Source organism: Podarcis bocagei (genome assembly GCF_964188305.1).
Source record: "Podarcis bocagei genome assembly, chromosome: 2".
NCBI lineage: Eukaryota > Metazoa > Chordata > Lepidosauria > Squamata > Lacertidae > Podarcis > Podarcis bocagei.
Window position 1 is genome coordinate 10413332 of NC_138126.1, and position 144179 is coordinate 10557510.

At 43.6% G+C, this 144179-nt stretch overlaps 5 protein-coding genes and 1 long non-coding RNA gene across 8 annotated transcripts; 3 read left to right on the plus strand and 3 right to left on the minus strand.

Annotated features, from left to right (window-relative positions):
* Positions 1–2696: 2696 nt before the first annotated feature.
* LOC308579756 (vomeronasal type-2 receptor 26-like) lies at positions 2697–12724 on the minus strand (the record flags this gene model as incomplete). Its single annotated transcript, XM_081180690.1, has 5 exons — positions 2697–3607; positions 5582–5708; positions 8971–9780; positions 11615–11906; positions 12588–12724. The coding sequence occupies 5 exons, from the start codon at positions 12722–12724 to the stop codon at positions 2697–2699; spliced, it is 2277 nt and encodes a 758-aa protein (XP_081036816.1).
* A 10448-nt stretch (positions 12725–23172) lies between these two features.
* Positions 23173–40227, plus strand: LOC308579757 (vomeronasal type-2 receptor 26-like; the record flags this gene model as incomplete). The annotated part of the gene is made up of 7 exons (XM_081180691.1): positions 23173–23251; positions 24128–24192; positions 27522–27767; positions 30087–30893; positions 36666–36893; positions 37248–37374; positions 38588–40227. The coding sequence occupies 7 exons, from the start codon at positions 23173–23175 to the stop codon at positions 39496–39498; spliced, it is 2463 nt and encodes an 820-aa protein (XP_081036817.1). The 3' UTR covers positions 39499–40227.
* Positions 40228–44787: 4560 nt separating this feature from the next.
* On the minus strand, positions 44788–45271 carry LOC308581349. The gene is made up of 2 exons (XR_014004997.1): positions 45135–45271; positions 44788–45033 (listed from the first exon to the last, which is right to left on the minus strand). It is a non-coding gene; the product is annotated as an uncharacterized lncRNA (long non-coding RNA).
* Positions 45272–47983: 2712 nt separating this feature from the next.
* Positions 47984–53225, plus strand: LOC308579758 (vomeronasal type-2 receptor 26-like; the record flags this gene model as incomplete). Its single annotated transcript, XM_081180692.1, has 2 exons — positions 47984–48122; positions 52188–53225. The coding sequence occupies 2 exons, from the start codon at positions 47984–47986 to the stop codon at positions 53090–53092; spliced, it is 1044 nt and encodes a 347-aa protein (XP_081036818.1). The 3' UTR covers positions 53093–53225.
* Positions 53226–106026: 52801 nt separating this feature from the next.
* LOC308580980 (vomeronasal type-2 receptor 26-like) lies at positions 106027–114291 on the minus strand. Of its 3 annotated transcripts, XM_081183362.1 has the most exons (3): positions 113968–114291; positions 108267–108393; positions 106027–107036 (listed from the first exon to the last, which is right to left on the minus strand). In XM_081183362.1, the coding sequence occupies exons 1-3, from the start codon at positions 113992–113994 to the stop codon at positions 106132–106134; spliced, it is 1059 nt and encodes a 352-aa protein (XP_081039488.1). In that variant the 5' UTR covers positions 113995–114291; the 3' UTR covers positions 106027–106131. The 3 variants fall into 3 exon arrangements, 2 of the variants coding, with proteins under 2 accessions (XP_081039488.1, XP_081039489.1); XM_081183363.1 differs by lacking the exons at positions 108267–108393; positions 113968–114291 and adding an exon at positions 112533–112839; XR_014004860.1 differs by lacking the exons at positions 106027–107036; positions 108267–108393 and adding an exon at positions 113082–113324.
* A 10027-nt stretch (positions 114292–124318) lies between these two features.
* LOC308579759 (vomeronasal type-2 receptor 26-like) lies at positions 124319–129901 on the plus strand (the record flags this gene model as incomplete). Its single annotated transcript, XM_081180693.1, has 6 exons — positions 124319–124485; positions 125744–126035; positions 126672–127466; positions 128174–128404; positions 128634–128760; positions 128997–129901. The coding sequence occupies 6 exons, from the start codon at positions 124319–124321 to the stop codon at positions 129899–129901; spliced, it is 2517 nt and encodes an 838-aa protein (XP_081036819.1).
* Between the last annotated feature and the right edge of the window lie 14278 nt (positions 129902–144179).

The window sequence follows — 144179 nt, forward strand, 5'->3', positions numbered from 1 at the left end:
ACTTTGTGTCCTCTAATCCAAAAGTCAAGTTGTTGTTTCTTCCCCCCCCCCGACATTTTGTATCCATATTTATGTCCAATTGTAACAAAATTAACCAGCAAAATACTTGTAACAAAGTCCTCTTTGTATTCTCAAGATTTGACAGCTACTTTGACAGCTGTCAAACTCTCCATCTCTCTCCGCCAGGTTCTCTGAATCGCCCCGGTTCCCGGGGGGGGGGTTGTGAGGCTGTTTAGGGCTTTAAAGGTCAGCACCAACACTTTCAATTGTGCTCGGAAACATACTGGGAGCTAGTGTAGGTCTTTCAAGACCGGTGTTATGTGGTCTTGGCGGCTGCTCCCAGTCCCCAGTCTAGCTGCCGCATTCTGGATTAGTTGTAGTTTCTGGGTCACCTTCAAAGGTAGCCCCAGGTTGAGCACATTGCAGTAGTCCAAGCAAGAGATAACTAGAGCATGCACCACTCTGGTGAGATAGTCCGCGAGCATTAGACAAGTGAGGCTGCTTTGGCCAAGCCATGCCTCAATAAGAGCTGGAAACGAAGGCCATTTCTACTCCATATGCCTTCTGAATGGAGAAGCCTAGACTCACATGACTTCCCCCACTTACTCTCAGTCACACTGAGATGCTCTCCTGCATGTAGACCACCCCCAAGATGCAGCTCCTCAAGGCTTGGGGCCAGGGGCACTCAGAGTTTCCTCCTCACAAACCCACAGCAAAGCGAGCAAGAGTACCGGCTGCCAATGCGTGCAGCAAAGATTCCATATTGATGATTGCAGCTCAAGGAGTCTTGCTCTGCATTCAGGGTGGGGAGGTGCAGGGTGTTCTGGACATCTGCCCTGTTAGAAGTGGGTCTAAGACCCTCAAAATAAAATGTACAGTGGGGCCTCGCAAGATTAAATTAATCTGTTCCGCGAGTATCTTCGTCTAGCGGTTTTTTCGTCTTGCGAAGCAACCCTATTAGCGGCTTAGCGGATTAGCACTATTAGCGGTTTAGCGGCTATTAAAGGCTTAGCGGCTTAGTGGCTTAGCTGCTAAAAGGCTATTAAAGCCTTAGCGGCTTAGAAAAAGGGGGGGGGGAGCGAAAAAAATCTCAAGACTCGCAAGACATTTTCGTCTTGCGAAGCAAGCCCATAGGGAAATTCGTCCTGCGAAGCGCATTGAAAAATGGAAAACCCTTTCGTCTAGCGGATTTTCCGTCTTGCGAGGCATTCGTCTTGCGGGGCACCACTGTATATCCCCTATACCCGAGCGCAGGTTCCCTCCCAGGGCATTCCACAGGGCGGGTGCCACCACTGAGAAGGCCCTCTGCCTGGTTCCCTGAAACTTCACTTCTCACAGTGAGGGAACCACCAGAAGGCCCTCAGAGCTGGACCATGGCTCAGCTGAATGCTATGATGGCAGAATCATCCCTGAATTGCACATGTGCTCTCTATAAGAGCATTACAGTGGTACCTCGGGTTACAGACGCTTCAGGTTACAGACTCTGCTAACCCTGAAATAGTACCTCGGGTTAAGAACTTTGCTTCAGGATGAGAACAGAAATCACGCGGCGGCGGCGGGAGGCCCCATTAGCTAAAGTGGTACGTCAGGTTAAGAACAGGTTCAGGTTAAGAATGGACCACCAGAACGAATTCAGTTCTTAACCCGAGGTACCACTGTACTTGCATAAAGACTAGTAAGAATAGTGTGGTTGCGTAGGTATTTTATCGCAACCTGTCTGTGATGAAAGAACTCATTATGCACAACCACAGCAGAGTGTCAGGAGCAAGCCAGCAGTACATCACATGAAGTAAGTGGAGTTAATTCTTTATTAAATGAAACAGGATCCTCACAGGAGTATCACATCTAATGAGCACAGTGACTCTTTTTCTGTACATCTTGTAGAGCTGCAGAGACTGAAGGTCCCCGCCTTCCAACAACTGTTTAAGTCCACTCCTCCACAGGGTTTCCCCCAAGCAATCAGTGACTGTGTCTGCGGGTTGTCTTTGAATCATAGAATCATAGAATCATAGAATCATAGAATCATAGAATCATAGAATCATAGAATCATAGAATCATAGAATCATAGAATCATAGAATCATAGAATCATAGAATTGGAAGAGACCACAAGGGCCATCGAGACCAACCCCCTGCCAAGCAGGAAACATCATCAGAGCACTCCTGACATATGGTTGTCAAGCCTCTGCTTAAAGACCTCCAAAGAAGGAGACTCCACCACACTCCTTGGCAGCAAATTCAACTTCATTCCTCTTCTGGTTCTGGGAGACCAGAGGGGAGGGGAGCTTGTCACAGCAGGACGGAGAGACACCCGTGACTCTTCACCAGCCTGACTCATCTCTGCCTCTTGGCCTCACTTCTCTCCTGTTTCAGCTTATGCTTCTAGATTTCTCTCTGCTACCAACTCTCTCAGTTCACTAAGCCTTGTTACTTCTTCAGGTTCTAACACCTTCTCCTCCCAGTCTTCTCCCCTTGATCGTTCATTGTTGTCCCACCATCAATCCCCAGGTTCTGACCCTTCTCCAGCTTGTTCCTCCACCATTCCTCTGCATCCAGTCCCTGACACAAATTCACTATGAATACATTTCCACCATTCATGATTTATAGGGATGGAAGAGAGATTCACATTTAAGCACCCATCTCCACATAACTATTTTGCTGGAGATCCATTTTCAAAATTTAAAAGGATATTTAAGAATCAGACGCCATCTTCAGTTTTTGTCTTTAGATGTTCCTTTGTGTTCAGATCAGGCCTCAGTACAATAACGTAGCACTTGGGAATGAAGATGCAGCCCAGAAGCCCAGCACTGGAGGCCAAGATAGAGAAGATCTGCACGGCCACCATGTATTTCCCCTTCGTGCTCAGGTAGGTGGGCACAAAGGACAACCAAACGCTGCAGAAGACCAGCATGCTGAAGGTGATCAGCTTGGCTTCATTGAAGGCTCCAGGCAGGTTCCTGGCTAGGAAAGCCACCGTGAAGCAGATGGAGGCCAAGATGCCCATGTAGCCGAGGACACCATAAAACATGGCAACAGACCCTTCATTGCATTGTAGGATGATCTCTCGAGGCTGGGAATGCATGTCAGACTCTGGGAAGGGTGGAGAGATTCCCAGCCAGATGGTGCAGATGACAACTTGGACACTGGAGCAGGAAATGACAGCGGAGTTGGCCAGATTCTTCCCCAGCAATTTCCCCACTCTGTTCCCTGGCTTTGTGGCCAGGAAGGCCAGAACCACAGTGATAGTTTTTGCCAACACAGAAGAAATGGCAGCTGAGAAGATGATGCTGAAGACCATTTGCCGGAGAAGGCAGGTCACCTTCCTTGGCTGGCCGATGAAGAGGAAGGAGGACAAAAAGGAAAGCAGGAGGCAGATGAGGAGGATGTTGGAGAGGGCCCGGTTGTTGGCTTTGACTATGGGAGTTTCTTGGTATTTAATGAAGATTCCTAACACAACCCCTGTGGCTAAAGACAAGAGAAGGGAGATGGAAGCTAACATGATCCCCAAATGTTCTTCATAAGCCAGAAAGGTGATGATCTTTGGGACACATTGATCTTGGCCTTTGTTTGGATACTGATCCTCTGGACACAGGGTACAATGGTTTGCATCTGAGGAAGAGAGAAAGATAGGCATCCGTAAACCATTTGTATTCCAATAGACTTGGAAAAATAACATTGATGCAGGAGTGGTCAGGAAACAAGAAGGTGTGGTAGGGAGGGGCAACAGTTGATCTGTTATTTTCTCTTTTAATGTTTACCCTTGAATCTTGCCTTTCCTTTGTGGAGACAAAGGTGGTGCACAAGGTTTTTCTCACTTCAGAACTGCAAAGAACACTATAGGTAAAGCTGAGAGGCAGAGACCTCCCCTAAGAGCTATAGAATCATAGAATCATAGAGTTGGAAGAGACCACAAGGGCCATCGAGTCCAACCCCCTGCCAAGCAGGAAACACCGTCAGAGCACTCCTGACATATTGTTGTCAAGCCTCTGCTTAAAGACCTCCAAAGAAGGAGACTCCACCACACTCCTTGGCAGCAAATTCCACTGTCGAACAGCTCTTACTGTCAGGAAGTTCTTCCTAATGTTTAGGTGGAATCTTCTTTCTTGTAGTTTGGATCCATTGCTCCGTGTCCGCTTCTCTGGAGCAGCAGAACTAACTTAGTTGGTCTTTAAGGTCTTTAAGGTGCTACAGGAAGAATTTTTTTTATTTTGACTATGGCAGACCAACACGGCTACCTATCTGTAAATAATTTAGGAACATCCACCACTTTGGAGCAAGCCTAAGTTTTGCTGCCTGTGCTGTCTGAATGCTGTATGTAAAAGCACATGAATCTGACCTTTGAAGTATCTGTAAGTAAATAATTTTTAACTTACCAAACGCATGGTCTTAGCTGTGCTAGGGGAAGTGGGAAATTTTGGAAGGAACCCAGAAGGGCATATTTCAAAGGTCCAAAAGCCTCTATTCCATGCTTTACTTTGCTGCATATTTTAAATCTCCACTGGGATTCTCTCACCAAAGAATACTTGCCCCTAACCTGGATTTTGGCATCGAGTAAATTCTTTTTATTTATCTATATTTTTTCCTTTCTCTGCCAGTACTTCTAATGTATGATTTCTTCAGACAAAGTCATTTTATATTTCTTCCATGTAGTGCTCACAGTTGTTGTTGTTTAGTCGTTTAGTCATGTCCGACTCTTCGTGACCCCATGGACCAGAGCACGCCAGGCACTTCACAGTAGCCCCGCTGTAATTTTTCATCTATTACATTATAATCACTTTCACAGAATTTATTTTCTCCCTTATAATGCTTTCGCTGTTTTAAATATTTACTACTTCCCGTTTGTCAGTTATTTTTTGTTAATATATATGAATTCATTTGCTTGCTTGCTTTTTGGTGGGGTTCTTGAATCAGTTTAAAATAGCTAAAGTAAGGCATTGTGGGCAGTGCAGGATCAGCCCTCTCCCTCTTTCCCTTTCTGTAGCACAGCGATCGCATCTTCAATGCCCTTTCTTTCTTTCTTTCTTTCTTTTTTATTCTTTTATTTTGCTTTAAACAAATACAGGTAAATATAAACAACCAAAGTTACAAAAGAAAATTCCTTAATAATAATAATAATGATGGAAAAAGCTAAAAAAATACAAAAAATATCAAAGTACATGGCATAGAACACAAGCCATTATGGGGAAGAAAAATGGAAAAAGAAAAAGGAAAGAAGAAGGAGGAGGAGGGGGGAAAAAAGAAAAGGGAAAAAAGAAAAAAGAGAGAGGAAAATGAGCCAAAACACAAGAAGGCTCATCTGTTGTACGCTTCCGTCAAGGTCACAACAGATCATTATTCTTATAAATTCTCTTTATCTGCATTCCATAGAATCCCTCATCTTGGTATCAGGGAACATTTCCCTATGCAGCATCATTCTAAACATAACCAGGTCTTTATTGATGAACCCTTATCCCCTAGATAATGCCATTTCTTTCAACTCCCTGGAAAATATGTCTTTGGGATCTTCATAGAAAGTGTGTCTGAGTGAATCGTCAGCCTACTTTTCCTCTCCCAAGGAATGTCCTCTCGGTTGGAACCACCCACCTTCCTGAGTCGAGATGGTCCCTTCCACACATGGAGCGCAAGCATAGCAGCAAAATGGTACTCCTTCTTGAACCACCTTGGCATAGCCGGGACGGCAGCTTTCTGTACACCTGGAGCACGGTACGGTCTAGCCATAAGGAGAAGAAGGAGCACCAAAGGTAAATTGTTAGGAGGATTTGTGTCAATGGAATTCATTTATAGGACCCAGCAGAATCTCTAGTTCCACTGACTGGCAACACCCCCACCCGCCCGAGAAGCAAATTTGATGCAGAAAATCATGAGGAGAAAACCTCTTGGGTGTGTTTTCTTGTTTGTTTGACATTTATATCCCTCTTTTATAGACATTAGAAAACTCAAAATGCACTGCAAAAAATACAATAGCAAAATAACAGTCCTAGAAGGAAAGTAATTGCAAACAACAAAACGCACTGATGAAGAGCAATAATAATAATAATAATTTATTTATACCCCGCCCATCTGGCTTCCAACTGAATATTAAAAACAATACAGCATCAGACATTAAAAACTTCCCCAAACAGGGCCACCTTCAGTTGTCTTTTAAAAGTAAAATAGTTGTTTATTGCAACAACCAGCCATAAGGTAAAAAAAGGCAAAGGACCCCTGGATGGTTAAGTCCAGTCAAATTTGACTATGGGGTGTGGTGCTCATCTTGCTTTCAGGCCGAGGGAGCCAGCGTTTGTCCACAGACAGCTTTCTGGGTCATGTGGCCAGCATGATTAAGCCGCTTCTGGTGAAACCAGAGCAGCGCACGGAAACACCGTTTACCTTTCCACCACTGCGGTACCTATTTATCTACTTGCACTGGTGTGCTTTCAAACTGATAGGTTGGCAGGATCTGGGACAGTGCAATGGGAGATCACTCCGTCGCAGGGATTCGAATGGCCAACTTTCCCATCGGCAAGCTCAAGAGGCTCAGTGGTTTAGACCACGGCACCACCCGCGTCCAACCATAACAACAACTGGAGATGCTAACCTAAAAAATGTCTCCTGAATTATTATTATTGTTGTTGTTGTTCCAACTCCTGCATTGTATTGAATGGGATTTACTCCCTGGTAAACGTGCAAAGGGTTGCAGCTGAAATACTATGTGAGTTATTAAGCACGTTATTAGCCCATAACTGATGCCACGTAGAATAAAGTGTTCTGTACCTTGTTAAAGCTTTCGGGCCACACAATGTCTTCCGGGTTAATGGTGAATGCCTTTCTCTCTATACTCCCAATTTTCACTCTCACACGAGATTTATTGGGAAGCATTACCCAGTTCTCAATATCATAGTTGGCTGGCAGCTGCCCGTTCTCATCCAAACGCAGACTGCCCATGGAAGTATTTGGAAACTGGATTGCCCTTAAGAAAGGGTGGAGCTGGAAGGACAGAGAAAGCATGAAACTACATGAGGTGGTCCTGTAAAGGTGTCAGGGAATTCTGGAAAGTAATTCACAATGAATTAAAAAAGATATTTGAAAAAACCTTCCCCCCAAAACCCAAGGCATTCCTTTTGTGAATGGTAACAATGAAAGTCCCTAAAACACAAACAAACAAAAATTTTTTATATGCCACTAATGCGGCTAGAATCCTATTGGCACAAAAGTGGAGAACGAATACAGTGCCCATCAAGGAACAGTGGCAGTTTAAAAGAGCTTTTTTTGCTATCTTGTTGTTTCCTTACATCATAAACTTCTCTGTGGTCTTTTCACAAGGAGCTGTATTGTTGTTGTTTAGTCGTTTAGTTGTGTCCGACTCTCCGTGACCCCCCTGGACCAGAGCACGCCAGGCACTCCTATCTTCCACTGCCTCCCGCAGTTTGGTCAAACTCATGCTGGTCTCTTCGAGAACACTGTCCAACCATCTCATCCTCTGTCGTCCCCTTCTCCTTGTGCCCTCCATCTTTCCCAACATCAGGGTCTTTTCCAGGGACTCTTCTCTTCTCATAAGGTGGCCAAAGTATTGGAGCCTCAGCTTCAGGATCTGTCCTTCCAGTGAGCACTCAGGGCTGATTTCCTTCAGAATGGAGAGGTTTGATCTTCTTGCAGTCCATGGGACTCTCAAGAGTCTCCTCCAGCACCATAATTCAAAGCATCAATTCTTCAGCGATCAGCTGTACATGAATGCTTAAATATAAATCCATATAGGTAAACGAATAAAAACACACTTCAGCTCACCATAGTGGGGAAGACTGTGACCAGGAGACCTTTGTGGCTGCTCAACCTGTGTCCCAGGTGTTTAATTGTTGGTGGGCAACTTCAATGTCCAGCAGAGATGCGAGGGGATGAGGAGTGTCCAGCTTTGGTTAGGAAAGCTGGATCTCTCTAAGGGAACCAGGGAGGAACCACTAGATATGGGGGAGCCTTCTGATATAAACGCCTTCGCCAATTCCTCAAAAGACTCCATCAATGGTGTCTCAGAAAAAATTTACACATCACCTGGGAAGACAGGTGAACTAATGCCAGTGTACTGGAAGAAGCATAGATCACCCATGTCGAAGCAATGATTCTTGAACATCAACTTCGTTGGAGTGGTCATGTTGTGCGGATGCCTGATTACAGTGGTACCTCGGGTTACAGACGCTTCAGGTTACAGACTCTGCTAACCCAGAAATAGTACCTCGGGTTAAGAACTTTGTTTCAGGATGAGAACAGAAAACGCGCGGTGGCGGCATGGAGGCAACGGGATGCCCCATAAGCTAAAGTGGTGCTTCAGGTTAAGAACAGTTTCAGGTTAAGAACGGACCTCCAGAACGAATTAAGTTCTTAACCCGAGGTACCACTGTATTGTATTCCAAAGCAACTACTCTATTCCGAACTTAAAAATGGAAAGCATAATGTTGGTGATCAACAAAAGAGGTTCAAAGACTCTCTCAAAGTGAATCTAAAAAAATGTAGTATAAAGACTGACAACTGGGAAACACTGGCCTACAAGCGTTCCAATTGGAGAACAGGCTTTACTAAAGGTGTCATGGGCTTTGAAGACGCTCGAACTCAGGAGGAAAGGGAGAAACATGCTAAGAGGAAGGCACACTTGGCAAACCCTCACCATGATCAACTCCCGCCCGGAAACCTATATCTTCACTGTGGAAGGATGTGTGCATCCAGAATTGGCCTCCACAGTCACTTATGGACTCACTTTTAATACCGTGTTTATAGAAGATCTTACTCTGCTACAAGGGATCAAAGAAGAAGAAGAAGAAGAAGAAGAAGAAGAAGAAGAAGAAGAAGAAGAAGGCGGCTAGTGAGAAAAGAATGGGTTGACCTCCACCACGAGACTCACAAATTGGATTTCCTCCACAATGGGCACACTTTTTATCTGACAATTAAATTTTATTCCATAGCTGGGAGAATGGATTGCAGTTTGCAAATGCACAAGTGAATACCTGCCATGGCTTCAGCCTTCGATGTTCCAACCTTTCTCCTCCACCCACCGTCAACATCCACTTTGATCTAGATAAGTACATAGAATTTAAGGCGTGTGCCACAACTTGGACATTGAGGTAAGTGCTGTAGCTGTCTTGAGACAGGGCTCTCTCTTGCTCCTCTTTAGGCAAGGTCTCCAGTTTATCCTTCTCTGTGCATCTTGTCTGACCTTTTTTGGCCAGCGCGTGCTTTGAATATGAGCAATGGTATGCATTCTGCCAAAACTGCCCAAGGAGATAGGAACGTGGCTTATAGCAGTCATGTTTGGTCCTTTGTGGGGGTTTCATTAAAAAGGACAAAGAACCATGGATGTACTGGAAGAAATCAAGATCGAAAGACAAATTGAAGTTGATGTCCTGAGAACCTGCAGTGATCCAGACTTTGGCCCCAATTTCTTTCTCAAGTTTTCCTTGTAGTGCCTTAACTGGCATCCATCCCATTTGGGTGGTTTCATAGTAAACCACTACAGTGAATTGTCTCCATATGGCAAATGGTTCACTCGGGCCGAGGATTTGAAGTGGATTATTTTCATGTACTCTTTTTGATAAGGCAATGCAAATTCCGTTACTGGTCGTAAGAGCTGTGAAGTCTCTCAAGAACCTTTCGCCATTCTCATTGTCTGGAGCAATGAGACCAATCCACATCCATCCAAAATGCAGGAGCAACTTCACAACCCCCAGATATTGATTTTCTTCTTTGGGGACGATCCGGTATACAAAAGGGAACTGGGTTTTATCATCAAGAAGATGAGCAACAGAGCCATAACTGATCTGGTGAGGAAAGTAAGAATTAATGTTTTGCTTTCAGGCTAAGGAATAGACCGCAATACGTCAAGGACTACCTCTTTCCATCTGAACTTACCCGGACCATGAAATCATCTTCTGAGGCCCTTCTCTGTGTGCCTCTTCCTCAAGAGGTTCGAAGGGTGGCAACACGAGAACAGGACCTTCTCTGCAGTGGCTCCCCATCTGTGGAATGCCCTCCCCAGGGAAGTCTGCCTGGTGCCTTCATTGTACACCTTTAGGTGCTAGGCAAAAACGTTCCTTTTTAACCAGGCCTTTGGTTGATCCTAGTTACATCCTATGCCCTTTTAAAATGTGCTTTTTTGTCAGGGGGGCAGACTATTGGACTGTTGTTTTTATTTTTATTAGGTATTTTGTGGTTATACATCTTGATTTTATTCTGTGAACTGCCCTGAGTCTTATATAGGGTGGTATATAAATTCAATCAATCAATCAATCAATCAATCAAATTGTTACAAAAGTTGGGTGCCTCCCCCTGTCTCTGCTGACCAGTAGCAAGAGCCCATGGGGTTCCAGGCACTCACCCCGGGTCTGAGCTCCTTCGGACAATTAAGACATGGCAGAGACTGTCGTAGCTTTAAGAAATATGGTTTATTCACCTATTTACACCTTCAGTCTGCATGGAGTGAGTCCAGATCTTACAGCATTACATTTCAAGAGGGCCCAAGGCATCTCTTCCAGGCAGCTCTGCGGTCCACAGCTCTGCGGTCTGCCTGCCCAAAGATGGATCCCAGACCAAACTTCCAGAATGACTAGAATGGCGAGCTAAAATTTGTGAATTTGTGGAGATGGCAAAGTTAACAGCATCAATTAGAGGCTGTTCTAATAATTTTTTTTATAAAGAGTGGGAATCCGTAAAGGATTACATGAAAAGAGTTGACTTCGGAGCCTAAAATTAATATGCAACAGCTTAAACGGCGCAAGGTTATAGGATGATATTAAAAGAAATATGGAACAGCAAATATAAACAGCTGTTAATGCAACAAAAAACAACAACAGTATGTAAAGAAGATCGCACATGGGTGAAGGGAAGCAATGGGTTTAGGGAGAGGGCATTGATTGAAAAATTGTTAAAGATATATATGGGACCTAAGAGATTAAGGATAAGGAACCCAAAGAAGAAGACAAATATTAATAGTAAAATAAGGGAATATGAGAAGAATCAGTACAAACAAAAATATGAGACTCAAGGTTTTGTTATATACTGTTTTATCTTGGATGTGAAGTCTTCTGTTGTAAAGATTGTACATAAAATGAATAAAGAAGAGAAATCTAAGATGGATCCCAGAGGGATCTACTTGCATTTTGACATGCTTTTGAACTGCTAAGTGGGCAGGAGCTGGGACTGAACAACAGGAGCTCACCCTGTCGTGGGGATTCGAACCGCCAACCTTCTGATCAGCAAGCCCTAGGCTCAGTGGTTTAGACCACAGCGCCACCCGCGTCCCTAGCTTAGTCAGCTTGTTTTGCATAGGCTAGTCCAGAAAATCCTCTGCAGCTTGTATTTATCCCTTCACATCCCAAATAATCAAAATCCTAGCATTTATTAATTTATAGGGTTTACACCCCTCAGTCAATAACAATATTTATTAACCAAAATGATTACTAATTAACTGTGTTGGCTGGTGATGCTAGGAGTTTTAATTCGAACCATCTGGAGGGTGCTAGGTTGATGGAGGCTGGGAATTGAAGAAAGTCTCAGGATTTTCATACTTTCGGATGCCCTTCACTCCTTGGGAGAAAAACTGGAATTTTATGCAGCTGAAGTTCTCCTCTGTCCACCCATACCCCACCTTCATACCTGTGGGATTTTGTAGATGCCTGACATGGTTGAAATCTCTATCGAGATTATAGAATTGCTTCCTTCAAGGATTGCCAGGAGTTTATTCTGTTTCCCACATTTGTAGTTTGGAATATTGCTTTCTCCGCCTGCAAGCAGTTCGAGCATGGCATGGGAAGTCCTCCGTGCGTCGAAATAGTTTTCATAGAGGTTATAGCCCAAGCTGATGTTGGGTAAGAGCCTGGGATCCTGGTTGATTTCCTGGACTGTGAACAAGAAGGACAAAATGTGCCAGTAGTACATAGATGACAAGCTGCAAAATAGCAAACAATTAAGAAGCGTCAAAATGTTTTGCACCATTTATTAAAAAAAAACATTGTTTGAACCCCAAATAATAATCTGGGTGTCTGTGATAGAATAACAATGGGGAGATGTTTGTTCCACTGCAGTTAAACACGAGGAGAGCATAGCCTTCAAAGTACATAATTTGAATATGAAATACTGCAGTTGCTTCAGGGCTGCAGAAATGTCAGGAAACACTATTGAATCAATGGGACATATTTTTCAGTAGACAAATTTAGTATTTTCCTGTAAATCAGTATCTAGTTATGGGCAATAGAGACCTTCAGTGAAAGAAACCAAAGGAGATCAGAAGGACCTCTTGTGCCCTTTCTTTGAGTCTCCCCTTTGCAAGTGAAACCAGTTATTTCCTGGGTATTTAGGAGTGCAGGCAGAGAAGTATAACAGTCACCTGCTTATTGGAGAACAGCCTTACTTTCAAACTCAGGACGAAAGGAAGAAACGTGCTAAGAGGAAGACACGTTTGGCAAACCCTCACCGTGATCAACCCGAACCCAGAAATCTATGTCCCCACTGTGGAAGGACGTGTGGATCCCGAATTGGCCTCCACAGTCGCTTACGGACACACCGTTAAGACCTTGTTCATGGAAGACAATCTTACTTGGCTATGAGTGATTGCCCAATAATTACTTACCCATCAAACTTGGATAAGGGGGACTGGGAAAAGATGTATGGCTGTTGCTTAATAAAGTTTTGAGGTGATACGATCCCACTAATGAGGAAGTATCCAGGTCGGTAGTAATTGAGGGCTTCATTTTCTTCCCTGATCATATTCAAGGGGCATTTTGTCTTCAGGGCATTTTGTCCGCAGACTCGATGGGGTATTAGCAGCAGAAGCAGCAACAGAAGTAGCAGGGAGGTCATTCTGGTTCAGCCTCCTGAACTCTTCTCTTCTTCTGTGCCAGTTTATCAGAAGAAACGAAAAACTCCTGTATGATCAAAGCTGCAGTGACTTTATCAACATGGGTGGTGTTCAGCTATGATTTCAGAGGCATTAAACGTCAAGCAGGTATCCCCCCAATATTTTATCTGCCTGAACTCTTGGTATAAATCTGTTTCTGACATGGGATATATTCTGTGCATAAGTGTAACCAATAATCTCATGCTGACCTTGATTCTGATGTTTAGGTAATTGCCAAAAAATACCTTTTGAGCTTTGGTGAGGGATTTTGATAATTCACCCTGGTTTTCATAATTATAAAGGGATTAAGAGTCACCTCTGCAGCTTCCTGTAGTCTTTGCATGACTCGAGGGGCAAGCGAAAAGCTGGAGAAAAACATGTTTGTGAGAAATCACACAGGCAGCTCAAAGTTTTTCAGTCGGGAGGGGCAGTTAGTATTGCTTGAACTTTGCTGACATGAACCTAAGAAATATCCTATGACTGGCTTAGTCCAAAGGCCAATGCAGTCCAGTAGCTGGCTACCCACAGTGGGCATTCTGATACCTACGGAAAGCCAATAAATTCCACTGGAAAAAACGGTTATGTCCATGGGGAGATGGCAGTATTGAGTCAGTGGCTCGTGTGCTTCTGGCTTGCACTCTTTATGAAGATTTGAGGAGTGAGGTTATTACCCTTCTGTTATTGTCCATGCCGGGTCGCTCAACCATTGCTTTTTTTTTTTAGTTTTATTTATTTATTAACGTTCTTATGTTACATTGGTAAACATTATATTACATCACAAGGCTTATTATAATATAATTTTCAGCATGTATACAAAGTTTCTATACCTAAAGAAAAAAAAAACAAGGACAAAAAACTATTCCAAGATCATATATGTACCAACACTTTGGATTTCCTGTCTTTCCCGTTGTATATTCCTTTTTTACAAATTAATGTACTCTTATTATTGTATATTTCTTTATATTTTATCTAATGCATTCCTATATCAATACGTACCCTTGGTCTTATTTCTCAACTCAGTCTCTCTCCAACATCAGTTGAATGCTAGCATAGATAGCGAACCTTTACTGTATTTTTGAGCATATATATTATATCTATCCCACTTTTCCATAAATCTTTGTTTTGAATTGCCTCTCAGGCTATTTGTCAACTGCACCATTTCAGCAAATTCTTGTAGTTTTTTATGCCATTCCATTATTGTTGGGACTTCTTCTTCCTTCCACCCCTTTGCCACCAAAGTCCGAGCTGCAGCTGTTGCATATATATATATATAAAATAAAAAATAAAAATACCTCCCTAAAGGCCTTCGGGATGTCCCTGCCAACAATGTTTAACAGAAATGCCTCTGGTCTTTTAAAAAAAGTTATTCCAAACATTTTTTTAAACTCATCATAAATTAAGCCCCAAAACACTTTGATCTTCCTATATGTCCACCACATATGATACATGTCGCCATTACTCCCACCACACCTCCAACAAATATTCGCTAAATTTTTGTACATCTTAGGTAGTCTTGAGGGGGTGAGGTACCATCTGTGCTGCATTTTTAACATATTTTCCTTGATGTTATAACATGCCATAAATTTCATATTTGTTCTCCAAAGATTTTCCCATTCGGTCATCATTATTGGCCGGCCAATATCCCGTGCCCGTCTAATCATTGTTGCCTTAACCTCCTCCTTCTTGACTTCCCAGTCAAGGAGGAGTCAATACATTCTTGAAATTACCCTAATTTTATTGTTTATTAATTCTATTTCAAGTTTGGAGGGCTCTTTATCAAATCCAATCTTTTTATCTTGTTTAAATATTTCTTATATTTGATGATATTCCAACCAACCAGAAAGCTGGTCTTTTATCTCCTCATACTTTCTAAATTTAATTTGGCTGTCGTCTTCTAACAATAATGTATTATATGTTAACCAATCTCCTTTCATGTTCTTTTTTTTTACCGTGTTTGCTTCGACCGGCAATATCCATCTTGGGGTCTTTGGTTTTAAGAGTCTTCTATATTTTCCCCAAACTTTAAACAGAGCATTTCTTACTATGTGATTTGCAAAGCTCTTATGTACTCTATATTTATCATAACTTAAGTACACATGCCACCCGTACAGGATGTCATGCCCTTCTATATCTAGTACATCTGTATTGCTTAGAAGGTACCAGTCCCTCATCCACGAGAAGCAGGCAGCCTCATAGTATAATTTTAAATCGGGGAGACCAAAGCCTCCCCTTTCCTTAATATCTATTAAGACCTTATGTTTTATTCTTGGTCTTCTCCCTGACCAAATGAATTTAGATATTTCTTTCTGCCAGCTGTCAATGCAGCCTGTTTTTCCAATAACTGGTATAGTCTGAAACAAGAAAAGCATCTTTGGCAAAATGTTTAATTTAACCACAGATATAGGGCCCCAAAATGAAAATTTTAATTTGCTCCACATCACCATGTCTCTTAATTCCTGCCCAGCACTTAACATAACATAAGTTATGCCCTCCCTGGCTAGAAGAGGCAACCTGCTGATGCATCACTATACCATTTAAGAGCAGCATGGGGAGCAGGCCCAAGCTAATGTTATTAAAGGTCATGCCAGCCTTATACGTGGGATGAAAGCATCCAAAATGTCCAACCAAAGAAGAATGGCAACTTAAGCTGACAGAATATGCGCAGCTTGCAGGCTTAACATATAGAATAAGAGAACAAGAAGAATGTATTTTTAGAGAAGATGGGAAAATGTTTATTGAATATATGGTAAATAACTGTGTACAGCTGAAAACGCTGGCAGGATTAAGATAAATTCAACAGTGTAAACAAGTTATGATGGATGCAATAATGGAAAAAAAACCGATTGGTATAGTTTCTGTAAAATATGCAGGGATTTGTGATATGTAAAATGAACCATGGAAAGAGAAGAAGGGAAGTCATTGATATCTTAAGGATGAAAAAATGAAAAAATGAGTACTTTAAAATGTAAAACAGAAAATTTAATTCTATCTATCTATCTATCTATCATCTATCTATCTATCTATCTATCTATCTATCTATCTATCTATCATCATCATCATCTATCTATCTCTATCTAAATACAGTATCTATCTATCTATCATCTATCTGTTGGGAAACTGCCAGGGAGATAGTGTCCATCATGAGCCCCCAAGCCGGAGTTCTGGACATCCATCGGCCTCCCGTAGTCACGCAGATCCAACAGTTAGGGACACGAAGCCTCTGGAAATTCCTAGCAACAAGGTTTCGGGCCCAGATTCACGGCACCTACAGGAGAGTAAAGCTGCAACAGACTGCGTTTGAGAGGTATGAAGGGGGGGAAAGCAAAACGGACGCTTTTTCTGTTTTACCTCGGCAAAGAGCCTTTGATCTCCGGCAAGGCTAAATTGGCCTGGGAGCTGAGCCAAAAAGGCTTCGTGATTAATAGCTGCCAAGATAAGGAGTCTTTGAAGGCATAAATAGACTCACGGCTAATGCCAAAAGCTGGAATGGAGTTTTTCCAAGCTGATGGGGATACTCAGTGTCCTAAGTTGGATGGGCAGAATTATGAAGCCTGGGCAAAATGGTGTGAATCTTTGCTGCGTCAGTTTGGGGTATGGCATGTTGTTTCTGAAGCCCCCCCAGTTCCTCTGACAGAGAGATGGAAATCGCATGATTCGAGAGCGATGGACATAATAGTCCTATCTGTATCTCTTGAGGAAATTAAGACGCTGGCTGGCAACACCACTGCACGTGCAATGTGGACTGCTTTGCTGAAAGCTCACAAGCCAAAAATCCCAGCCCAGAGTTTGACTGCATCGGAGGTCCTAGCTGTTTCCCAGAATGCGGGTGATTGCAGGGATGCTGAGGGCACCGGTTGCAAGCTGCAGGGGGAGCTGACCGTCACGTCATCCCAGGCAGCATTCCAGCCTCCAGGGGGAGCCAAGGAGTCGGCAGCTGAGAGCTCTGTTTCTCATGGGAACCAAGGCCATCGCCTTTGCAGAGGCCGGAAAGGCAAAGGTAAACAGAAACACAGGCAGACACCTGCAGATGGCCAGGAGCAGAGGGAGGGTGAAGAGCCCGCGCCAAACAAAGCGATGTTTGCTGGCACTGCTTCACCAAAGGCTACAGGCACGTCTGCTGACCAGAAGCAGGGGGGCAAGCTGCAAAAGCCCACGCCAGTGGAAAGCTAGGTTTTGCTTGCTGGCACAGCTTCACCAAAGGCTAAAGGCAAGTCAGCTGGCCAGGAGCAGCAGGGGGGCAAGCTGCAAAAGCCCACACCAGTGCAAAACAAGGGTTTGCTTGCTGTGAGGACTGCTCCAACAGCCAAAGGCAGCTTTGTTGTTGATTCAGGCTGTACGCGCCACATTTCGAAGGACAGGCATCTCTTTATCTCCTTCAAGCCTCAGGAAGGTGAGATCCACCTGGCTGATGGAAGGACGTTGCAAATTGCAGGAGAAGGGACTGTGAAACTTGCAAGTCTGCACACTACCATCAGTAATGTACTTTATGTTCCAGGAGCAGCGAGCAACTTGTTGAGTGTCCCACAGCTTACTGGACGTGGTTTTCAGATTTCCTTCAAGAGGAGCGTTTGTGTCATCAGTAAAGGCAAAGAGGACTATTTGCATGCAAAGTTTATGGATGGTTTGTTCCATATAACTTATGATGACACTGCTGTTGTGAATAATGCTGATTCTTGTTGTGTTGCACAAACTAACAAAGTTCTTCATGCAGGTTGCATTCATGATGCGCATCGAAGATTTGGTCACCTCTCTTGGAAGGCACTGGCCAAGATGCCAGAGGTGGTTGAGGGTTTGAACATCAAACCCTGTAAATTTCACATGAAATGTGTATCTTGTGCAGAGAACAAGGTGAAGGTTGCTCCAAAAGGCAAGGAGTCTAGCAGGCAGGCTTCCAAGCCCTACCAGCTAGTGCATGCGGACCTGGTTGGTCCACTTGCGCCCTCTATAGGTGGAGCAAGGTACTTCATGATTCTAATTGATTCTTTTTCCAGGTTCATTCATGTGTATTTGCTCGAACAGAAATCGCAAGCGTTTCCGAAGTTTAGGGAATTCTGTGCTTGGTTGGAGAATGTGCACGGTAAACGCATTTCTTCTTTATTTACTGATCGGGGCGGGGAGTTTACTTCTCAGCAGTTTGAGGCTTTCCTGACTGAGAAGGGAATCCAGCATGACATGTCAACGCCCAGATCGCCATGGATGAATGGTCTTGCGGAGAGAGCAAATCAAACTTTGCTGCAAGGGATAAAAACCTTGTTGCATGATGCCAATCTCCCTGATAAGTTTTGGGGGGAGGCTCTGGGGAATTTGGTTTATACCGTTAATCGCAGATTGTCATCACCCATTGGTTGTACTCCCTATGAGAAGATGTTTGGCAAGAAACCCAACACCAAACACATGAGAATATTTGGTTCGGACATGTGGGTACGCACACAACAAACCAACAAGCTTGGGAAGCGTGGGGCACATGGTTTGTTCATGGGGTACGAAAAAGGTGCATACAGGGTATGGATGACTGACTCTAAGTCCATTAAGTTCACAAGGAGTGTTGAGTACAATCCTAAGTGGGGGGAAAATGTGGGAATTTTCCAGTTACCCAGAGGAGGATGACGGTGATGTCAAGCAAGCAGCTAAAGATGAGAAAGCTGCTGCTGCTGAGGATGAGGATGAAGATGATGATGATGAGGATGATGATGATGATGATGATCAGAGTTCGGATTCCAGTTCAGTGGGCGGCGCTGCTGCTGCTGGTGTCAGTGACAGTGATGACACAGCAGACTACCAGAGCGCAAAGGCCTCAGTCAGACCATCTGATGCGTCTGACAATGAACTGGAAGAACCACTGTTCACCATTGGTCATTTTTCTCCTAAGAAAGAGGAGATGAGTCCAGAAGACTTGCGTCTAGTACGCAGATCTGAAAGGGCGACCAAGGGCAGACCTCCAAAGAGGTATGCTGATGAGTTTGCTAAGACAGCAACTGCTGTTCTTAGTAGCTCAGAGAAGGTGTGGGAACCTTCAAGCTTCAAAGAGGTTCAGGAGTTAACCTCTAAAGATGCTGAGCCTTGGCTTAATGCCATGAAGGCTGAAGTTGATTCCTTGAACAGGAACCAAACTTGGGAATTGGTACCGGTAGTCCCAGGAATGAGACTGGTTGGCAGCAAATGGGTCTTCAAGGCCAAGACAGACCAGAATGGCAAGGTAGTCAGACACAAAGCCAGATTGGTTGCCAGAGGTTTTTCACAGGTACCAGGACAGGATTACCACGAGACCTACTCTCCCACAGTCAAATATGAGAGCATTCGGCTGATGCTCAAGATCGCTGCGGAGGAGAAACTGCATGTTTCCCACCATGACATTAATACAGCTTTTTTGTACGGGATTTTGGGGGAGGAGCTGTACATGCTTCCACCTGATGGGATGCAGATACAGAAGGGAATGGTCTGTAAACTGCGGAAATCCTTATATGGTCTCAAGCAGAGTGCCAGGTGTTGGAACACAAAACTCACTGAGACATTGCTTTCTCTAGGTTTTCACCAGGGCAAAGCTGATCCATGTGTGTTTGTCAAGGAGGAGGGGCAAAACAAACTGTATTGTTTATGTTTTGTTGATGATCTTCTGATGTTTTGGAAGAATCAGGCTTTTTACCAAAGCACCCTAGCTCAGCTGAAGGAGCACTTTGACATGAAGGATCTTGGTGAGGTATCCAACTATCTTTCTCTGCAAGTGGAGAGGGACCAAGCAGGTAATTTTCTGGTACACCAAACAGAGAAAATTGCTGATGTGTTAACCAGGTTGAATTTGGTTGATGCAAACCCAGCAGACACACCGATGGTGACAGGTTACCAGGTAGACAGTACTGCTGAAGCGTTTTCTGACACAACGCTGTACAGATGCATTCTAGGCAAGATGAACTTCATTGCCAGATGTTCAAGACCTGACATAGCTGTAAGCTGTAATCTGCTTAGCAGACATGCCAACAATCCTACGGTTCAGGATTGGAAAGCTCTGAAGCGCATAGCCCGCTATTTGAAAGGGACTATGCACTACAGGCTGAGGTTCACCAGTCAGAAGACTGGAGGTCTTGAAATCTTTGCAGATGCAAGTTTTGGAAGTGACACCACAGATGGGACAAGCACTTCTGGAGTATGCTACATGTACAACCACTGCCTGTTTGACTGGTTGTGCAAGAAGCAAACAACAGTGAGCCTAAGTTCCTGTGAAGCAGAACTCAATGCTCTGTCATTTTCACTCATGGATTGTGAATGGTTGATGCAACTGTTTAAGGACATCAGGGTGTCTGTGAAATGTCCTATACAAGTGTATCAAGACAATAGATCGTGTTTGGCTTTGCTGAACTCAGAGAGTTGCAAGCAGAGAACCAAGTACTTGCAGATTAAGCTACATCGTGCAAGAGAGTGTATTCAGAAAGGACTGATTCAGGTGTCCTACATGCCAGGAAATGAAATTCCTGCTGATCTGTTGTCTAAGGTTGTTAACAGAGAACAGCTTAAGGTTTATGTACAAAAGTTGCAATTGGGTGAACCACAGGTACAACAGGTTACACGGAAAGGGGGAGGATGTTAGGATATTTCCGTTCCACCTTAAAAGGGAGCAGTCTTTCTGTAAGAGTCTGCGCATGTCCTGATCACAGGATGTTTATTGTTCTGATATTCCTTTCGGTTTTGTCAGTCGGACAGAGATGCTGACACAGAACGGTCGTGTTTTCTTTGTTCTGTTCATATCCTAAATAAAGTCTGTAAATATGCTCTTTTGCTCTTCTGCGGTGCAAGCTTTTGGCTGTGCTTTTATCTGCTGATAAACAGTGTACACCAGCCTAGGAATGTGGCTAGGAATTTCCAGAGGCTTCGTGTCGCTAACTGTTGGATCTGCGTGACTACGGGAGGCCGATGGACGTCCGACACTCCGGCTTGGGGGCCATGATGGACGTTATCTCCCTGGCAGTTTCCCAACACTATCTATCTATCTATCTATCTATCTATCTATCTATCTATCTATCTATCTATCTATCTATCTATCTATCATCTATCTATCATCTATCTATCATCTATCTAAATACAGTATCTATCTATCTATCTATCTATCTATCTATCTATCTATCTATCTATCTATCTACCTACCTACCTACCTACCTACCTACCTACCTATCTATCATATATCATCTATCTATATCTCATCCAAAATGCTAAGTAAAGGGTCAATACCCTCAAGGGCTATAGGCCCAGGTAAGCCCCACCCCACATAACTGATCATATCATCTCTCTCTCTCTCTCTCTCTCTCTCTCTCTCTCTCTCACACACACACACACCATTTGAATGGCAATGCCCATTAATTTTGGGAAGCCCATCCCCCCCAATATTTTATTGGGGGCTGAAGAGACCTCAGCCCCTAGGAGTTGGTTTCTATGGGCTACAGAATTCCAATATATAATTCTGTGATGCCATACACCTTCTGCCAGAGGCAGTTATGTCAGTTGGTACAGTTATGGAAGTTATGAACTGTACAGCCAGTGTGGTGTAGTAATTAAAAGCGGTGGACTTGTAATCTGGTGAACCGGGTTCGCGTCTCCGCTCCTCCACATGCAGCTGCTGGGTGACCTTGGGCCAGTCACACTTCTCTGAAGTCTCTCAGCCTCACTCACCTCACAAAGTGTTTGTTGTGGGGGAGGAAGGGAAAGGAGATTGTTAGCCGCTTTGAGACTCCTTAAAGGGGAGTGAAAGGCGGGATATCAAATCCAAACTCCTCCTCCTCTTCCTCCTCCTCCTCCTCCTCCTCCTCCTCCTCCTCCTCCTCCTCCTCCTCTTCTTCTTCTTCTTCTTCTTCTGTGTTGGAGCAGTGGTTTTCAACCAGTGTGCTGTGGAACCCTGTGGTGCCTTGAATGATGGTCATGGGTGCCGCAGGCAACCCTGGCCTCTGTCCCTCTTTCCTTCTCTCCCTCCTCTGATGCCCTCTTGCGTCTCTGCCTCCCCAAAGGCTTGAACAACCGTTTGTTGCAGCAGCCGTGGCTGCAAGCTCCGCTGGCGACTGGTGCCTCTGGGGCTGGCCAGGGGGTGCTGGGTGCCAGGAGCTGAGGTGGCCTCGGAGTAAGCAAGCAAGGGGGTGAGGGAGTCCAGCCAGCCAGCCAGTCCGCCAGCCCCTGCTCTTGGGAATGGACAGACAAGTTCCAGGCCCCTCCAGTGCGAGGAGGTACCTGTCTTTGGGGCAGCAGGGGGCAGCTCAGAGACCAGGGGCAGCGCCCGGAGGACTCTCAAGGAGAGGAGGCTGAGGGAACACCTTACAAGGGACAGTGTTCAAAAAAGGGTGAGAGGCTGCCAACTCTGCAGGTAAAGGGTGACCCAACTGGGCTCCTGAGCCCCAACAGGGGTGCGACAGAAAGAATGTAGTTGGTCAAGGGAACTGTGGACCCAAAAAGGTTAAAAGCCTCCATGTTAGAGCATCTAAGCACTAGGCCTGTTCTGTTGTGCTGTGTTCTGCCTCAGAGTTAGTCAGGCTGTAACAGCTTTTGTCCTAGATTCAAATCTACGTAATATGTATTAGCAGCATAAGTCTGCCTTGTACACTTAGTCTAACAAGTGCAAGTATGCTGAGTAAAAGTTATTTGTTATTTAAACTTCAAAAAGAGAGTGCCTTGCGTAATTGACAGAGGAGAGTGTTGGCACTTCACTCCTCCGTTGCTGGATGTGTAATTGTTACATCACATGTCTGTGTTTACTTTCTAGGCTTGGAAAGCCTGAGAACGGAAGCTAGCCTTATCTCTTCCGCTCTGTTGTGGTTTTGTACTTTTTACTTTCTGTTCTTTCTCGGAGCTGAAGTGAGAGAACGCCAGGGCCGCTTTGTCCTGTATAAAGCTAAAGGGACCCCTGACTATTAGGTCCAGTCGCGGACACCTCTGGGGTTGCGGCGCTCATCTCACTTTATTGGCTGAGGGAGCCGGCGTACAGCTTCCGGGTCATGTGGCCAGCATGACTAAGTCGCTTCTGGCGAACCAGAGCAGCGCATGGAAATGCCGTTTACGTTCCGACCGGAGCGGTACCTATTTATCTACTTGCATTTGATGTGCTTTTGAACTGCTAGGTTGGCAGGAGCAGGGACTGAGTAACGGAAGCTCACTCCGTCATGGGGATTCAAACCACCGACCTTCTGATCGGCAAGCCCTAGGCTCTGTGGTTTAACCTACAGCGCCGCCCGCATCCCTGTATATGTCCTGTATATATGCTTAATAAAAGCTTAGTATGAGCACACCAATCTCCACTTTGTTTCTGCTGATCTCTGCTGAGTGTGTGTGCACATAGGTATCTGCCATGTGTTGCTGGAGCGTGCCGAGACTGATGATTTATGGATGTCCTGGAGCTGCACAACTTCAGGAAGACACCCGGAGAGGTTTGTCTCATCTCACGGGCTGCGTGGACCCCCCCGGCGTATTCCAACAGACAGTTGCTCTACACGAGGGAGAGTATGGGGTGAGGTTATCTGAGCCTAGGTATGTCTACGGAGGAGATATACTGAATAGAAATGACCCTCATCTCCACCTCTGCTCTGCAGGGGAACCCCAGGAAAAGGATACATTCTGTGTTGGGAAGGTAGCCAAAGTAGCCTTTTGGGTCAAATGGGGATGGTCTGGCAGTCCTAAGAAGAAGAAGAGTTTGGATTTGATATCCCGCTTTATCACTACCCGAAGGAGTCTCAAAGCGGCTCACATTCTCCTTTCCCTTCCTCCCCCACAACAAACACTCTGTGAGGTGAGTGGGGCTGAGAGACTTCAAAGAAGTGTGACAGGCCCAAGGTCACCCAGCAGCTGCATGTGGAAGAGCAGGGAAGCGAACCCAGTTCACCAGATTACAAGTCTACCGCTCTTAACCACTACACCACACTGGCTCAAATTGGCCTAAATTGGCTTGTGGGCCAAAGGTCCCTACTGCTTGTCTTAAAAGGAAATCTTGTTCCAGACACCTGTGAACACCACCCCACAGCGAGGTTAGACATGGTCAGCTGCCTCCATCTCAAAGTCTACAGCCAGATATGGAAGTTTTTGTGTATATGTTTTTCTCCAGTCCTGCACCTGCACATGAGCCATGGAAAGAGTTCACAATGTTGCAGAGGCAATGCTTCTTATAATTATCAAGATAATAGTGATTCCCTTCCCTTCGGCACCTGCTTCTCAAGAAAGCTCCAGAGCTTTGTCCAAAGCTCACCTCTGAATCCACTAAAATAAACATCATTATTGAGAGCGACATGACGCAATCTCTTTCATCTGAGCTGGAAAGGACCAGCTGATAAATGCTTTCTGTACCCCTGAGAGCTTGGCTTCAGTTTTAGGGCAGGTGAGTTTTATTATGAGACAGTGAGGTTGACTTCCATCCCCTTCAGATGTGGAGTCTTGGTTGGGCTCCACCCAACGTAAGGAAAGCCACTGGACTTTGCAAAAAGGGTTTGGCTTCGTCTAATGATTTTCTCACTGAGAGGAGCAGTCGCAAGGGAGGGGGCTGTTTCAGGCAGACACAGAATGGTTCTTGTTTTCGTTCTCCTCCTCCTCCTTCTGCCTTATGCAGACTGTGGGACGAAGGCAAAGTGCTCCTTGACTCTGGAGGGAGATCAGATAGGCCCATTCAATTATCACAGGCCAGGAGACCACCTCATTAGTGGGGTCATCTCTGCCACAAGAGCTTTATTTAATCCACAGCACTTCAACGTCTCTCCCTCTACCAGCTTTTTCCGGTATGTCATTTTATGGGGGTGGGCTTCTGCTGCTCCACTCACAACTAATTTCAAGAGCTCCAATTGCTCCCAATCGACAGGCTCTTTCCTGCTTCTACTAAACCCCGTTTTGTTTTTGGAGAGAGATTTTTTGGGTGCACCAGTGCTAAGGCACCACTGACTGCATAATAGCCTGCCTTTCAGAAAGTTGGCAAGGGTTCCCTTTCAGCTGTGAAGCAGAGTAGCTTCTACATACTCAGCTTTTTAGAGACTTTGAGAAAGAATCCTGTGGCTAAAGAGGTTCTTTTAAGTTCTGCAAGTGGGAAAGGCCAGGGCAAACCCCGCTTGCTGCTCCCCACATCTTATTCACCCCACATCTGCCTTTTAAATCAGTAAATCAGTTGCAGATTTTCTTTTTTCATTTCCAAAACCAAAAAAATGAGAGAAATTACAAACATCAAATTCAGCATCCGTATTCGTTTCCTAACATAAACCTGTTACATGATTAACTAAATCAAAATATACCTAATTACTCTAAACTTCTCTTTGCTGTATACAAATACATCACAGAAATTTTGTATTAAAACTTTTATATTATAAATAATATTTCAAATAAATAATATTTCACATTCAAATTATAACAACACAACAAGACGGAAGAAGTAAAAAATTGAGATCACACATGGGTGAAGGGGAGTGGGGGGTATGGGGGAATCAGTTGCAGTTTTTCTTTAGGAAAGTAAGACCTGATCCACTGTGAACTTCAGCAAACTTCATAATTTTTCAAAGAAGGAAACAGTTCTATGTCACGTCAGATTAACTTTTTATTGAGCATTCCTTCTGATTGTTCCACAATGGTTGTAGGGAAGGCATATGACACCCGCTGTTTATTGAGCTGTTTACATTATATAACATTGCAGAAGACGTTGCACTTTCAAGTTCACATTCCTGTCAGTATTTCTTTCTCATGGAAGCAGGATTATTGCCAGTGTGGTGTAGTGGTTAAGAGCGGTAGTCTCGCAATCTGGTGAACCGGGTTCGCTTCCCTGCTCCTCCACATGCAGCTGCTGGGTGACCTTGGGCTAGTCAAACTTCTTTGAAGTCTCTCAGCCCCACTCACCTCACAGAGTGTTTGTTGTGGGGGAGGAAGGGAAAGGAGAATGTTAGCCGCTTTGAGACTCCTTAAAAAGGGAGTGAAAGGCGGGATATCAAATCCAAACTCCTCCTCCTCCTCCTCCTCCTCCTCCTCCTCCTCCTCCTCTTCTTCTTCTTCTTCTTCTTCTTCTTCTTCTTCTTCTTCTTCTTCTTCTTCTTCTTCTTCTTCTTCTTCTTCTTCCCCTGCCCATTGTTCTCCTACCCCTAGGATGACATGCTCTCCAGCCAAGCGACGGGGCTACCCCCTCCTTCTGCAGGCACCACTATCTGGTTGTTTCTTTGGCAACCCACCTGCATGTGGCCAACTCTTTAGACATGTAAAAAGGATGCTTAACCACCTGGGTTAGGGCCACTAATTTCTCAGAGACTGGTTCGGCCACTTCAGTCCTGTCTTGTAACACAGCCTCTCATCTTGCAGATACAAAACTACAGGCTTGGAGAAGTCCCCAAAAATCTTTTAAATCTTATGGCACTGCAAAGTAATAATATAAAATCATTTAAATGGGGAAACTACAGAAACATAAGCTTTTTGGCTCTGGCCCAGCTATGTTGCTTTTGCTAAGGAGTGATTTCTCCATGGAGGGCTCTTGTGAAAGGGGAATGAGGCCTTATTCTCTCTCTCTCTCTCTCTCTCTCTCTCTCTCTCTCTCTCTCTCTCTCTCTCTCTCTCACACACACACACACACACACACACACACCTGTTTTTGAGATTAAGTGGCAAGTTTTGGTTTTGGAGATAGTTTGAGGGAAGCATAAAATTGTTTCTGGGTTTCTGGGAAGTGCTGAATATCCCGAAAGCTTTCCCTTCAAAACTGAATGAGGAAGCAGAATCAGTTGGGAGTTTTTATGCTGTCAAGCTTCTATTTAGCTTCAGCCTGTATAGATGTGTAAATAAACCACACATCACAAAATGTCACAGGCTTCCAGGATCCTCCTTCCAAGGAAACAAAACTTGGCTGCCCCCCTGGATTTCTCCTCCCCTTACTGTGGTACAATGTGAACCCTAAGAAAAAGTGGACTAAAATCTCAGAGGACATCCAGAGCACATCAAGAGCACAGAGCACTGTGCCTCAAATGAAGCCATCTCCATTTTCAGGAGACTAGGGAAATAACAGTAAATGTTGCCAGTCATTCAGTTAAGCTTTAAAATGTTTGTTTTCAAAAGGAAAATGTTGACTGGAAATATCTCGCCTTGTTCATGAATCAGTAAAGGTAAAGGGACACCTGGCCATTAGGTCCAGTCGTGGACGACACTGGGGTTGCAGCGCTCATCTCGCTCTACAGGGAGCCGGCGTACAGCTTCTGGGTCATGTGACCAGCATGACTAAGCCACTTCTGGCGAACCAGAGCAGCACACAGAAATGCTGTTTACCTTCCCGCCAGAGCGGTACCTATTTATCTACCTGCACTTTGACGTGTTTTCGAACTGCTAGGTTGGCAGGAGCAGGGACCGAGCAACGGGAGTTCACCCCGTCGCGGGGATTCGAACCGCTGACCTTCTGATCGGCAAGCCATAGGCTCTGTGGTTTAACCCACAGCGCCACCCGTGTCCCCATGAATCAGTAGCCATCATGTAACACATCATTAGGAGAGGATTGGCTGTTGAGCTTCTGGATCAGGGGTAGTGTAAGAAACGGAATAGAGAACTTTATATTATCTGTAGAAGCTTGCCAAATATGCTGAGTTGAATCTGACATACTGGATGATGATGATGATGGTGATGATGATGCAATATGTACATTTTTGCAGAAAAACATTCACACAGTACTGGCAACCCCTTTCCTCCTTATTTGCCATTCAGGATATCAACCAGAATCCCTGGCTCTTGTCCAACATCACTCTGGGCTACAACATCCACGAGAACTTCTTTCATGGAAGGGTGACATGCGAAGCTCTGGTAGACCTGCTGTCTGCTAAGCAGGCGAATGTTCCGAACTACAACTGCGGGGGACAGAATAACTTGATTGCAGTTCTGGAAGGGGCTGACTCTGACTCTGAGAACTCCATCCAGATTTCAAGAATGTTGGGCATCTATAAAATCCCACAGGTAGGAATGGAGAGGGGTGTGGCATTTTGTGGCTGAGCCAAATTTTGGAGAAAGCCAAAAGAGGGTGGGGTAGATGTTAAGTGTGAATGGAGACAACTTGTTCTTAATCTTAATTTATTTTTAAAAGAAGACAGATGTTGGCAGGTTTTATTTTTAATATGCCTTTTCCTAAGAATCCATAGCATCGAATTTGCCAATTTGCCGCATACTAGGGTAATAGGAGGCATCCACGATAACCCCAAGGTCTTATTCCTGGCCAATCCACGCCAGTTCAGCTCCATGAGCATAAATGGGTACTGAGCTGGCAAGGTCTGGCAGGGGAAGAGCCCATGAGGAGATAGTGGAAAGTGCATTTGGGATTGCAGCCTTAAGTCTCTCTTTCTTTTTAATGTACAGTGGTACCTCGGGTTAATAACTTAATTTGTTCCAGAGGTCTGTTCTTAGCCTGAAACTGTTCTTAACCTGAAGCACCACTTTAGCTAATGGGGCCTCCGACTGCTGCCACACGATTTCTGTTCTCATCCTGAAGCAAAGTTCTTAACCCAAGGTACTATTTCTGGGTTAGCGGAGTCTGTAACCTGAAGCGTCTGTAACCCGAGGTACCACTGTAATGACTAAAAAAAGGGATACATGAGCAATAAGGGTCAATAACCAATAGGACTGTCCTTTCAGGCAAAGCAACAGACGTTCAGTGTTGGAACGTTTATATAATTTAGCAGAGTTTAAACGATTCCCTGTTTGAGTTTATGCAGCGACTAGTGGATTGCTAACTCGTTTGAGTCCTATCAATATTTATACATTCCTGGCTGATAATCCCTTCTGTCCCTCTAAACAAAACACATGAATCTGAATCATATTAACATAAACTACTTTACTTCCAGTTTCATTCAGTTTACAGAGTTGTTACTGAAGGCAGGCTTTAGTTACTTAACAGATAAACTATATACTAGATAGTAGTGAGTCATGAGAAGACTGCAGTTAACATTTAACACTCCTTGCAGCAACTGACCAACAGACAAACTGCCACATAGAGGCAGTTAGTCCTCTGGGAATGTTGGGCTTGACTGACAGCTTTATATCCCACAGTCAGATGGTTTGCTGTGCTCTCTTTGAAAACACCTGTCCTTCCTTCTCTTTGTGTCAAATGGTGTGTGTGTGTGTTTGTGTGTGTGTGCGAGTAAAGGGGAACAGAAGTAATGTCTGTAGTATGGGTTGCTATGACACTAAATTCTGGGGCAAATAGAAGTTTCCCTCAAGTGAACCCTGAAGTATTATTATTATTATTATTATTATTATTATTATTATTATTATTATTATTATTATTATTAAAAATAACCCTCTTAATATTTTCAAACACTCTTAGTGTACCACAAAAACACCATGTTTAAAAGAAAGAACAGTATCTTTTATTTTCCAAATCATTGCATATATATTCCAGAAACAAAGGTAATCCACAACCAACAAACTCAAACGTGTTTTTCCCAGGGACAATATGTCTGTATTCTCATACATAAACCATGGCTTATAACAATATTCATCTGTAAAGCACATTTTTATTATGTGTTCCACAAATTTGTATAAAAGCTTGGAATTGCTCTTTGGTTTTCTGGAGCATTTGTGAACAAAATAAACCTCTGCTATTCTCTAGCAAAAGTGTGGTTGTGCTTTGCTCGTCTTGCTGGACTCAATTTGTGTATCAATTTTTTCCATAAGGGCAGTACGCCATTACTCTCTTGTACCAATTGTTGAAGTTTGGCCCTTTCAAGGCCTTCCAGGGTGCAGTTATAATCATACTTGCTGCCACTAGAAGAATCCAATCTGTGGTTTATCCACCAAGTCTCATTTAAATTTAGATTTAGTAACACAAACTCTGGAGACTGATGAGTGTTTTGACTTATCTCATTAAAACTTGTTCCCCTCAAAACAGTCAAATAGTATCATAAAACAATATAAAAAGCAAACCAGAATTAAGGGAATTCCTAGAGATAAAAATAGAGCCTGATCTTATGTGTCAAGGAAAGCCTGGCAAAAACATTTGTCTTTTCGACTTCCAAAACGTTTGGAAACCGAAGTGCGGCTTCTGATTGGCTGCAGGAAGCTCCTGCAGCCAATCGGAAGCTGTGGAAGCCCCATCGGACATTTGGCTTCCAAAAATGGTTTGCAAACTGGAATAGTCACTTCCGGGTTTGTGACATTTGAGAGCCAAAACGTTTGGGAACTAAACTGTTCGACTTTCAAGGTACGACTATATTCAGGGTTAGCTACATTTTGGCTTTGATCCAAAACTAAGTTAGCCAATAATGTTTATTTTCTTGCCAGGTCAGCTATGCTTTTGTCTCTCATGTTCTGGATGATAAGAGACAGTTCCCTTTTTTCTACCCAATGGTCCCCAAAGAAGATGCCGTTTACCCAGTGATTGTCAAGCTGCTCCATCACTTCAGATGGACGTTCATCGGTCTAATTGCCCCCGACACTGAGAATGGAGAGAGATTCATGAAGACCCTGACTCCTGTACTCATCAGGAGTGGTATTTGTGTTGCCATCTCACAAACCATCTCGGTACTGAACACACATGGATTCGAGATCAATTTCCGCAAATTCTTAAAGTGGAGACAAGCCCGTGTGTTTGTTTATTATGCAGAGAAACTTCATGCCTTGCATGGAATTTTCATTCTACAACATTTATTTGAGAACTTGATAAAGCCCACTGCAGGGGAAGTCTTGGTCACAACAGCTATGTGGGACATCTCCTTCGAGTTAATGTACAGCGGCTTATCTTACGAACACATCCATGGCATTTTTTCTTTCTACACTGAAACAAATAAAAGGAAAGAATCTAACGACATTCCATCCCTTTTCTTTGCAATCAAGCAGTTTTGGGAGGATGCTTTCAGTTGTTCCTATTTAAAGCACGCATGGTCGGCGAAAGGCTGGATAAGATGCAGGGAGAAAGGAAAACATGAGATGCTGCCCCAAGATGATATGGAAAGAAGCCTCTCTCTAGACAGCTACAGGATTTACAACACTGCCAAGGCTTTGGCACGTGCTTTAAATGCTGCATATTCCTCCAGGTCTCTGTGGCGGGTGACAGACAGCCTAGAACGTCAAAGGCTACAGCCATGGCAGGTATTTTTCGTTTGTTCCATAAGATGCATCTGACCATAAGACGCACCTAGTTTTTAGAGGAGGAAAACAAGAAAAAAAATATACTCTGAATGAAACAGTGGATGTATCATTTTTGTGGTTCATGCTGTGGCCACAGACATGTGATCTGATGGTGAATTTGGGGTGACCCAATGCTAAAACCCCAAGGATCCATGTGGATCCGTGCTTTGTAACCACATTTTTGCACCATTGCAGCTTGTAAAACAGTGACTGAATTTCCCCCAAAACCTCAGGCTTTTATATACATTATTTACGCAATGAGTCCCATCTGATTGGCTGTTTGTGCTTCCCTCCTGGATCCTGATTGGTCTTTTCCTGAAGGCCAATCAGTTGTTGCATTCTAGGATCCTACCTGCCTATTGTTCTAGGATCCAAGCTTAGTACATAACACTTACATTAGTGTCAGAGGACACAGCACCTCTGGAAACAGCCCCCACCACTAGATTAGCACCCCTTTCCCTCCAGCGGCCGATTTTGAATAAGACTCCTTACACATTCTGCAAGAGTTCTGCAGGGCAAGGGAGATGCCATTACACAGACGCACTCTCCCTCTGGACTGGGGTGCCCCTACCAAGCTCAACTTAGCTCCAGCCTATGTCCAAGGGACTTTGGGTGTTTCTGGAGCATGTATTGAGTGTTTTGGTGGCTGTCAGGGGCTGGTCAGAATCAGATGCCAGAGACTGCTTTGACTCCGAAGATGAAGGAATGTAGACACAGACAGAGCAGCCTCTGACAGAAGAAGAAGGGGAGAGTTTGTCCCTCCTTCCTTCAACTTTCCCAGCAGCTGATTCAGAGACTGTACAGTTGGGGGAAGAGCTGGATAGCTTTGAGTCAGTAGCTAGGCAACCAGGAGGGAGGGAGTGTTTAGGAGACTTTTCATTCAAGAGCGGCGGGGACTTTCCTCCCTCCCCTTGTACTTGAAGGTCTGAAAGGGTGTATGGGCAACCTTTTCCTGAAGGCATTCCTAATTTTGAGGAGTTTAGTGATCTAACTTGGTCTTCTCTTCCTGCCTCTGTTTATTTCCCTTCTCCATCTCTTGTTAAAGTTCTTTGATGGCTGAGAACAGCCTTTTAATGTATAAACTGGTGGAAGGAAGAAGTGATAATGCAGGGCACCTTCTGACCCTCTTTGTTGTTAGACATTGTTTGGAGGAATGTGCGGTATTGGAAGAGGGGACTAGCTAATGAATAATCTGCAACTGGGCAGTTGGGCAAGCCATACAGGCTAGCTATCAATAAATCAGATGGTTTGGGGCCATAGCTCAGAAGCTCATGCATGAACTCCTGGCAGGAGGGTCATGCAACCTTTGCCACGTCTTGAGGGCTTCCCAGTGGCAGATCGAAGTGCTTGCTTGGTAATGTATATAATGCTTGTTGTTTAGAATAAAATATTTAATCTTTTCACTCACTTGTGTTTGTCTTGCTTCTGAATCTCATTAAAAGAACCACCTTGCATTTGGCAAGACAAAGGGTTAAGGCTCAACAGAAGCACAGGGGCAGGAGAACAGGGCACTGGCGTGCTTCTTGCTGCAGAAGAGGCGGGAATTCAGTGGCCAACTGAGATCCTGAAGGAGGGTGGCTTGATGCCGCTCCCTCTGTGTTGTTGTAAATAAAGAGGACCATAAACCTGTCAGAGGCTCGTTAATTCTTATCGGGGGTTCCCAAAGAGGAGGGGAAACTCCCATGCCTGCCTGCATATCTTGCAGTGGCTCCTGTACTCATTATGACGGTGTTTATATGTTTTGGCTTATTTTGTTGTTGTTGTTTAGTCGTTTAGTCGTGTCCAACTCTTCGTGACCCCATGGACCAGAGCACGCCAGGCACCTCTGTCCTCCACTACCTCCCGCAGTTTGGTCAAACCCATGCTGGTAACCTCGAAAACACTATCCAACCATCTTGTCCTCTGTCGCCCCCTTCTCCTTGTGCCCTCCATCTTTCCCAGCATCAGTGTCTTCTCCAGGGAGTCTTCTCTTCTCATGAGGTGGCCAAAGTACTGGAGCCTCAGCTTCACGATCTGTCCTTCCAGTGAGCACTCAGGGCTGATTTCCTTAAGAATGGATGCGTTTGATCTTCTTGCAGTCCATGGGACTCTCAAGAGTCTTCTCCAGCACCATAATTCAAAAGCATCAATTCTTCGGCGATCAGCCTTCTTTATGGTCCAGCTCTCACTTCCATACATCACTACTGGGAAAACCATGGCTTTAACTATACGGACCTTTGTTGGCAAGGTGACATCTCTACTTCTCAAGATGCTGTCTAGGCCTGTCATTGCCCTTCTCCCAAGAAGCAGGCGTCTTTTAATTTCGTGGCTGCTGTCACCATCTGCAGTGATCATGGAGCCCAAGAAAGTAAAATCTCTCACTACCTCCATTTCTTCCCCTTCTATTTGCCAGGAGGTGATGGGACCAGTGGCCATGATCTTCGTTTTTTTGATGTTGAGCTTCAGACCATATTTTGCGCTCTCCTCTTTCACCCTCATTAAAAGGTTCTTTAATTCCTCCTCACTTTCTGCCATCAAGGTTGTGTCATCTGCATATCTGAGGTTGTTGATATTTCTTCCAGCAATCTTAATTCCAGCTTGGGATGCATCCAGCCCAGCCTTTCGCATTATGTATTCTGCATATAAATTAAATAAGCAGGGAGACAAAATACAGCCTTGTCGTACTCCTTTCCCAATTTTGAACCAATCAGTTGTTCCATATCCAGTTCTAACTGTAGCTTCTTGTCCCACATAGAGATTTCTCAGGAGACAGATGAGGTGATCAGGCACTCCCATTTCTTTAAGAACTTGCCATAGTTTGCTGTGGTCGACACAGTCAAAGGCTTTTGCATAGTCAATGAAGCAGAAGTAGATGTCTTTCTGGAACTCTCTAGCTTTCTCCATAATCCAGCGCATGTTTGCAATTTGGTCTCTGGTTCCTCTGCCTTCTAAATCCAGCTTGCACTTCTGGGAGTTCTCGGTCCACATACTGCTTGAGCCTTCCTTGTAGAATTTTAAGCATAACCTTGCTAGCGTGTGAAATAAGTGCAATTGTGCGGTAGTTGGAGCATTCTTTAGCACTGCCCTTCTTTGGGATTGGGATGTAGACTGATCTTCTCCAATCTTCTGGCCACTGCTGAGTTTTCCAAACTTGCTGGCATATTGAGTGTAGCACCTTAACAGCATCATCTTTTAAAATTTTAAACAGTTCAGCTGGAATACCATCACTTCCACTGGCCTTGTTATTTGCAGTGCTTTCTAAGGCCCATTTGACTTCACTCTCCAGAATGTCTGGCTCAAGGTCAGCAACCACACTACCTGGAGTGTACGAGACATCCATTTCTTTCTGGTATAATTCCTCTGTGTATTCTTGCCACCTCTTCTTGATGTCTTCTGCTTCTGTTAGGTCCTTACCACTTTTGTCCTTTATTATGGTAATCTTTGTACGAAATGTTCCTTTCATATCTCCAATTTTCTTGAACAGATCTCTGGTTCTTCCCATTCTGTTGTTTTCCTCTATTTGTTTGCATTGCTCGTTTAAGAAGGCCTTCTTGTCTCTCCTTGCTATTCTTTGGAAATCTGCATTCAATTTCCTGTATCTTTCACTATCTCCCTCGCATTTTGCTTGCCTTCTCTCCTCCGCTATTTGTAAGGCCTCGTTGGACAGCCACTTTGCTTTCTTGCATTTCCTTTTCATTGGGATGGTTTTCGTTGCTGCCTCCTGTACAATGTTACGAGCCTCCATCCATAGTTCTTCAGGCACTCTGTCCACCAAATCTAAATCCTTAAACCTGTTCCTCACTTCCACTGTGTATTCATAAGGGATTTGACTTAGATTGTATCTTACCGGTCCAGTGGTTTTTCCTACTTTCTTCAGTTTAAGCTTGAATTTTGCTATAAGAAGCTGATGATCTGAGCCACAGTCAGCTCCAGGTCTTGTTTTTGCTGACTGTATAGAGCTTCTCCATCTTTGGCTGCAGAGAATATAATCAATCTGATTTCGATGCTGCCCATCTGGTGATGTCCATGTGTAGAGTCGTCTCTTGTGTTGTTGGAAAAGCATGTTTGTGATGACCAGCTTGTTCTCTTGACAGAACTCTATTAGCCTTTGCCCTGCTTCGTTTTGATTTCCAAGGCCAAACTTGCCAGTTGTTCCTTTTATCTCTTGCCTCCCTACTTTAGCATTCCAATCCCCTATAATGAGAAGAACATCCTTCTTTGGTGTCACTTCTATAAGGTGTTGTAAGTCTTCATAGAATTGGTCAATTTCAGTTTCTTCAGCACCAGTGGTTGGTGCATACACTTGGATTACTGTGATGTTAAAAGGTCTGCCTTGGATTCGAATCGAGATCATTCTATCATTTTTGAGATTGCATCCCAGTACAGCTTTCGCCACTCTTTTGTTGACTATGAGGGCCACTCCATTTCTTTTACAGGTTTCTTGCCCACAGTAGTAGATGTGATGGTCATCCGAACTGAATTCACCCATTCCCGTCCATTTTAGTTCACTGATGCCCAGGATGTCAATATTTATTCTTGCCATCTCATTTTTGACCACCTCCAACTTACCCAGGTTCATGGTTCTTACATTCCAGGTTCCTATGCAATATTTTTCTTTACAGCACTGGACTTTCCTTTCGCTTATTAATATGCACCAAACCAATCTTTTTCACATCATAAACAGCAGAGTTTCATACCGTTTCCACACAGAGCAGGTAGGAGCTGTGTGCTGGAAATAAGTTTCAACCAACTGATGCTGAGGCAAGGAAGCCTGTCCCAACCACATAATAAAGACACAGTATTTTTACAGCCTAGGGCTTGCCGATCGGAAGGTCAGCAATTCGAATCTGCCTGACGGGGTGAGCTCCCGTTGTTCGGACCCAGCTCCTGTCCACCTAGAAGTTTGAAAGCACGTAAAAGTGCAAGTAGATAAATAGGTACCGCTCCGGTGGGAAGGTAAACGGCATTTCTGTGCGCTGCTCTGGTTTTGCCAGAAGCGGCTTAGTCATGCTGGCCACATGACCCGGAAGCTGTCTGTGGACAAACCCCGGCTCCCTCGGCCTATAGAGTGAGATGAGCGCACAACCCCAGAGCCGTTCGCAACTGGATTTATTGGTCAGGGGTACCTTTACCTTTTACCCTATGTGTTGCTAGCCAGAAGTCCCATTAAGTTCAATGGGGGATACTCCCATTGTTAGTAAATTCAGCTCCAGTCCTCCGAGCTGATACGGCTCATCTTCGCTTGAGCCCAGCAGAGTATAAAACACCCAGAGTCCGCAACAGAAGGATGAGGCAGGTATGGCTACATTGCTAAGCTTTATTACTAAGCTATGCAGAGAGCATACAAATATACATCTTGTCTCTGTGAGAAGCAACTCCAAAAAAAAAAGAAACAACAGTACAAAGGAAACAGGAAACCAGTATACGTCACATCCCGTCTCCCTTTACCGTGGGAATCCACCAGTATCTGGACTGTGGAATGAAAACATAGTCCTGTGACTACCAGCAGCTGCTCAGTGAGGGAAACAGAAACCAACAGGTAAGTGTGCACAGGATGGCAGCCTAGACCTACTTACCTGGGAGTAAGCCCCATTGGGTGCAAGTTTCAGTGCAGCAAGTGCTTGAAAATGATGCACAGCTTCTTGATTCTCTACGCAGTCCAAGTCAGAGGAGATCAAGGCACAAAAAGGTCAGAGCTGGATAGTCAGTGTCCTTTCCCATATTCTAAATGCTGTTCTTTCTCTTCCCTTCCAGTTCCACCCTTTCCTGGGAAACTCCCAGTTCTACAATTCTTCCATGGATGGAGTGTATTTGGATGAGAATGGGCAATTAGCAGCTGACTTTAATGTCTTGAATTGGCTGAAGTTTCCCAATAAGTCCATCCTTAAAGTGAAATTTGGGAGTATCAACAGACGGGGTTTGCCAGACCTACAATTCACCATTGACCAGGATGCCGTTGTGTGGCCCAAATGGCTCAGCCCGGTGGGAGAAATCATCTTTCATGGCCCTTCGTAACCCTTTCCATCATTTCCATAGGGGTGGGGGGGACAGGCTAACACATTTTTTGAATGCTCCTTTAATATGTATATATTATTAAATTATTATTTACCATTTCCTGGTAAGCTTTTGCTTTCTTACAAAACCACCAGATATGAATAAAAGTTGATTACATTGATTATTAGCATTTTTAGACATTTCAGCCATTTGAACCGGTGTTAGATACCATTTTCATATAGTTTTCTTTCAGCCCACTAAAGGCAGTAAAATTAAGATCGTTTTCCCATTTTACCATTTCTATAACTTTTTTTATAAAATGCTCCTTATCTTTCTACTTAGACCCTACCTACTTCCCGGTGTGTGGAAAGTTGCAGCCCTGGATTCGTCAAAGTTGTTCAGGAAGGAAAGCCACTCTGCTGCTATGACTGTATTCATTGTGCAGAAGGGACCATCTCCACTCAGGAAGGTGGGTGATCCCAGTGGAAAGGGCTGACCTTGCGAAAGAGGACATTTCATTCTGATATCAGTGGCTTTTTAAAGAGAAATTTTAGAGCTGATTATTGAAATTCACATGCAAAATGTGCACATGCAAGCCACACCACACTCCTCCCAGGTTCTCAGCCTGTTTCTTTTCGTGTTTCCTGGAGCAAGCGAAGAAGGAGCTATGTGACCATGCCTTCCTGCAAGTGAACGGAATCTCTCTTAAATGAGATTTTTATAGCACGCATATTGCAAGATCCTTCTTGTAAGGAAAACCAAGTACCAAGTAGTTTTAATCTTTATTTTTCTGACAATGGATGGAGATTTGTTTGCTGTTATTTATGGAAACTCTAAGCAAAGCTAAGTATCTGTGATTTATTCTAGCCTATGCATTCTAGTAGGGACACAGGTGGTGCTGTGGGTTAAACCACAGAGCCTAGGACTTGCCGATCAGAAGTGCCAACCTAGCAGTTCGAAAGCACATCAAAGTGCAAGTATATAAATAGGTACCGCTCCGGCGGGAAGGAAAACGGCATTTCCGTGCGCTGCTCTGGTTCGCCAGAAGCGGCTTAGTCATGCTGGCCACATGACCCGGAAGCTGTATGCCGGCTCCCTCGGCCAGTAAAGTGAGATGAGCGCCACAACCCTATAGTTGGTCACGACTGGATCTAATGGTCAGGGGTCCCTTTACCTTTTACCTTTTATGCATTCTAGTGGGGAACATTTATTTACAGGTGGATGTGGGCAGATGCAAATTAAACCAAATTTTAATGTGCTTGGAACAAACACCACTGTGCTTAACTCTCCGACAAGAGGATAAGAATCTCTCTTCCAAACCTCTCTCTCCAAAAAGGAAGACATAAATCTGTTGAGCCAGAAGCAAGAACAACTGGAGGACCTTTTGTCAGTCCATTTTTCTCACCCTGAACCATTTGACAGGGTTATTGTGACATTGCGGTGTCTAGCATGTGGAAGGCTCTCCCCATTGTTTTCACCAATAAATTAAGACATACTTGCTGCCCCAGCTTTTCCCTGACCTACAATATTAATACTGATTCCTGATGTCCTTGGTCATATGCAGTTATTGTTATTGGATATAGTAATGTTTTCTTATTGTGGGAGCCACTTTGGCATTACTTTCTGCAAGGGAAAACCATTTCAGAAGGGTACAAATTTGATATTACTTTTGTTCTTTGCAGATGCAGAGCATTGCACCAGGTGTCCTGAAGATCAACATCCAAACAAGCCCAGGGATCAATGTGTCTTTAAGATTATAACCTTCCTGGCTTATGAAGAACCTTTGGGGATCCTCCTAGCTTCCTTTTCCCTCTTGTTATCCTTAACCACAGGCATTGTGTTAGGAACATTCATTAAGTACAAGGAAACCCCCATAGTCAAAGCCAACAACAGGGACCTCTCCTACATCCTCCTCATCTCCCTCTTGCTTTCCTTTTTGTCCTCCTTCATGTTCCTTGGCCAGCCACGGAAAGCAGCCTGCCTTCTTCAACAAATGGCCTTCAACACCATCTTTTCAGTTGCTGTCTCTTCTTTGTTGGCAAAAACCGTCACTGTGGTGCTGGCCTTCCTGGCCACAAAACCAGGGAACACGATGAGGAGATGGCTGGGGAAGAGACTGGCCAACTCCATTGTCATTTTCTGTTCCAGTGTCCAAGTTCTCATCTGCACCATCTGGCTGGGAATCTCTCCGCCCTTCCCAGAATCTGACATGAGCTCCCAGGCTGGAGAGATCACCTTGCAATGCAATGTAGGGTCTATTGCCATGTTTTATGCTGCTCTTGGCTACATGGGCTTCCTGGCCTCCATCTGCTTCACAGTTGCTTTCCTAGCCAGGAACCTGCCTGGAGCTTTCAATGAAGCCAAGCTGATCACCTTCAGCATGCTGGTCTTCTGCAGTGTTTGGGTCTCCTTTGTGCCCTCCTATCTGAGCACAAAGGGGAAATACATGGTAGCCGTGCAGATCTTCTCTATCTTGGCCTCCAGTGCTGGGCTTCTGGGCTGCATCTTCTTTCCCAAGTGCTACATAATTGTACTCAGGCCTGATTTGAATACAAAGGAGGATCTAATGACAAAATCAAAAGATGGTATTTGATCTTGTTCTATGGAAATGGTTTGATGATTTAGAGCTAGTGTTCTATCAGATTCTGAATCTGGCAAATGGCGAATCCACCATGTTTCAGCGAAAGAATACTACTTTCTATGCAGCTAGTGCACACCTAGTTTCAACTTGCAGAAAACAATGTTTATGCCTCCTTGTCGGATGGATTTAAAATATGTCTAAATGATTAAGTTTTACTTTTAATTGTGCTGTTTTAACTTGGAAAGCATGACATCATTTGAGTGTTCTTCTTAAAAAATCATACTCTTTGGCAGCTCCTGTATTTTAAAATACTAATTTAAAAGAAAACAGATTAGGACTAATACTAATAAAAAAAAAAAACAGATTAGGACTACTACTACTACTACTACTACTACTACTACTACTAATTTATTATTTATACCCCACCCATCTGGCTGGGCTTCCTCTGCCACTCTGGGCCGCTTCCAACCAAATATTAAAATACAGTAATACATCAAACATTAAAAGCTTCGCTAAACAGGGCTGCCTTCAGATATCTTCTAAAAGTTTGGTAGTTGTTGTTCTCTTTGACATGTGGTGGGAGGGCATTCCACAGGGCGGGTGCCACTACTGAGAAAGTCTTCTGCCAGTTCCTGTATTTTAAAATACTGGTTTAAAAGAAAACGGATTAGGACTTCTTCCAATACATCTTTGAGCAGAGGTAGCAACAAGGGAAGTGCAGCCTCTCTAGTCTCAAAGCCACGGTCAGCTCCTTGAAATAAAAATTGCTTGAGTATTGCTAGCATGAGCTCCTATTTGACTCTGACTGGAGTGGAGACATTCTCCATCTTTCATCTGGGCTATCTCTGATTCTCTGTAGCTGAAGCTCTGTCTCCTGGCTTCTTTAGATATGGGAGAATTTGTCATTATGGAAGTCAATCCACCCAAGATTAGCTCCAGCTGGCCCTCTGGCATATAAGAGGCAGGGCAGAACTGCTAAAATAAACACACACAGACACATTGAATCCATAGATAACAGGTGGTGGGAAGACCTAGATTGTGGAGGGTGGGGACAAGGACACACTATCCGGCACACCCTCTTGCAAGGGGATCAAAAGAGATGCTCATTTGGACTCCCAGTGGAGCATGGCAAACTGGAAAGAGTCAATTGCTTGCTCATCTGCCAGCATGGATAATTATTTGGTGATAAAAGGTGGTCAGAATATCTGACTGCCAAGAATTTCTCTCCTAGGGTCAATGAGAGATTGATAGGCAGGTCTCAGAAGTTCTGGAAAGACACTCGTCCATCATTATCAAGATGAAGAAAAAAGCTACGAGGACATAGTGGGAGGGGTCTTGTTTAGTGGTGGAGTCTCCTACTTTGGAGGTCTTTAAGCAGAGGCTTGACAACCATATGTCAGGAGTGCTCTGATGGTGTTTCCTGCTTGGCAGGGGGTTGGACTCGATGGCCCTTGTGGTCTCTTCCAACTCTATGATTCTATGATTCTATGATTCTAGAACATGGGGTTACAGTAACTCATAAACCAAATAATTGTCCTTTTATTAGGGCTTCAAGTTTGCATCATCATTCTTTGGTTTTTTAAAAAAATTGGAAAGAAAAGTTCACCGGGCTCCCTTTTTGCCCATTAAACAGCACCCAGGGACAAAAGTTGCTAAGGGCTACAAAATAATATAAAAAATCATAACAGGCTGAAAATGTCCCCAAGAAGCTTCAGATATCTTTAAATAAAAAAATGAAAAAAATATACCAGACTGTGACCTTATCAACTGTTTACGATGTATTATTAATGTTCTTGCCCAAAGAGGAAGGCTTTAATGACTCCCAACTGATAACGTCTGAAGAAAGCACTATCGCTATCTCTCTCTCTCTCTCTCTCTCTCTCTCTCTCTCTCTCTCTCTCTCTCTCTCTCTCTCACACACACACACACACACACAATATTACATGTTACAAAGTGAGTTATATCTTTTGGTATCACCATACTTAAATATTTAATAGATTTCGAACAAATGTGGAAATGATACTCCTTAAATGAATGGGTAAGTAAATTTTGCAGTTTGCACCAGTTATCAGCGTATTGTGATATTTAACCAAAGACATCTATCAGCATAAACACGGGGACTGTAAAATGAGGTTTAGAAACAATCAGAAGAATATCATCTGCATATGAATTCAAATTATATTCAACTGAATTGTGGACTACTCCATAGATCTCCCTATGTTGTCTAATAGCAGAAGCAAATATGAAAAAGCAAGGGTGAAATCAGACATGCTTGTCTAGTTCCTCTAAGTTGGGGTGCTCCAATGCACAGTCCAAGGGCTGCATGCAGCCCTCAAGACCTTTGTCTCCTTCCAGAAGCCAAGGGTGGGGCCTGCGGACCATAGAGCTTCCTGCGGTGGCTGGGGGTGGGACACCTCAGTTGACCTGTGTCTCAACATGGTCCATATTCAAGTATCACGGCCTGGCTGGATGAGGAGGAGCGGGGGAGCCTCCCATCCAAGAGCCCCTCAAGGAAGACAGGGAAGATGAGGCCTGAACCCCTGGGTCCTGGTGGTGGGACAAGGGGGAAGGGCTGAGCTGGGAGGTGCTGGAATCAAGGTGGCTGTCAGAAGGTGGAGGCCCTTCCAGGACAAGGCCGGAGGCTGAGTGTCTCAATGTGAGCAGACAGTGAGGAATCAGGGAGTACACCTGCCATCCCACAGCAGAACAGTCTCAGTCCTGCTGGCTCTCCTCCTCTCACACCCTGATCTAGAAGAGTCCTACATGTTGACAGACAGACCCAGGGGAGGAGCTCACCCCCATGTCGCAGTCTCCGTCTGTTGGGAAGGGCTCCAGAGTGAGAAGCTAGAGGGGAAAGGTGGGGCTGGAGCTAAGTTTCCTGCAACTTCTTGAGCTGAAGGAGTCAAGCCAGGATGACCTCGCTGTCTCCCCAGCCTCTTCTTGACCTGCAATGGCCCGGCACTTCCCTGTCAGCCCTTGTGATACAGAAGCACAACCCTTCTAAACATTCAGCCTTCCATATCCCAGGCATAACCTTGCTCAAGCTTGCAGTGGTGCCGCACTCTTGCGCAAGTCAGCAGGCTACCGCGAGAGCACAGCACCAAAATATGTGCATCCCGATTTACATCAGAGGAATGTTGGAGGGTGTGGAATGAGCTTCTTTCACCAAAGTTAGACTTTTTAGTTGCCCATTCTGTTATGACTCTCAGAGTTTGAAGGCACATGTGGGAGTTTTTGCAAACATGTTTTTCACCAGCCTGCACCTGCGCATGAAGCCATGTAAAGAACTGAGGGCATTTCAGAGTCCATGCTTCTTCCCTTTGTAATTATCAAAATCACAGAGGGGTTTTTCTTTCATCAACTTTTCAACAAAGCTCCGGAGATTTGTCCAAAGATCACCTTTGAGTCCAATCAAGGAGGTATCAGAACTGACAACAACATGAAGTTATTAACATATTTCACCAGAGGAGGGAAGAATTGGTACATAAAGGCCTTCTGTACCACTCAGAATTGGGGCTCAGATTTAGGACAGGCAAATTGCTATACAAGGGTGCAAGGCTGACCTCTATCCCTTCTAGGTGTGAAGTCTTGGTTGCATCCCATCCACATTATCTAATTATCTTCTAGTTCAGAGGAGCAGTCACAGGAAAGGAAGGTGTTGCAAGCAGGCAAAGAATGGTACTGCTTCTCCTGCTCTTCCTGCCTCATGCAGACTGTGGAGTGAAGGCAAAATGCCCCTTGACTTTGGAGAGAGATTGGATAGAGCCATTCATTTATTACAGGCCAGGAGACCACCTCATTAGTGGAGTCATCTCTGCTAGATTTGCTATATTTAATCTACAGCACTTCACTGAGTCTCCCTCTACCAGCTTTAAACAGTAAGTCATTTTATGGGGATGGGGTTACTGCTGCTCCATTCAATATTAATTTTTACTTATCACCATTTTGGAGCTTGGTGTATCTGTGTACTTTGGGCCTTCCAGGCTGTGATGCTTTTGGATTTAAATTTTTAATTCTTCATTTTCTTTCTTTTTTAATGTTTGCACTTCTTTTTTAAAAAACAAATCAATAAAATTAATTATAAATATAACCGGCTTGGGGGAGGGCGGAGGAGAGAGAGCAATAGATGCTCTGTGTCATTTAATGAGCCTTTAAAAACCTTTTAACTCCTATTATTATTTGAAAGTCTATGCATGTCTAATTCCATCATGAGACATTCATTCTGCTTTAGTTTTGTTTTCCAAGGGATAATGAGTATTGACTGAACAAGGCTTTCCCAACACTCATGCATCATTAATTGGGAATTTGCTATCAAACGTCCGAATTTGGATCAGTGTTAGGGTGATTAAATTCTAGAAATTGAATCCAGGATTTTATATTATCCTTAGAAGCTTGTCACCGAATGCTGGAGGATATGATGTGATATGTACATTTTTTCAGCAAAGGAGGAACAAGGTACTGGCTGCCCCTGTCCTTCTTCTTTGCCATTGAAGAGATCAACCAGGATCCCAGGCTCTTGCCCAACATCACTCTGGGCTACAATATCCATGAGACCTTTTTTCATGGAAGGATAACATATGAAGCTTTGGTAGACCTGGTCTCTTCTAGACAGGCAAATGTTCCAAACTACAACTGTGGAGGACAGAATAACTTGATTGCTGTTCTGGAAGGGGCTGACTCTGACTCTGAGAACTCCATCCAGATTTCCAGCATGTTGAGCATCTATAAAATGCCACAGGTAAGAATGGAGATGGAGGGATTATCTGGCTGTGCTTCTCAGGCATGAAAATTTGGCACATTGTCAGCTCAGAATGAGGAAGACATTGGATGTCAAGGCACTGAAGAAAGGAGATAAGGAATGGTAGGATGAATAGCTGTGCTCTTTTGGATATTAACTGTCCTCCCTCCCTTTCGTTTGTGTCAAATGCTGATTCCTGTGTTTGTGTGTTTGTATGCCTGTGCATATAAAATGAGAAGGAAGGGAACTTCCATCGTACTAGTGGCCATGCCACTAAAAATTGGATAAAGCGGGGAAGTTTCCTCTGAGTGAAACTGTGAAATTTGTTTATTAATTGAAAACATTCATAACCCACTCAATTATTAAAAAAAACTTTTAGTAGTGCACAACCTAAAACAGTAACAAATTGTTGAAACAAATCAACAGTATAAAGCATTAAAATAAAAGGATAAAGGCGTATTTTAAAAAATGAAAACAGGAACGGAGGGAATTCATAAAAATAAAAATGGAATCCAGTCTTATATGTCAAGAAAAGTCTGGGGGAAAAAACAACAACACATGTGTTTTTACAAAGCAAATATATGTTATTTGGTGTATGAATTATTTCATCTTTGATCTCAAACAATGCAAGCCAACAGTCCTTCTTTTTTGCCAGGTCAGCTATGCTTTTGGCTCAAGTCTTCTGAATGACAAGAGGCAGTTCCCCTTTTTCTATCGGACGGTCCCCAAAGAAGAGGCCGTTTACCCACCGATTGTCAAGCTACTCCATCACTTCAGTTGGACGTTCATTGGTCTCATTGCTCCAGACACTGAAAACGGAGAGACATTCATGAAGACATTGACACCTGTGCTATTAGAGAGTGGCATTTGCGTTGCTATCTCATTAAGCTTTCCACAACGTAATACATACCGTATGAGGTCCAAAGTTCCTCCATCAGAAAAGTGGCGACAAGTCCAAGTATTCTTATATTATGTAGAATCTACTTACTTCTGGAAGGGAATGCAAGTTGCTGAAATGATATTTGACAAGCTGGTCAAACCCACTGTGGGGAAAGTCTTGATCACAACATCGATGTGGGATTTGAGTGTAGACTTAATTGAGTTAATCAACAGTGGTTTAGATTTCCAGCATTTCCACAGTATTCTTTCTTTTTCTATTGGGCTGAATAAATGGGCCAAATATGATGATATTGATGCCTTTTTCTTTGCAATTAAGCAGTTTTGGGAGGAAGCTTTTACTTGTTCCTATAAAGAGTATACATTGTCAGTGAAAAGCTGGACAAGATGCAGAGAAAGAGAGGAACTGGAGATGCTGCCCCAAGACCATCTGGAAAGACTCTTATCTCTAAACAGCTACAGGATTTACAACACTGTCCAAGTTGTGGCCCGTTCCTTAAATGCTTTATATTCCTCTAGATCTAAGTGGAGGTTGAAGGACAGTCTGCAAGTTCAAAGGCTACAGCCATGGCAGGTATTTCTTTTCCCATCAATGACATCTCAGCCAAACATCACAATCAATTGTACAATTCCAGAATGGTTGCCTTGGAGATTGTCTGAGAACTTGGGGGATGTAGGGGGGAGGTGAGATTTTGCAAACCCCTTTGTGAAGTGCTATGAATTGAATCCTTTTTATCTCCTCTCCGATGATAGTCTCTCTGGGAACAGTTCCCACCACTAGCCTAACCTCTTCTTTGCCTTGAAGTGGCCCATTCGACCCCCACCTCCTCCATAAGAATTCCCTTGGGCAGGGAAGATGGCATTGCACTGACTCTCCCTCCTGTTTAGGGTGTAACTTTGGCATCTTCTGAGCTCCACTAAGCTCTACCCTTTCTCCAAAGGGTTGTGTGTGTTGCTGGAGCCTGTGTTAAGTGTCTGAGTGACTCATCTTCTCATTATGCTAAGAGTTTAATATATGTGGACATCTGTCATATTTTTGGTGTATTTACAGTGGTACCTTGGTTTGCAACCACTTTGGATTACAACCGTTTTGGATTACAACCACGTCAAACCCGGAAGTGCATGTCCCTTTTTTTGGATTGCAACACATTTGGGGGGGGAGGCCCCATTGGTAAAAGCGCGCCTTGGGCTACAACCTGTTTTAGTTTACAACCAGACCTCCAGAACAGAGTATGGTTGTAAACCAAGGTACCACTGTATATCCTGATCCCATTAATATGCATTCAACTAAATTTTCCATTTTACATATCTTGAATTTTTTTATGCAGAGCAGATAACAGCTGCAATCATCATTTGAAGCCCTTCTTCATGTCCCTCCCTCATGAGAAGTCTGGAGGGTGGCAACACGAGAATGTGCCTTTTCTGCAGTGGCTCCCCGGTTGGAGAATGCTCTCTCCAGGCAGGTTTGTCTGGCACCTTCATTGTACATCTTTTGGTGCCAGACTGGAGTCACATGCAGCTCAGAACACAGAGACAGTCAGTTGTTAACTATTTATTCAAGAAAACCGGCATATAACTCAGCAACACTTCCCATTCGGTCTTTTATCTTTTTAAAAGTTTTTATTTATACTTTTAAAATTTATACATTTCATTAGTTTTACAATCATTTTAACATTTCAATGTTTGACTTCCATCTGCCTCTTTCTGTGGTTCTTTAAACTTGCTTTCTTATATCTTCGGTGTATCCAAATTCATTTAATTTGCTCATTTTATTATGTACTTTAAATATATATCCTTATGAAACTGCAGGTTATTACAATAATCCTGCCAATGGTTTTAGATATTTGTGATTTATCTGCAAATATTCAATAAACCATTTTTAAAAAAGTTTGTTAACATGATTTCTTATTCTTCCGGGAACTTTTGCCATTTCTGCATATTCCATTAGATTTGGTATCCATTCTTCCTTCTGCTTCTTTCATTTTTAAGGAGAGTAGCTGCTGTTGTTGCATGCATGAATAAATTTCTGTACAATTTAGATACCTCTGTCCCTGTCATTCCCAAATGGTCTTTGGGTTCTCCAGCAGCCTCTTCACCCTTCTCTGCTTCAGCCTCAGAGTTGAACTGCTCCCCATCACCGACTCTCCCTGTTCACTAAACCCTGTTGCCCCTTCAGCACCTAGCCCCCCATTGCAGTCTTCTTCCTCTGAGCTCTCCTCAGTGTCCCACCACCAATCCTCTGGCTCTGAGCCTCCTCTCCTGGGGGTTCCCTTGGAAGTTCTCTGGCTGGTGCTTTCCACAATTCTTCAGACTGCCCAACCAGTCCCAACCAGTCCCTGGCACTCTGTAGGCAATCCCAAATGAGAGCAGATCCAAGCATGAAATGTGCAGAGTTGAATAGTCAGTGTTTTCCCCCTATTCTATATATTTCCCCTATTCCCTTTTCTCTGCCATTCTAGCTCCACTCTTTCCTGGGAGATGCCCAATTTTACAATTCTTCAATGGACAGAGTGTATTTGGATGAGAACGGGGAACTGGCAGCTGACTTGGACATTGTGAACTGGGTGGTGTTTCCCAATAAGTCCCTCCTCAGAGAGAGGATTGGGAGCATCAAGAGACAGAGATCCCTGGCCCTGAAGTGCAACATCGACCAGAATGCCACTGTGTGCCCCAAATGGCACAACCAGGTGGGAGAAATAATTTGTTTCATTTTATTGGATTTCCCATCCCATAAGCTCTAATCATGTCACTGTCCGGAATGAGCCAGCTCCTTGTGGAACTTTACAGCCAGCTGCAAAACAGAGATGGTCAGATCGGACACAGACTGAACAGCAGTCAGAGGAGACTTCCCCACCCCTTGGAATGAAGGTTGCCAGGGGAACGACCGAGAGCGGGCTGGAACTCAGCCAAAGCGCTCAGAAAGCTCAAATAGGCGTGAACAGACATAGAGATATTCTCTCAGAAAAGGAAGAGGCTGGAGCTGACCCAATAAGTCCGAGGAGTTAGTGAATGGGAAGACTGCTAGACAGGAAGCAAAACAAGAGATGTAAGAGGCATCGGTTCAATATATTCTGTAGACACCCGAAGGAGTCTTCAGAAGGCTCATCTTGAGTGATAATGGTGGTGGCTGTGTTAGAGCCATCCAGAGCTATCTGTTTGTTTTTGTAATAAATCTTCAATTTTAATTACCTACGCTTACTGTGTTATCAAGCTGGGAACTCCTGACTGTCACCATGCTCGGTGTGCGGCTACCTTCAGGTGCCTTCTGCATTTCTTGAAGATTTAAGAGTAGCTCCCTGTGAAACTGTGTATATGCAGGATTCAGCTGTTTTTTTTTGGGGGGGGTTGAGTTCTAGGCGGTTGCTTATTTTAGTAAGTAGAAGAGGTGGCCAATGGTTTTCCCCTTCCCCTGTCATATTTAAACCATATAAAATCTGTAGGAGAGTGTGGCTTTTAGCAGCATCTTGGTCTCTCCCACAAACGCGAGACGACTCTGGCTGTTAATTATTTCAGATTCATTGCTAAAACAACAAACTAGGATGGAGCTCCTCTACTCATCGTCCTCACCAGAAGATGCCCAGACTGAGCTCCTCTCTCTTCCCCAGCACAGAAGTCCCCAACTTCTCTTCTGGTATCTTTCACACGTCTCTGCCACTTTTGAGATCCTATGAGATTTGGGAGAGAATGTTTCCTGCATTCCAACATCTGGCTCACTATTGGAGCTCTCACACAGCTGCCTGTCTCTCTGGCCCTGTTTATTTCCTCCCCTTTGTTCAGAGTTCAGATTACAGCTGCTCCCAACCCCTCCTCCCTGCCTTCTGCTGCTAACTGTTCTCTCTCTCCTGTCAGCATCTGAGCTTTGCTGACAATCAGTGCTAGCAATATTTCCTGAAATGCTCCTGTAAATCCATGTTCTATGCAGCAATTTCCAGAAAAGTGTGCAATAGGTTTGTTTGCTAGAAGAGATGGCCTCCTAACTTGAACCCTTCAAGGAAATTTAACCATCCCTCAACTTTTGCAGTTAGTTCCTCTCCCAACCAATTTGGCGAATGAAACAAATATTGTTAGAAAATACTCTCCCAGCTCCAGTTCAAAAACAGGTTGTGGTGAGAGGAACTGCTTCACCAGTTTATCATTTATTTATATGAAGGGTGGCTAATATCTGGACCCCCTCCCCCAAATTCTACATGGCACCTAGGACCACTTTTTAAAAACAAACAAACAAGACAAGCATTATTTTCTGGAAATAGTTTTACTGTACTGTATGTCTGCTGCAGTTATACTGTGATGCTAAAAGGTTTTGAGGCACCTCCCTTTTGATAAAATATGTTTGTGCAAATATGTTTTATAAAACTGAATCATACAATGAAATATAAAAATAATTTAGAGTACTGGAAAATGGCTGATGGTAAAACATATTGGACTGAGGACTTGAGAGTTGTGGTTCTCTTTCCCTCCCCCCCTTTTTTTGAAAATAATATTTATTCAAGATTTTAAAAGTTACAATAAGAACAAAGAATTTTTTTTAAAAAAGGACAGAAAAAATACAAACATTCAAAAAAAAAGGGGGAAAAGAAACAAATCAAACCTTTACATAACTTTCTTCCTTTACTTATTTCCTTGACCTCCTCACACCTCCCATTTTTATATTCTAATTTAAATTGTTGTTTTAGCAAATCCTTCCAACCTAACTGAGAGTTGTGGTTCTCATTCAAGCCCACTCTTTGGCCAAACCAACAGAAGGTTCCACTTGGGTAACTATGGCCCTCAAATGAAAACAGTTTAGCTACCTCTGATTTATATAGCAATCATGACACTGTATCAAGTCCAAGAGGGGAGGTCTATGCTTTGAGGATTTAACAAACCAAACTGAAACACAACTGAGCAGCAGGAGAAGGGAAGAGGAAGAATCTTGGGTTTTGATTTAACAGGGAAACATTATCGTTAGAGCTTTTGCTGCAATCAAGCAGTTAATAAGTTTTGTTAAAGATAATTAATCAAGTAATACATTGTTATCATTCTTAAATCATCAGCCTTAACACGTTTTCCTTGATGCCCCTTTATGCTCAGCCCCTGCCTACTTCCAGGTGTGTGGAAAGTTGCCAGCCTGGGTTCTTCAAGGTAGTTCAGGAAGGAATGCTGCTCTGCTGCTATGACTGCGTTCCCTGTGCGGAAGGAACAATGGCCACTCAGGAAGGTGGGTGACACCAGCAGAAAGACCTGCCCTTGGGGAAGAGGACAAAGGACCTTTCTGGTGTCCAGAGTCTATCAAAGGGGAGTTTTTGAACTGATGCACTGCTACAACACAACTGGGCATCTTCCCCATTGGGTGTTCATACATGCTGTATTGACAGGATCAATGACAATTAGAAGCCAACACAGAGTAGGAGAAAATCCTGAGATGTGGGAAATTGACAGTACTTTGACGATTGGTCAAACTTGGCACAAGAGGCACCATGAACTCTGGGATGGTTATCAGGCACAGATGTTTCATACAGTTGTGTCCAACAAGGTCCCTTTTGAGTGTCATATTAGAAGCTTTTGGCCTCAGGACCCTTATCCTAACATTGACACTTTTTCAGGAAAGGGGTCACCATGCCTTAGAATTCTTTTATTCCTGTCAGAAATATTAGTGAGGGCCTCCTGCATTGTGATTTCCTTAGTATATGGAATCCTCTCCCCATTGTTTTTACCACCAATTGAAGACATACCAGTTGCCTCAGGTTTTCATTTAAAAAAAATAATATTAACAGACCAATCAAATCAAATCAAATCACATTAATTCCAAATTACAGAGCCAAATTTTAAATTTTTGTTGGAGGTACCCATATTTCAAGTTCCGAAAAGGATCCGATCATCTTATTGCTGCTGCTGCTTTAATATCCACAATTCTGTCCAAATGATGTTCACAGTTCTATCCAATCCTTTCTTGTTGTTTTCCAAATCTCTTCTTGTTGTTTTCGTATATTATTCCTTTCTCTTTGTGACCTCTGAAAATCTCCACAAGCGAGTTGAAAACAGATATTTTTATAATCCTGTGTGGGTTTTTCCATTCGTCCAAGAGTCATATTCAGACGGCTGGCGCACTTCATCACTTCCAAAAACAAACAGTCTTACCGTCTACTCGTTAATCTTTGCAGGTCTGTCACTCCCTTTCTCACTCTTCTGAGGAGGTTCTGCCAGGAATCCAGTATGATAACGAGCCATAGCTTCCTCCTCCTCGAACATCAATCTTTTGATAGCTTTCGAGAAATCCTGCCAAGATGGCGACTCTCTTTTTATGACTGCACCATTCCAAAAGCCCTTATTCTTTTCCAGATCTCCATACGTCAAACCTTTGGTTAATAATTCATTTCCACACAACTTTTTATCATCCTGCATATAGTCAATTATGCAACGGTTCTTTCTTGGGGAGGGGTTCTTAGGTAATCACATAGAGAAAAAAAGAAAAGTTTTCCCTCCCTTCCAGTCCCGTTCTGACATACCGACACTTTGATGTATCTTCTTCATGAATATTTTCCTGTTGAATCCAACCCGTTGCTCTCCTTCACAGAGGTCACCTCAATTAGCAGTCTTAACTCCCATTCTTCACTTGAAATATGTGCATTTGCTTCTCTCTGATTGTTTATTTTGAGCTCCTGCAACCAGTTCGTGCGATCAGAGGCAGCGTCCGGGAGAGCCGTGCCACACGGGTGCTGTGCGCCTAGTGCCTTCACCCCCTTTCGAACTCGGGGGTGATTTATGGCAACAGCAGGCAAGGCAGTATTACCCCAGTCCCAGGGGTAACAAGGGAGGCTGCATACTCCCATATCAGCCTCTTAATTACCCCGTGTGAGACAGAGAGATGGAATTGTCGGCCATCTTCCAATGCGCCCCTAGCAGCCCCCATTGCCTCAGGTTTTCCTGTCTCGTAATATCATTAATACCAATAAATATTCTCCCTATTTATATGCAGTGATTTTTATTGAATATAGTTAAGTTTCCTTTTAGTGAAGACCACTTTGGTATTACTTTTTGTTAATGAAAAGCATTACAGTAAAGTTGATATTCTTTGTGTTCATTCCAGATGCAGAGCATTGCAACAGGTGTCCAGAAGATCAGCATCCAAACAAGGACAGAGATCAATGTTTCTACAAGATCATCACCTTCCTGGATTATGAAGAAGCTTTGGGGATTTTCCTAGCTTCCTTTGCCCTATTCTTATCCTTAACCACGTGTGTTGTGTTAGGAATATTCATTATATTCCGAGAAACTCCCATAGTCAAAGCCAACAACCGGAACCTCTCCTATATCCTCCTCATCTCCCTCCTTCTTTCTTTTTTGTCCTCCTTCCTCTTCATTGGCATGCCAAGGAAAGCGACCTGTCTTTTTCGTCAGATAGCCTTCAGCATCATCTTCTCAGTAGGCATCTCTTCTTTGTTGGCAAAAACTATCACTGTGGTGCTGGCCTTCCTGGCCACAAAACCAGGAAACACGATGAGGAGATGGCTAGGGAAGAGTCTGGCCAACTCCATTGTCATTTCCTGTTCCAGTGTCCAAGTTGCCATCTGCATCATCTGGCTGGGAATCTCTCCACCCTTCCCAGAGTCTGACATGCATTCCCAGCCCAGAGAGATCATCCTGCAATGCAATGAAGGGTCTGTTGCCATGTTTTATGGTGTCTTTGGCTACATGGGCTTCCTGGCCTCCATCTGTTTCACAGTGGCTTTCCTGGCCAGGAAGCTGCCTGGGGCCTTCAATGAAGCCAAGCTGATCACCTTCAGCATGCTGGTCTTCTGCAGCGTTTGGGTCTCATTTGTGCCCACCTACCTGAGCACAAAGGGGAAATACATGGTGTCCGTGCAGATCTTCTCTATCTTGGCTTCCAGTGCTGGGCTTCTGGGCTGCATCTTCGTTCCCAAGTGCTATATAATTGTACTCAGGCCTGATCTGAATACAAAGGAGCATCTGACAACAAAAGCTGGTTCTTAAATGACTCATTTTCGACAACTGTTGTCCAGCACAGCATTAATGAAAAAGAAATACTTGCCTTGCAAGTGTAGCTTCTTAGATTCAAAAGCATGTTTATGGCTCCTTTTCTGATGGTTACTTTTCAAACCTTTAAGAAGTGTCTAAATGTTTACATTTTATTTTTAATTGTGCTATTTTAACTTGGAAAGCTGAATGTCTTTCTCTTAAAATTCAGGTTCTTTGGCACTTCCTGCATTTCAATATATTGATTTAATAGGAAAATTGATTGGGACTGCTAAAACAAATAGAAGAGAAAAGTGTAATTGAGTAGTGAATTCCCCCCCCCACCCCAGGAACAGTTAACAGAGGGCACAGAAACATTATTTACAGACACACACACACACACACACACACACACACACACACACACACCACAATGGGAGGGTTCTTAGGAGGGGGGGAATAAACATTCCTTATTCCTTATTGTAAAATGCCATTTAAAGCATGTTGAACTTTGAGATATGAATTGTTCTTCATTGTACATACAATTAATATCTGTATTTTCCTTCACAAACATTATGTTAAAAATATTGAGATAATTGTGCCCTGATAAATCTGTTGCTCTTCACGGTGTCTCAGGACTTAGTTGCTTTTGAGCTGGCGAGAAAGAGTGCTGATTTTCTTCTTCTTCTTCATTTCTGTTGGGAAATATCACGGCAATGATAGTTAGATGAAGGAAGTAATGGAGAAAGGAAGATCATTTCTTCCAGAGAGCCCAGTGCCCTTTGACTTGAGATAACTGCTCATGGTACACCCACTCATCCCATTTGCTTTGCATCTATTTTGCAGGCTTTGCTATATATTCTAAAACTTCTTTGAGCAGAGGTAACAATATGGGAAGTGCAGCCTCTCTAGTATCAAAGCCGCTGTCAGCTCCTTTGGGGGTGGGAATGCAAACCATATCCAGCATGCGTTCCTATTAGACTCTGGCTGGAGTTTCTGCTGCTGCTCTTTTTCCACTATCATGATGAGTGGAAGGATTCTCCCCCCTTCATCTGTGATGTCTCAGATTCTCTGTAGCTGAAGCTCTGTCTCCTGACTTCTTTAGACATGGCAGAACTTGTCATAGTGGAAGGAAATTCGCCCTAGATCAACTCCAGTTGTCCCTCTGGCACATAAGAGGCAGGGGAGAACTGCTAAAATAAAAACACATAGACACATTTAATTATAGATAACAAGTGGTGCAGAGACCTAGTTTGTGGAGGGTGGGGACAAGGTCACACTATCCAGCACACCCTCTTGCAAGGGGATCAAAAGAGATGCTCATTTGGACTCCCAGTGGAGCATGGCAAACTGGAAAGAGTCCATTGCTAGCTCATCTGCCAGCATGGATAAATATTTGGTGATAAAAGGTGGTCAGAACATCTCCTAGGGTCAATGAGAGATGTATAGGCAAGCCTAAGAAGTTCTGAAGAGACACTCTCCCATCATTATGAGGATCACAAACTGAGTGCATGATTTTAACTCAGGTTCCATGATGTATTCAGCAACACCAATTAGTTCACATAGCAGAGTTGGGGTGTTAATGCCCTCTGAAACCCTGAGAAATGGCTGGGTTTGAGTCTTCTGACTGACTACAGTGGTGCCTCGCAAGACGAAATTAATTCGTTCCGCAAGTTTTTTCTTCTTGCAAATTTTTCGTCTTGCGATGCACGGTTTCCCATAGGAATGCATTGAAAATCAATTAATGCGTTCCTATGGAAACCGCCTTCAGACCAGGTCCGAGGACAGTCTGTCCCCCGACCTCTTCTGAAGGCTGGGGGGGGGGAACAAGGGCTTTTCTTCCCACCCCCAGCATTTTAAAAAACCCCGGGACAGCGGAGGACTTCTCCGCTGTCCGGGGCGATCTTAAAATGCTGGCGGGCGGCATTTTAAAATCGCCCGGGACAGCGGAGGACTTCTCCGCTGTCCGGGGCGATGTAAAAGCCCCTGGGAAGGCAGGCAGGGGGGACAAAGACTTTTGCCCCCCGCCCGCCTTCAGAAGAGGTCCTGGACCTCTTCTGAAGGCGGGCGGGGGCGAAAGTCTTTGCCCCCCCGCCTGCCTTCAAAAGCCGTCCGGGACAGCGGAGAAACGCGCTGCCTTTCTCCGCTCTCCCGGGAAGGCAGGCAGGGGGAAGCAAAGACTTTCGCCCCCCGTCCGCCTTCAGAAGAGATCCAGGACCTCTTCTGAAGGCGGGCGGGGGCCGAAAGTCTTTGCTCCCCCTTGCCTGCCTTCAAAAGCCGTCCGCGATAGCGGGAAGTGCTTCCCTGCTATCCCAGACTGCTTTTAAAATGCTGGCGGTGGGGAGCAAAGCCTTTCGGCCCCCGCCGGCCTTCCTGGACCTCTTCTGAAGGCCGGAGGGGGGAAAAAGGCTTTGCTCCCCACCACCAGCATTTAAAAGAGGTCCCCGGAGATTTCCCTATGGGCTTTCTTCTTGCAAAGCAAGCCCATAGGGAAATTCGTCTTGCGAAGCGCCCTTTCGTCTTGCGGGTTTTCCGTCTTGCGAGGCATTCGTCTTGCGAGGTACCACTGTAGTTCCATTTGAGTCAGGACTGTGCCACAGGCACAGAAAGCAATACCAACTGAGAGTGCCCATGAGCATGTGCAGAGTACCTTCATCTCACCCCTTATTTGCTCTTGTAAAGCTTATATAAATGTACTGCTGATCCAGGAATGTTCCAGAAAGATTATTGGGTTACATGTAAAATTGAGTTATAATGGCTGGATTTTAATTAGGACAAGACAGGAAAATACCAGTAAATCAAGCAACACAATAAGGTGTCTTGGGATAAGGATCACCTCAGATGTAGGAAAATAAACTAAATTTTATCGTAGAAATTCATGCATGAAATATTATTCACAGAACAATCAGTTACATTCCAAGCTGCAACATGACAAGGAAGGAGACGGGGATCCTTTTGAAGAGGGGCAACATAGAAATCTTATCAACAATGAAAGTAATCCTAATAATTTCCTAACAATTCTGATGTGCTCCAAGGTGTTTCAGGGCAGAGAAAAGAATATTTGGGTTCGGTCAGTCAGTAAGGCATTTGACAAGGTGCCCCATGATATTCTTGTAAAGAAGCTGGTAAAATGCGGTCTTGACTCTGCTACCACTCAGTGGATTTGTAACTGGCTGACTGACCGAACCCAAAGGGTGCTCATCAATGGTTCCTCTTCATCCTGGAGAAGAGTGACTAGTGGGGTGCCACAGGGTTCTGTCTTGGGCCCGGTCTTATTTAACATCTTTATCAACGACTTGGATGATGGACTCAAGGGCATCCTGATCAAATTTGCAGATGACACCAAACTGGGAGGGGTGGCTAACACCCCAGAGGACAGGATCACACTTCAAAACGACCTTGACAGATTAGAGAACTGGGCAAAAACAAACAAAATGAATTTTAACAGGGAGAAATGTAAAGTATTGCACTTGGGCAAAAAAAATGAGAGGCACAAATACAAGATGGGTGACACCTGGCTTGAGAGCAGTACATGTGAAAAGGATCTAGGAGTCTTGGTTGACCACAAACTTGACATGAGCCAACAGTGTGACGCGGCAGCTAAAAAAGCCAATGCAATTCTGGGCTGCATCAATAGGAGTATAACATCTAGATCAAGGGAAGTAATAGTGCCACTGTATTCTGCTCTGGTCAGACCACACCTGGAGTACTGTGTCCAGTTCTGGGCACCACAATTCAAGAAGGACACTGACAAACTGGAACGTGTCCAGAGGAGGGCAACCAAAATGGTCAAAGGCCTGGAAACGATGCCTTATGAGGAACGGCTAAGGGAGCTGGGCATGTTTAGCCTGGAGAAGAGGAGGTTAAGGGGTGATATGATAGCCATGTTCAAATATATAAAAGGATGTCACATAGAGGAGGGAGAAAGGTTGTTTTCTGCTGCTCCAGAGAAGCGGACACGGAGCAATGGATCCAAACTACAAGAAAGAAGATTCCACCTAAACATTAGGAAGAACTTCCTGACAGTAAGAGCTGTTCGACAGTGGAATTTGCTGCCAAGGAGTGTGGTGGAGTCTCCTACTTTGGAGGTCTTTAAGCAGAGGCTTGACAACCATATGTCAGGAGTGCTCTGATGGTGTTTCCTGCTTGGCAGGGGGTTGGACTCGATGGCCCTTGTGGTCTCTTCTAACTCTATGATTCTATGATTCTATGATTCTATGATTCTATATCTGATAGTGGGCAAATACAAAGCAAAAGGCACAAACAGAAAAGGATAACAATGTGGTGTGTCAGGAAAAAAATTGAAGCTACAAATGCAGAGAAAATGGTTCTCTTTTCAAATAACAACCCTTTGAGATTGAGAAGAGCAAAGCACATCTGTTTTAACAGGCTTGCTGTAGATCAAATAATTTATGCAGCACAAAAGAAAGGCATTTAAGAAGAAGAGGAAAATGTCTGACTACCAATAATTTGAATAGACAAATAAGTTTGACTGGTTATTTGTGACCCCCAGGTAAATATGAGCAGCATAAAGACTACTATGGTTGGTCAATAATATCGCGGGATAAGCCTGTGATGAAGCGATGTACAAGCTTATGCCCAAAGGACCTATGGCACGGGTGTCAAACACAAGGCCCGCGGGCCGAATCCGGCCCGCCAGACCTCGTCATGTGGCTCGTGTAGCTGCCGCCGGCCGCCAGCCTTCACCTTTTATTCTAGGTTTTTTTGGGGGGGGGTTTGACACAAGGAAGTTTACATGGTGCGGCTCCCTACTCTCCTCCCCCCGTCGCTCTTAAGGACGTGGTTGCTGCTTCAAATGTCCCCGCGTCTCTCAACTTGCGCCTTCGTCATCGGGGGCTGAAGCAAGGCGGGCAGCTGGCTTCTTTCTCCCGCTCACTGCTCAAAAAGAGCAAGCGGAAGGTCAGGTCTCTCCGTGCTGCGGAGGGGGAGTCTTTCTCCTCGGAGAAACTTTTTTATTCCAGCCTTGGATCTTCTCCGGGGTGCAAACTCGCCCTGCGGGAGGCGTCCTCTTCTCCTCCGCGCTGGATTTCACCAGCCCGGGGCTTCCCTTCCTCTTCATTTCGCCTTCCCCTCCATCTTTGCACAGCCAGCCTTTCCAGGACCGACGATGCCTGTGATCAAGTTGTTCTTTGGGAATATGGGGTGGCTGGTGGGGGGGGTGTGAGTGGGAGAGAGAGGCGCGCACACACACTCCAAACACCCTTAAAATAAATGTAAAGTGGGGGCGGCGATGATGATGGCTGTGATGGGAGGCGGCTGTGTTCCCTGGCACCCCCTCCACTCCCCGCCCCCCACCGCCGCCTTCCTCCTCCTCCTCCTCCTCCTCTTGCAATTTCGTGGCAAGCCAAGCGAGGAAGGCGATCTGGCGCCCGGCTCTCTATCTCAGCTCCACAAGTTGGACTCCGCGCCCGCGCAGCGATGCTGGGCGGTTCTCCCAGCCTTCCGGCACATGTCAGTCCCGCTGGCACATTCCTGGGAGGAGATCGGACGCGGCTCCTTGCAGCCCTTCTATCACTCGGTCACACAATTGGGCGGCTCGCTCTCCGCCCTGCCAGTAGCTCCACCTTGATCTCTCCCTCCTGCCTCGGGGAAGGAAAGGAAGAAGCCGGAGATCCAGTTGTAGGCAGCGTGCTCGCGCTCTTTCGCCTTTTGCGCTATGCAATGGCACCCCGAGATGGGGGGGGGGGCAGGGGAATTAGCCAAGGAAAATGAGAGTGCACAAGGCATGTTGATGCTTTCCTGTCAGAGCGCGCTCTCTCTCTCTCTCTCTCTCTCTCTCTCTCTCTCTCTCTCTCTCTCTCCCCCTCCCTCCCTCACACACACAGATACACACACACACACATTTTATTTACAGCCCCATGTCGTGTATGTTTACTCAGAAGCCAGCCTCACTTTCTTCAACAGGAGTTTCAAGTAAATGCACATAGGATTGCAGCAATCGTCTCATTAGGGCTCATTCTTTGTAACAACTTTGTTTCCTAGTTCTGCTGGATCTCTCAGCGGCCTTTGATACAATCGACCATAACATCCTTCTGGACTGTCTACATTATTACAAAAAACAGTAATAATTGAATGCAGTGACAATAATTTATGATAATAAAGAGTGGACACATAGTCCTACAGATACAACCGGCCCTTTGAGGGTGACCAAACTGCTGATGCGGCCCCCCGATGAATTTGAGTTTGACACCCCTGACCTATGGCCATTGCAAAGCTACTATGACTTCAATTTCAACATTCATGATTTATTTGACAGGAAGAAAGATTTAAATTTAAGAAGCTACATTTGCAAGTATGTCTGTGCTGGATGACAGTTGTCAAAAATGAGTAATTTAAGAATCAGCTTTTGTTGTCAGACACTAGATATTAATCAACAAATTAGTTGCATAGCACAAGATCATAAACCATCCTTTGATTTGGTCATTAGATCCTCCCATGTATTCAGATCAGGCCAGACTACAATTATGTAGCACTTGGGAAAGAAGATGCAGCCGAGAAGCCCAGCACTGGAGGCCAAGATAGAGAAGATCTGCACGGCTACCATGTACTTCCCCTTTGTGCTCAGGTAGGTGGGCACAAAGGAGAGCCAAACACTGCAGAAGACCAGCATGCTGAAGGTGATCAGCTTGGCTTCATTGAAGGCCCCAGGCAGCTTCCTAGCTAAGAAAGCCACTTCTTAGCTTCCTAGCTAAGAAAGCCACTGTGAAGCAGATGGAGGCCAGGAAGCCCATGTAGCCGAGGGAGCCATAAAACATGGCAATAGACCCTACATTGTATTGCAAGGTGATCTCTCCAGCCTGGGAGGTCATGTCAGACTCTGGGAATGGGAAAGAGATTCCCAGCCAGATGATGCAGATGACAACTTGGACAAGAGAACAGGAAATGACAATGCAGTTGGCTAGACTCTTCCCCAGTCATCTCTTGATTGTATTTCCTGGCTTTATGGCCACGAAGGCCAGCACCACAGTCATAGTTTTTGCCAATACAGAAGAGACAGCAACTGAAAAGATCTCACATCTATTCTATGGTTAGCAGAACCAGATCCATTGAGTAACTGAGCTTGTAGGGAAGGGAGGGTGAATGTTCAGGACGTGGGTGTTGGTGTTACAACTGTGGTGTTAGTTGCAAGTGTTTTTTGCTGTTATTTTGGAGTGCGTGTATTTTTTGGGGGTTAAAGTTTTATAGTTTGAAGTAAACTACTAACTACTTCAGCTGCTCTAAATCTTGACTCAATATTTCTCTGACACAGGATCTTCTGTGCACCAGAAGTCTCTCCCCAGGGTTCCAACACAGTGCAATGAATGACACTGTGCTGCTATTTATTCAGATGTATGGACAATTACGAAAAATATTGCTTGAGTTCTGGGGAGAATAAATCACTACGATTCTGATAATTATGTGGAAAACAAAGTTCACACTACTTTGCTGGCATTTATGGAACATTAAAAGAGTATGTTGTCATTTAAAGGTCAAGCTGACCTTTGACCCCCCCCCAAGCCAACCCAGGTAAAGACCAGGGAGCCATTTCTGTGCATTCTTGTTCTCGTGTTTTCCTCCAGGTCTGCACCTGTGCCTTGAGCCACACAGAGACTCAGGTGATGCATCTCCCCCTTATAATTATTCTTATTCTTGCCAAATCAACAGGGATTGAGACAAATCAGCCAAACATCAGAATCAAGGCTAAAGTGAGGTAATTTATTACACTGTGCCTGAAACGTTTCTTGCAGAAAATATACCCTGTGCCATGGACCACTTTTCTTGTCCAATCCTCAGGGCTCGGATTAATCATGAGATTGTAACAGCACCAAAAAGTCCATCCATTGAATTTTTAAGTATACCTTTTCAGCTGTTTCTGGGTGAGCCAACTTTTGTTAGTGCATCAACAGATCTCTCTTCTCTGTTGATGCAATAACAAAGTCTACTGTTCCAAGGACTTTTCTTTATTCTCCTTCTGATTCCCCTTGAGCCTTTATCTAAGTTTTCTCTCCTACAGGCCCAACTTCCAGGTTCTGTGACACAATAGTCATGGCTTTTCCCATAAGATCTTTCTTCCAAATTACCCTAAACAGTTTCAGCTGCTAAGAAGTATAGAATACACACCCTACACCACAAATGAGAAGTGACTGGTTCCTGTCTTCATTTTCACTGGAAGCCCTGCCCACACTCTGGATCATGTTTATCTATTGTTGTTGTTGTTTAGTCGTTTAGTCATGTCCGACTCTTCATGACCCCATGGACCAGAGCACGCCAGGCACTCCTGTCTTCAGGCAATTGAATATGTCAGAGTCACACAACAAACATTTTTTTTGGGGGGGTCAGATTGTGGCCACTCTAAGCAACTGGAACGGTCTCCCTCAGGAGGTTGTGGTCTCTCCTTCCTTGGGTGTTTTTAAGCAGAGGATGGGTGGCCACCTTTCATGGATGCTCTAGCTAAAATTCCTGCATTGCAGGGGGTTGGACTAGATGCCCCTTGGGGTCCCTTCCAGTTCTATAATTCTATGATTCTACGATTCTCCTGCAGTCCTAAGTAATGGATTATTGTTCCCCCCAACATTAAATGAGACCCCATAACTCCTATTTTTGTTCAACAGCCCAATGAATGTGAAGATTGTATTTGGGGTAGGTTGTGTGATACCTCTATGTCACCCTCTCATTGTTCTTGATCATAAAGTTCAGAGTTTCCCTGCCCTTCTGTGTGGCCCCTTCTACTTCCCTTTCCATGTAGGGGCCCAATCACCCTGTTTTTAGTGCTGGTTGTGACTATTCTGTGTGACCATTGCATTAATCCTGAACACAAAGAATGGGTTTTGATTTTCACTGATCTTTCATGTAGGCCCTGCACCCTCCTTTTGGTTCAAGAGCAGATTTAACAAAAAGGTTAGTCTTGGTGGGTTGTGCTGCATTTAAGTGACTCATCATAACTTGTCTGAAGTAATGGGTTTGGGCTTCCTCTTAAACCTACATGTGGGCCCTGAATTGCCTTTTTGATTTAAAGGCCTAGTGAAACTAAATATTTTTGGAGTGTCATGTAACTTTTCTATGAGCCCAGACATTTGCCTTGGTCCTAAACAAGAGGTTTCGTGTCTGCCAAGTCATCTATGGGGCCCTGGAAACCTGAGGGGTGCCTTTGATGAATATATTGCTTGTAACCTCTTCATGATCCAATTCCATCATCCATGATTCTGAGGGAAAGGATTTTTTCTCTGCACCCTTTCAGGACCCATATGGAGGTTTGAGACTCAAAATCATTTTGGGGAGTGTTGGGAGGTATCTGATGGTGGGGTAGACAGGTCACAATACACAATTCAGTGCAATCCACTCAACCATAATTCTCAGAAGGTGACTAGACAATTCTGCAGTCATTCAATGCAGGCCTCATCCTGCTTTAAAGGTCAGACATGTGCCTAGAAATTCAGGGCAAATATAAGTACAGTGTTACCTCAGGTTAAGGACTTAATTTGTTCTGGAGGTCCGTTCTTAACCTCCCACTGCTGCCCCCACGCTGCCGCTGCGTGATTTCTGTTCTCATCCTGAAGCAAAGTTCTTAACCCGAGGTACTATTTCTGGGTTAGCGGAGTCTGTAACCTGAAGCGTATGTAACTTGAAGCGTATGTAACCCAAGGTACCACTGTATAGATTATAGCCATTGGAAATGCCCTTTTATTTCTTCTGTCAATAATTTATTTTAGTATTTTAATAATGGTTGCCTTGACAGAGAAGTAGTATAGAAATGCAGTAAACAGGCAAATATTGTGCTGGAGAAGAGATATTGCTTCCTTGTTTGTGTAGGAGCAGGATTTTAATCACACTTGTAATGTAACAAACACTATGGATAATATGGAAGGATACAAAATGTTATTATGGAATAATATGTAGTTGTAAATGTTGGGAATAGGACCCATGGAGGGGATGAGGGGAAATCTCAAGATCCAGAGAAATCTCTTTATATGGTTATGTAATGTGATAATTTTTTACTTGTAAAATCAAATAATTATTTTTTTAAAAAGTTGTTTGTGTTGGTTTCCACATTCCCTTTCCAGTGCGCAGACTTGGAGTGTGACATTCCCCATGTCATGCTTCACTTTCAGACATGCTTTGAATTCAAAATTAATTCAGCATTCCTGAAGGGGGTTCCTTTAACCAGCCACACCCCTCTCTCTCCTCCTCCTCCAAGCCTTTGATGAGCTGCTTCTCAGGTAGCATTTTCAGGGAGGAGAGCTGCTCAGCTGAGTGAGAATAAGGAAGTGAAGTTATGGGAGCATTGTCTTGTCTGCTCAGAAGACCTACTGAATTGCAATGAATTTTGGTCCTGCTTCCCTGTGAGAGGGCAGCCCTCCCTCCAAGAAAATGTCAAGTGTGAGGCAGTTAGGCCTGCCCTGCCCCAAAGTGACTAGCAGTTCAAGTGAAGCTTCAAAAACGAAAGCAAGGCTGGGTGTTTTTCAGCGACGCTTGTTGTAAACAAACTGTTGGAAAAGGGACTTTCCAAGCAAAGAGCTGTTGGATTGCAGCGAAGGCTTATTGTTTACAGATTCTCGGGAAGGGAAAATTCCAGGCAGCTGGGCTGACTGCCAAGTGCAAGCAGCTTGTAAACAGCCCAATAGACTATTGGATTTTCCAGCTTGTAGCTGAAGCTGCAGCTTGGGATTAAAGATGGCTCTGTTCTCTCAGAAACTGAGTAGCCAAAATTGGCTAGAATGGTCTTTTGCAATGGAATTCTTGCTGGTGGGAGAGCAATTATGGGACTTAGTACAAACCCCACAGCCTGTTGCTGTACAAACACAGGGGGAGAAGGCTGCAGTTCAAAGTGAATTGAAGCAGTGTGCCCTGCGAATTTTGGCGGAAAATGTGGACGCTTATCTTGAGCCAATCCTAAAGGGTGCAGAAGAACCAAGGTCACTTGGGAGTCACTCCGCAAAGCTTGTGAAGCTGGGGTGGGAAGCAAGGACCGAGAATTGGTTGTGCCAAAGGCGGAGAGCCAAGATGAAGCTAGCCAAATTCTTGAGAGTTCATCGAAAGCTGGGAGGAGCTTTGAGCCACAACAGGGAAGTGGAGAGACTGTTGCTGTTGTTGCTGTTGATGACCCTAGCACTGCTGCAATGGCTGTTGCTGATGGGGGGAGTGAAGCTCGGAAATCAAGCACCCCCACTACTATTGCTACAGAGGAGAAAGCTGTAGCTCAGAACGCTGTTCGTCAGGAGACACCACATCAGGAGAAAGGAGCTAGAGGGAGCTCTGTAAAGCCTGAGGCTTCAAGCAAAGGTCGTACCCAGTCCCAGGCAAAACCTGATATGGCTTTGATGTCCCTAAAAGCCGCATCATCCGTGGAGAACTCTTTTATTGTAGACACAGGAGCAACGCAACACATGATGTCACGCCGGGAACTGTTTTCTACATTTGAGGAGCAACGCTTCACTGTGAAACTGGCCAATGGTCAGGAAATGGAAGCAACCGGGATCGGAACTGTGTATCTGGAAAGCCTGAACTTGACTATAAACAATGTTTATTTTGTTCCAGATTTAAAGTACAATCTGTTGAGTGTATCTCAAATCACTAAGAAGAAACTGGTGTTATCGTATGATGAGGAAAGCTGCAAAATCTACAAAGATGGAGAGCTGTATCTTTCTGCCAGAGAGAAAGATGGACTGTATCTGTTGACATTTGAGGAATCGGACTATAAAATGTGCACAGCATGTGAATCTAAAATGCTTTCTCTTGCAGGTATCTCGAAAGAAGACATGAGAGGAAAGGCAACAAAGGTTAACAGTGTTTTTCAGCGAGTGTATGTTGATGTAATCGGTCCTTTAGCACCTTCTAGAGGCAATGCAAAATACTATCTTATATTTGTTGATCATTTTTCTCAATATGTATGGATTTACATTTTGCAGAATCCCAGAGAAACCTTAGAAAGGTTTAAGGTGTTTTGTGATAAGGTTAAGAATATTCATGATGCTAATATTGATTTTCTTTTCACAGATGAAAAGACAATTTTTCTTTCACAGGATTTTCAGGATTTCCTTGAGAAGCAAGGGTTAGAGCACAAGGTTGCTGTTTCAGAGGCTGCACGGAACAAAACTGTTTGTGTAAAAGTAAACAGAGTGTTGCAAAATGGCATGAAGGCACAATTGCTGAGTTCACACTTGCCACATGAGTATTGGGCTGAATCTTTATCATGTTTTTGTTACACTTGGGTGAGAAAGGTTTCAAAAAGTATGGAATGTTCTCCTTTTGAGAAGCTGTTCCACAGAAAACCTTCTGTTTCGCATTTTAGGGTTTTTGGATCTCCAATCCGGACTGAAACTCCAGATGGGGTGAAGAATGCCAGAGGCATTTTTGTGGGTTATGAAAAGGGTCTCTACAGAGTAATTTTGTCTGAATCTGGTCAGGTGATTCTCACAAAATTTCTAGAGAGTGCTCCTGGACAGGAGAGAGTAATTGTTCACACATTTCCCACTGCTGATGATTCAGATGATGAATTTGATTATTCTGATTATAGTGATACTGAAAGTGACACAGAAAGCTCAGAGAGTTCTGTTGACACAGTTATTGAGAAAGGTTCACACACAAAAGCTAGATCTTCACAGGTTAAGGATGAACCACTGTTTACTATTGGAACTGGTTCTCCGAAAAGTCCTGAGACTGAACCAGTCAGCAAAGAGGATCAACACCTCATATGCAGGTCTGAGAGAATCACAAAGGGCGTACCACCAAAGAGGTATTCTCAAGAGTTTGCTAGTTCAGCTGTTGCATGTATTACTATTGTTGACAACTCAAGCCAACACTACATTTCCTAACCAAGGTAATGCAGAAGCACTCATTCCTTGGAAGTCAGACAACCAGAGAGTTACATTGGTGAAACCAGTGGCGGGTAGTTCCAAGGGTGGAACTGAAACAACAGGGGATTGTTATATATATAAAACAACTGTTTGTTTTCTTTTTTTATAAGATATTTATTGAGATTTTAAACAATCCAATCAGACCAAAAAGAAAACAACATTATCACACACAAAGCAAAACAGATATAAAAAGTAAGAAACAAAAAGAAAAAACATAAAAAGGCATAAAAACACACACATAAAAATCCAAATTTTTACTTGTTTTCATAACCCTACTTCCTGACTTCCTCACACCTCCCTTTTCTGTGTTCCTTTTTACACAAATCATATTCAGCAGTATCTTACCCTCTTTCAAATCTTAGTCTATATTATGCATTTCAACCCATTGTGTCTCCAATTTTTCCCTTTATATCCTTTTGATTACGTTTGACACAGTGTATTCTAATTTTTTCACCCTTATCTTTTGAGACATTTGTTACATACTCCTTTTACCTATGTCACTAATGCCGCTTTGTCTTTATATCTTGCATCATTTTAGCATTCCAACATTTTAACATTCCAACATTTTACAATGTTTTTGCAAATAGTCTTTAAACTTCTTCCAATCCTCTTCCACTAACTCTTCTCCCAGGTCTCGAATTCTGCCAGTCATTTCTGCCAACTCCATGTAGTCTATCACTTGCACCTGCCATTCTTCCAAGGTGGGCAAATCTTGTGTCTTCCAGTATTTTGCAATCAGTATTCTTGCTGCTGTTGTCGCATACATAAAGAAAGTTCTGTCCTTCTTTGGCACCATTTGGCTGACGATGCCCAAAAGGAAGGCCTCTGGTTTCTTAAGGAAAGTATATTTAAATACCTTTTTTAGTTCATTATAGATCATTTCCCAGAAGGCCTTAACCTTTGGGCATGTCCACCAAAGGTGAACGAATGTTCCTTCAGTTTTCTTACATTTCCAACATTTATTATCAGGCAAATGATATACTTTTGCAAGCTTGACTGGGGTCATGTACCACCTATATATCATTTTCATAATATTTTCTTTTAAGGCATTACATGCCGTAAATTTCACACCGGTGGTCCATAACCGTTCCCAGTCAGCAAACATAATATTATGACCAATGTCTTGCGCCCATTTAATCATAGCTGATTTGACCGTTTCATCCTGAGTGTTCCATTTTAACAGCAAGTTATACATTCTTGAAAGTACCTTAGTTTTAGGTTCTAACAATTCTGTTTCTAGTTTCGATTTTTCCACCTGGAAGCCTACTTTTTTGTCCATATTAAAAACTTCTCTAATTTGATAATAATGTAACCAGTCTCGCACTTTGTCTTTAAGTTTCTCAAAACTCTGCAATCTCAAGGTGTCTCCATCTTGTTCTACTATCTCCCAATATTTTGGCCACTTGGCGTCCATATTGAGTTTTTCCAGAGCCTTAGCTTCCATGGGTGACATCCACCTTGGGGTCTTGCTTTCTAATAAGTCTTTATATTTTGTCCAGACATTAAACACTGCTTTCCTGACAATATGGTTCTTGAATGCTTTATGAGCTTTAACCTTGTCGTACCACAGATATGCATGCCACCCAAACGCATTATTAAACCCTTCCAAATCCAAAATGTCAGTGTTTTCAAGAAGTAGCCAGTCTTTCAACCAGCAGAATGCTGCTGATTCATAGTACAACTTCATGTCTGGCAGGGCAAACCCCCCTCTTTCCTTAGCATCAGTCAATATTTTGAATTTTATTCTGGGCTTTTTGCCCTGCCAGACAAATTTAGAAATGTCTCTTTGCCACCCCCTGAAACAGTCCATCCTGTCAACAATCTGCAGAGTTTGAAACAAAAACAACATTTTTGGCAATACATTCATCTTTATAGCAGCAAATCGACCCAACAAGGAAAGCTTCAATTTTGACCAAATTTCTAAATCTTTTTTAACCCCTGACCAACATTTCTCATAGTTATCTTTAAATAAATTCACATTTTTGGCCGTCATATTTATCCCTAGGTATTTCACTTTCTTTACCACATTTAAGTCTGTCTCCTTCTGAAACCTTTCTTTTTCCATTGTTGTCAAATTTTTCTCCAAAAACCTTAGTTTTCTGCTTATTTAATTTAAATCCTGCCACCTGACCAAATTCTTGAATCAGTTCTAAAACTCTTTTCGTACTAGATTCCGGCTCCTGTAATGTCAAAACCAAGTCATCTGCAAAAGCCTTAAGCTTATATTGTTTAGCTCCGACCTGAATTCCTTTGATCAACTGGTCCCTCCTAATCATGTTCAAGAGCACCTCCAGGACCGAAATAAATAGCAATGGAGAGATAGGGCAACCCTGTCATGTTCCTTTTTCAATTTTAAACTCTTCTGACACCACATTATTAACTATCAATTTAGCTTTTTGTTCTGAATAGATTGCATCTATCCCATTTTCAAACCCCCATCCCACTCCCATTCCCTTAAGATTTTTCTTCATAAAATTCCAAGAAATATTGTCAAAGGCCTTCTCTGCATCAATAAAAATCTAAACTGCTTTTGTGTTGATATTCGCTTGTAATAACTCCAAAATGTCAATGATGTTCCTTGTATTATCAGCCAAATGTCTGCCTGGGAGAAAGCCTGCCTGATCTTTATTTATCACTTCATTTAAGACTCTTTTTAATCTGCTGGCTAAAATATCTGCAAAAATTTTGTAATCCACATTTAAAAGGGAAATGGGACGGTAGTTCTTAAATTGTGTCTTTTCAGCTTCCAATTTTGGTATAAGAGTGATGAAAGCTTCTTTCCACGACTCCGGTGCCTTCTTCCCCTCCATAATCTCGTTGCACACCTCCTTTAATGGTTGAATTAAATAGTCCTTCAAAGTCTTATAATATTTGGAGGTTAACCCGTCCGGCCCTGGAGATTTGCCCAGTTGCATGTTCTGAATGGCACCTTCAATCTCCTGTTCCGTTATCTTATGATTCAGAGTTGTCTTGTTTTCTTGAGATAGTTCTTGTAGTCCATTAATTCTTAAAAAATTGATCTATATCAGTCTCTTTCTGCGGCCCCTGAGTGTAAAGTTGTTTGAAATATCTCTGGAAGCATTTTCTAATCTCCACAGGATTCTGGATGTTTCTCCCTTCAACCTCAAGATTAGTGACCGTGTTCAGCTTCTGTCTTTTTTTCAACTGCCATGCCAGCAGTTTTCCACACTTATTAGCCGATTCAAAAGTCTTTTGTCTCATTTGTTTAATTTTCCATTCGACTTCCTGATTTATCAATTCCATATATTGTACTTGATATAATTTAATTTCTCTCAGAATCTCCTGTGACTTTGGTTTCGATCTTAATTTTTTCTCTCCTTTTATTTTTTCCAAAATTCTGTCTTTTTTCTCATTTTGGGTTCTCTTTTTTATTGCATTCTGCTGTATCAGAAACCCCCTCATCACCGCTTTACTTGCATCCCAGATTATACTTTTTTCCACTGTAGTTTTCAAATTTACTTCAAAGTAGTCCCATATGTTTTTTTGGGCCTTCTTATTACAATTTCTTGATCTCTTAATAAGGTGTCATTCATCTTCCATCTGAAGGAGCCAGTTGAGATTAGTCTCATTTCCATCTTTACTGCATTATGGTCGGAGCAGGTTTTTGGGCAGATTTCCACCTTTCTAGTCTTAGGTGCCAGTCCTCTAGTTATCCATATTTGGTCAATTCTTGTCCATGTCATTTTGGCTTCAAAGAAAGTTTTTGGTAGCCTGCCCTCTTTTGTTATGCTTTGACTTTGCGCTTTGTCCATGTTCGTAGATACCACCCCATTCATGTCACCCATCATGATGATGTTGTTGTAGTCCATATAATCCAGCAATATCTCATGCAGCTTCTTGTAAAATTCCGACTTCCCCTCATTTGGTGCATAAATTCCCAAAATCAAAATTTTTTCTCCTTGTATTTGAATTTCAATTGCCAAGATTCTTCCTTGTTCATCTTTGAAAAGAAACTTTGGTGATAGGCTTTCTTTTGCGTAGATAACAACTCCTCTCTTCTTGACTCTATCAGATGAGATAAATTCTTGACCCAGTCTCTTATTAATTAGAACTTTCCTATGAAGCCTGATCACATGGGTTTCTTGTAGACAAATTAGATCTAATTGCTCCTTTTTTAGTAAATGGAAAATCTTCCTCCTTTTCTCAGGGGAGTTAAAGCCATGAACATTCCAACTTAAAAGTTGCAGAGACATGTTGGAGTAGTTCTATTCTCCCTTTGGCGGTGGTATCGCTTTCTCGGGCTCAACAGAACCCAAGGGTGTAGGTACAGAACCTAATGGTCCAGATCCTAAGGCTCTTGCTTCACCTTCAATCCCTTTCTGAAGGTCTTCTCCGTAGTCACTCAAAAATTTTTCCTTGTCTTCAGCTGTTTTGATTTTGACTTTCTTCCCCCTAAATGTAAAAGATAGTCCCTGGGAGAACTCCCATCTAAAAATGATTCTGTTGCTTCTCAGTAGTTTCGCCAAATCTCCGTAGTTAGATCTAAGTTCCAATAAGTGTTTCGGAATGTCCTTGTAGATTTCCACTTTAAAATCCTGAATTTCAAGGGTCTTTTGAAAATGTGCACTCAGTATCTTATCTCTTTCTGCCTTAGTTCTGAGGGAAATCAGGCAGTCTCTAGACTTAGCCTTCGCCCCTCCTTTTCCAAGTCTGAATGCACTTACAATTTTAAAATCTTTGTCTTCTTCCAAAGGCCAAAATTCTGCAAATTCTTTTGTCAAATATTCGATTAAATCTCCCTTTTCAAGTTCTGGGACTGACCTCAATCTCAAATTGTTTTCCTTGCTTTTTAGTTACACCATAGACAGATGTGCCTGATGTTCACCAATCTGTTTACGCATGGGTTTTATTTCCTCTTGCACAGCCTCTGCTTTCTGTTTAGCCTCCTCAGCTATTTTACGATTCTCTGTGGTAGATTCCAATAGTTTCCCAATTGCTTGAGCATTTAAACTCACTTGTTGAGTCAAGTTGTTAACACTAGCCGTGTTTTGATCAATCTTAGATGATTGTTCAGTCACTTGCTTACTCAGGCCATCCAATTTTGCAAAGATTTTATCTAATACTGAAGTAAAGTCCCCTCCTGTGGCCATTCCTTCCGGCCTAGCCTGCTCTGGCTCTTCCTCTTGTGCCACAGAGACAACAGGAACAGATGTTCTTCGCAGCTGTGAAGTTATAGTAGTTTGTTGTGTTTTGGCTTTGCCTGATCTTGTTTTGCCACTCATCCCACTTCTGTCTATGCGTCAAGGTCAGTCTCACGGTTTATAATTCCCATGGGAATCCACAAGTCCAAAGATGGAAAGAAAGCCCCCAGTGATTGCAAATTTTCAGTACTCCTCTAGAGGGAGATTAAGTATGTCTTAAAAGAGAAGGTTGCAAGATCCCTTAAGTATTAAAAACAGTCTCAAACAGCGTCAAAGTCCCTTGCAGAGTTGATCCTAAAGTACTTACATTGTCTCTAGAAAGTGCAGGTTCAATGTAGCAGTTCAATGTAACAGTCCAATATATCAGCTCAATGTAACAATTCCAACAGCCTAGCAGTTCTAGTAGTCTGGCAGCCTGATTGCCGGGATTTCTCAGTGCTTTTTGTAAATCCACAAAAGAAGAGGTAAAACAAAATATCCACCGATCGAAAAGTAAAGACCACAAATAACAAGTTGCAATTCAGGTTTTCTTCCGGCACCTCAACTTAATTGATGCTCAGATTAGTTCCTTCTAAGATCGCAATTTCAAAGGCATTAGAAAGTACAACATCCTTGCTTTAAATCTTTAAACAGAGCCGGGAGACAGACTTCCTGGTTGCATCTCCCGCTTCAGTGCCAAAATTTTAAATCAATTTAGTCCCAAATTCCATAAACTTCACCTACTCACGGGAAGTTGTTTTAAGCCGAATAGTCCCAGGAAAAGAGGTCAGTGCTCACCGACAGCAGCTTTGCGGCTTCACTCCACAGAAAGAGCGATCGATTCACAGCACCGCGCCAGCCCTTTCACGCTCCGGAGCCCCTTACGAGGTCCCTTCAACGTTTCGAGGGGCGCTTATGGTGCCCGCCGAGTCCCACGGCCGCAGGCCATTGCTGCCTGTGGATTTCCAGCCTGGGTCTCCGCTTCACCGTAGCGGATGACCCGTTTCTGCGGAGCTTCCCCTTCACAGATGGAAGGAGACTGCCATTGCCGTTCGCGCCGCCCCCGGAAGTCCACAACTGTTTGTTTTCTTCTCTGGATCAAGCTTTGTCCGCAGCTAACGATGATTCATATGGGGGAGGATGTCAGTATATGGAAACATCACTGCTGCAGACAGCCAGATTGTTGACATCACATGATGCGCCTATCTGTGGGAAAGAAGAGTTTCCCAGGACGTTCACAGGCTGGATAAGTCTTTGTGAAGAGTGTAACTTGAAACCTTCTGTGTGCGCATGTTCAGGAAGTTTGTCTGACTTGCTAGAAGAACTGAACTGAAAGGATGTGTTTTTCTCTAGTGCTGTAATGTCAGAAATAAACATCATGTAAATAGATTTCTGACTTATTTTCTTTCCCCTGCGGAAGCAGGAGGGAGGGGTTGTGCATTTTACCCACGCTTGGGAAAAGGTCGCCTATCAAAATCTCCCTGGTCTGTCTGGATATCAGCCAGAGGAGGTTACCGGTAAGCAAGCTCCGAGGACAGTGAGAGGGGCCAGCCTCTGAGGAGGGGGCTTGCAAACCAACAGCAGGGTTTGGCATCTCAGAGTTGGGAGCTAGATCTGGGAGTTTTCACAAACATGTTTTTCTCCCAACTACGACCCCTGCACATGAATATCCATAAATTCTTGAGAATGTTGTACAGTTGCTGTTTGTTTCCTTTGTAATTATTAAAATCACAGTGGTTTCCATACATCTTCTTCTACTTTGATACTTGGGCCATACCCACTGAAGGTTCAACATGGGTTTCTGTAGTTGTTCGTTAAAAAATGCATAGCCACCTCCTATTCAGCTGTGGTCTTTATTGGTGCAACATTTTACAGGGCAGAAGAGTAGAAGTATGTGCTTTCGAGAGTTTACAACCATGGAAGCAGAATCATAAGAGGATTTATTACAATCAGGTAGTACAGAAATTTTGTCATAGCTATCAGTTTGTTAAAGCAATCAAGTAAATTCACCATTCACCTTCTCTATTTTCCATGGTGTGTTACATGGAAGATTGATAAATGAATTTCCATATCTGTGGTGCTGCAACATGCTGTGCTAATCGACTGAACTATCCTGCAGATCTCACCATTCACCATGGCAGAGATTGGAGGGAGGGAGTCCTCCTCTAAGAACTTGGGCTCTGATCCAAGTATGCTGAATTGGGCTCAATAGTTACAAAATTATATAAAATACCATAACAAATGGAAAGGTCCTTAAGAACCCTTAAATATCAGATAACCTAAAAAGATATATGGGAATGTGACTTTATCAACTGTTTGTGATGTATAATTTATGTTCTTGCCCAAAGTGTAAGGCTTAATGACTCCCAGCTAATAACGTCTGAAAAAATCTCTCTCTCTCTCTCTCTCTCTCTCTCTCTCTCTCTCTCTGTTACGTGTTACAAAGTGAGAGTTAAATCTCTTCGTATTACCATACTTAAATATTTAATAGATTTGGAACAAATATGGAACTGATAGTCCTTAAATGAATGGGTAAGTAAATTTTCACCTATAGGCAACAAACCCAATTTGCACCAGTTAATAGAGTATTGTGAATGTGAAGACATCTATCAGCTGCACTAACATGGAAATAGTAAAATGGGGTTTAGAAATCCTCAGAAGAATATCATCTGCATATGAAATCAATTTATATTTAACTGAATTGTGGACTACTCCATAGATCTCCCTATGTTGTCTAATAGCAGAAGCAAATATGAAAAAGCAAGGGTGAATTTGGACATGCTTGTCTAGTTCCTCTAAGTTGGGGTGCTCCAACTTCTTTGTTTCTTCCCAGAATCCAAGTGTAGGACAGACAGTTTTTGCAAACATGTTTTTCTCCAGCTTACGCCTGCGCATGAAGCCACGTAAAGAGTTCAGGACATTTCAGAGGCCATGCTTGTTCCCTTTATAATTATCAAAATCATCAAAATCATAGAGGAGTTTTTCTTTCATCTTCTTCTCAAAAAAGCTCCAGAGATTTTGTCCAAAGATCACCTTTGAGTCCACTCAGGGAGATATCTGAATTGTCAACAACATAAGGTAATTAAGATATATCATCAGAGCAGAGAGGAATTAGTGCATAAAGGCCTTCTGTACCACTGACAATTTGGGTTCAGATTTAGTAGAGGTGAGTTGCTATACAAGGGTGCAAGACTGACCTCTATTCCTTCTAGATGGGAAGCCTTGGTTGGATTCCATCCACATTATCTAATTATCTTCTAGTTCAGAGGAGCAGTCACAGGAAAGGAAGGTGTTCCAAGCAGGCACAGAATGGTACTGCTTCTCCTGCTCTTCCTGCCTCATGCAGACTGTGGAGTGAAGGCAAAATGCCCCTTGACTTTGGAGAGAGAATGGCTAGAGCCATTCAATTATTACAGGCCAGGAGACCACATCATTAGTGGAGTCTTCTCTGCCACAGGTGCAATATTTAATCCACAGCACTTCAATGAGTCTCCCTCTACCAACTTTATAATGTAAGTCCATTTATGGTGATTTGGTTATTGCTGCTTCATTCAATATTTATCTTTATTCATCATCCTTTTGGAGCTGTGGTGTATCTGTGTACTTTAGACCTTCCAGGCTGTGATGCTTTCGGCTATAAATTTTTAATTCTTTATTTTCTTTCTTTTTTACTGTCTGCACTTCTTTTTAAAAACAAATCAATAAAACTAATTATAAAAATAAAGGACTAGGGAGGGAGGGAGAGAGCAATAGATGTTTTGTGTCATTTTATGAGCCTTTAAGAACCTTTTGTCTCGTATTGTTATTTGAAAGTCTGTGCACGTCTAATTTCATCATGAAAAATTCACTCTATTTTAGTTTTGTTTTCCAAGGGATAATGGGTAGTGATTGAACAAGGCTTTCCCACCACTCAGGCATCATCAAGTGGGGATTGGCTGAAAACTTCTGAATCTGGATCAGTGTTAGCATGATTAAATTCTAGAAGTTGGATTCAGAACTTTATATTATCCTTAGAAACTTGTCCAAAAAATAGAGTTGGAAGCGATATATTCATTGAATGCTGGAGGATATGATGTGATATTTTTTGCAGCAAAGAAGGAACAAGGTACTGGCTGCCCCTGTCTTTCTTCTTTGCCATTCAAGAGATCAACCAGAATCCCAGGCTCCTGCCCAACATCACTCTGGGCTACAATATTTATAATAACTTTTTTCATGGAAGGATAACGTATGAAGCTTTGGTAGATCTGGTCTCTTCTAGACATGTGAATGTTCCAAACTACAACTGTGGAAAACAGAATAACTTGATTGCAGTTCTGGAAGGGGCTGACTCTGACTCTGAGAACTCCATCCAGATTTCAAGCATGTTGAGCATCTATAAAATGCCACAGGTAGGAATGGAGATGGTGGGATCATCTGACTGAGGTTCTCAGCCATGAAAATTTTGGGTAGTGTCAACTCAGAATGAGGAAGACATTGGATGTCAAGGTATTGAAGAAAGGAGATAAGGAACGGTCAGAAGAATTGCTGTTCTCGTTTTGATACTACCTGTACTTCTTCCTTTCCCTTTGTGTCAAATGCTGATTTTTCTCTCTGTGTGTTTGTATGCCTGTTCATATAAAATGGGAAGGAAGGGAACTTCCCTCGTACTAGTCACCATGCCACTAAAAATAAGATAAAGTCAAAAAGATTTACCTGAGTGAAACTGTGATATTTTGTTTTTCAATTGAAAACCCATTCAACAAATAAAAAAACATTTTAGCATTGCACAACATAAAATAGTAACAAAATTGTTGAAAGATATGTACAGTATAATACCAGTAAATTAGAAGTATACAAGCATATTTTAAAAGATGAAAACAGGAACTGAGGGAATACATAAACATAAAAATGGCATTGAGTTTTATGTGCCAAGGAAAATTTGGGCAAAAAAAGGTGTGTCTTTACAAAACAGATATATGTTATTGGGGGTAAGAATTATTTCGGCTTTGATCCCAAACATTGCAAGCCAACAGTCCTTCTTTTCTTGCCAGGTCAACTATGCTTTTGGCTCCCATGTTCTGAATGACAAGAGGCAGTTCCCCTTTTTCTATCGGACAGTCCCCAAAGAAGACACCATATACCCAGTGATTGTCAAGCTGCTCCATCACTTCAGATGGACGTTCATTGGTCTCATTGCTCCAGACACTGACAATGGAGTCAAGTTCATGAAGAAATTGACACCTTTGCTCATAGAGAGTGGCATTTGTGTTGCTGTCTCACTAAGCATTCCACAAATTAATACAATCCGTGTGACGGTCAATGTTCCTCCATTAGAAAAGTGGGGACAAGTCCATGTATTCCTTTATTATGTAGAAACTACTTATTTCTTGCTGGGAATACGACTTGGAAAAATAATGTTTGACCAGCTGGTCAAACCCACAGCAGGGAAAGTCTTGATCACAACATCTATGTGGGATTTGAGTATAGACTTCGTCAGCTTCATCAACCATGGTTTTGATTTCCAGCACTTCCACAGTATTCTTTCTTTCTCTATTGGGGCAAATAAATGGACAAAATATGACAATTTTGATGCCTTTTTCTTTGCAAGCAAGCAGTTTTGGGAGACAGCCTTTAATTGTTCCCATTTACAGAATACATTGTCAGTGAAAAGCTGGACAAGATGCAGAGAAAGAGAGGAACTGGAGATGCTGCCACAAGAATATCTAGAAAGACTCTTATCTCTAAACAGCTACAGGATTTACAACACTGTCCAAGCTGTGGCGCATTCCTTAAATGCTGCATATTCCTCTAGATTTAAGTGGAGGTTGAAGGACAGTCTGGAAGTTCAAAGGTTACAGCCATGGCAGGTATTTCCTTTCCCATCACTGACATCTCTGCCAAACGTGACAATCAATTGTACAATTCCAGAATGGTAGTCTTGGAGAACTTGAGGGGAGGTGAGATTTTGCAAACCCCTTTGTGAAGTGCCCTGAATCGTATCCTTTTCATCTCCTCTCAGATGATAGTCTCTCTGGTAACAGTTCCTACTACTGGCTTAACCTCTTCTTTGCCTTGCAGTGGCCCATTTGACCCCCCACCTCCTACATAAGAATTCTCTTGGGCAGAGAAGATGGCATTGCACAGGCTCTCTCTCCCATAGCCTTCTTCCCTCCTGTTTATTGTGATACTTTGGCACCTACTGAGCTCCACTGAGCTCTATCCTTTGTCCAAAGATTGTGTGTGTTGATGGAGCCTGTATTAAGTGCCTGAGTGACTCATGTTCTCATTACGATAAGAGTTTGAGATATATGGACATTCATCATATTTCTGGCGTATTTATATTCTGATTCCATTAATATGCAATGAGCTAAATTTTCCATTTCATATAGAATCTTGAATATTTTAATAGGGAGCAGATAATACCTGCAAACATCATCTGAGGCCCTTCTTCATATTTCTACTTCATGAGGAGTCTGGAGGGTGGCAACACAAGAATGCGCCTTTTCTGCAGTGGCTCCCCGGTTGGAGAATGCTGTCTCCAGGGAGGTTTGTCTGGCACCTTCATTGTACATCTTTTAGTGCCAGGCTGGAGTAACATGCAGCTCAGAACACAGAGGCAGTCAATTGTCAACTATTTATTCAAGAAAACCGGCATACAACTCAGCAGCACCTCCCAATCAGTCTGGCCCCTATACGGCAGTTGCCAGAACTGAAGGGACCTGCCTTCTGCCCTTTCTAAGGCACCTCTGGTCTCTGTTCTGCCCTTTTCATTATCCTGCACATTCTTGGAGACTAGGGAGGAGGGGAGCCTGTTTCAGCAGGAGAGAAAGAGTCCTTGGATTCTCCAGCAGCCTCTTACCCCTCTCCTCTGCTTCAGCCTCCCAGTCTGTACTGCTCCCCATCACCGGCTCTCCCTGCTCACTAAACCCTGTTGCCCCTTCAGCATCTAGCTCCTCATTGTAATCTTCTTCCTCTGACCTCTCCTCAGTCTCCCACCACCAATCCCCTGGCTCTGAGCCTTCCTCCCATGGGGATTCCCTTGAGGGTTCGCTGCCTGGTGCGTCCCACAATTCCTCAAACTGCCCAACCAGTCCCTGACACTCTGTAGCCAATCCCAAATGAGAGCAGATCCAAGCATGAAATGTGCAGAGTTGAACAGCCAGTGTTGTTTCCCCTGTTCTATATGCAGCCCTTTTCTCTGCCATTCTAGCTCCACTCTTTCCTGGGAGATGCCCAATTTTACAATTCTTCAATGGACGGTGTGTATTTGGATGAGAGTGGGGAACTGGCAGCTGACTTCGACATTGTGAACTGGGTGGTGTTTCCAAATCGGTCCCTTCTTAGAGAGATCATTGGGATCATCAATAGGCAGAAATCCCTAGACCTAAAGTGCACCATGGACCAGAATGCCACTGTGTGCCCCAAATGGCTCAACAAGGTGGGGAAAATAATTTGTTTTATTAGATTTCCCATCTGATAAGTTCAAATCATGTTTTGTGTCACACTGCCTTCAAATGCCTCCGGCATTCCTTGAAAATCTAACTCTGTATATGCATGAATCAGGTGCTATGGGAGTGTAATTTCAAGGCGGGTGTTTTAGTAACTAGATGATGTGGCCACTGGTTTCCCCCTTCCCTGTCATATTTAAACCATTTAAAACTTAAAATATGTAGGAGAGTGTGGCTTTTAGCAGCCTCAGTGCTGGCAATATTTCCTGAAATGCTCCTGTAAATCCATGTTCTATGCTGCAGTTTCCAGAAAAGTGTGCAATAGATTTGTTTGCCAGAAGAGATGGCCTCCTAACTTGAACCCTTCAAGGAAATTTAAGCACCCCTCAACTTTTGCAGTTAGTTCCTTCCAACATGTGGCACCTAGCACCCCTTAAAAAAACACCAAGCATTATTTTCTGAATATGGTTTTCCTGCGCTCCTGTATGTCTGCGGCTGTAATGCTGTGATGCTAAAAGGTTTTGTGACGCTTCCCGCTTGATCAAATATGTTTGTGCAAATACGTTTTTTAAAAACTGAAACTTACAATGAAATATAAAGTACTGGAAAAGAGGTGATGGGAAAACCTACTGGATGGCAGACTTGAGAGCTGTGGTTCTCAATCAAGCCCACATTGATACTTTGGTCAAACCAACAGCAGATTCCACTTGGATCACTATGAACCTCAAATGAATAAAGTTTAGCTACCTCTGATTAATACAGTGATCATGACACGTTATCAAGTACAAGTCTATGCTTTAACAAACCAAACTGAAACACAGCTGAGCAACAGGGGAAGGAAAGTGGAAGAATCTTGGGTTTTGATCAAATAGGGAAACATTCTCATGAGAGGTTTTGCTGCAATGAAGCAGTATATAAATGTGGGCAAAGATAATTAATTAAGTAATACATTGCTATCATCCTTAACACATCAGCCTTAACGCTTTTTCCTTGATGCCCCTTTATGCTTAGCCCCTGCCTACTTCCAGGTGTGTGGAAAGTTGCCAGCCCGGATTCTTCAAGGTAGTTCAGGAAGGAATGCTGCTCTGCTGCTATGACTGCGTTCCCTGTGCGGAAGGAACAATGGCCACTCAGGAAGGTGGGTGACACCAGCAGAAAGACCTGCCCTTGGGGAAGAGGACAAAGGACCTTTCTGGTGTCCAGAGTCTATTAAAGGGGAGTTCTAGAACTGATGTACTGCTACAACACAACTGGGCATTTTCCCCACTGGGTGTTCAAACATGCTGTATTGACACATTGAATGACAATTAGAAGCCTACACAGAGTGGGAGAAAATCCTGAGATGTGGGAAATTGACAGTACTTTGACGGTTAGTCAAACTTGGCACAAGAGGCACAGTTGTGTCCAACAAGGTGCCTTTTGTCTGTCATATTAGAAGCTTTTGACCTCAAGACCATTATCCTAACATTGACATCCTTTCAGGAAAGGGGTCACCATGGCTTAGAATTCTTTTATTCCTATCAGAAATATTATTGAGGGCCTCCTGCATTGTGATTCCCTTAGTATGTGGAATCTACTCTGCAGTGTTTTTACCACCAATTGAAGACATTCCAGTTGCCTCAGGTTTTCCTGTCCCGTAATATCATTAATATCAATAAATGCTCTCCCTGGTTATATGTAATGATTTTTATTGAATATAGTTATGTTTTCTTTTAGTGGAGACCACTTTGGTATTACTTTTTGTTAAAGAAAAGCAGTACAGAAGGCAATAAAGTTGATATTCTTTGTGTTCATTCCAGATGCAGAGCGTTGCACCAGGTGTCCAGAAGATCAGCATCCAAACAAGGCCAGAGATCAATGTTTCTACAAGATCATCACCTTCCTGGCTTATGAAGAACCTTTAGGGATCTTCCTAGCTTCCTTTGCCCTGTTCTTATCCTTAACCACGTGTGTTGTGTTAGGAATATTCGTTATATTCCGAGAAACTCCCATAGTCAAAGCAAACAACCGGAACCTCTCCTATATCCTCCTCATCTCCCTCCTGCTTTCCTTTCTGTCCTCCTTGCTCTTCATTGGAAGGCCAAGGAAAGTGACCTGTCTTCTCCGACAAATGGCCTTCAGCACCATCTTTTCAGTAGGCATCTCTTCTTTGTTGGCAAAAACCATCACTGTGGTGTTGGCCTTCCTGGCCACAAAGCCAGGAAACAGGGTGAAGAGATGGCTGGGAAAGAGTCTGACCAACTCCATTATCATTGCCTGTTCCAGTGTCCAAGTTGTCATCTGCACCATCTGGCTGGGGGCCTCCCCACCATTCCCAGAGTCTGACATGCATTCCCATTCCAGAGAGGTCATCCTACATTGCAACGAAGGATCTGTTGCCATGTTTTATGCTGCCCTTAGCTACATGGGCTTCCTGGCCTCTATCTGCTTCACAGTGGCTTTCTTAGCTAGGAAGCTGCCTGGGGCCTTCAATGAAGCCAAGCTGATCACCTTCAGCATGCTGGTCTTCTGCAGCGTTTGGGTCTCCTTTGTGCCCACCTACCTGAGCACAAAGGGGAAATACATGGTGGCCGTGCAGGTCTTCTCTATCCTGGCTTCCAGTGCTGGGCTTCTGGGCTGCATCTTCATTCCCAAGTGCTACATTATTATACTGAGGCCAGATCTGAACCTGAGAGAGCACCTGGCAAGAAAAATCGTAAACAGGACATTTGATTCTTAGCTGTAAGGATATCATAGAATGACGTAAAAAGTTCTACAAGAAAAGTTAGTACATGGAAGGACATTAGTGGGAGTTTTGGCTTTGGACAGGACAGTGATGTTGATTTTAGGTAGTCAGGAAGGAGATGGGTGGTCTTTGGAGGAGTAAAGTTGTCAGACTCAGACATAAAGAAAGGGGAACAGTTGGATGCATGTGAGGACCTCGTGTAGACAGGGCTTTTTTCAGTTGGATCTCAAAGGAACTCAATTCCGGCACCTCTCTTTCGGCTATTGCCATTCTAAGAGAAAGAAGGGTGAGTTCCAGCACCTCTCCTTCTAGAAAAATAGCACTGTATATAGGCATGTCCTGGATTTATGCTCGCCAAAGGGAATGTGAACAATTTGACCATCCTTGGCAAAAGCAAATGGAAAGTATAGAAGCTGGTGTTTTTATGCCAAGAGGTTGTCTCTCATGGAACTTTGAAGTGTCAGGCATAGCCCTACTGGCTTTAGCCCAAACGTAGCAGAGTTTTCCTGCACAGCGAAGAAGCTAGTTGCGGCAGTAATGACTAGTCAGCTAGACTCAGAAGAACTATTTACAGGATTTATTAAAAGGAAAAAATAAAACCAGCAGAGTTTCTGCATACAAATAAAAGCAAAATAAATCCTATCTTTCTTTCTCTCTCTCTCATAACCATACACAGCACTTCTAACTCCTAACACACCTCACACCAAACTGTGCTAGCAATCCCTAGATAACAGAGTTGAGTGCTGCTCGTTAACCAATCAGAGCGAGTAGTTTCTAGGTCAAGCAGACCTGGGCTTTCTGCCAAGAGTAAATTGACACCAGCTTGAGTTAATTGGTGAAGCTAGAATCTGCAAGTTTCCCACGAGAACCAATTAACAGAAACTGAAACCGAAACTGAACACCCCCTCACAGATTCTGCTGAACAATTAACACCAAATACACCTATGTAGGAGATTATTTTTCCAGCAAACCTAAACCCTTGCACATTCGCTTGTTCTTTACCTTTGCCAATGGTTTAGTTAACACATCTGCTACATTTTCTTCACTTGATACATAAGTACAGGTGATTACATTGTCTTGTACACAGCAACGTACATTTTGGTATTTTACAGAGATATGTTTGGAACGCGATTTGAAACCCTCTGTTTTACTTAATGTTATACAAGCTTGATTATCAATGTAAACTTGTACTGGTTCTCCACAATTTACATTTAAATCTGTTAACAAATGCTTGAAATAAATCACCTCGTTGCACAATTCACTCAATGCGGCATACTCTGATTCCGTTGATGACACACTTACAATGTCTTGCTTGCGTGACCGCCAGCTGATTAAAGCTCCACCGACCATTATAACTAGTCCTGTGACAGATTTTCTATCTGGCAAATTTCCCCAGTCACTATCACAGTAGCAACTCAACATTTCATCCTCTGAAGAATTTAATTGTAACATATAGCCAATTGTCTGTTTGAGATATCTCAGAACTTGTTTTACCCCTTTCCAGGCATTTAGTGTGGGTTTTGAGACCAATCTACTTAATATGCCTACTGCATAGCTAATATCAGGTCTGGACCACTGTGCTATATACAATAAACTTCCAATTACAGAGTGATATACATCAGGATGTTCAAATTCAGGACTCTCATCTATGTGAAGTGTTTTTATGAAACCTGGATCCATAGGCACCGCTGCCCCTTTGCAATCCTGCATCCTGTATGTAGTCAGTAGTTGTTTAACTTTGTTCTGCTGACTAATTAGGCAGCTGCCATCTTGGGCCCAGCACACTTCCAACCCTAGATATGTCCTAACCGGGCCTAAGTCCTTTACTTTGAACTTACTGGACAATTGCTTGGCAAATCTTTTAGTTTGTTTTTCTGTTTTGCAGGCATACAATACATCATCTACATAAATCAGACAAAACTCTTGATCACTGCCTGTACCACGTACATAAACACAATTGTCAGCTGTACTCTGCTTGAAGCCAAATGACACTAAGGCCTCATGGAAACATCTGTTCCAAGATCTTGCAGCCTACAATCTTTGCCCCCTCAGGCGCTGCTACTGGTGTAAAAACCTTGTGCTCATTCAGAGAGGACATCTCTTCCTCCATTGCCTGTTTCCAGCGCTCTGCCTCCTCTTTTGGTAACTTTAACACCTCCTGAAAACTCTTGGGTTCTGCACTTACACTAAACACATTTGCAGTATCTGGGGAAAAACGCACTGGAGGCACTCCTTTGTTTTGTCTTTTAGATCTTCTGGGAGAAAATTTTTCTTCTGACCCACTTTCCTCCTCAGAACTGCGACCTCTCTTTTGTTGCTTAGCCACTGGTCTCTGGCTAACTTCACTTTCCTGAGAGCTCTTATCTGAACTTTCCTCCCCCTCAGACTCTGATTCTCTGTGTCTACTTTCAGAGTCATGAAGCTCCTGGGAAGGTTCAAACCAAACCTCAGTATTGGCATGTAGTCTCTCCCAGCCACTATGTTCACAAAAACTGGCATTCCTGGAGATCACAATGCCATTTGTCCCTTCAGCAAAACGGAAACCTTTTCCCAGCTCCTGGTAACCCACAAACACTAACTGTTTGGTCTTAGGATCTCCCTTCTTTCTCATTTGTTTCGGAATTAATACCCAGGCTTTTGATCCAAACACATGCAAGTGGTCAATTTTAGGTTTTTTCTGAAACAATTTAAAGTAAGGGGTTGTACCTATTGTTTGATGAAAGAGCCTATTTTGGAGATAACACGCGGTGAGCATGCTCTCCCCCCAATAAGACATGGGCAAATCAGCATCATCAAGCATGGCAAACATCATATCTTGGAAAGATCTGTTTTTCCGTTCTGCAACGCCATTCTCCTCTGGGGAAAAAACGTTCATTTTTCTATGCCCAATGCCACGCTTTTGTAACCAATCTTTAAAGGCATTTGACATAAATTCGCCACCTCTGTCCGTCTGAATCCTTTTGAGTTTAACAGACAGAAATCTTTCCACAGATGCCACCCAGCCTTTAAACTTAGTGAACACGTCACCCTTATTCTTCATGGGAAAAACCCAGGAATAACGCGTGGCGTCATCCACAATTGTTAGTGAAAAACGCGATCCACCCCTGCTTACAGCAAATGGACCAATTACGTCCATGTGAACCAGCTGTAGCGGTGACTCACTAACTCTGTCACTTCTGGGGTAAGAGACTCTGTGGGTTTTAACCTTTTTACAGACATTACAATCAAGGTACTTGTTACAACTCTTTAAATTACCCCCATCAGCCAATTCAGACATTTTTAGTACACTTTTCCAGCAAGCATGCCCCATTTTCCTATGCAATAAGTGCACACAGTTGTCATGTATAGCTTTGTTATTCACTGCAGGCTGAGGTTTACTGACTACTGCTGCAACTTGAGATCCTGCTTTAAGCCAAAACAAGCCTCCCTCTGACTTAGCAGTGCCTAAAATCTCACCAGCCTTCTTAATAATGCAACTGTCTCCTTCAAAATACACTTTAAACCCAGCTTTTAGCAAACAATCTACAGACATCAGATTGCTCCTTAATGAAGGCACACAAAGTACATTTTGCAGGCATTCACGAAGACAAGGAACATAAACTGCACCCCCCGAAATCACTTCGGAAGTACTTCCGTCTGCTAGAGCCACCTGGCTGCGCTGTGCTGAGTTCTTGGAAACAAATAATTCATCTGAATTCACGATGTGGCGAGACGCTCCCGAATCGACCACCCAGACCGCTTGTTTCTCATCAGCAATCTTGACCTCGCCGGTCACCAGCTGAGCCGACTGTTTTTGTTTGAAGAATTTCTTTTTACGCTGCTGCTGCTGCTGATCTCGTCTCTGCTCCTGCACCGGCAACTGAGACTTGACCAACTCCGGACATTGTCGTTTTAGATGCGCTGAAGACCCACATCGGAAACAACGCCTAACAGCAAACGCTGACTCCTCACCGGTACGCTGCTTTTGCTCCACCTCTGGCACGGCATGAGAACTCCTTCCAAACCGCCCACCTGTAGAAGCCTCTGCAGCCACCGACCTTTCTTGCCTCTTCTGCCATTCTTCAATCAAACGCCCAGTAACGTAACTGACTGATAAATCAGGCTCCTGCATGCCTTCTAGAGACAAAACTAAATTATCCCAGCTTTCCGGGAGAGAACTCAAAATAATAGCCACCTTCTCCTGCTGGTCTAATGCACAGTCTCTTTCCTGTAGCGCAGCAAACTTTAACTGTAAACTGTGTAGGTGTTCCTGCATTGTAACCCCAGGCTGTAACATTGCCTTGTACAATGCCTTGCGAATGAACAGCTTGGAAACCGCTGTCTCACACACATGGAGTTCTTTAAGTGCTTGCCACACACCTCTAGCTGTCTTGATTCCCCTCACATACAGCAACTGGGAATCTTCCAGCCCCAAGACAATTGTGGCCCTTGCTCTTTGGTCTTTATCGAGGTCTTCATCATCAGGCTTCGTAGGAAACTTACTCACCACTTGCCAGAGACGATCCCTCTGCAGCACTGCCTGCATGCGTTCCGACCACAGCAAGTAATTGGAGTCATTCAGACGCTCAAAAGCCATCTGAACTGGTTGTGAGGCCATCTTGAGAGCGATGTCCCTGGAACCCGGAACCAGCTACTCACGACCACCGAGAGAGAAAACAGGAACCACAGCACCCAGCACTCACACGCTGCAGCTGTTGTCCTTGTGTCCACTGCGTCACCAGCTCACCACGGTCAGGAACCAGCCAGAGAACAACAACTTCTGGAACTACTGGAACCAACGCCGTTGATGCTGACACCACCGCAACTCAGGCTGGCAGCACAATGCCCATAACCTCATGGAACTTTGAAGTGTCAGGCATAGCCCTACTGGCTTTAGCCCAAACGTAGCAGAGTTTTCCTGCACAGCGAAGAAGCTAGTTGCGGCAGTAATGACTAGTCAGCTAGACTCAGAAGAACTATTTACAGGATTTATTAAAAGGAAAAAATAAAACCAGCAGAGTTTCTGCATACAAATAAAAGCAAAATAAATCCTATCTTTCTTTCTCTCTCTCTCATAACCATACACAGCACTTCTAACTCCTAACACACCTCACACCAAACTGTGCTAGCAATCCCTAGATAACAGAGTTGAGTGCTGCTCGTTAACCAATCAGAGCGAGTAGTTTCTAGGTCAAGCAGACCTGGGCTTTCTGCCAAGAGTAAATTGACACCAGCTTGAGTTAATTGGTGAAGCTAGAATCTGCAAGTTTCCCACGAGAACCAATTAACAGAAACTGAAACCGAAACTGAACAGTCTCCTCCTCAGAAATTGCTACATCTGGGCAGTATCAGCCTCTCTGGAAATGTATTTGCCACTTTGCATGTTTCAGTTTATATTGATCTCTGTTGCTCTTGCCTTCAGATTTGAATCTGGCAAATGTAGAATCCATATGCCTTAGCAAAAGAATACTACTTTGTATGCAGCTAGTGAACACCTGGGTTCAACTTGCAGAAAACAATTTTTAAGCTTCCTTTTCTGATGGATTCAAAACGTGTCCAAATGATTAAGCTTTACCTTTAATTGACTTCCTTTATATTGTATGTGGGCTGGAACTGGTCTGTGACCATAATAATAAATTCATTCACTCATTCATTTGAGTGTCTTCTTCTTACTCTTCTTACTCATACTCTTTGGCAGTTCCTGTATTTAAAAATACAAATGAAAATGGATTAGGACCTCTTCCAAAACATCTTTGAGCAGAGGTAGCAGCATGGGAAGTGCAGCCTCTCTAGTCTCAAAGCCACTGTCAGCTCCCATCTTGGCCTCCAGTGCTGGGCCTTTAAGCTGCATGTTCATGCCCAAGTGCAACATTATGGTGCTGAGGTCTGATCTGAATACAAAGGCATATTTAAGAATAAACAGCCCAAAAAACAAAACACCACTTGGAGCTTTAAAGCACACACGTGTGCCCAGAAAGCATGGGGTGAGAGGTAAGGATGGCTAAGCCACTGGAGATGTCCAAAGGTTGTTTTTCAAAAAGTTGCTTGCATTGACTTCCAGACTCCCTTTCCAGAGTGCAGACTTGGAATGTGACCTTCCCCATGTCATGCTTCACTTTCAGCTATGTTTGGAATCCAAAATTAATTCAGCAGTCTCTTCCCACCACACTTGCTTTCACCAGCTACACCTCTTGCTCTTCCTCTCCCTTCTCTTCTGGTCCAAGCCTTGAGGAACTGCTTCTTGACTGGAGTTTATAGAGAAGAGCTGCTCTGGTTAGAGAGAATAAGGGACTGAAGTCATGGCAGCATACTCTTGTCTGCTTAGAAGACATACTGAGTTAGAAGACATACTGAGTTGGAATGAACTTTCTTCCAACTTGGCTGTGAGAGGGAAACACTCCCTCTAGGAAAATTTCAAATGTAAGGCAGTTGGGGTGGGCCTGGCCTGAGCAAAAGTGACTTGGGGTTCAAGCAGCAGCACCAACTTGGGCCCTATACTGTGGGTGTCCAGCACGTGTACAATGCCACAACATCATTGGCCGGGGAGGGCGGGGTATAAATAAAATTGATTATGATTATGATTATGATGACATCGTACAGGCTTTAGCACAGGCACAGGCCCAACCCAGTTGCTACTGGGGCACCAGAGTGCCAGAAGTTAATTGGCAGTGGACGGCCGTGGAAGACACATGGCGATAGGTGTACGGGGTGGAGGTCAAGCATCCACAGAACAAAAAATGTGGTTGTCTGGGCTCCCAGGGTCCCCTAAAGTTGGTGTCCCTGAATTCAAGTGAGGAGGGTTTGGCGTCTCAGAATTGGCAGCTGAACTGGGAGTTTTCACAAACATGTTTTTCTCCCAACTACTACCCCTGCACATGAATATTCATAAACTGTTTAGGATGCTGTAGAGCTTTTTCTTCTTTCCTTTGTAATGATCAAAATCATAGTGATTTTCTTTCATCTTCTCAACTGAGCTCCAGAGACTTCACAGATCGCAGTTGAGTGCACTGAAGTAAACATGAGAATCAAGAGCAATATGAGGCAACATCTTGCATTTGGAAAAGACTGGGGGTATAAATGCCTTTTGTTCCAATGAGAATTTGGGTTGGAATTTAGGTTAGATGAGTTGGATGATGAAGGTCTGAGGTTGACTTCCATCCCCTTCAAAACTGAAGCTGTAGTTGGGCTCCATCCACATTAAGAAAGCAAAAAGAGTTTGGCTTCATCAAATAATTCTCTGAGATGAGCAGTCACAAGGAAGGGAGCTGTTCCAGAATGGGATTGCTACTGCTGCTGCTGTTGCTGCTGCCTTATGTGGAATGTGGAGTGAAGGTGAAATGCCCCTTGACTCTGGAGAGAGATGAACTAGTCCCATTCAGTTATTCCAGACCAGGAGACCACCTCATGAGCGGGCTCATCTCTGCCACTATGGCTACGTTTATTCCACACAGTTTCAAGACGACTCCCTCTACCAGCTTTAGAGAGTAAGTCATTTTATGGAATGGGGTTACAGATGTTCCATTAGCTAACAAATTCATGAGTCCCAATTCCCAGGCTAAAGGGGTTCATTCTTGGTTTTGCAAGTGGAAAGGGCCAGGGCACATTCTGCATTGCAGGACCAGGCATCAGGCTTCCCATGCTCCAGCCCATATAAATAAGAGACCAATAAGACGGTTTTTGGTCAAAACATGCCACAACTTTATTGAATACATATGAAAGAGATTTGGCTTGGGCATGGAGCAATCTAAATACTTCCAGCCTGCCTGCCAGAAGTGACGTGTGGTCAATCCTGGTGGGGGTTCCTAAGGCTTACATCAAATAGGGTGACCCCTGCAGTGAACACCGTGTGGGGGAGTGCCTTTGGCCCTGGGCACACAGACATGGACACTCCCCCCGGATCCCTTTACCCCAGCATTTGGAGGGGCAGGCAGAGACTACAACTTCCCTTCCGTCCAAAACACAGGATTGCCCCAATGCCCAACCAGTTGGGATGATTGCTATGAGGTAGGCAAAAGCACCAGGTAAGAGCCAATTAGCCCAGTGGGCAAATTCCTACCTGGACCCATAAGGAACGGCAACCACCATAGCCACAGCCAAGTGATTGACTATCAGCTTGAACTGAGGGAGGGTGGGCAGAGAAACCCAGCGAAGGAATGAACAGGCAGTGCCCCAGGTGCGGGCTGCTTAAATGGGCTTATGCCCCCGACTGCCTATCAGGAAGGGCACTGGAGTTCTAGTTCCCTCATCAGGGCCCCAGGAAAGCCTCTGACATCTCACAACACAGTTGCACCAAGAGGGTGAACAGACTTGCTGCTTTTCGCTGTCCATCCCCTTAAAGTGCAACCAAATCCACTACGAAATTTAGCAATCTGATAGCCTTAAATATCTGATGGAAACCATTGTAAATATCTTCCGGATTTCCTCTATACTGAGCATTCAGTCTGATTATTTTCCTATTTACTTTCTATTGCGCATTTGTACTGATTATTTGCATCCAACAACAAACCACAGGTAGGGAAGGTTTCAAAAGGTATGTTCCAAAGGAACCCTCCAATCTCTTGACACTGCAAAGTAAAACTAGGAAATCATGGAAATGTGGAAACTACAGAAATGTCACCTTCATTTCTCTGGCAGACTTGCCCACCTCTGCTGCTTTTGCTAAGCAGAGCTCTGTCCATGGATGGGCTCCTGTGGAAAGGGAAGGAGCTCAGTTTCCTCCTCCACCACCACCAGAATTTCTGTCAGGAAGCTGCAAATTGTAGTTCTGGAAACAGTTTGAGGAAAGGGTCAGAAAGCTCTTGGATTTCAAAGGGGATGTTGAAGGACCTGGGTGGAGCAAGATCAGCCAGAGGGCTAATGCTGTCAGACTTCTACTAAAGTTTAACCTGTATATAGAAATAAACAATTTATCCAAAAAAATGTTGCTTCAGAAACATTCAGGAACTTCCTTGCAGTGAAGAAAACTTGGGCATATATTAAACAACTTTGAATGCTAAGAAGGACAACCCTGCCGTGAAAGCACATCACTCAGACAAAGACACGGCAGAAGTGAATTTTCATTTTTGCTTTTTAAAACTTATTGTTTTTGTTTTATTCATCCATAAATTATAGGGTGGGGTTAGTTGTGTCTAAAGCTTGGGTTAGTTTTGTTATGAACCCTAGGTTTTACAGCATAAACTGTTTTTATCACTGATTTCAATTCAAGTGAAGAGAACCACACACTCAGAGGTCCCCCAGAACACATCAAGATCACAAGACACTGTGATTCAAATGAAGTCACCCTAATTCTCACCTCTAATTCATGAAGGGGGCAGGGAGATAACAGTAAATGTGACCTGTCACATAATGTTTAAATAAATCATATATCATTAGGACACCACGTTCTTCGCTGTCCTTCATTCCAAGTAAACTGAACTATGCGTAATTGTTTGGAACCCCTGGAATGTTGCATGAAACACTATTAACTGTAAAAACATGTCAGAAAAAGGCAGAACTGAATCTCATATATTGGTGAAATGCTGGATAATGATTGTGTGCTATGTACATTTTGCAGGAAAACAGGAACATGGTACTGGTTATTCCTGTCCTTCATCTTTGCCATTCGGCAGATCAACCAGAATCCCAGGCTCCTGCCCAACATCACACTGGGCTACAGCATCCATGATAACTTTTTTCATGGAAGGGTGACGTATGAAACTTTGGCAGACCTGCTCTCTGCTGGGCAGGTGAATGTCCCAAACTTCAACTGTGGGGAACAGAACCAGCCGCTCGCTGTTCTTGAAGGGGCTGACTGTGACTCTCAAAACTCCATCCTGATTTCCACCATGTTGGGCATCTATAAAATCCCACAGGTAAGAATGGAGAGGGGTGTAGGCTGTTTTCGTACCACCTTTACTTTCCTTCCGTGTGTGTCAAATAGTGATTCTATGCACTCCATGCCCATTATGCTGGTAGTAGCCATGCTGCTAGAAATTCGAGTAACTGGAAACATTTTTTCCAAGCAAAACACTGGTATTTTGTTTATTAATTCAAAACATTTACAACCCACCTTAGAGTTTAAAAATCTTGTTGTGGTGTACAGCAAAAACAGTAACACATAAATGATGCAAGATATACAAAAGAAAATCAGGGAAACAGTAGTACAATAACAAATTTAAAAAACTGCTTTACATTATTTCTAGAGACAGAAACAGAGTCCAATGTTATGTGTCAAGGAAAGCCCAGGGGAAAATATTTATCTTCACAATAAAATTATTTGTTATTCATTTGATCCAAATATTGCAGCTTTGATCCAAAATAAAAAGAATCTAACAATCTTCCTCTTCTTGCCAGGTCAATTATGCTTTTGTTTCCCGAGATCTGAATGACAAGAAGGAGTTTCCCTTTTTCTACAGGATGGTCCCCAAGAAGATGCCCTGTACCCCGGAATTGTCAAGCTGCTCCTTCACTTCAACTGGACATTCATTGGTCTTCTGACTCAAGACACCAACAACGGAGAGAGATTCGTGAAGACGTTGACGCCTCTGCTCATAAAGAGTGGCATTTGCGTTGCCTTCTCACAAGGATTCATCCTAAAACTAGGCATTAACACAATGACATACAGTAGTTCTCAATTCATGGAGTGGGGACAAGTCAATGTATTTCTTTACTATGTAGAAAACATTTATTTAACAGCGGGGCTCAAAATTGTGAAAGAGTTGATCCCCGTTTTTAAAAAATCCACTGCAGGAAAAGTCTTGATCACAACAGCGATGTGGGACATCTCTATAAACATAAAGTACAGTGGTTTAGATTACCAGCACATCCGAGGTATTTTTTCTTTTTTTCTTGTGAAAAATAACTGGGCACAACCTGATGACTTTAATCGCTTTTTCTTTGCTATCAAGAAGTTTTGGGAGGATAGCTTTCATTGTTCCTATGTAAAGCATGCATTGTCAGTGAAAGGCCGGACAAGATGCAGAGAGAGAGAAGATCTGAAGATGCTTCCTCAAGATGATCTGGAAAGAATCCTCTCTTCAGACAGTCACAGGATTTACAACACAGTCCAAGCTGTGGCCCATTCCTTAAATGCTGCATATTCCTCCAGATCAAAGTGGAGGTTGAAGGACAGTCTGGAAGTTCTAAGGCTACAGCCATGGCAGGTATTTCCTTTTCCATCACTGACATCTCTGCCCAATATGACGGTCCAGAATTATCATATTGGGGAAGGCCTGAGAACTTGGGGAATGTAGTGAGTGAAATTTATCAAACTGCTTTTTGAAGTGCCCTGAACTGGATCCTCTATGTGCCCCCCATACACAAAAGTCCCTCAGAGGGCACTGCCCCTCTGGTAATGGACTCCAACCCCTCCCCTTTGGCTGCAGTGTCCCATTTGGAGCACGACCCCTAACCCCCAATGTAAGAATCCCCTTTGGCAAGAGAGATGGTGTTGCAGGCTCCCTCTCCCCATATGGCAGCGGTTTTCAACCAGTGAGCTGTGGCTCCTTTGAGTGCCTTGGATGGTTGTCAGGGGAGCTGTGGGCAGCACCAGTCATTTTATTAAGGAAGCAGAGCAGAGAACAAGCAGAGACTTCTGAGAGATGCTCCACTTCAGCAAACAGTTGCTCAGACTGTCTTACACCTCCCACTTCCCCACATTCCCTCTGTGTCATGCCCCTCCCTCAGTCTATGGGGAGCCCCTAGGGACCCTTTCTGTTTCTGCCTGGCTCCCTGCTCTGTGATATGCATCAGACACCTTGTTTTGGGACGGGGGGTGGGCCGATGGACTCTGGTGAAGCTGCCATGTCTGATTCCTGTCTCTGCTCTGTGCTGGGGCACCTGCTTGTTCCCTCCATTTCCTCATCCTCCAAGCTCCTAGTCTCTAGCTAAAGGTAAAGGACCCCTGACAGTTAAGTCCAGTTGTGAATGACTCTGGGGTTGCGGCGCTCATCTCGCTTTACTGGCCAAGGGAGCCGACATTTATCCGCAGACAGTTTTTCTGCGTCATGTGGCCAGCATGACTAAGCCGCTTCTGGCAAACCAGAGTAGCGCATGGAAACACCATTTACCTTCCCGCCGGAGCAGTACCTATTTATCTACTTGCACTTTGACATGCTTTTGAACTGCGTCCCTAAGCAAATATACCCTGCATAAATTTCCATGTAAAAAGCTGAAGGTAAAAGACCTCTGGACAGTTAAGTCTAGTCAAAGGCAACTATATGGTTGTGGTGCTCCTTTCGCTTTTGGGCCGAGGGAGCAGGCGTTTGTCCACAGACAGCTTTCCAGGTCATGTGGCCAGCAGGACTAAAACGCTTCTGGTGCAATGGGACACAGTGAAGGAAACCAGAGCACACGGAAACACTGTTTATTTTCCCAACACAGTGGTACCTATTTATCTACTTGCACCAGCATGCTTTCAAACTGCTAGGGTGGCAGGAGCTGGGACAGAGCTGCGGGGATTTGAACCGCCCCACCTTCCAACTGGTAAGCCTAAGAGGCTCAGTGGTTTAGACCACAGCGCCACCTGCGTCCCTATAAATTTCAGTGTAGCCCACACTCAAAGCCACTTGAGTCTGCACCCAGATCAAAGTCAGAGGAGAGCCAGGGATTGAAAGGTCAGAGTTGGATAGCCATTGTTGTTTTCCATATTCCAAACACTGCCCTTTTCTCTGCCATTCTAGCTCCACCCTTTCCTGGGAAATGCCCAGTTTTACAATTCTTCCATGGACGGAGTGTATTTGGATGAGAACGGGGAAGTGGGAGCTGACTGGGACATCGTGAACTGGGTGCTGTTTCCCAATCGGACCTACCTTAGAGTGAGGTTTGGGAGCATCAAGAGACAGGGATCCTCAGACCTAAAGTGCACCATTGATGCAGATGTGTTGCCCAAAAGGCTCAACAAGGTGGGAGATACCGTCTATTGCATTTTATCTAATCTCTAATCATGGTCTCCTGCTTCGTGTGGGGCTGCCTTCAAATGCCTGTCATCATCAGCTTTGAACATTTTGGCAACCTAACTTGGAATCTCTGTCAAGCTGTGCATATGTAGGAGTCAACTGTTCTGGAGTGCAATTTCCAGGGGGTTGCTTATTTTAGTAATTGGATGAGGTGGCCACGGTTTTCCCCAGTCATTACCATATTTAAATTGTCATGAACCCACATGCATTCATACTCACACTAAAGAGAGGTTTAGCCTGTCAGCATCAACATTCAATATTTTGACAGTCTGTTGTTGCTTAGTCGTTTAGTCGTGTCCGACTCTTCGTGACCCCATGGACCACAGCACGCCAGGCACTTCTGTCTTCCACTGCCTCCCGCAGTTTGGTCAGACTCATGTTTGTAGCTTCGAGAACACTGTCCAAACATCTCGTCCTCTGTCGTCCCCTTCTTCTTGTGCCCTCCATCTTTCCCAACATCAGGGTCTTTTCCAGGGAGTCTTCTCTTCTCATGAGGTGGCCAAAGTATTGGAGCCTCAGCTTCACGATCTGTCCTTCCAGTGAGCACTCAGGGCTGATTTCCTTCAGAATGGATAGGTTTGATCTTCTTGCAGTCCATGGGACTCTCAAGAGTCTCCTCCAGCACCATAATTCAAAAGCATCAATTCTTCGGCGATCAGCCTTCTTGATGGTCCAGCTTTCACTTCCATACATCACTACTGGGAAGACCATGGCTTTAACTATACGGACCTTTGTTGGTAAGGTGATGTCTCTGCTTTTTAGGATGCTGTCTAGGTTTGCCATCGCCTTTCTCCCAAGAAGCAGGCGTCTTTTAATTTCGTGACTGCTGTCACCATCTGCAGTGATCATGGAGCCCAAGAAAGTAAAATCTCTCACTGCCTCCATTTCTTCCCCTTCTATTTGCCAGGAGCTGATGGGACCAGTGGCCATGATCTTCGTTTTTTTGATGTTGAGCTTCAGACCATATTTTGCGCTCTCCTCTTTCACCCTCATTAAAAGGTTCTTTAATTCCTCCTCACTTTCTGCCGTCAAGGTTGTGTCATCTGCATATCTGAGGTTGTTGATATTTCTTCCGGCGATCTTAATTCCGGCTTGGGATTCATCCAGCCCAGCCTTTCGCATGATGAATTCTGCATATAAGTTAAATAACCAGGGAGACAATATACAGCCTTGCCGTACTCCTTTCCCAATTTTGAACCAATCAGTTGTTCCATATCCAGTTCTAACTGCAGCTTCTTGTCCCACATAGAGAATTCTCAGGAGACAGATGAGGTGATCAGGCACTCCCATTTCTTTAAGAACTTGCCATAGTTTGCTGTGGTCGACACAGTCAAAGGCTTTTGCATAGTCAATGAAGCAGAAGTAGATGTCTTTCTGGAACTCTCTAGCTTTCTCCATAATCCAGCGCATGTTTGCAATTTGGTCTCTGGTTCCTCTGCCCCTTCGAAATCCAGCTTGCACTTCTGGGAGTTCTCGGTCCACATACTGCTTAAGCCTGCCTTGTAGAATTTTAAGCATAACCTTGCTAGCGTGTGAAATGAGTGCAATTGTGCGGTAGTTGGAGCATTCTTTGGCACTTCCCTTCTTTGGGATTGGGATGTAGACTGATCTTCTCCAGTCCTCTGGCCACTGCTGAGTTTTCCAAATTTGCTGGCATATTGAGTGCAGCACTTTAACAGCATCATCTTTTAAAATTTTAAATAGTTCAGCTGGAATATCATCACTTCCACTGGCCTTGTTATTTGCAGTGCTTTCTAAGGCCCATTTGACTTCACTCTCCAGGATGTCTGGCTCAAGGTCAGCAACCACACTACCTGGGGTATACAAGACATCCATTTCTTTCTGGTGTTGTTCCTCTGTGTATTCTTGCCACCTCTTCTTGATGTCTTCTGCTTCTGTTAGGTCCTTTCCACTTTTGTCTTTTATTATGGAAATCTTTGTACGAAATGTTCCTTTTATATCTCCAATTTTCTGGAACAGATCTCTGGTTTTTCCCATTCTATTGTTTTCCTCTATTTCTTTGCATTGCTCGTTTAAGAAGGCCTTCTTGTCTCTCCTTGCTATTTTTTTGGAAATCTGCATTCAATTTCCTGTATCTTTCACTATCTCCCTCACATTTTGCTTGCCTTCTCTCCCCCGCTATTTGTAAGGCCTCGTTGGACAGCCACTTTGCTTTCTTGCATTTCCTTTTCATTGGGATGGTTTTAATTGCTGCCTGCTGTATAATGTTACGAGCCTCCATCCATAGTTCTTCAGGCACTCTGTCCACCAAATCTAAATCCTTAAACCTGTTCCTCACTTCCACTGTGTATTCATAAGGGATTTGACTTAGATTGTATCTTACCGGCCCAGTGGTTTTTCCTACTTTCTTCAGTTTAAACTTGAATTTTGCTATAAGAAGCTGATGACCTGAGCCACAGTCAGCTCCAGGTCTTGTTTTTGCTGATTGTATAGAGCTTCTCCATCTTTGGCTGCAGAGAATATGATCAATCTGATTTCGATGCTGCCCATCTGGTGATGTCCATGTGTAGAGTCGTCTCTTGTGTTGTTGGAAAAGAGTGTTTGTGATGACCAGCTTGTTCTCTTGGCAGAACTCTATCAGCCTTTGCCCTGCTTTTATTGAACTCCAAGGCCAAACTTGCCAGTTGTTCTTTTTATCTCTTGACGCCCTACTTTAGCATTCCAATCCCCTATAATGAGAAGAACATCCTTCTTTGGTATCATTTCTATAAGGTGTTGTAAGTCTTCATAGAATTGGTCAATTTCAGTTTCTTCAGCACCAGTGGTTGGTGCATAAACTTGGATTACTGTGATGTTAAAAGGTCTGCCTTGGATTCGTATCGAGATCATTCTATCATTTTTGAGATTGCATCCCAGTACAGCTTTTGCCACTCTTTTGTTGACTATGAGGGCCACTCCATTTCTTTTACGGGTTTCTTGCCCACAGTAGTAGATGTGATGCTCATCCGAACTGAATTCGCCCATTCCCGTCCATTTTAGTTCACTGATGCCCAGGATGTCAATATTTATTCTTGCCATCTCATTTTTGACCACATCCAACTTACCAAGGTTCATGGTTCTTACATTCCAGGTTCCTATGCAATATTTTTCTTTACAGCATTGGACTTTCCTTTCGCTTCCAGGCATATCCGCAACTGAGCGTCCTTTCGGCTTTGGCCCAGCCGCTTCATCAGCTCTGAATCTACTTGTACTTGTCCTCCGCTCGTCCTCAGTAGCATGTTGGACGCCTTCCGACCCGAGGGGCTCATCTTCCAGCGTCATAACTTTTATATGCCTGGTGTCTTTGTCCATGGAGTTTTCTTGGCAGGGATACTGGAGTGGCTTGCCGGTTCCTGCTCCAGGTGGATCACATTTGGTCAAAACTCTCCACTATGACCTGTCCATCTTGGGTGGCCCTGCACGGCATAGCTCATAGCTTCTCTGAGTTATTCAAGCCCCTTCGCCACGGCTAGGCAGTGATCCATGAAGGGGTTTTGACAGTCTAGGACACACTAAAGAGAGCATTAGGGTCTTTCGCTGGAGTCCTGACATGGGCTTGTTATGAATACGTGTCCACCTTTATCCTAAAGCCCACAAGAAGTTCTCGCACCAAAGGAATAAACAAAGTTGGGTTTATTATATGGAACAGAAGTGACAGATATTCACTTCTTTTCCACATATATGGATATTTTTGAATGATTCAGGCAGCAAAATTACACTTTAAACAGGCAGCAACTCACAAAAAAGATAAACACCTTGATCTAAACGGCAACAGAAATACCTATCGATTTTGAAAAAGCCTGTAGGAAAGTGAGCTTGCCCATTTCCTCACAGAAACCCACAATAAAGAGCAAGGAACAATGGAACTGGAAGGGTATAACTGTCCTTAAGTGTCTGTATGTTGGTCCTTGAGAATGCTGGATAAGGTCTGTTGGAGATTGCAGTGCAAACTGACTACTAACAGAGCCAACTGCCTACTGGGAAATTTGGGGGTTTCAATAGTATTCTTCTTCATAGAGAAGGGAAAGGGCTTTGAAGGGAAGAAGTCCTGTGCATTTCTCACCTTGCCCATCCTAGTATGAAGATAACTAAAACTGGGCATCCTGTTTGCATTCCATCCTGGTGTGCATGAAAGACTGCGACAGTGAGCCATTTCCCACATTTCTGCACCTATCCCACTTGGCTGCCCTGACACTGTACAGCCTGGCTGCTTCACTTCACACCAGCTGCAGCTTCCAGATTTTCTTCATGATTATCCCACAATAGTAGAACCAGAAGGTTAGCAGAGCATGGATAACTGAAGGCAGCCTAATCCTAACCAGGAACATCCTAGGCCAGCCAACCGGACAAAGCTAGAAATGCACATTCAGTACCACTTGGGCCACCTGGACCTCAAACAACTATGCAATTGCTATGGTCTTTTCAGCCTTATGCTTAGTTGCAAGGTCCACGTGAGAATTCTAGGCCTTCCCAAGCCTCTGTCTCATTTCCATAGGGAAAAATAAATAGGCCTAACACGATTTCTTTACTGCTTGCTGCTTAGAACTTGCCTCCTTCCAAGTGTGTGGAAAGTTGCAGCCCTGGACTGGTCAAACGTGTTCAGGAAGGAATGCCACTTTGCTGCTATGATTGCGTTCCCTGTGCAGAAGGGACCATCTCCACTCAGGAAGGTGGGTAACGCCAGCAGAAAGGGCTGCCCTTGAGGAAGAGGAAATGGCTTCATTCCGATATACAGGGGGAAATTTAGAACTGATGATAACTCCAATACAGATTGGAGAAGTGTTAACAGAAGTCAGCAGTGTGATACATAAGCAAAAACAGCTCATGCTGTTCTAGACTGCATCAACAGAAGTCTAGTGTCCAGATCAAGGAAAATAATAGCAATGGTCCATTCTACCTTGGTCAGACCCAACCTGGAATATTGTGTCCAGTTCTGGGTGTTAAAATATAAAAAGGATATGGAGAAGCAGGAACCTGTGCAGAGTAGGCCGACCCAGACAATAAAGGCTCTGGAAACTAAGCCTTATGAGGAACAGTTGAGGGAGTTGGGTATGTTTAACCTGGATAAGAGGAAAGTGAAAGGAGATGTGATTGCCATCTTCTTCTTTTTAAAATATGTCTTTATTGATTTTTCAATATCGTTGCAATAGCAGCATCATTAAAACAATACCAATTTCATCAAATTAATACAATTATTAATGCCAATGATTCCAATCTCAAATTATACAATTTAATCAAACTGGCCTTCCGCGTGCTAGAATTGATGGCTTCATTTTCCCATCTTTTTAATGCGTTCCAAAAGCTTAATAGTATCTATTACATTACATTCAGAAATAATAATCCATTATATAAAAGCCATAATCTTGTGATTTCATTCATGTTGGTATATTAGGTAATTTAAAAGTTTTAAGTGAGGAACTCTAACTGTAATCCCTGTTCCTTCCTGTGTGGGACGGTTTGTTTTCCATTATGTTTTACTGTCCATATATTACCCTCTCAGTTCCTTTCTCCCACACAGGCAGCTCCAGTTTTGTTACATTCCATATTTATATTCCATTTTCTTCCTTCATCACTTGTACAGATTTTTTTAAAATAAACATTGCATTCCAGGGAGGGTTGCCATATCATAAATTTAGAGAAAAACTTTGATATAAGCAAACCGTGGTTTCCCCTCCCCCCCACCATCTCTTTGACCGAATGAAACCACCTCTCAATCCAAACCTTTTAAATCCTGGTAGCTGAGTTTATTTTTGCAGTTTCTTATATCATCATCTCTAGCACATGCCTGCAGTTTACTCCAATTAAAAAAGCCAATTAGCAGGATAACCTGTGCTTCCAGGGACAGGATCGGGGGGTGGGGGTGGGTCATGGCAGCTGGGTTGCTCCATAAACCCAGTGCCTTTGCCTGTCTTTGGATTCCATGGAGAAACGAGTGCCAGACTGCCAGGCAAACTGTGGGTGAGAGCAAGGTTCCTCTTCCGACCGAAGAGGAATGCAGAAAATGCAATTCAGCCATCATTCTCTGATTATCTCCATCTGTCTTCCTCTGTGGTGTTGGGAGAGACAACCATCCCCTGGCGCCCAAGAAACAGGAAGCCTGTTATAGCCACCTTCAAATATCTAAAGGGCTGTCACATTGTTTTCTCCTGTTCCAGTGGGTAGGACCCGAACCAATGTCTTCAAGTTACAAGAAAGGAGATTCTGACTAAAGATCAGGAAAAACTCCCTCTGAAAATGATGTACTCTCCTTCCTTGGAGGTTATTAAGCAGATGTTGGATGGCCTCTGCCCTGGATGCTTTAGTTCAGATTCCTGCATTTCAAGGGGGTGGATTAGACGACCCTTAGGCCATGCTCCCCCCATTGTGGCATCCCCCACCAATGGATGGCATACAAGTTGCCTCAAGTGGTCCATTATCATTGACATTATTAATATTGATTCCTGATATACAATTATTTTTATTGGATATATTTATATGTTCTTCTAGTGGGAACTGCTTTGGTATCACTGTCTGCAAATGCAGTACAGAGGATATATGGTTGATCTTATGCTTGTTTTTTCCAGATGCTGAACGTTGCACCAGGTGTCCAGAAGATTAACATCCAAACAAGGCCAGAGATCAATGTCTCCCCAAGACTATCACCTTCCTGACTTATGAAGAATATTTGGGGGTTCTCCTGTCTTCCTTGACCATCTTTTTATCCCTAATTGCAAGCTTTGTGTTAGGAATCCTCATTAAGTACAAGGAAACTCCCATAGTCAAAGCCAATAACAGGGACCTCTCTTATATCCTCCTTGTTTCCCTCCTGCTTTCCTTTCTGTCCTCCTTCCTCTTCATTGGCAGGCCAAGGAAAGCCACCTGTCTTCTCCGACAAATGGCCTTCAGCATCATCTTCTCAGTTGCCATCTCTTCTGTGTTGGCAAAAACCATCACTGTGGTGCTGGCCTTCCTGGCCACAAAGCCAGGAAACACAATGAGGAGATGGCTGGGGAAGAGTCTGGCCAACTCCATTGTCATTTCCTGTTCCAGTGTCCAAGTTGCCACCTGCATCATCTGGCTGGGAATCTCTCCTCCCTTCCCAGAGTCTGACATGAACTCCCAAGCTGGAGAGATCATCCTACAGTGCAATGAAGGGTCTATTGCCATGTTTTACGCTGCCCTTGGCTACATGGGCTTCCTGGCCTCCATCTGCTTCACAGTGGCTTTCTTAGCTAGGAAGTTGCCTGGGGCCTTCAATGAAGCCAAGCTGATCACCTTCAGCATGCTGGTCTTCTGCAGTGTTTGGGTCTCCTTTGTGCCCTCCTATCTGAGCACAAAGGGGAAATACATGGTGGCCGTGCAGATCTTCTCTATCTTGGCTTCCAGTGCTGGGCTTCTGGGCTGCATCTTCTTTCCCAAGTGCTACATAATTATAGTCAGGCCTGATCTGAACACAAAGGAGCATCTGACAACAAAAGCTGATTCTTAAATTACTCTTTTTGTCCACCACAGCAATGATGAAAAAGACATACTTGCCTTGCAAATGTAGCTTCTTAAATTTAAATCTTTCTTCCTGTCACAGAAATCATGAATGTTGAAAATGAATTCATAATAGCTCTGCAATGGCTATACGTTTTTTGGGCATAGCATTTTACATTGTTTCATCACAGGCTCATCCCACTATTTTATTGACCAACCATACTAGTCTTTATGCTTTCTGATATTTTCCAGAGGTTCACAATATTTTCATATTTCTCATATTTTCCAGAGGTTCACAAAGCCACTCCCGACCTAAAGGGGGGGGGTTGTGGGCTCACTCCCCCGTCTACAATCTCACGGGGCTGGCACCAGCCCCGCGGCACTCAGGGATTCCCCAGTCTCATTAATATTCATCACCCTCAGCGCCAGCCAATTGGCTGGCGCTAGGGGCGGGCTTACTAGGTCCTCTTAAGGTCGGGGCAGCCCTGGCTCACCCCTTTTCTTTCCTACAGCAGCTGCGGTTTCCCACCCACCCGCCCTCTAGGTTTGCATTTGGACTTTGCTATGGGCTTCGGCTGGTCGCCGGAAGGGGACTGGTAGGAGTTTTTCCATTTGGCTAATTGGCTGTATTTTGAAGCCACTTGGTTTTTTCGCCTACCTCATAGTAAAACTTCACAAGTCCTTGGTTTTGGTGGTTAGGCATTGGCAGGGGTATTGTTATGCAAATGAAGTCGGGGGGGGGGAGGAACGCCATCACCTCCCCCAAATCTTGAAGGGTAGTTCGTTAAAGGACTCCGGGGGGCGTCGCCTCGTCTGAAACCTACGGAGGCTAGGGCCTAAAGTGCGCTCCCGAGCGGTAACTCATGGGGAGCGCCTAGGGATGTGCATCTTGGGGGCTCCCCCTGTTGGTGCTTAACCCTTGCCGGTTAGACCGGATAGTCTGTTAGGGCCAATGCCTAAAGCCAATGCCACTCTTACCTGTAATCAATAAAGTTGTGGCCATTTTCGCCCATTAACCTAACTTCTGGTGTCCGGTGTCTTTATTTACTCCATCTGTGGGAGGGGGCGGGAATCGCCACGCAATCTTATTTTCTGTCACATAATGTTTAATGGAGGCATGGCTGCAAATCCATATTTGGGTTTCAAAGAACCAGTGACACTTATTTTGTTAGAGGGGGATTTTCCACTGATGGCAGATGAACAGAAGACTGTGACACCATGAGACCGGTGTAAAACCAAATCAAATAAAGGTTTTATTTCAAAACAACAAACAGCAAAGCTTGTGGGTGTTTTTCCTGGAGGCAAAGTTCCAACTGCAGCTTTTCTCCTTTTGCAGTCATGGCCAGCTGTAGCCAATCAGCCCAGAGCTCACAAAAACTGTTCTTAAAGGTATAAATATCTTTACTGTTTCAGTGCAGAATGACTCCCAACATATTTGTGTGGTAGTTAGACTGTTGGTAGTCAGACTTTCACCCCTTCTTCTAAAAGGCCTTTCTTTTTATGTGTTGCATAAGAAGAGGAGTTTGGATTTGATATCCCGCTTTATCACTATCCGAAGGAGTCTCAAAGCGGCCAACATTCTCCTTTCCCTTCCTCCCCCACAACAAACACTCTGTGAGGTGAGTGGGGCTGAGAGACTTCAGAGAAGTGTGACTAGCCCAAGGTCACCCAGCAGCTGCATGTGGAGGAGTGGAGACGCGAACCCAGTTCCCCAGATTATGAGAATACCGCTCCTAACCACTACACCACACTACAGCAAGCCTATTAAAACCGATGTGCTTTGCTCTTCTCACTCTCAAAAGGGTTATTTGAAGAGAGAACCATTTTCTCTGCATTCATAGTTCCGATTTTCCCCTCACACACTGCATTGTGCTTTGAAACAGATTTTTCAAATTATCCCATTATCCTATTCTGTTTGTGCCTTTTGCTGTGTATTTGCCTACTATTAGACATTTTTCTCTGCCCTCAAACACCTTGGAGCACATCAGAATTGTTAAGACAATTATTAGTATTACTTTTATCGTTGATTAGATTTCTATGTTGCCCCCCCTCAAAAGGACCCCCGTTTCCTTCCTTGTCATGTTGAAGCTTGGAATGTAACTGATTGTTCTGTGAATAATATCTCATGCATGAATTTATCACAATAAAATTCAGTTTATTTTTCTGCATCTGAGGTGATCCTTATCCCGAGAAACTTTACAGTGCTGCTTGATTTTCTTCTCATGTTCTAATTAAAATCCAGCCATTATAACTCAATTTTACATTAAAAAATTAAAAAATTGTCCAGTAGCACCTTAGAGACCAACTAAGTTTGTTCTTGGTATAAGCTTATGTGTGTATGCACACTTCTTCAGATACACTGAAACAGAAGTCTTCTTACCATAACGTTTGTGAAGGAAAATACAGATATTAATTCTATCTAAAATGAAGAGCAAACCAAACCTCAAAGTTCAACATGTTTTAAATGGAGTTTTGCAATAGGGAATAAATTATTCCTACCATTTTTATTCCCCACTCCCAATAGCCCTCCTATTGTGAGATATATATATATATATATATATGGTTTTGGTGTCTTCGGGTGTCTTCCCGTGTAAGAGTTGGGGTGTCTAGGCGACGTTTCGACGAGGTCTCACTCGTCATCTTCAGGCTGGTGCTTTCGGCTTCTTGTTACTGGAACAGAGCAGGATCTCAGTGTTTGAGTTCCCTCAACAGTATTTATAGGAACTCAAACACTGAGATCCTGCTCTGTTCCAGTAACAAGAAGCCGAAAGCACCAGCCTGAAGATGACGAGTGAGACCTCGTCGAAACGTCGCCTAGACACCCCAACTCTTACACGGGAAGACACCCGAAGACACCAAAACCTGCATTCCTGTACCCGTGAAAATCTACGAAAGCAAATATATATATATATATATATGCTTTCGTAGATTTTCACGGGTACAGGAATGCAGGTTTTGGTGTCTTCGGGTGTCTTCCCGTGTAAGAGTTGGGGTGTCTAGGCGACGTTTCGACGAGGTCTCACTCATCATCTTCAGGCTGGTGCTTTCGGCTTCTTGTTACTAGAACAGAGCAGGATCTCAGTGTTTGAGTTCCTATAAATACTGTTGAGGGGGTGTGGTGTATAGCCTCCAACGTTCTGGGCAGAGAGGAAGTTCCCAGGTTATTGTGCCTTTTCTTCTTTTGTTCATTAATTACTTGAGGGATATCTTGAGTGATTTCTTGAGTGATATTCTGAGTACCACTTAGGAGGGTCATTAGGTGTGGATTAGTTGCTAAAGCTTTCGTGTCTTGACCTCTTGAGCTAGTGAAGAGTTTTTCTGAGAAAATGGCTGTACTGCACTTAGTTGTGCTCTGGCTTGGCTTCGTGTATAGGGGCGAGCTGTGGTTTTGTGCCCTGTGCCAGCCAGATCTGTGTAGGGATTGCAGGGGGGTGCAGCATCCGGAGGTGCCACTATGGTTTGGCTACTGGATGGTGTCTGTAATTTATCTGTGGAGAGGGTCTGGGTTTGGGTCTGGTGTGGTTGATTGGAGATGGCGTTCTGTGTGCCTCTGGTTCTGGTGTCGGTTTTTGTGGGGAGGGCTAATTTCCAGATGTCTGGCAGGCGGGACGTGTCGTCACGCTTGTTCATGTTGTGAGGGTGTTTCTCTATCTCGATGGCTTCCATGATTATTCTCTTGTGGTGATGTTCCATGTTAAAGAGCAATTCTCTTGTGGTGATGTTCCATGTTAAAGAGCAATTTATATATATATATATATACACACACACACACACACACACACACACACACACACACACATGTAAAAGTTAAAGGTACCCCTGCCCATATGGGCCAATCGTGTCCGACTCTAGGGTTGTGCGCCCATCTCACTTAAGAGTCCGGGGGCCAGTGCTGTCCGGAGACACTTCCGGGTCACGTGGCCAGCGTGACGAAGGTGCTCTGGTGAGCCAGCACCAGCGCAGCACACGGAAACGCCGTTTACCTTCCCGCTATAAAGCGGTACCTATTTATCTATTTGCACTTAAGAGTGCTTTCGAACTGCTAGGTGGGCAGGAGCTGGGACCGAAAGACGGGAGCTCACCCCGCCGTGGGGATTCGAACCGCTGACCATGCGATCGGCAAGCCCTAGGCACTGAGGTTTTACCCACAGCGCCACCCGCGTCCATACACACACACACACACACACACACACACACACACACACAATGTATCTGTGCCCTCTGTTAAGTGTTCTTGAATCAAAAGATTTCACTACTGAATTCCACTTTTTTATTCTATTTGTTTTAGCAGTCCTAATCAATTTTCATATTAAATAAATATGCCAAAGAGTATGAATTTTAAGAGGAAGGCACTCAATTTTCCAAGTTAAAATAGCACAATTAAAAATAAAATTTAAACATTTAGACACTTCTTAAAGGTTTGAAAAGTAACGATCAGAAAAGGAGCCATGCCTTTAAATCTAAGAAGCTACATTTGCAAGGCAGGAATGTCTTTTTCATCATTGCTGTACTGGACAACAGTTGTCAAAAATCAGTAATTAAAAACCAGCTTTTGTTGTCAGATGCTCCTTTGTGTTCAGATCAGGCCTGAATACAATTATGTAGCACTTGGGAAAGAAAATGCAGGCCAGAAGCCCAGCACTGGAAGCCAAGATAGAGAAGATCTGCACGGCTACCATGTATTCCCCCTTTGTGCTCAGGTAGGTGGGCACAAAGGAGACCCAAACGCTGCAGAAGACCAGCATGCTGAAGGTGATCAGTTTGGCTTCATTGAAGGCCCCAGGCAACTTCCTAGCTAAGAAAGCCACTGTGAAGCAGATGGAGGCCAGGAAGCCCATGTAGCCAAGGGCAGCGTAAAACATGGCAATAGACCCTTCATTGCACTGTAGGATGATCTCTCCAGCCTGGGAGCTCATGTCAGACTCTGGGAAGGGAGGAGAGATTCCCAGCCAGATGATGCAGATGGCAACTTGGACACTGGAACAGGAAATGACAATGGAGTTGGCCAGACTCTTCCCCAGCCATCTCCTCATTGTGTTTCCTGGTTTTGTGGCCAGGAAGGCCAGCACCACAGTGATAGTTTTTGCCAACACAGAAGAGATGGCAACTGAGAAGATGATGCTGAAAGCCATTTGTCGGAGAAGACAGGTGGCTTTCCTTGGCCTGCCAATGAAGAGGAAGGAGGACAGAAAGGAAAGCAGGAGGGAAACAAGGAAGATATAGGAGAGGTTCCGATTGTTGGCTTTGACTATGGGAGTTTCTCGGAATATAATGAATATTCCAAGCACAACACACATTGTTAAGGATAAGATTAGGGCAAAGGAAGCTAGGAAGATCCCTAAAGGTTCTTCATAAGCCAGGAAGGTGATAGTCTTGGGGAGACATTGATCTCTGTCCTTGTTTGGATGCTGATCTTCTGGACACCTGGTGCAATGCTCTGCATCTGGAAAGAACACAAGGAATATCAACTTTACTGTACTGCTTTTCATTAACAAAAAGTAATACCAAAGTGGTCCCCACTAAAAGGAAACTTAACTAAATTCAATAAAAATCATTGCATATAACCAGGGAGAGCATTTATTGGTATTAATAATATTACGGGACAATGAAAACCTGAGGCAACTGGTATATCGTCAATTGGTGGTAAAAACAATGGGGTGGTAAAAATCAATAGGAGTATATCATCTAGATCAAGGGAAGTAATAGTGCCACTGTATTCTGCTCTGGTCAGACCTCACCTGTAGTACTGTGTCCAGTTCTGGGCACCACAGTTCAAGAAGGACACTGACAAACTGGAACGTGTCCAGAGGAGGGCAACCAAAATGGTCAAAGGCCTGGAAACGATGCCTTATGAGGAACGGCTAAGGGAGCTGGGCATGTTTAGCCTGGAGAAGAGGAGGTTAAGGGGTGATATGATAGCCATGTTCAAATATATAAAAGGATGTCATATAGAGGAGGGAGAAAGGTTGTTTTCTGCTGCTCCAGAGAAGCGGACACGGAGCAATGGATCCAAACTACAAGAAAGAAGATTCCACCTAAATATTAGGAAGAACTTCCTGACAGTAAGAGCTGTTCGACAGTGGAATTTGCTGCCAAGGAGTGTGGTGGAGTCTCCTTCTTTGGAGGTCTTTAAGCAGAGGCTTGACAACCGTATGTCAGGAGTGCTCTGATGGTGTTTCCTGCTTGGCAGGGGGTTGGACTCGATGGCCCTTGTGGTCTCTTCCAACTCTATGATTCTATGATTCTATGAGAGGATTCCACATACTAAGGGAATCACAATGCAGGAGGACCTCACTAATATTTCTGACAGGAATAAAATAATGATAAACCATGGCGACCCATTTCCTCAAAGGATGTCAATGTTAGGATTAGGGTCCTAAAATATTTGTGTCTGATAATCACTCCAGAGTTCATGGTGCCTCTTGTGCCAAGTTTGACTAACAGTAAAAGTGCTGTCAAATTCCCACATCTCAGGATTTTCTCCCACTCTGTGTAGGCTTCTAATTGTCATTCAATGTGTCAATACAGCATATATGAACACCCAATGGGGAAAATGCCCAGTTGTGTTGTAGCAGTGCATCAGTTCTAAAACTCCCCTTTAATAGACTCTGGACACCAGAAAGGTCCTCTGTCCTCTTCCCCAAGGGCAGGTCTTTCTGCTGGTGTCACCCACCTTCCTGAGTGGCCATTGTTCCTTCCGCACAGGGAACGCAGTCATAGCAGCAGAGCAGCATTCCTTCCTGAACTACCTTGAAGAATCCAGGCTGGCAACTTTCCACACACCTGGAAGTAGGCAGGGGCTGAGCATAAAGGGGCATCAAGGGAAACGTGTTAAGGCTGACGTGTTAAGGATGATTACAATGTATTACTTAATTAATTATCTTTGACCACATTTATATACTGCTTGATTGCAGGAAAACCTCTCATGAGAATGTTTCCCTGTTTGATCAAAACCCAAGATTCTTCCACTTCCCTTCCCCTGTTGCTCAGCTCTGTTTCAGCTTCCCTTCATAAAATGTCATGATCACTGTATTAATCAGAGGTAGCTGAACTGTTTTCACTTGAGGGCCATAGTGACCCAAGTGGAACCTTCTGTTGGTTTGGCCAAAGTTTCAAATTGGGCATGATTGAGAACCACAGCTTTCAAACCTACTGCCACCCAGTAGGTTGTCCCATCAGCTATTTTCCACTACATTATATTTCATAATAAGATTGAGTTAAAAAACCCCATATTTACACAAACATATTTGATCAGGAGGGAGGCATCACAAAGCCTTTTAGCATCACAGCATTATTGCAGAAGACATACAGGAGCACCGTAAAACCATTTTAGGAAATAATGCTTTTTTTTTAAAGGGGTGGTAGGTGCCACATAGAATTTGGGGGAAGGAGGTCCTGATATTAGCTGCCCCTGGTAGAAAAAATAATTACCGTAACTGGTAATGTGGTTCCTCTCCCTACAACCTGTGTTTGAACCGGAGCTGGGACAGTATTTTCTAAAAATATTTTTTCATTCATTAAAAGGGTTAGAAAAGGATCTAAGTGCAAAAGTTGAGGGATGGTTAAATTTCCTTGAAAGCGTTCAGATTAGGAGGCCATCTCTTCTAGCAAACAAATCTTTCAACGTTTTTCTGGAAGTTGTTCCACAGAACATGGATTTACAGGAGCATTTCAGGAAATATTGCCAGCACTGAGGCTGCTATAAGCCACATTCTCCTACATATTTTAGATTTCTTATGATTTAAATATGGCAGGGGATGGGGAAAACCAGTGGCTACGTCTTCTAGTTACCAAAATAAGCAACCACCTTGAAATTGCACTCCCATAGTAGCTGATTCACACATATACAGAATTTCACAGGGACCCACAGGGATCTTCAAGAAATGCAGGCAGCATTTGAAGGCAGTGCAACACAAAACATGGCAAGATGATTGGAACTTATTGGATGGGAAATCTAATAAAATAAGTTATTTCCCCCACCTGGTTGTGCCATTTGGGGGACACAGTGGCATTCTGGTCGATGTTGCACTTTAGGTCCAGGGATCTCTGTCTCTTGATGCTCCCAATCCTCTCTCTAAGGATGGACTGATTGGGAAACACCACCCAGTTCACAATGTCCAAGTCAGCTGTCAGGTCCCCCTTCTCATCCAAATACACTCCGTCCATTGAAGAATTATAAAATTGGGCGTCTCCCAGGAAAGGGTGGAGCTAGAATGGCAGAGAAAAGAGCCACATATAGAACAGGGGAAACAACACTGACTATTCAACTCTGAACATTTCAAGCTTGGATGTGTTCTCATTTGGGATTGGCAACAGAGTGTCAGGGATTGGTTGGGCAGTCTGAGGAATTGTGGGAAGCTCCAGGTAGCGAACCCTCAAGGGAATCCCTATGGGAAGGCTCAGAGCCAGGGCATTGGTGATGGGATACTGAAGAAGATTTTGATGAGGGGCTGGAATGTGAAGGGGCAACAGGGTTTAGTGAGCAGGGGGAGTTGGTGACGGGAGCAGTTCAAACACTGAGACTGAAGCAGAAGAGAGGGGTCTGGAGGCTGCTGGAGAACCCAAGGACTGTTTGGGAATGATAGGGACAGAGGTATCTAAATTGTACAGAAACTGATTTATGTCTGCAACTACAGCAGTTACTCTCCTAAAAAAGAAATGAAGCAGAAGTCCCTGCAAAGGAAGAATGGATACAAAATATAATGGAATATGCAGAAATGGCGAAAGTTACCAGAGAAATAAGAAATCATGATAACAAACTTTTTATAAAAGAACTTTGAAATGGTTTATTGAATATTTTCAGATTAATTGCAAACATCTAAAAACATTGACAGGATTATTGTAATAACCTGCAGATTCATAAGAATATATATTTAAAGTAGATAATTAAATGAGCAAATTTAATGAATTTGGATATGCAGATGATATAAAAAAGTAAATTTAAGGAACCGGAGAAAGAGGGGGGAGGAAGTCCAACTTTGCAATATTAAAATGATTGTAAAACTAATGAAATGTATAAATTAGAAAAGTATAAATAAAACTATAAAAAATCAGAAAAGACCATTTGGGAAGTGTTGCTGAGTCATATGCTGTTTTCTTGAATAAATAGTTAAGAACTGCCTGCCTCTGTGTTCTGAGCTGCATGTGACTCCAATCTGGCACCAAAAGATGTATAATGAAGGTGCCAGACAAACCTTCCTGGAGACAGCATTCTCCAAACTGGGAGCTACTGCAGAAAATTCTTGTGTTGCCACCCTCCAGACTCCTCATGAAGGAGGCACATGAAGAAAGTCCTCAGACGATGACTGCAGTTATTATTTGCTCTGTCTAAAAATTTTTTTCAAGATACAGTATATAAAAATTTACTTTAATGTATATTAATGGGATCAGAAAACAAATACGCCACAAATATGACGAATGTCCCCATATATATATTGTAATGAGAATGGAACAAGAGGGAGATAGACTGAAATTGCAGAGTTTTGAGAAATTAAAAAACAAAGTGCGAGACTGGCTTCATTATTATCAGATAATGGAGGCATACAATTTGGACAAGAAAATTGACTTCCAGGTGGAAAAATCAAAATTAGAAACAGAACTGCTAGAACCCAAAACTAAGATTTTGTCAAAGATGTATAACTTGCTGTTGAAATGGAATACACAGGATGAAACAGTGAAATCTGCTATGATTAAATGGGCAGAAGATGCTGAACATAACATAATGATGGCTGACTGGGAACAGTTATGGACCACAGGTATGAAATTCACAGCATGTAATGCCTTAAGAGAGAATATTATGAAAATGATATACAGGTGGTACATGACACCAGTCAAGCTTGCAAAAATCTATCATTTGCCCGATAATAAATGTTGGAAATGTAAAGAAACTGAAGGTACATTCTTTCACCTTTGGTGGACGTGCCCAAGGATTAAGGCTTTCTGGGAGATGATTTATAATGAAATGAAAAGGGTATTTAAATATACCTTTCTGAAGAAACCAGAGGCCTTTCTCCTGGGCATGGTCGGCCAAATGGTGCCAAAGAAGGACAGAACTTTTTTGATGTATGCCACAACAGCAGCAAGAATACTTATTGCAAAGTATTGGAAGACACAAGATCTACCCACTCTGGAAGAGTGGCAGATGAAGGTGATGGACTACATGGAATTGGCGGAAATGACTGGCAGAATCCGAGACCAGGGAGAAGAGTCGGTGGAAGAAGATTGGAAGAAATTTAAAGACTATTTACAGAAATATTGCAAAATTAATGAATGTTAGAATGATGTCAGAATGAAGTTAAGTGGTTTAAGCAGCAATGTTATAAAGGTGTATGTAAAAATGGATTGTTAACAGGTGAGAATCCAAAGTTATAATATATTATGTTAAAGGACTAAGATAAAAACAAAGAGGGAAAGAAATTGCTGAATTAACTAACTGAATTGGAATACAAAAAAGGGAGGTGTGAGGAGGTCAGGGAAACAAGGAAATGAATGTAAGGTATGGAAAGACTGATGTATTTTTTTAAGTGTTTTTTTTATCTTTTTTGTATTTTGTATTTTTTCTTTTATTTTTACTTTTGTCTTTCTTTTTCTTCTTTTTTTAATTCATGTAATTCTTTTGAAACCTATATATATATATATATATATATATATATATATATATATATATAGTAATGAGAAGACTATTTACTCAGGCACTTAATACAGGCTACAGCAACACACTTCAAGGCAAAGAGGAGGCTCAGCCAGTGATGGGAACTGTTACCAGAGAAACTACCATCTGAGAGGAGGTAAATGGATCCAATTCAGGGCACTTCACAAAGGGGTTTTCAAAACTTCACCTCCCCAATACATTCCCAGACAATCTTCAAGGCAACCATTCAGGAATTGTACAACTGATTGTTGTGTTTGGCAGTGATGTCAGTGATGGGAAAGGAAATACCTGCCATGGCTGTAGCCTTTGAACTTCCAGACTGTCCTTCAACCTCCACTTAGATCTGGAGGAATATGCAGCATTTAAGGAACGGGCCACAGCTTGGACAGTGTTGTAAATCCTGTAGCTGTTTAGAGATAAGAGTCTTTCCAGATATTCTTGGGGCAGCATCTCCAGTTCCTCTCTTTCTCTGCATCTTGTCCAGCTTTTCACTGACAATGTATGCTCTGTATAGGAACAAGTAAAAGCTTCCTCCCAAAACTTCTGAAGTGCAAAGTAAAAGGCATCAATATTATCATATTTTGCCCATTTATTTGTCCCAATAGAGAATGAAAGAATACTGTGGAAATGACTGTGGGTTAATTCTACACTCAAATCCCACATAGATGTTGTGATCAAGACTTCCCCTGCAGTGGATTTGCCCTGCAATTCAAATATTAATTCTGCAAGTTTTATTCCCATCAAGAAATAAGTAGTTTCTACATAATAAAAAAATACATGGACTTGTCCCCACCTTTCAAATTGAGGAATTTTGAGTCTCAAACTTAATCCATTCAATTGTGGAATGCTTAGTGAGATGGCAACACAAATTCCACTCTCTAATAGCACAGGTGTCAATGTCTTCATGAACTTCTCTCCATTTTCAGTGTCTGGAGCAATGAGACCAATGAACGTCCATCTGAAGTGATGGAGCAGCTTGACAATTGCTGGGTAAACGGCCTCTTCTTTGGGGACCGTCCGATAGAAAAAGGGGAACTGCCTCTTGTCATTCAGAGCATGGGAGCCAAAAGCATAGCTGACCTGGCAAGAAAAGAAGAACTGTTGGCTTGCAATGTTTGGGATCAAAGCTGAAATAATTCTTACCCCCAATAACATATATCTGTTTTGTAAAGACACACTTTTTGCCCAAATTTTCCTTGGCACATAAGACTCGACCCCATTTTTATGTTTATGTATTCCCTCAGTTCCTGTTTCATCTTTTTAAATATGCTTTTATCCTTCTAATTTAATCGTATTATACAATACATATGTTTCAACAATTTTGTTACTGCTTTATATTGTGGACTGCTAAAAGGTTTTTTATTTATTGAGTGAGTTATAAATGTTTTCAATTAATAAACAAAATATCACGGTTTCTCTCAGGGGAAACTTAGCTGCTTTATCCCATTTTTATTGGCATGGCCAGTAATACCAGTGAAGTTCCCTTCCTTCCCATTTTATATGCACAGGCACACACACACACACACACACACACACACACACACACACCAACATTTGTATCAACAGGTTGTATCAACAAGATCACAGCAATTCATCTGACCATTCCTTATCTCCTTTCTTCAATCCCTTGACCTCCTATGTCTTCCTCATTCTGAGTTGACACTACACAACACTTACATGGCTGAGAACCTCAGTCAGATGATCCCATCATCTCCATTCCTACCTGTGGCATTTTATAGATGCCCAACATGCTTGAAATCTGGATGGAGTTCTCAGAGTCAGAGTCAGCCCCTTCAAGAACAGCAATCAAGTTATTTTGTCCTCCGCAGTTGTAGTTTGGAACATTCGCCTGCCTAGAAGAGACCAGGTCTACCGAAGCTTCATACGTTATCCTTCCATGAAAAAAGGTCTCATAGATATTGTAGCCCAGAGTGATGTTGGGCAAGAGCCTGGGATTCTGGTTGATCTCTTGAATGACAAAGAAGAAAGACAGGGGCAGCCAGTACCTTGTTCTTGCTTTCCTGCAAAAATGCACATATCAGATCCTATCCTCTGCTGAAAAAATGTACATATCACAGCCTATCCTCCAGCATTCAGTGAATATATCACTTCCAACTCTTGCTTTTTTTGGACAAGCTTCTAAGGATAATATAAAGTCCTGGATCCAATTTCTAGAATTTAATCATGCTAACACTGATCCAGATTCAGAAGTTTGACAGCCAATCCCCACTTGATGATGCTTGAGTGGTGGGAAAGCCTTGTTCAATCACTACCCATTATCCCTTGGAATACAAAACTAAAGTAGAGGGAATTTTTCATGATGGAATCAGACATGCAGAGACTTTCAAAGAACCAAAGGAGATAAAAGTTTTTTTAGGAAAAGAGGATACCTTCTATCATATGTGGTGGTCTTGTGGGGTGGTAAAAGCTTACTGCGAAATGATACATAATGAGTTAAAGAAAATGTTTAAAAAGAACCTTTGTTAAAAAACCAGAAGCTTTTCTGTTAGGTATAATAGGTGAAGAGATACTGTAAGAAGATAAAAGACTCTTTATGTCTGCAACGACGGCAGCAAGAATGCTTCTAGCCAATAGATGGAAGGAGGGAGACGTGCTGACCAGAGAAGAATGCCATACTAAATTGATGGAGTACGCAGAAATGGCGAGACTGACGGGAAAGATCAGAAAGATCAAGTATTTCTTAAAAGAATGGAATAAATTTTCAATAAAATTAAAAGACCACTGTAAGCAGTTAAAATCATTGGCAGGGATACAATGACACTGGTAATGTGAAACGAACTTTGGTAACTATGGATACATAACAGATAGATAATGGTAAAAGATGCAGAAAGAGATAAAAGAATACATTTACTTTGACTATGGAACCCATGGAAGGAGGGACGAAGGTTTGAGAGAACCTTTTATTTTAATGTTTTGAAATGTTGTAAGTTAAAATGTATAAAATTATGTAAAAGCAATAAAAATCACAACTAACCCCACCCTAGAATTTCCAGGTTAATAAAACAAAAACATCAAGTTTTAAAAAGCAAAAATGAAAAGAAAAGTCACTGGTGCTGAGTCTGTGTCTGAGTGATGTCCTTTCACAGCAGCCTTGCCCTTCATAGCATTCATATTGTTGCTTAAGATGCACCCAAGTTTTCTTCACTGAATGGAAATTCCTGGAATTTTGCTACTTTTTAAAAAACAAATTGTTTCTATCTATCATCTATCTATCTATCTATCTATCCACAGGCTGACGTTTAGTAGAAATCTGACAGCATTAGCCCTCTGGCTGATCTTGCTCCACCCAGGTCCTTCAACATCCCCTTTGAAATCCAAGAACTTTCTGACCCTTTCCTCAAACTGTTTCCAGAACTACAACTTACAGCTTCCTGACAGAAATTCTGGTGGTGGTGGAGGAAGAAACTCACCTCCTTCCCCTTCCACAGGAGCCCATCCATGGACAGAGCTCTGCTTAGCAAAAGCAGCAGAGGTGGGCAAGTCTGCCAGAGAAATGAAGGTGATCTTTCTGTAGTTTCCCCATTTTCATGGTTTCCTATTTTTACTTTGTAGTGTCATAAGATTGGAGGGTTCCTTTGGAACATATCTTTTGAAACCTTCCCTACCTGTGGTTTGTTGCTGGATGCAAATAATCAGTACAAATGCGCAATAGAAAGTAAATAGGAAAATAATCAGACTGAATGCTCAGTATAGAGGAAATCCGGAAGATATTTACAATGGTTTCCTTCAGATATTTCAGGCTACCATGTTCCTGAAGTTTGTAGTAGATTAGGTCGCAATTTAGGGTCATGGACAGCGAAGAGCAGCAATGCAGAAGGTGCCCTGGCCTTTTCCACTTGCGAAGCCAAGAATGAAGCCCTTTAGCCACAGGCCTCTGAGTAGGAGAGAGCCTGGGGATTGGGACTCATGAATTTGGTAGCAAAAGGAACATCTCTAACCCCATTCCATAAAATGACTTACAGTTTAAAGCTGGTAGAAGGAGACTCCTTGAAAGTGTGTGGAATAAATATAGCCATTGTGGCAGAGATGACCCCACCAATGAGGTGGTCTCCTGGTCTGGAATAACTGAATGGGTCTAGCTCATCTCTCTCCAGAGTCAAGGGGCATTTCACCTTCACTCCACATTCCACATAAGGCAGAAGCAGCAGCAACAGCGGCAGCAGCAGCAGGAGCAATGACGTTCTGGAACAGCTCCCTTCCTTGTGACTGCTCATCTCAGAGAATTACTTGATGAAGCCAAACTCTTTTGCTTTCCTAATGTGGATGGAGCTCCAGATTTGAAGGGGATAGAAGTCAACCTCACACCTTCATTGTCCAAGTCACCTGACCTAAATTCCTACCCAAACTCTCATTGGAACAAAAGGCATTTATACCCCCAGTCTTTTCCAAATGCAAGATGTTGCCTCATATTCTCATGTTTACTTCAGTGTACTCAACTGTGATTCGTGGAGAAGTCTCTGGAGCTCAATTGAGAAGATAGAAGAAAATCACTATGATTTTGATAATTGCAAAGGAAAGAAGCAGCAGCTTTACAACATCCTGAACAGTTTATGAATATTCATGTGCAGGGGTAGTCGTTGGGGAAAACATGTTTGTGAAAACTTCCAGATCTAGCTCCCAACTCTGAGATGCCAGACCCTCCTCACTTGAACTGCTGGTCACTTTGGGGCAGGCCAGGCCTAACTGCCTCACACTTGACATGTTCTTGGAAGGAGGGCTGCCCTCTCACAGGGAAGCTGGGGGAAAAAATTCATTGCAATTCAGTAGGTCTTCTGAGCAGACAAGACAATGCTCCCATAACTTCACTTCCTTATTCTCACTCAGCTGAGCAGCTCTCCTCCGTGTAAATACTACCTGAGAAGCAGCTCATCAAAGGTAAGGAGGAGGAGGAGAGAGGGGTGTGGCTCATTAAAGGAACCCCCTTCAGGAGTGCTGAATTAATTTTGTATTCCAAACATGACTGAAAGTGAAGCATGATATGGGGAATGTCACACTCCAAGTCTGTGCTCTGGAAAGGGAATGTGGAAACCAACACAAAGAACTTTTTTTTACAAGTAAAAAATTATCACATTACCAAATACATAACCATATAAAGAGATTTCTCTGAATCTTGAGACTTCCCCCCATCCCCTCCATGGGTCCTATGGTCAACATTTACAGCTGCATATTATTCCATAATCTACATTTTCTATCCTTCCATATTATCCATAGTGGTTGTTACAAGTCTGATTAAAATCCTGCTCCAACGCAAAAAAAACCTTTATTATTAACAAGGGAAGGTATATCTCTTCTCGAGTGCAAGATTTGCATGTTTATTGCATTTCTATACTACTTCTCTGTAAAGGCAACCATCATTAAAACACTAAAAGAAATTCTTGACATAAGAGGCTTATTCATACTTATATTTGCCCCACACTTTCTAGGCACACGTCTGTCCTTTGAAGCAGGAGGAGGCCTGCATTGAATGACTGCTGAAATATCTAGTCACCTGAGATTTATGGTTGACTGGATTCACCTTGAATTGTGTATTGTGACCTGTCTACCCCACCATCAGATAACTCTAACACCCCCACAAAAAGGTTTTGAGTCTCAAACTTCCATATGGGTCCTGAAAGGGTGGGGAGAAAAAATCCTTTCCCTCCGAATCATGGATGATGGAATTGGATCATGGAAAGGTTACAATACATCCCAAAACACAACAACAACAATTTATACCACGCCCTGGCTGGGTTTCCCTAGCCACTCTGGGCAGCTCCCAACAGAATATTATTATTAATAATAAAAGAGCAATAAAACATCAAACATTAAAAACTTCCCGATACAGGGCTGCTTTCAGATGTCTTCTAAAAGTCATATGGCTGTTTATTTCCTTGACATCTGATGGGAGGGCTTTCCACAGGGTGGACGCCACTACTGAGAAGGCCCTTGGAGCTGGACATCAGTGTCCAGGCTGAACAATGAGGGTGGAGATGTACCTTCAAGTATACTGGGCTGAGGCCATTTATTCATCATAGGGACCCCTCAGGTTACTACGGTCCCATCGACGACAGAGATGAAACCTGTTGCTTAGGACCAAGGCAATAGACTGCGCTCATAGAGAAGTTACATGACACCCCAAAAATATTTAGTTTCACTGGGCCTTTATATCGAAAATGCATTTCAGGGCCCACATGTAAGGTTAGGAGGAAGCCCAAACCCATTACTTCAGATCAGTTATGATGAGTCACTTAAATGCATCACAACCCACCAAAACCAACCTTTATGTTAAACAGGCTCTTGAACCAAAATGAGGGTGCAGGGAGTGCATAAAAGATCAGTGAAAATCAAAACCTATTATTTGTGTTCAGGATTAATGCAATGGTCACACAGAATGGTCACTACCAGCACTAAAAACAAGGTGATTGTGCCCCTATATGGAAAGGGATGTAGAAGGGGCCACACAGAAGGCCAGGGAAACTCTGAACTTTATGATCAAGAACAATGAGAGGATGACATAGATGTATCGCACAACCTACCCCAAATACAATCTTCACATTCATTGGGCTGTTAAACAAAATAGGAGTTCAGGGGTCACATGCGATGTTGGGGAAAACGCTAATCCGTTACTTAGGATTGCAGGGTTATCATAGAATAATAGAATTATAGAATTGGAAGGGACCCCAAGGGGCATCTAGTCCAACCCCCTGCAATGCAGGAATTTTAGCCAAATCATCCACGGCAGATGGCCACCCAACCTCTGCTTAAAAACACCCAAGGAAGGACAGTCCACAACCTCCTGAGGGAGACCGTTCTAGTGGCCACAATCTGACCCCCCAAATGTTTGTTGTGAGACTCTGACATAGTCAATTTGGGGAATCCTATAGATAAACATGATCCAAAGTGTGGGCAGGGCTTCCAGTGAAAATGAAGAGAGGAACCAGTCACTTCTCATTTGTGATGTAGGGTGTGTATTCCATACTTCTTACCAGCTGAAGGTGTTTAGGGCAATTTGGAAGAAAGATCTTATGGCAAAAGCCATGACTACTGTGCCACAGGCCCTGGAAGCTGGGCTTGTAGGAGAGAAAACTTAGATAAAGGCTCTAGGGGAATCAGAAGGAGAATAAAGAAAAGTCCTTGAAACAATAGACTTTGTTATTGCATCAACAGCGAAGAGAGATCTGTTGATGAACTAACTAAAGTTGGCTCACCCAGAAACAGCTGAAAAGGTATACTTAAAATTCCATGGGTGGACCTCGGGTGCTCTTATAATCTCATTATTAATCTGAGCCCTGAGAATTGGACAAGAAAAGTGGTCCATAGCACAGGGTATATTTTCTGCAAGAAACGTTTCAGGCACAGTGTAATAAATTACCTCACTTTAGCCTTGATTCTGATGTTTGGCTGATTTGTCTCAATCCCTGGTGATTTGGCAAGAATAAGAATAATTATAAGGGGGATATGCATCACCTGAGTCTCTGTGTGGCTCAAGGGACAGGTGCAGACCTGGAGGAAAACACGAGAACAAGAATGCACAGAAATGGCTCCCTGGTCTTTACCTGGGTTGGCTTGGGGGGGGGGAATCAAAGGTCAGCTTGACCTTTAAATGGCAACATACTCTTTTAATGTTCCTTTAATGCCACCAAAGTAGTGTGAACCTTGTTTTCCATATCAGAATCATAGTGCTTTATTCTCCCCAGAACTCCAGTGGTATTTTTAATAATTCTTCAAACCTATGAATAAATAGCAGCACAGTGTCATTCATTGCACTGTGCTGGGGCCCTGGGGAGAGAAATCTGGTGCACAGAAGATCCTGCGTCAGAGAAATGCTGACTCAAGATTTAGCCAGTAGTTCACTTCAAACTAAATAACTTTAACAACAACAAGAAAATACATGACTTCCAAAATATCAGCCAAAGAGCACTTGCAACTAACACCCCAGTTGCAACACCACCACCCACGTCCTGAACATTCACCCTCCCTTCCCTACAAGTGCAGTTACTCAATGGATCTGGTTCTGCTTACCATAGAATAGATGTAATTCAAATACATTCTGAATTACACTTGTTGCCTTTATATCAGGCACTTACACTGAGCACAGAGGGGTAAAATGTATGCTGGAATTTGTGTTTAGATCACCGAGGAAGAGCCATCTTAGCTGCAGCCTTTTCTATGTGTGCTGGCCCGGGGGGTGGGGTTGGTTTACAGTGCGGCGAGGTCTGAGTCCAGTCCTGGGACGAGGGTCTGGAGGCTGTCCGTCAAGGGCAAAGCGGGGTCCAAGGCAAGGAGCTGGGCGTGGTCAGGAACTCCGGAAGAGCAGGTCAGGGTGCTGGCAGGAACAGGTTTCCAGCGATGTTGCTCCCGCAACCTGGGACTGGGCTGACTGGCCTTTATCTCCTCTGGGGCCTAGGGCAGTCCCAGCCCACAGGTGACGCACCTCTCCTGGCCTTAAGGTGAGCACCCATCCTGGGAGAAACCAGTTCCCTCCGCCTCTCTGCCCTGAGCGTCTGCAGCTCAGGAGAGGCTGGAGGGTTACTAGACCCAGAGGCAGCCTCACCTTCCCCTGACAGGGCTGGGAGAGGAGCACCTGTAGGCAATGGGTCCTCAGTCACCTCCAGAGCCAGAGTGGATTCATCTGGTGTCTGCTCCTGAGGATCCGGCACAGGTGCGGGCCCTTCAGATTCAAGCCCCTGCCCTGGCTCAGCCGGCCCTGGAGGCAGGGACTCCTGTGCAGGCTGGGATTCCTTCGGTTCAGCCTCTGAATCAGATTCCCAGGCCATCACACTTTGGTAGAAATAATGCCAGAATCCCCCTAATTATGTAATCTTTTTGTAAACTGCTTTGAGCAGTATATAAATTTTGTGAAATAATCACTATAGTTCCAAAGTCGTGAATTTAACCAGAAAACAAACATCATTGTTCTGTTTGGAGACAAGATGTGGCACACAAACACCATTTAGATGGCAATACCCATCAACTTGGGTGGGGTCCCTCAAATATTTTTATACACACAGTCGAGGCTTGCACACTAGGGAGGTCACAGTAATAATGCAGTAAAAACAATGCAGGAGACAGCAGGTATGTGTTATAACTGTTGGGAATCAAGCCTTTATCGGGAGAAGCTGGCAACTCTCCCAGGCACCCGGCTTGATCTCCGGTGACCTTCCTGGCTGCATTCCCCAGCAAACGCAGGCTAGGTCTCTATTGGCGACCCTTCCCAGCGTGTGAAGAGCACACCCACTCTTTCCTGCTCCCCCGGCAGGGATAAGAGATAGTCAGAAACGTCTATTTACATGGTTTTATTTCTGACTCTTCAGCATTACAGAAAACATGTCTGCTCTCTTCAAACATCAGCAAACAAGTGAGTAAGACTTCCTGTACAATCACAAGAGGAAGGTCTCATATTACACTCTGAGCAAATTCTGGTGAACTGCCCTGTGAACTGACTGGAACGCTGTTTCCCACAGTCAGCTCCATCACATGATATCAACAAGCTAGATGTCTGCAGCTGCGATGAGCTCATATGCTGACATCAACATCATCCTGATCTTTTCCATGTTCACTTTGAACTCGAGCCTCTGGAGGCAACTCAGTGTTGTTTCAATGTCTCTCTTCCACTTGTTTCTCACCAGTGTTCATACAAGAATGTCGTCTAAATAAGGATGGACCCATATTCCTTGGGTGTTCACTTTGTGAACACTTTCAGTGCTGAAATGCGGCCAAAAGGCAACACTCGGTACTGCAGGTGGAGGTATCCATAGCAGAACCTGAGGTCCTGCTAATGTCTAATCAGTGGAGAGGAGCCATTCAAGAATAAGGGCTGTTGTTCAGTAGCCTTTTGTTGTTGTTCAGTAACCTTTTGTTCATTTCTTGAGTGGGTCACTCACTGCAGGCGACTCCATAACTGTACATTATTTAGATGATTATTTATTTATAGGATCACAGAATTGCTAGTGCCAACAGTTAACTGATACCTTCTCTGCCCTAACAAATTGTTTGGGTGCCCCATTGACCCTGGAAAAGTCTGAAGGGCCAGCCACTAAACTAACCTTTTTAGGAATAGAATTCTATACAGTTGCCCAGTGCTCCAGGTTGCCAGTAGACAAGCTTTCTGATTTATGTACACTTCATCAGCTCAATGAGCTCATTGGTCATTATGTTTTTGCACTTATGGTCATCTCCCTGGATAGGGCATTTGTGCAATGCCTCTGAGATGCCGTGAAGGGTGTAAGAAGCCATTTCTATCATGTCCAGGTTAGAAGCTGGTATGCGAGCTGACATGGAAATGTGAATGGCCTTCCTATCTGACTTCCTATCTGGAGGCAGGACTTGTTATTGGAACCACAGCTTTAGGTCATGTCTGATGTCTACTGGCCATTGGGGGGGGGCAGATGACTCAAAAGTCGTATTTTCAATACAACCTTTTGGTTCCTGGCACCCAGGAATCTTCACTTGGTCGCAAGTGGCCAGTAGCTAAGTGCAAAATGTGCCTGGAGGCTGGCTAATTTTGAACATCGTAACACAAAACAAAGTTTGGACCATGGGACATCCAGAAAGTATGAAGCGATAAGAGCACGAATCACTCCCATGACCCTGAGCCCCCTCTTTCACTTCATGGAGCACACTTGGCTCCTTGGTATACTCCAGAGCTCAGGGCGAGGAAACCAAACTGAGAGACAGCTCAAATGTGAGAGCACGGAGACTCCAGTCAAATTCAACTGAACATGGGTGGAAGGAGGAGGCACCTGTGTGATGGGTTTTAGAAATCACATGTAGGGAAAGTTATGCTGTGCTCATCTCCGCTTGTGGGCTTCCCTTTGGGGCCACTCGTTGGCCATTGTGATTACAGGATGCTAGACTTGAAGGGCCTTTGGCCTGACCAGCTCTAGGGCTCTTAAGCAGGAAACAAAGATCAGTTGAACTCATCTTTCTCCCTCCTTGATCCATGTCAGTCTATTCAGTAAACATGTTTTTCTCTTGCTCTGCATCTGCTCTTATAAAGTTTCAGAGGAATCCTCTCTTCCCTTTAGACTTCTCTGAACCACTGTGATCGCTTCTGATTATTTACAGAGTCACACCCTCTGTCCTCAATTATTGCATTTGGGAACCATCAGGTAAACCAGTGTTTCCCAACCGGTGTTCCCCGGCACACGAGTGTGCCGTGAGACACTGGCTGGTGTGCCGCGAGATGCCTGGAGGGAGGCGGGCGAGTCGGGCGGCGAGAGGCGGGGCGGGGGCGGCGAGGAGAGGCCGCGCCTCCTGCTGCTGCCTGGCGCTCCTCCTCGCAGCCGGCAGCGCTGCCTGGGCGCCTCCGCGCGACTCTGTCTCGCTGGGTTTGGTCTCCCAGCAGAGACGGGTCACACGCGCCCCTCCCTCCCTCCCTCAGCCTGCGCGGAGGCGGATTGAGCGCAGCTGAGAGGAGCTGCCGAGGGAAAAAACGTTCACTTTTGTGCGTCCCTCCCGGCGTGACGCTGCGTGCTGACGTCACGGGGCGGGGCTTTAATGGTGGTGTGCCGCGAGATTTTTTTTTAGTACACAGGTGTGCCGTTGCCCAAAAACGTTTGGGAAACACTGAGGTAAACATCACAATTAAGGGCAGCTGGTGGTTTATTTATTCCACTGTGTCTGTTCCACTTGTCCCATGTGCCACAGAGTCCTTGGGGCCAATATATAGGGCAGGTGAAGAGGGGAGATAAGTTTGTGCGAAGCTTAATTAGAACATAGGAAGCTGCCTTTTTGATCTGTACTATTTGCTGACTGGTAGCAGCTTTCCAGGAAGGGGACATCCTCAGCCATACCTGAAGAGGTGAGTCAGGATTGCACTTCACACCTTCTGGGGGGCAAAACAGATGCTTGTCCATTGAATCTTTGGCCTTCCCCTCAATCCCCCTTTGACCCTGAGGCCAGAGCCAGACACTTCCCTTTATTTGTAAATTAGCTGCAGCTTCAGATTTCCTAGAATGTGGAGCTTCTTCTGAACCGTGGCAAGTGTGGAAAGGAACAGTCACAAGCAAAGGGTAGCTGAGAGACCCAGAATGATAACACTGTTTCTGGTGATGTCTCTCGTAACCTACGGGATGCAGCAGAGTGAAAAGTGCCTACCGATTGTGATCAGCGATGCACTTTCTGCTGTGAATTTTTACCAGCCAGCAGACCACCTTATTGGTGGAATCATATCTCCAAGATTCTTTGAAAATCAACATTCCTTCACCTTTTCCAGCAACCCCTTCAACAGAATTGAGCAGTAAGTAATGATGTATTGATGGGGTGTATTTTTGCTTCCTAGCTACTCTCCAGTTTGCTTGATGTACCTGAGTTAACCCTGTTTTCTGGTAGCCCTGATAAATCACTGGCCCCTCTATTTTGTTGAGGAAACACCTCATTCAGTGGGATTCAATACAATTGGGAAATCTGGCTAGCAATATGTTACACCAATGCAACAAACACCCTCTTTGCTTATAAACCTATAATATGTAACTAGCTGAAGCTGTCGTGGGTCTTTCCTGGGAGTCAAAACAAGAATGTCTGTTGCTTTACTTTACTTTATTTAAATATTTTCTTAATTTTTTTGCTTGGTGAAAAACAGTGTTTTAAAGCATTTTATAATGCAATTTAAGTAACTGGTTGTAGTTTTGATGTGTGCTGCTCTCTAAAGAATAACTTGTTCTCTGAAGTGTATGAAATGCTGTTAGATGTGTTTGAGCTGCAGGTCTTCTGTGGTAAGCAGCATTGGAACTACACAATTATTTCACCCACGCACAACAAAATCAATGGAGCTGCAAATTGGAAATGTCTATTGTGCTTAGTCACATGCAAAGCAGCCTGTGGGCTCAATTTGGCTCCAGAACCATTTTCTCTGGTGCCCAGCACAGCCCAACATAGCTAATACTTCTTGGCTGCTCTGTGGGGCTGCTCTCCCCATAACCCCACTAGAAATATGCAAACCATTATTTGGGAACGTGTTTTGTGAGGCATTGCCTGGGAGGTTGTTTGATACAGTGACAGTTGCTAACCATTGGACCTGGGGGGAGGGGTTGGGGGGCAAGGTCACCAGACAAGGGGCAGATTTGTGTTCTGGTTTTGCCTCCTTTCTCCTCCTGGAGAGCCGGTGTGGTGTAGTGGTTAAGAGCAGTGGACTCGTAATCTGGTGAACCGAGTTTGATTCCCTGCTCCTCTACATGCAGCTGCTGGGTGATCTTGGGCTAGTCACACTTCTTTGAAGTCTCTCAGCCCCACTCACCTCACAGAGTGTTTGTTGTGGGGGAGGAAGGGAAAGGAGAATGTTAGCCGCTTTGAGACTTCTTAGGGTAGTGATAAAGCGGAATATGAAATTCTTCTTCTCCTTGCAAAGATACTACATATAAAGATACTGGTACACCTCTGCCTTACTTTCCCCTGTCATCTGGCCTCCTTTCCTGTTTGCTTTGATTAATACAGAAAAAAGAATGTGACTTTCATTTTCACGGAATTGAGAGTAACTGTGTGACACACTATTTTTGCAGCTGGGTGGATGGGAGGAGCGCACATGTTCTTTCATTCGCCCTTGCTGTTCAGGATATCAATGACAATCCCAGGCTCTTACCAAATATCACCCTTGGCTACAGCATATATGATACCTGTTTTCAGGGAGGAATGACTTCTGATGCCCTGATAGACCTGTTTGCTGGTGGGGAAATCAGTATTCCAAACTACAGGTGTGGAAGACAGAAAAAGCTGTTGGCTGTTCTTGAAGGGGGTGAATCTGACATCTCCACACACATTGCAAGCATGTTGGGCATCTACAAGATCCCACAGGTAAGAACTGGGTTCAGGTCCAACACACCAGGCAACATGTGCCACCTAGTCAGACAGCAGGGAAAACTTAGGATGTTGTAACTGATTTTACACCAGTGTTCTGCCCAGACACTGAGGTCCAGTGCTGAGGGCCTTCTGGTGGCTCCCGCACTGCAAGAAGTGAAGTTACAGGCAACCAGGCAGACAGCCTTCTCAATAGTGGCATGTACTTCCATCAGATGTCAAAGAAATTAACAACTATCTGACTTTTAGAAGACATCTGAAAGCAGCCCTGTTTAGGGAAACTTTTAATATTTGATAAATTATTGTATTGGAAGCTGCCCGGAGCGGCTGGGGAAACCCAGCCAGATGGGCGGGGTATAAATAAATAAATAAATAAATAAATAAATAAATAATTATGACTTTACATTGTACACAGCTTTGAAAAATTGTCTTTCATGAAGTGGAGAGCTGTATTTAGAGACGTGAGTTAAGAATTATAAAAAATGATTAAATTTAAAAGATAATATTATTAAATTTATTTTTAAAAACTCTGTGAGGTTTGCTCCAATTCAATTTGCCCTCCTCTTTCACATAGAAGTATCCACTCTTAGTCCTGAAATACAAACCACCAGTCTCTTTTTCTTTCCTCACCAGCTCAGTTATGGCTTTGTTCTTAATGATAAAGCCCAGTTCCCTTTTGTCTACTGGATGACTCCAAAGCAAGATACTCAGTACCAGGGGGTGGTTCAACTCCTCCTGCATTTCCGGTGGACGTGGGTTGGCCTCTTTGCTCCAGACAATGACAACGGAGAAAGGTCCCTGAGTACCTTAACGTCTCTGATGATCAAAAAGGAAATTTGTATTGCCTTCACAGAAAGAGTTGTACATAAGACTTGGCTCTGGATACCCCATGAACTACCTGCCATGTGGAGAGAAGTCAATGTATTTGTTTACTCTACAGACTCTCAATATGGACTATTTATCATCATAGAAGTGGAATCTTTACTTCAAAGGCTACAAAGTGAGGGGAAAGTCTGGATAATCACAGGTCTTCAGAACAAATTCTCATTATGTGATACTGACTGCTTCCCATTTGTGCATGGCTCTTTGTCCTTTGTAATGACGACCAAAAAAAGGACGAACAAGGACTATTATGGGCCAGTGACCTCACTTAGTCTAAACTGCTCAGAAGAACTATTTGATTGTTCATATTCAATGCAGGACTTGTCTGTGAGGGGTTTGACAAAATGCAGGGAGCAGGAGAGTCTGAAGTTGCTGCCCCAAGAAGACATTGAGAGAATCCAGTCGCAAGACAGCTACGTCAATTACTTGAATATCCAAGTTGTGGCTCAGGCCTTAAATGCAGCATATTCATCCAGATCAAAGCGGATTTCAATTGTGGGAGGAGAAGGAGGCAAGTTGGAACTTCAAAGGCTAGGGGCATGGCAGGTACCGTATTTTTCTGTGTATAAGACTCCCCCATGTATAAGACGTCCCTATTTTTGGGGACTCTGATTTAAGCAAGTGGGGGGAAAGATATCTGTGTATAAGGCGAGTCCCAATTTTGAACATTATTTTAGAGTAGAAAAACATAGTCTTATACACGAAAAGTATGGTATGTCCGTTCTCTCTTGCAAACTGTAGTCCATTGTCTCTGCTCTGGAATTACCATGCTAGGATCACAGGAATCTGCCTTGCACTGAGCCAGACCATTGGTCTAGTTAGCTTAGTATTGTCTACCTTGACAGTATTGTCTACCTTGACAGAACAGCAGTGGTTCTCCACAGTTTTTGGAAGGGAAACTTTCCTAGCTCTGCCCAGAGATCCAACTGGGGATTGAATCTAGGACCTTCTGGGTGCAAGGCAAATGTTCTACCAACTGGGCCTCTTCCCCCATCATTCTGCATTCAGAGTCAAACATTGCAGCAATGACTTGTGTTGATTTATTTCTACAAATTCTTAAACCACCTTTCTTCATCTCATCACATCACATCAACGTGATCCCAGGGTGGCTTCCATAAGAATGCAATGAACATAAATAGGAAAGAATGATAAAATAATCCAATCACATTGTTTTCACCTACTGGCAGAAATCCATCCAGGGTCCCCATTGTGGTTTTATGTTCTCTTAATGCTGGAGTTTCCTGTTATTCTAGCTTCATCCTTTCTTGAAAGAAGTCCGCTTCTATACTAATAGTTCAGCTGATGGACAGTACTTGGATGAGGATGGGGCAGTGGCCGCTGACTTTAATATCGTGAATTGGGTACAGTTTCCTAACAACTCTCTTGGTAGAGTGAAGATTGGGAGAATAGAGAGAAAGGCATCCTCAGATATGAGGTTCACCATTAATCCAGAAGCAATTGTATGGCCCAATCTATTTAAGAAGGTAGGAGAAATTATATTTGTTATTTGATTCCCTATTACATCTGCTATGCTCTAACAACATTTTGAATAGTACATATAAGGCTTGGACTGCAATCTTATGGTCACTTCGCTGGAGCTAAGTCCTGCTGAGATTAACGGGACCTGCTTTTGAGTAAACATGGATAAAATTTCATCCAAAGGCAAAATGCTACTGACACTTTCTCCTTGGTGCTCAATCTCTTTATGTCTAGATAGTGCCTCGTTCAAGATGCACAGAAAGTTGTCTCCCTGGATATGCCAAAAAGGTTCAGGAAGGGAAGCCGCCGTGCTGCTATGATTGTGCTCCCTGCTCAGAAGGGACAATCTCCACTCAGGAAGGTAGGGGAAGATGTCAGAGGAAAGGACCTTTGACAGGAGGGCTAATTTCTGAGCCACTCCAAACATGATGCTGCTAATGACACCTCATGAATGAAATACCCTCTCTTTTTCCCAACAAAACCATGTTCTTTCCTGATTTCTCCCATATGCCCACCTTTCCTCAGAATTAAAACAACGTAAGAACATTGTAGGTGTGTGACTGATATTAAGTTACTGAAGTGTGTTTTACTCTGCAGATGCTGATGAATGCACCAATTGTCCAGAAGATCAGCATCCAAGTGAGGACCGAGATCGATGTGTCCCCAAAGTGATCACCTTCCTGTCCTATGAGGAATATTTGGGGAGCCTTCTAGCTTCCCTTTCTCTCTTCTTATCCTTAACCACAGGCTTTGTGACAGGAATCTTCATTAAATACAAAGAAACTCCCATAGTCAAAGCCAACAACAGGGACCTCTCCTACATCCTCCTCATCTCTCTCCTGCTTTCCTTTTTGTCCTCCTTCCTCTTCATTGGAAGGCCAAGGAAAGCCACCTGCCTTCTTCGACAAACAGCTTTCAGTAACATCTTCTCAGTTGCCATCTCTTCTGTGTTGGCAAAAACCATCACTGTGGTGCTGGCCTTCCTGGCCACTAAGCCAGGAAACAGGGTGAAGAGATGGCTGGGGAAGAGTCTGGCCAACTCCATTGTAATTGCCTGTTCCATTGTCCAAGTTGCCATCTGCACCATCTGGCTGGGAATCTCTCCTCCCTTCCCGGAGTCTGACATGCACTCTCATGCTGGAGAGATCATCCTACAATGCAATGAAGGGTCTGTTGCCATGTTTTATGCTGCCCTAGGATACATGGGCTTCCTGGCCTCCATCTGCTTCACAGTGGCATTCCTAGCTAGGAAGCTGCCTGGGGCCTTCAATGAAGCCAAGCTGATCACCTTCAGCATGCTGGTCTTTTGCAGTGTTTGGGTCTCCTTTGTGCCCACCTACCAGAGCACCAAGGGGAAATACATGGTTGCCGTGCAGATCTTCTCCATCTTGGCCTCCAGTGCTGGGCTTCTGGGCTGCATCTTCTTTCCCAAGTGCTACATAATTGTAGTGAGGCCTGATCTGAACACAAAGGAGCATCTGACAACAAAAGCTGGTTCTTAAATTACTCATTTTTGACAACTGTTATCCAGCACAGCAATGATGAAAAAGACATACTTGCCTTGCAAATGTTGGTTTAGATTTAAAGGCATGTTTATGGCTCCATTTATGATGGGCTACTGGGCTGCATCTTCATTCCCAAGTGCTACATTATTATACTGAGGCCAGATCTGAACATGAGAGAGCATCTGACAAGAAAAAACTAAACATGACCTTTGACACTTAACTCTAAGGATATCATAGAATCAAGGAAATAGTTAAAAAGTCTGATGGGAATCTACACATTTATGAAGAGTTTGTAGAAGAGAAATATTTTCCGCTAATGAGTCTTGGTGAGATGCAAAACTGCTACAAGAGAAGTTAGTACATGGAAGGACATTACTGGAAATTTTGGGTTTGTACAGGACAGGACAGTGACATTGATTTTAGGTAGTCAGGGAGGAGATGGGTGGTTTTTGGAGAAGTAAAGTTGTCAGACTCAAACATGAAGAAAGGGGAACTTTACCTCATGTAAGCACGGCTTTTTTCATCTGGAACTCACAGGAACTCAGTTCTGGCACCTCTCAGGTGGGCACCATTGCTATTCTAAGAAACAGGGTGAGTTCCAGCACCTCTCTTTCTAGAAAAATAGCACTGCATGTAGACATGTCCTGGTATTTATGCTCACCAAAGGGGATGTGAACAATTTGACATCAGAAACAATGCTTGGCAAAAGCAAATGGAAAGTATAGGAGCTGGTGTTTTCATGCCAAGAGGTTGTCTCCTCCTCCGAAATAGCTACATCTGGACAGAACCAGCCTCTCTGAAAATGTATTTGCTGTTTTGCATGTGTCAGTTTATATTATCTCTGTTGCTCTTACCTTCAGATTTCTTGTCTATATTAGGGATTCAGATTCCTGAAATAAAATCTCCTTTTATCACCTATTTCTGGTGTCTTCCTGTATGCTCCTAATAGCTGGCAAACCCCTCACCAGTCTACAACCAGTTTAGAATCTTTATGATCAGTGGAAGAAACTGTCTGCAGCCAGAAATCTCGGTTTGATTATGTGCCAACACAAATGACACTTCTTTTTTGCTAGTATGTATGTATGCATGCAAGGGATGCGGGTGGTGCTGTGGGTTAAGCCACAGAGCCTAGGACTTGCCGACCAGAAGGTCGGCGGTTCAAATCCCTGCGAGGGGATGAGCTCCCATTGCTCGGTCCCATCTCCTGCCAACCTAGCAGTTCGAAAGAATGTCAAAGTGCAAGTAGATAAATAGGTACCACTCTGGCGGGAAGGTAAACGACGTTTCCATGCGCTGCTTTGGTTCGCCAGAAGCGGCTTAGTCATGCTGGCCACATGACCCAGAAGATGTACGCCGGCTCCCTCAGCCAATAAAGCAAGATGAGCACCGCAACCCCAGAGTCGGCCACGACTGGACCTAATGGTCAGGGGTCCCTTTACCTTTACTTATGTATGCATGCAGACACCGACACAGTCAAAGCATCAAATTCCCCCTTTGAACTGAATGTTTTTTTTAATGCTTTTTTTTTTTTGCAATTTTCCTCAGTGGCAATGGTTTTAAGTTCTTCCATTAAATAAAAAATTGTATAGACCAAGCATGTGCAACTTCAAGTAGGCTGTGATCTACTATCCATTATCAAAAACTGGCAGTGATCTACCACACTCTCCCATTGTCATTCTTCAACTTAAAAATATTATATTTGCCTGAGGTTATGACAAAAATAATAACGAATGATAGTCACTTCCATAAAACCTGAAAAGTTCATCATAAATCAATATATTTTTAAAAAATACATAATCAGAACATGATGCACTGATTGTTGTTTACAAAAGCTCATGCCATAATAAATGTGTTAAGTCTTTAAAGAACCTCAGGACTCTTGCTGTTTTTCTAATGAGTCAGGGGCACATGTCAACCACAATGGTTTCCCCCATAGTTTGAAACAGAAATTGGGCAAACTGAGCTGCAGTTGACAGCCTTCAAGCACCATCTTAAGAACTGGATGAAACCTGTAGAAGCCCTTTCCCCTAGATCCAACCTACCGCTTCCATTTGAGTAAACCTAAACCAGCCCTTTATCTCTCTGTGGAGCTAGTCTCTCTCTGTCTCTCACGGCATGCTGGGAATTGTAGTCCTGCCTGGCCTCTCCTTCTGCATATGCCTCTGTCCTCCTCCTCACCGCTCCTGCCTCCTGCCTTGCGCCAGCTCGCTTCTCCTTCTGCCGTTGTTGCAGAGACTAAACTTTTAGCACGTATAATTATCAAAATCATAGTAATTTATTCTTCAGAAAACCCAAGAGATATTTCTGGACATGACCTAAGCATCAGAATTAACAAGAGCAAGGTGTTATTCATTGTACTCTGCCTGAAAAACAATTTGGTGCAGATAATATTTCCTGTGTTGGAGTCAGACGGAGCTGAGATTCAGAGCAGGTGAAGGATGGGATGGGAGCAGGAGATGGCTGCATGGCATTTAATTCTGCCTTAGCTGAACTCCACCCAGACTGGGAGAGCCACTGCAGCTTGGGTCTTGCAAGAGCTTTTGACTTCTGCTGTGCTGGCTCTGGAGGTGAGAGGAGCTACTGACAAGAGATGTAGAAGGCAGAGGCAGAATGAGATCTCTGCTGCTTCTGTTGCTGCTTCTGCTGCTAATGATGCCCCATGGAGTCTATGGGAACCTGAAGGCCAAATGCCCCTTGAATCTGATCAGGGATCAGAATAAAGCACGCAGTTACTACCGGCCTGGAAACTTCCTTATTAGTGGGATCATACCTTCAAAATACACTATTGAGCAACTTCCATATGTTTCCAACCTCTGCTTACAAAACATCCAAGGAAGGAGGGTCCACAACCTCCTGAGGGAAACGGTTCGAGTTGCTTAGAGTGAAACAGTTGCTTAGAGTGGCCACAATCTGACCCCCCAAATGTTTGTTGTGAGACCCTAAAATATTCAGGTTGGGGAATCCTATAGATAAACATGATCCAAAGTGTGGGCAGGCTTCCAGTGAAAATGAACACAGGAACCAATCACTTCTCATTTGTGGTGCAAGGTGTATATTCTGTACTTCTTACCAGCTGAAACTGTAAGAAAGGTCTTCCAACTGACCAGGAAGCTGCCTGGGGCCTCCAGTGAAGCCAAGCCTATCACCTTCAGCATGCTGGTCTTCTGCAGTGTTTGGGTCCTTTAGTCACATCCCTTGGAATATTCCCTTTCCAGTTCTCTTCCCAAGGTGACCCATAATCTCACCAGTCCTCAAATGTGCATGTCTCTTGACCCACTTGCAGGAGGATACCCCAATAGTGTGATGTTGTTCCTAACACCTCACAGTGCAGGTTCCCCCCACCTGTTATCTATGGATTAAATGTCTCTCTGTGTTTATTTTAACAGTTTTGCCCTGCCCCTTATGTGCCAGAGGGCAGCTGGAGGGGCAGGGGGAAGAATCCCTCCACTCATCATGGTAATGGAAAAGCAGTAGCAGGAAACTGAGCCAGAGTCAATTAGGAGCTCATGCTGGAGATAATCTGCATTTTTTAAAAAGGAGCTGACAGTGGCCTTGAGAGTAGAGAGGCTGCACTTCCCATGTTACCTCTGCTCAAATATGTTTTAGAATATATGACAAAGCCTGCAAAATAGATGCAAAGCAAATGGGATGAGTGGATGTACCACGAGCAGTTATCTCAAGTCAATATCAAAGGGCTTTTGGCTCTCTGGTAAAAATAATCTTCCTTTCTTCTGCCTCAAAGCTTGCTGAGATAGTTCCCAACAGAACTGAAGGGGGGAAAACCTAGCACTCTTTCTTGTGGGATGTAATCCATTGGAGCAGTCAAATACAGCATTCCTTGTTTCCCTAGAGTGGGCACAGGCAGGGAGATGTTACTCCAGTCAGTATAACTTCCTGTTCCACTGGTCTGGAGCATCCTCCCCCTGCATATGACCTGGGAGATGGGCGTGACCCTGTCTGACTCCATGAGCCGAATCATGCAGCCATTTTGTCTGTCTCCTGCTGCCATGCTGCTCTCCTGTAGCCATTTTGTTCTCTTAATGTATTTTTGCTATATTTTACTCCTCTGTTGGAGGAGGATGAGGAAGCTGATGTGGTCCTGCAACCACAGGTCAGACGCTCATCCAGAACCTACAGCCATTTTGCCTCTCTCTCGCTGCCATGCTTCTCTCCTGCAGCCATTTTGTTCTCTTAATGTATTTTTGCTGTCTGCTGGCTCTCAGTCAGCAGCACATGAGCTCAATCTCCATAGCAGAGGAACTCACAGTTTGTTATGTAACTACTAGCTAAAGCCTGCCTTTCAGGGATCAAACTAAACTGAAAGTGAGTAATCTTGTTACTTTAAGGAAAGACTTGTGTGTCTTTATTCTTTTAAGAGGGATAAAATGAGACACCAGGAATAATCCATCAGGGCAAGCCAGATTGAATTACTTAACTGAAGGGATTCAAATGAATCTGCAAACTAGCTTCCTGCTATACTGAGCGGAATCTGCTCTCCTACAACACTCACTAGCATGAGTGAAGGAAGGATAATACTTAATCAATATATCCTTTCCTAATATCCACAACATTCTCACATTTCTCAAGTCTTGAGGCACCTTGAAGAGCAACAGATATATAAAGGCACAATTTTCTCATTATTTTTAACATAATATTTGTTAAGGAAAATACAGATATTAATTCTGTCTACAATGGAGAGCAATCCATACCTCAAAGTTTAACATGTTTTGAATGGCTCTTTGCAATAAGGAATAAATTATTTCTACCATGTTTATTCACCACTCCTAAGAATCCTCCCATTGTGGTCTATATATCTATATATCTGTAAATAATGTATCAGTGCCCTCTGTTAACTGTTCTTGAATCAAAAGATTTCACTACTGAATTCCACTTTTTTACTCTATTTGTTTTAGCAGTCCTAATCAATTTTCCTAATAAAGCAATATTTTGAAATGCAGGAGCTGCCAAAGAGTATGAATTTTAAGAGGAAGACACTCAAATTTCCAAGTTAAAATACCACAATTTAAAATAAAATGTAAACATTTAGACATTTCTTAAAGGTTTGAAATGTAACCATAAGAAATGGAGCCATAAACATGGTGTTAAAATCTAAGAAGCTACATTTCCAAGGCAAGTATGTCTTTTTCATCATTGCTGTGCTGGACAACAGTTGTCGAAAATGAGTAATTTAAGAACCAGCTTTTGTTGTCAGATGCTCCTTTGTGTTCAGATCAGGCCTGACTATAATTATGTAGCACTTGGGAAAGAAGATGCAGCCCAGAAGCCCAGCACTGGAGGCCAAGATAGAGAAGATCTGCACGGCCACCATGTATTTCCCCTTTGTGCTCAGGTAGGAGGGCACAAAGGAGAGCCAAACACTGCAAAAGACCAGCATGCTGAAGGTGATCAGCTTGGCTTCATTGAAGGCCCCAGGCAGCTTCCTAGCTAGGAAAGCCACCATGAAGCAGATGGAGGCCAGGAAGCCCATGTAGCCAAGGGCAGCATAAAACATGGCAATAGACCCTTCATTGCATTGTAGGATGATCTCTCTGGGCTGGGAGCTCATGTCAGACTCTGGGAAGGGTGGAGAGATTCCCAGCCAGATGCTGCAGATGACAACTTGGATACTGGAACAGGAAATGACAATGGAGTTGGCCAGACTCTTCCCCAGCCATCTCCTCATTGTGTTTCCTGGTTTTGTGGCTAGGAAGGCCAGCACCACAGTGATGGTTTTTGCCAACACAGAAGAGACGGCAACTGAGAAGATGACGCTGAAGGCCATTTGTCGGAGAAGGCAGGTGGCTTTCCTTGGCTGGCCAATAAAAAGGAAGGAGGACAAAAAGCAAAGCAAGAGGGAAACAAGGAGGATATAAGAGAGGTCCCTGTTATTGGCTTTGACTATGGGAGTTTCATTGTACTTAATGAGGATTCCTAACACAAAGCCTGCAATTAGGGATAAAATGATGGTCAAGGAAGCCAGGAGAACCCCCAAATATTCTTCATAAGCCAGGAAGGTGATAGTCTTGGGGAGACATTGATCTCTGGCCTTGTTCGGATGTTGATCTTCCGGACACCTGGTGCAATGTTCAGCATCTGGAAAGAACAAGCATAAGATTAACCATATATCCTCTGTACTGCATTTGCAGACAGTGATACCAAAGCAGTTCCCACTAGAAGAACATATAAATATATCCAATAAAAATAATTGTATATGACTCAGGACATCAGGAATCAATATAAATAATGTCAATGATAATGGACCACTTGAGGCAACAGGTATGCCTTTCATTGGTGGGGAAAACAATGGGGAGAGCATGGCCTAAGGGTCATCTAATCCACCCCCTTGCAATGCAGGAATCTGAACTAAAGCATCCAGGGCAGAGGCCATCCAACATCTGCTTAATAACCACCAAGGAAGGAGAGTCCATCATTTTCAGAGGAAGGAGAGTCCATCATTTTCAGAGGGAGTTTTTCCTCATGTTTAGTCAGAATCTCCTTTCTTGTAACTTGAAGACATTGGTTCGGTTCCTACCCACTGGAACAGGAGAAAACAATGTGACAGCCCTTTAGATATTTGAAGATTGCTAAAACGGGCTTCCTGTTTCTTGTGCGCCAGGGGATGGGTGTCTCTCCCAACACTATGGAGAAAGGCAGATGGAGATAATCAGAGAATGATGGCTTAATTGCATTTTCTGCATTCCTCTTCGGTCGGAAGAGGAACCTGGCTCTCACCCACAGTTTGCCTGGAAGTCTGGCACTCGCTTCCCCATGGAATGCAAGGACAGGCAAAGGCACTGGGTTTATGGAGCAACCCGGCTGCCGTGACCCCCCGATCCTGTTCCTGGAAGCACAGGTTATCCTGCTAATTGGCTTTTTTAATTGGAGGAAACTACAGGCATGTGCTAGAGATGATGAGATAAGAAGCTGCAAAAATAAACTCAGCTACCAGGATTTAAAAGGTTTGGATTGAGAGGCGGTTTCATTTGGTCAAAGAGATGATGGGGGGAGGGGACACAAGACTTCTGCTGATGCAGCCTAGAAAAACATGAGCTGTTTTTGCTTATGCATCACACTGTTGGCTCCTGTTAAGCTAGTGATCTACTAAAACCCCTAGATGCTTTTCCCGTGTACTAATGTCAAGCCAGGTGTTCCCCATCTTACAGCTGGTTATTCATGCCAAAGTCCAGAACTTTATATTCCCTCCATTGAAATTCATTTAGGTAATGTGGGCCCACTTCTCCAATCTGTATTGGAGTTATCATCCGTTCTAAATTTTCCCCTGTATATTGGAATGAAGCGATTTCCTCTTTCTGCTGGCATTACCCACCTTCCTGAGTGGAGATGGTCCCTTCTGCACAGGGAACGCAATCATAGCAGCAGAGTGGCATTCCTTCCTGAACACGTTTGACCAGTCCAGGGCTGCAACTTTCCACACACTTGGAAGGAGGCAAGGTCTAAGCAGCAAGCAGCAAAGAAATTGTGTTAGTCCTCTATTTTTTCCCCTATGGAAATGAGACAGAGGCTTGGGAAGGCCCAGGATTCCCACGTGGACCTTGCAACTAAGCATAAGGCAGAAAACACCATAGCAATTGCATAGTTGTTGGAGGTCCAGGTGGCCCAAGTGGTACTGAATGTGCATTTCTAGCTTTGGCCGGTTGGCTGGCCTAGGATGTTCCTGGTTAGGATTAGGCTGCCTTCAGTTATCCATGCTCTGCTAACCTTCTGGTTCTACTATTGTGGGGCTACTCATGAAGAAAATCTGGAAGCTGCAGCTAGTGTGAAGTGAAGCAGCCAGGCTGTACAGTGTCAGGGCAGCCAAGTGGGATAGGTGCAGAAATGTGGGAAATGGCTCACTATCGCAGTCTTTCATGCACACCAGGATGGAACGCTGTTGCCATTTAGATCAAGGTGTTTATCTTTTTTGTGAGCTGCTGCTTGCTTAAAGTGTAATTTTGCTGCCTGAATCATTCAAAAATATCCATATATGTGGAACAGAAGTGAATATATGTCCCTTCTGTTCCATATAATAAACCTAACTTTGTTTATTCCTTTGGTGCGAGAACTTCTTGTGGGCTTTAGGATAAAGGTGGACATGTATTCATAATAAGCCCATGTCAGGACTCCAGCGAAAGACCCTAATCCTCTCTTTAGTGTGTCCTAGACTGCCAAAATATTGAATGCTGATGCTGACAGGCTAAACCTCTGAATGCATGTGAGTTAAACCTCTCTTTAGTGTGAGTATGAATGCATGTGGGTTCATGACAATTTAAATATGGTAATGGCTGGGGGAAACCGTGGCCACCTCATCTAATTACTACAATAAGCAACCCCCCGGAAATTGCACTCCAGAACAGTTGAATCCTACATATTCACAGCTTGACAGAAATTTTATGCTAGGTTGTCAAAATGTTCAAAGCTGATGTTGACAGGCATTTGAAGGCAGCCCCACACGCAGCAGGAGACCATGATTAGAGATTAGATAAAACGCAATAGACGGTATCTCCCACCTTGTTGAGCCTTTTGGGCAACACATCTGCATCAATGGTGCACTTTAGGTCTGAGGATCCCTGTCTCTTGATGCTCCCAAACCTCACTCTAAGGTAGGTCCGATTGGGAAACAGCACCCAGTTCACGATGTCCCAGTCAGCTCCCACTTCCCCGTTCTCATCCAAATACACTCCGTCCATGGAAGAATTGTAAAACTGGGCATTTCCCAGGAAAGGGTGGAGCTAGAATGGCAGAGAAAAGGGCAGTGTTTGGAATATGGAAAACAACAATGGCTATCCAACTTTCAATTCCTGGCTCTCTGACTTTGATCTGGGTGCAGACTCAAGTAACTTTGAGTGTGGGCTACACTGAAATTTATAGGGATGCGGGTGGCACTGTGGTCTAAACCACTGAGCCTCTTAGGCTTACCGAATGGAAGGTGGGGCGGTTCAAATCCCCACTGCTCTGTCCCAGCTCCTGCCAACCTAGCAGTTCAAAAGCACGCTGGAGCAAGAAGATAAATAGGTACCACTGTGACGGGAAAATAAACAGTGTTTCCGTGCGCTCTGGTTTCCTTCACTGTGTCCCATTGCACCAGAAGCGGTTTAGTCCTGCTGGCCACATGACCTGGAAAGCTGTCTGTGGACAAACACCTGTTCCCTCAGCCCAAAAGCGAAAGGAGCACCACAACCATATAGTCGCCTTTGACTAGACTTAACTATCCATATGTCTTTTACCTTCACCTTTTTACATGGAAATTTATGCCGGGTATATTTGCTTATGGACACAGTTCGAAAGCACGTCAAAGTGCAAGTAGATAAATAGGTACCGCTCCGGCGGAAAGGTAAATGGTGTTTCCATGCGCTACTCTGGTTTGCCAGAAGCAGCTTAGTCATGCTGGCCACATGACACGGAAAAACTGTCTGCAAATAAATGTCGGCTCCCTTGGCCAGTAAAGCAAGATCAGCGCCGCAACCCCAGAGTCATTCACGACTGGACTTAACTGTCAGGGGTCCTTTATCTTTACCTAGAGACTAGGAGCTTGGAGGATGAGGAAATGGGGGGAACAAGCAGGCGCCCCAGCACAGAGCAGAGACAGGAATCAGACATGGCAGCTTCACCACAGAGTCCATCAGCCCACCTCCCCTGTCCCAAAACATGGTGTCTGATGCATATCACAGAGCAGGGAGCCAGGCAGAAACAGAAAGTGTCCCTAGGGGCTCCCCATAGACAGAGGGAGGGGCCTGACACAGAGGGAATGTGGGGAAATGGGAGGTGCAAGACAGCCTGAGCAACTGTTTGCTAAAGTGGAGCATCTCTCAGAAGTCTCTGCTTGTTTTCTGCTCTGCTTCCTTAATAAAACGACTGGTGCTGCCCACAGCTCCCCTGACAACCATCCAAGGCACCCAAGGGAGCCACAGCTCACTGGTTGAAAACCGCTGCCATGTGGTGAGAGGGAGCCTGCAACACCATCTCTCTTGCGAAAGGGAATTCTTACATTGGGGGTTAGGGGTCGTGCTCCAAATGGGACACTGCAGCCAAAGGGGAAGGATTGGTGTTCTTTACCAGAGGGGCAGTGTCCTCTGAGGGACTTTTGTGTATGGGGGGCACATAGAGGATCCAGTTCAGGGCACTTCAAAAAGCAGTTTGATAAATTTCACCCACTACATTCCCCAAGTTCTCAGACCTTCCCCAATATGATAATTCTGGACTGTCATATTTGGCAGAGATGTCAGTGATGGGAAGGGAAATACCTGCCATGGCTGTAGCCTTTGAACTTCCAGACTGTCCTTCAACCTCCACTTAGATCTGGAGGAATATGCAGCATTTAAGGAATGGGCCACAGCTTGGACCGTGTTGTAAATCCTGTGACTGTCTGAAGAGAGGATTCTTTCCAGATCGTCTTGAGGAAGCATCTTCAGATCTTCTCTCTCTCTGCATCTCGTCCGGCCTTTCACTGACAATGCATGCTTTACATAGGAACAATGAAAGCTTTCCTCCCAAAACTTCTTGATAAAGAAATAGCGACTAAAGTCATTATGTTGTGCCCAATTATTTTTCCCCACAAAAAAAGAAAAAATACCTGGGATGTGTTGGTAATCTAAACCACTGAATATTAAGTTCAAGGAGATGTCCCACATCGCTGTTGTGATCAAGACTTTTCCTGCAGTGGGTTTTTTAAAAACGGGGATCAACTTTTTCACAATTGTCAGCCCCGCTGTTAAATAAATGTTTTCTACATAGTAAAGAAATACATTGACTTGTCCCCACTCAATGAATTGAGAACTACTGTATGTCAATGTGTTAATGCCTAGTTTTAGGATGAAGCCTTCTGAGAAGGCAACACAAATGCCGCTCTTTGTAAGCAGAGGCATCAAGGTCTTCACGAATCTCTCTCCGTTGTCGGTGTCTTGAGTCAGAAGACCAATGAATGTCCAGTTGAAGTGAAGGAGCAGCTTGACAATTCCGGGGTACAGGGCATCTTCTTGGGGAACCATCCTGTAGAAAAAGGGAAACTCCCCCTTGTCATTCAGATCTCGGGAAACAAAAGCATAATTGACCTGGCAAGAAGAGGAAGATGATTAGATTTTTTTTTTTTTTTGGGGGGGGGGAAATCAAAGCTGCAATATTTGGATCAAATGAATAACAAATAATTTTATTGTGAAGATAAATATTTTCCCCTGGGCTTTCCTTGACACATAACATTGGACTCTGTTTCTGTTTCTAGAAATATTTTAAAGCAGTTTTTCAAATTTGTTAATATACTACTGTTTTCCTCATTTTCTTTTGCATATCTTGCATCATTGATGTGTTACTGTTTTTGCTGTACATCACAACAAGATCTTTAAACTCTAAGGTGGGTTGTAAATGTTTTGAATTAATAAACAAAATACCAGTGTTTTGCTCACACAAAAAATGTTTCCACTTACTCCAACATAATGGGTGTGAAGTGCATAGAATCAGCATTCGACACACATGGAAGGAAAGAAAGAAAAGGTGGTATGATAACAGCCTACACCCCTCTCCATTCTTACCTGTGGGATTTTATAGATGCCCAACATGGTGGAAATCAGGATGGAGTTTGGAGAGTCACAGTCAGCCCCTTCAAGAACAGCGAGTGGCTGATTCTGTTCCCCACAGTTGAAGTTTGGGACATTCACCTGCCCAGAAGAGAGCAGGTCTGCCAAAGCTTCATACGTCACCCTTTCATGAAAAAAGTTATCATGGATGCTGTAACCTAGTGAGATGTTCGGCAAGAGCCTGGGATTCTGGTTGATCTGCCGAATGGCAAACAAAAAGGACAGGAACAGCCAGTAACTTGTTCCTGCTTTCCTGCAAAAATGTACATAGCACACAATCATTATCCAGCATTCTACCAATATATCACATTCAGTTCTGACTTTTTGACAAGTTTTTAAAGATAATAGTGTTTCACGCAAGATCCCAGGGGTTCCAAACACTTCAGTTTTATGACGTGTGGGTGGCTGGATAATCTTTTCAACCAACAGTTTTTATCTTTTGGAAAACAGAACAGATGCAGATGGTCATTCTAGTGATGGAATTAGTCGTGCCCAGCCCTACAATGAACAATGGCTGATAGAAAGATTTAATGGAAGCCAAATCCCAAAACTCAACAGCTGATCCTCATTTAAAGAACAAGAGCAGATATAATATTTTAAAGGTTCATTAAATGACAGGACACATTTACTGTTGTCTCCCTGCCCACCCCCTTCTTTCATGAATTAGAGTGACTTCATTTGAATCACAGTGTCTTGTGCTCTTGATGTTCTCTGGGGAGTCTTCTGAGTGTGTGGTTCTCTTCACTTGAGTTGAAATCAGTGATAACAACCGCTTATGTGGTAAATCCTAGGGTTCATCACAGCTTTAGACACAACTAACCCCACCCTAGAATTTCCAGGATAATAATAGAACAAAAATAGTTTTTAAAAAGCAAAAAAGTTTTTAAAAGCAAAAGAGAAAAGTCACTTGTGCCGTGATGTGCTTTCACAACAGCCTAGTCTTCTTAGCATTCATATTGTTGTTTAAGATGGGTTTCTTCACTGAAAGGAAGTTCCTGGAAGTTTGCAACCTTTTTTTTTGGATAAATTGTTTATTTCTATAGACAGGCTGAACTTTAGCAGAAGTCTGACAGCATTAGCCCTCTGGCTGATCTTGCTCCACCATTCATTTTTGGAGGTAGGGACCCGGGTCCTTCAACATCCCCTTTGAAATCCAAGAGCTTTCTGACCCTTTCCTCAAACTGTTTCTAGAACTACAATTTGCAGTTTCCTGACAGAAATTCTGGTGGTGGAGGAGCAGGAAACTCAGCTCCTTCCCCTTCCACAGGAGCCCATCTATGGACAGATCTCTGCTTAGCAAAAACAGCAGAGGTGGGCAAGTCTGCCAGAGAAATGAAGGTGACCTTTCTGTAGTTTCCCCATTTTCATGGTTTCCTATTTTTACTTTGTAGTGTCATAAGATTGGAGGGTTCCTTTGGAACATACCTTTTGAAATCTTCCCTACCTGTGGTTTGTTGTTGGATGCAAATAATCAGTACAAATGCTCAATAGAAAGCAAATAGAAAAATAATCAGACTGAATGCTCAGTATAGAGGAAATCCAGAAGATATTTACAATGGTTTCCATCAGATATTTAAGGCTATCAGATTGCTAAATTTCGTAGGGGATTTGGTTGCACTTTAAGGGGATGGACAGCGAAAAGCAGCAAGTCTGTTCATCTCTTTGATGTAAGTCTTAGGAACCCCCACCTGGATTGACCACACATCACATCTGACAGGCAGGCCGGAAGTATTTAGATTGCCCCATGCCCAAGCCAAATCTCTTTCATCTGTATTCAATAAAGTTGTGGCATGTTTTGACCCCAAACCAGTCTTGCTGGTCTCTTATTTATATGGGCTGGGGCATGGGGAGCCCGATGCCTGGTCCTGCAATACAGAACGTGCCCTGGCCCTTTCCACTTGCAAAACCAAGAATGAACCCCTTTAGCCTGGGAATTGGGACTCATGAATTTGGTAGCTAAAGGAACATCTCTAACCCCATTCCATGAAATGACTTACTGTCTAAAGCTGGTAGAGGGAGACTCCTTGAAAGTGTGTGGAATAAACGTAGCCATAGTGGCAGAGATGAGCCCACTCATGAGGTGGTCTCCTGGTCTGGAATAACTGAATGGGTCTAGTTCATCTCTCTCCAGAGTCAAGGGGCATTTCACCTTCACTCCACATTCCACATAAGGCAGCAGCAGCAGCAGCAGCAACAACAGCAGTAGCAATCCCATTCTGGAACAGCTCCCTTCCTTGTGACTGCTCCTCTCAACTAGAGAATTATTAGAGGAAGCCAAACTCTTTTTGCTTTCCTAATGTGGATGGAGTCCAACTACAAATTCAGTTTTGAAGGGGATGGAAGTCAAGCTCAGACCTTCATCACCCAACTCACCTAACCTGAACTCCTACCCAAATTCTCATTGGAACAAAAGGCATTTATATCCCAGTCTTTTCCAAATGCAAGATGTTGCCTCATATTGCTCTTGATTCTCATGTTTACTTCAGTGCACTCAACTGCGATCTGTGAAGTCTCTGGAGCTTGCTTAAGAAGATGAGAGAAAATCACTATGTTTTTGATCATTAAGCAGCAGCTCTACAACATCCTAAACAGTTAAATAATATTCATGTGCAGCGGTAGTAGTAGGGAGAAAAACATGTTTGTGAAAACTCCCAGGTCTAGCTCCCACTTCTGTGACGCCAAACCCTCCTCACTTGAATTTAGGGACA

Coding starts and splice junctions, on each gene's coding strand:
- LOC308580980 (XM_081183362.1), bottom strand. CDS start 113,994: ATGTTGGGCATCTATAAAATGCCACAG. Junction 108,394..113,967: donor GCATCTATAAAATGCCACAG/GTAGGAATGGAG, acceptor CTTTATGCTCAG/CCCCTGCCTACTTCCAGGTG. Junction 107,037..108,266: donor AACAATGGCCACTCAGGAAG/GTGGGTGACACC, acceptor TGTTCTTTCCAG/ATGCAGAGCATTGCACCAGG.